This window comes from Clinocottus analis, unplaced genomic scaffold (assembly GCF_023055335.1).
Source record: "Clinocottus analis isolate CAN_PGR_092001 unplaced genomic scaffold, fCliAna1.0.p SCAF_4, whole genome shotgun sequence".
Taxonomy (NCBI): Eukaryota; Metazoa; Chordata; class Actinopteri; order Perciformes; family Cottidae; genus Clinocottus; species Clinocottus analis.
The window spans coordinates 4,356,723-4,476,722 of NW_027176153.1; the positions used below are offsets into that span (position 1 = coordinate 4,356,723).

A 120,000-nucleotide genomic window follows, 5' to 3' on the forward strand; every position below is an offset into this window, starting at 1 on the left:
TCCTTTCACGAGCTACCTCCGCAACACAAAACATCGACGTCTTTGACGTAACGTCAAGACTGAAAACTCTTCCCATTCTTCTGAAAATGTAAATATGTTATGTTTTAGACTAAAATGATGACCAGATCCCACACGTCGCACCTCTAAAAGGGGTGTGAGTTCACCTGTCGTAGGTGCAGGAGGTGCTCGACCGCACAGTGGTGTCGATTTTGTCCGAAATGAGCCAATAGAGGCTCCGCGTTGTAATCAGGCGCACGTGCTTCCTGTTCTTCTTAGCAAGGTAGCCGCAGTCAGCGTTGAAGTCCCCGAGAAGCATCACATTCTACTCTCTCACACACACACACACACACACACACACACACACACACAATAACGTTGGTCGTGAGGCTACAAAATCCTCATTGGCTGCACTTTGAAACTGTGTTATCTCAAAGATAAATTGTGTCACAGTTCTATTAGCCACTCCGAGCTTTTACCTGAGTTTTCCACATGGTCTTCACATCTTCCAAGACGTCATACAGCGCGTCCAGCTCTTTAGTGGTGTTGGTTGGAGTGGTGTGCTGAGGTATGAGGACAAACTCCCTTATGTCTGAAGAGGAAGGGGGATGCAGCAGAAGGTGTTTGTGCGATGACACCGAGCCATTATTCTAGAGGGGAATCCCCAGGGTCTGAACTGACCTGTCCTGGGAGCTTTGAAGCGGACAACAAAAGGCTCTCTGGAGAAGGCGTCGACATCTCCCGGTCGGTCGTCTGGGTACTGATACTGGCCAGTGAGAGTCGCTGTGTCAGTCCTGCACATGTTCACATGTTTCACATTAAAACAGTCCAGCGCGTCCAGTACTTAGGCTGTCTCAACATGTTGGTGAAGAGTTGTGCTCACCGGTAAACAAACACATACTGCTCCTGGTACGAGGAAGACCTGCCCAGTCTCTCACTGGCCACGGCTCGATAGCTGTGTTCAGTGTCGTACCTGAAAGACAGAGAAGTGATGCAACTCTGAACACTGTTGTTTCTGTGTCTCACTGTACGGATGTCACTGTGCAGTCACATCCACTGTGATGTGACTGTGTGTGTGTGTGTGTGTGTGTGTGTGATAATCACCCGTTAAGGCGGCTCAGCAGCCGCGGTAAAGCTTTCCCCTGAGCGTCTCTCACTTCCTGAAGCAAACACACGTCACAGCGAGCGATGATCTGGAACACGGATCAATGAAGAATAAAGAGGTGACATTCACTGTGACGTACAGAAGTGAATGTTGCATTATGGGTATGAGGACACTAGCTATGCTATTGTGTGTGGATAGCATGTAGTGAGCCTACCTAACCCGGGTGGATACGCTGCTGACTCAGCCTTGCTGCCAATGTGCCTGACTTAACATCTCAACATCTGTTTTAGGAATCAGATGGAATATACATTTATATGTTCTCCTTTTTATTGGCACCTATTGTGTTTATAGAATATAACAAATGAGTTATGCTACAGTATATTATGTTATTATATATATATAATAACAGTGAGAAGGTGTAAATATGCTCTATTTTACAGCGTGTATACCCCAGACTTGCCCTGTCACACTGCAACATTTACAAATAGTATTTTTTGTGGTTAGTATTGACAGCCTGTGTGTGCTAAATGATGAAGTCATTTTAACGGGCCTGTCTCTGTCTTACCCTGGTGAGCGTGTGCATGACATGGCTCTTCTGGGACTTGGAGTCCCCAAAGTGTTGGAGGTTGAAGGCACAGATTCGAAAGTCTGGGGCTCCTTGAACGTCACACACACCCACTAGGAAAGTGAGGAAGAGGAGGAGGGAAGAGGACCTCATGGCGCAGAGCTGCAACAGACAGTACACGTGTGTGGTCAGGACATTTACACAGTGGATCACTGAGGATCTTTCTCGTCATATTTATTGAGCATAGAAGTAGCCTGAACTGTGATAAGAGAAGCACACAGACACGTGCAAAAAGATACGAGATGTTTCATTCGTACCACCGTTATGAAAACAGAAACCTGTGTGAAGGGTCAAAGGGCAGCAGAGGCTGCAGCGCTGCTGCGCTCCCTTTAGGTTATTAATAAAACAAACATGGTGTCATGGTCATATCCACAGCGTTCCGCTGTGTGGTATCACAGCTGCCCCAGCACGCACTAAACGTTACACAATCCATACACGTAAAGCTGTTCCTGTCTGAGTGTGAAGACACGGCTGAGCTCCGGCCACTCGGTGAACGCAGTAAACACAGTCACAGGAAACACAGTAAACACAGTCACAGGAAACACAGTAAACACAGTAAACACAGTCACAGTAAACACAGCAACACAGTAAACACAGTGACACAGTAACACAGTGAGACTCTCTCTCTCTCTCTCTGTCTTCGTCTGAAACACACACACACTGTTAACACACAGACGTCTCAGGTTACAGTTCAGATTCAGTAGAGGTTTGTATCCTTCAGGTTTAAGTCAAGCAGCGACTTACCAGCGTCTTACTTCTGGACTTGATTGTTTCTTCCACTTCCTCTTTGCTGCAACTGGAAGTAGCTTCAGGGCCTCTGCGCTTCCTGTGGGAGGGACCTATCTGACTGCAGATACATAGATTATTTGCTGACAGTTTCCTCAGTAAATAAGCCAAAAGATCAGTTGTGTTCAGAAACATGAACATTTGACAGTAAAAACTGTTTAGTTTCAGAACTCTTTCTCCTCTTTGTCCTCAGTGTGAAAACAAGCAGCATGTTTCATGGTTCTTTCTCACCATCACAGACGTGCTCACTTTCCACTGGTCTCACAAGCAAAAGCAGTTGTGACTCTTGTAAGTCGACTGTGGTGGAAAGCGGGACTTACTGCAGATGCTCCGCCTCCTGGAGGAGGTTCAGAAACAGGGTGGAGTCTTCTAGATATTCCCTCTTACTCATATGTTACTCATATGTTACTCATATGTTACTCATATGTTACCTATATGTTACTCATATGTTACTGATATGTTACTCATATGTTATTCATATGTTACTCATATGTTTCTCATGTTACTCATATGTTACCTATATGTTACTCATATGTTACCTATATGTTACTGATATGTTACTCATATGTTATTCATATGTTACTCATATGTTTCTCATGTTACTCATATGTTACCTATATGTTACTCATATGTTACCTATATGTTACTCATATGTTTCTCATGTTACTCATATGTTACCTATATGTTACTCATATGTTACCTATATGTTACTAATATGTTACCTATATGTTACTCATATGTTACCTATATGTTACTCATATGTTACCTATATGTTACTAATATGTTACTCATGTTACTCATATGTTACCTATATGTTACTCATATGTTACCTATATGTTACTCATGTTACTCATATGTTTCTCATGTTACTCATATGTTACCTATATGTTACTCATATGTTACTCATATGTTACCTATATGTTACTCATATGTCACTCATATGTTACCTATATGTTACTCATATGTTACCTATATGTTTCTCGTGTTGCTCATATGTTACTCATATGTTACCTATATGTTTCTCATGTTACTCATATGTTACCTATATGTTACTCATATGTTACCTATATGTTTCTCGTGTTGCTCATATGTTACCTATATGTTACCTATATGTTTCTCATGTTACTCATATGTCACTCATATGTTACCTATATGTTACCTATATGTTTCTCATGTTACTCATATGTTACCTATATGTTACTCATATGTATCTTCTACTGCAGGAAGAACTGAATCAGACAGGATTCATGGTCATATGTCATGTAATGTGTTTACCTGGTTTATGAATCATTATATTGTATAGGTATAATGTTACTTGACTGCTGTCAGTTGTCATTTTAACTCAAACCGATGGGACCTTCCTCCAGCCAGCATCAGTCCTGCTCATCGTCATCATCAGGTCACAGCAACTCCCTTCTTCATCACCATAAGCAGCAGTGTCTTACTTATCTTAATTCAGGATGGAGTCCAATCGCCAAAGACTTTGCACTATTCAAATATATGCATTTGTAATAAATGATTGTTAAACTCTAAAACAAGTCTCTCCTCATTGAAATATCTTTAGGTTGAACTTTAGGGACTATGTCATTGTTTCCCTCATCAACATGTTATCCCCCGTTTCATAGGATACTATATCCTTCCCTGAGAAGGAAGTTTAGATGATTGAAGTTGTTCTTGTTCATTTCATGACCCGTTTTACTAGTTCTTCTTGGAGCTCATGAGGGGCCTGAATGTGGTTCTTGTTCTGTTCATTGTAATCTAATTGAACAAATATCTTCTCAATGGCTGCTTTTCAAAATAATATAAGGTGATGTGAACCAACACAAATGGTTATAAGAACAATCATTTAGGCCCAAATGCCGTCTTCTCGTGTGGTGTGTAGATAAGCCCGTTCTGAATTGTGTCACGTTTTTTTTTTTTAAGGGATCTGTGGCAACTGTTGTACCAAATCATCTCAGCTAGATTCCTGTAGTGACAGATAATTACTGTACTTTGGTTCGGTCTTTGAAAGGATGCATTTTCCCACAATGTTCATGAGCAAAAAATGCCCAACCAGAACACAGCAGATGAAGGTGAAAGGGAAGCTGCCAAATCCGGAAGACATCTTTTACGTTGGAAGCTTCTTGGCTCTGTAACCTCGAGTCGGCAGCAATGACGGCGTCCATCGTCCAGAGGTTCATTGTGTAGTAGTGCATGTTAGCAGCTTAAATACTGCATGTAAATGGTTACTTTTGAAGTCGACTTCCAGTTTGTTAGCATGCTGCAGAGAAGAAACATTACCACTTTCTGGACCGAATCATTTCATCTGTGTGTCCTAGTGGCTGAAATGTGCTTTTTGTATTAACTTACTGTAAACATATGCCTTGAAGGAAAGAACAGTGATCAATAAAGTTTAGACTTAGCAAACATCTTTGGGTTGTGAGTCACTTGTTCACAAAAATAAACCGCTTCGTTGTGTGTCCCCAAAAGTTTAAATCTGCCTACTTGAAGTTACATTTACGTTTCTATTTATAGATCTATAATACCCATTTCCTCCACACAGGGTTGGGACTATAAGGGAGAATCCAGAGGTCAACGTGAGTTTTGAAGGAATAAGACGTCAGGCTTTACTTTGATGTGAGCATATAGTGGAATCTGAAATGTTAACCACAAAGTATTATGAGATAAAGCTTTTGAATTACATGTCTTTAATATGTTAATTTGTTCTAATCTTTTCTAAAAACTGAAATAATTGTAGTGCATAAATGCCTAAAAGCTGACACGTGGCAACACACAGAACACCAGGTACCGGGGCTCTGGACACTTGTCATCCTCAAAAGGTCGGAAGTGGCGGTTGCTGCAGTGAACAGAGCACTTTATGGATTATGATAGTACTGCTATACTGTGGTCTGATGAAGACCATGGTATTGTGTATTTGTTCATCTCACAGTAATGATTCATTACTGCCAGCAGTGGAGATGTCGTCTCCTGTGAGAGCACAACAGCAGTGTTTAATTTGAGAAACAATTCCCTCTCTAAAGTCACACACTCGGTACATAGTGTACACTGTGTGCTACATGGAAGAGTACTTAACTAACCACACTAATGCAGGTCAAGTCCAAATAAAAGACATCACTTTGTAATCAACACTCTTTTATTGGTAGTCTGGTTCGCTCTAGTTGGCGTGCAGAGCCTTCCAGGCCTTCAGAGGGCCTCTGCTGGGGATGTACTTCACCCCGCAGCCGTCCGAGATCAGACGCTTCTCAGCCATCATGTCGTCAAATTCAGAGGCGTTGAACTTTGTGAAGCCGTATTTCTTGGAAATATGGATCTGAGGGGGAGAACAACGACAGAAGTCAGTTTAGACCTGTAAGTTAAATTACAGGACGAGCTTGTGAAAAGGCCACTATAGGGCAGTTGTCTCTGTGGTCCCTTAAAGCACTCAACACCTCCCAGCTGAGGACATACACAAACCACAGAGTCACTGTCTGCAGCCTTTGCACACCAGAAGCACACTTCAGTGAGACTAGTCGGCTTAATAAGCTGCAGAGCTGTGTCATGACACCTTTTGGGATGCATGGTAACACAACTGACAAAAAGACAAATAGAAGCCGGCGGCTTCAGCGTTGAGATGTTGCTGCTTTACCTTCTGGCGTCCAGGGAACTTGAACTTGGCTCTGCGCAGAGCCTCCACCACGTGCTCCTTGTTCTGAGCCTTGGTGCGTACGGACATGATCACCTGACCAATGTGCACCCGGGCCACGGTGCCCAGGGGTTTACCGAAAGCACCGCGCATTCCAGTCTGGAGCCTGAGGATCAAAGCAGATAGGCAACAATAAAATGAATTATCTTAAGATGTTTTGAAAAACGACCTGCTTTGGCTCAAAAACCTTTATCTTCCAATAAGATCAGTCATCAAATCAGCCTAGTGCAACAATTCCTCAACGGTAAATGACTTGGTGATTTAAAAACACATGTTGAAAGCGACCTGGCCTCAGATAATGATGTCAGACTCACCTATCAGCTCCAGCACAGGACAACATTTTGTTGATGCGGATCACGTGGAAGGGATGCAGACGCATGCGGATGTGGAAACCATCCTTACCGCAGGTCTTCACCATGTACTTGTTGGCACAGATACGAGCGGCTTCCAGAGCTACAAGAGGATGGGGAGAAATGACAATCACCTTCTGCTCTTACTGAGACCGTTTGTTAAGAACTAGTCCAGCATTAGTGGATGATCACTTTCTCCTTTTGTGCACCTCCCTCTTTATGTTGAGGGATTATGTTGTTGGTCATTCATAGAGAGGCAATGTAGATATTAGCAAGGACCATCTGTAAGCAGCTCATACAATGTGTAAACTGCTAATGCCAAGAATCTGTTTTAACCAAAAGGCAAAGCGTATAAAACCGTCGTAAAAGTTTTGAAGTGATGCCATCACAGGCACATTGATGGACTAACTATCACATCTAGACAGAGGCACTGGATTATCCAACACCAACTATCTATGGATATCGATAACGTTTTGTCTCTGTGGTCCCTTAAAGCACTCAACACCTCCCAGCTGAGGACATACACAAACCACAGAGTCACTGTCTGCAGCCTTTGCACACCAGAAGCACACTTCAGTGAGACTAGTCGGCTTAATAAGCTGCAGAGTTATCAATTACACACTTTTGCAACATATGATTACTTTGTAATCCAAAAAAAGACTTGTCCCGAATCCTAAAAATACAATTACCCATTTCCTTATTTCAATTTGTCGTTTCCATGCAAACAATTACAGGTGACAAAGTAAATGGGATCACTTTTAGGATGTTTTGATGTTTACTTTGACTTCGGGACAGCAAATGTTTTTTTCCCCAGAACAGTGATATTAAAATCTTCAGCCTGGAGTCTTTCTAACAAGTCAGACTTTAACAGAATTGGCCAAGAAGTCTGCAATCAGTGCAGCTCTAGTTATTTCTTAAAACCTTGACTGGAGCATTTGGACAGACTGCATGACATCACTCTGCAGCCGCAACTAACCGGATTCCCAACTTAATGCCCAAACACTCCCTATTAATATACACAAATGCATCTCCCAGGTTCACCCTCAGACATAGTACATGTGCACACACATTTCAAGTACACAGTCAAAAATGCATTTACACAAACAAAAGTAAACATTTTATAAATACATACCGAAACACATGCAAGTAAATAACTATAATGGATGCATTTATGTGTATAAAAAGAAGTCTACAATGTCAGAGGCTGAAGGGAAAATGAGGTCTGTTTTTTATCATATTGAGACCTTTGTTCACCCACACAGGGGTTTCAAGTAATTACAGATCTGCTCAGGGTGAAATAAGGATGAAACGTGTAACAGGGTTCCCTCTCTTCTACAGGTCATTGGTGCAGGATATTTCCAGTGATGATCTAGCTGTGTGACAGGCGGCGATGTTTCTCTGTGGAAGTCTGATTTACAAGACGAGCAGCCAAAAGCTACAACTCAGATGATGAAATCTCCCTTTCTGCTTACAAATGACCAATATCATAAGACCTACCAGGTTAGCAGACAGCACTGACTTACATTTAATCTAGTAATGCAACTTCCATTATTCACACTTTCAGCTTGTAAAGTTCTACCATCAAACCTGCTTCCTTTACCATGCGCTGTGCTTTGGAGAGATGTTCACAGCGTTTCTACATAGAAGCTCATTGCCCACAATATAAACCCCTCAATCTCACATGTACATTGTGTCATGTCATGGCTCCATACCTTCAGAAGACAGCTGCTCGTACTCATCAGAGACCATGTGGCCACACAGGGGGAACTCATCTACCTTGGCCTTCTTCCTGCCCAAGTCAAAGATCCTGATCTTGGGATCTGCACACAAAGGAAAAAACAGGTCGTAACAGCTTTGAAGTGAGGCCATCACAAGCACATTTGATAGAATAACTTTAACATAACATCTATACCAGTGTGACTTGCATCACACACAAGGGGAGGCAGTGGATTATCCATCACCACCTATCTATGGATATCGATTCCGCTTTGTCTTGACTTCAGTTAAATTACAGGACGAGCTTGTGAAAAGCCTGTGAAAAGGCCACTATGGGGCAGTTGTCTCTGTGGTCCCTTAAAGCACTCAACACCTCCCAGCTGAGGACATACACAAACCACAGAGTCACTGTCTGCAGCCTTTGCACACCAGAAGCACACTTCAGTGAGACTAGTCGGCTTAATAAGCTGCAGGGTTATCAATTACATACTTTTGCAACACGATTACTCTGTAATCAAGATAATGTGTGCTAAATTCAAGGCTCAACCAGGCAGTAGCCCTTTTCGAATCGATAAGAACTGGACTAACGAATTCAGTAAGTGAAGTGCTAAAGCAGGCCTTCACCCATTGTCCCAACAGAAGCACATCTTACCTGGCACTCCCCTGCAGAAGCGAGACTTTGGGTACGGCTTGTTCTTGCAGTAGCGGTAGCTATGGAGACAGTGTTCAATGTTACCATGTATGCATACAAGACAGACTTCAGCTACTTATTAAATCAAATGGTTTGTATCGTTAGTAATACTTTGTAAATTCTGGAAACGTAGTTACATTTTCAGGAATTGCTGAAAACAGCTGGCTACATCCAGCAATAGCAAGGGCCCATTTAAAGATTAATGCACATCTATGCTTAGATGTGTGACGGAGAAACATTAACTATTGACCTGCTTCCGACGAAAACAGACAATCATGTTTGCATTGCAATGTGCTAGTAACTCAAGTTAAATGTCATACAGAGCTCCATTTAAGTGGCTAGGTTTGGGCTCAGGGTGCTCGCGCTAGCATTATGCTAACTGACGTTAGCAAAAGTCGCCGAGAAAAAGATGGCGCCGAGTAGAAGCTGAAATGACTGACATTGTGGATAAAGACGAGCATTAACTACAATAAATGATATGTAACAGACGCGTGATATCCAATCCTACAATGACACAACGCTCCCATTGAGACCACGATGCTAGTCGGAGTGTTAGCACCGTGCACATGGTGCGAGCCGGAGCCGCTGCCATTTTCCTCAAGCGCGACTAAACTGTTCTCAAAACGATGGAGGACACAACTTACCAGCGGGCTGGTCGGCGGCCCATGGTTGCGATCTATAATGAAATACAATATGTGTTATTTACTTGAATCGGGGCGGATATGTCTCGTTTACAACTTTAAATCCGCCTAATTTACGGAGAGCAGAAGAAAACACGCTCCCACCACGTACTCACCTAATGGCGGAAAGAAAGACGAGCTGACTTCCGCTTCCTCTTATGGATAAGCTTGCCTGGGGAAAATATATTTAATATTTATTTACGTAGTCTTTTGGGTTTTGGTCGGTATTTTGGCAATATAAAAGCGTTTGTATAACAAATATGTATAAACAAAATTATCGTTGTAAAACAATTGTCATGCAAAATACAAATTCATCTGAATGCTGGGTGATGTAGTTTTAAAGGACCACACTTTGCGAGACCTGGCGTCTTCCCGACATTCACTTTAAGCTAAAACTTCAACCGTGACTTTTGCTATACATTACAAAATGAAGACCAACTGATTGATTCCTTGTTTGGACAAATAGAAGATAAACAGAATAATACAACACAATTATGAAATATTAGGCCTCAGTTAAACATAAGGGCGTTTTAGGGATTGAAAGAAAAGGGGGGCTGTGGATATCCATCATTTCAGACAGTTCATAGATTGTTCAATCAGAAAGAGTGTGATTATGCACTGTAGTTTTGCTTGCATTTAGTATATGATAACACAAGAAACAGAATTTCAGGGTCGTAGTGAAATTTGACAACATAAATATGAACTTTTCTGAAATAAGAGTGAGAAATAATTTTCCTGCTTGTAGAGGAAAGACAGATTAACTAGCTTTCATATCTGTGTCACTCCCAAATCTTCTTAAAGGGGCTGCACACAATGGGTAGAGAATGGACCTGACAGTGTCAACTTTTGAGTTGTTTACTTTATAAGATTTTGAACAACATTTACATCTATTTAGTTGTCAGTGTAGTTTTTACAAACCAGTGATAGTCTATGCTTGTTTGATCACTATCACTGAGACAAAGATGAACTACTTCAGTGTCAAATATACCATTCAATGGAAAAAAAAAGAAGAAAAAAAATGTCGAGTACATCTTGATTATCGAATGATAAATATTGTATAATGGGCTGAAATGGAAGGCAGCAAACACATTCACTATAATCAAGTTAAACAAGGATTGTAATGTACAGAGACCATCGGACTAGATCCAGGAAGCATTCGAGGCATATACAAAAATACACACAAAAACCAGCTAGCTTAGTGTTAACATAGCCCACTACAGTATTCCCTTTCATTTGCCTCAAGTAAACCTACATTTAAGCAGATAGCCAAATTGAGCTAAACCTCTCAGCTATGAGCTAAATGCCTTGGTGTAGTTTATTATGAGCTAAACTCCTTGGTGTAGTTTACTATGAGCTAATCTCCTTGGTGTAGTTTATTATGAGCTAAACTCCTTGGTGTAGTTTATTATGAGCTAAACTCCTTGCTGTAGTTTACTTTGCAGCCTGTGGAACTCCATAAATGGACGTTTCTGACTTTGTATATCGAGAGACTCTGGAAATATTATTCCAAAAGCCCCAAAAATACACTGCAGTGACAAAGCATGCACACTTTGTGGTTGTTAATACAATAAATGAACACCATGTTCCCTTTAAGTCACCATTTGTCAAACTGGGGCATATTGCAAGAGGAAACGCTGATTTTAAATGTTCACCGTACGTCATTAATAGGTTATGCTTGCGCATGCGCAAATCGCCGATTCTATTATTATTTATAAAAGCACAGATGGAGTTACTAGTAGTACTGTGAGGTATTACTTTGTAGTACTGTGACATACCACGATGTAGTATGTCCATCTGTTTGTCCATGTGAAAAATAATAGTTTAAAAATAATTTAATGACATAATATTTAGGGCTGGGTCAAAGTTGAAAAGATTTAACTGATTAATTGCAGGATTTTTCTGTGATTAATCGCATTATGTGCTAAATTCAATAATGAAGTAAAAACTAGTGTATTGCACGCTTTTATTTTGAGGTAATGTTATCAGAACAATATAATAGCACTATGGAGCAACAAAAAGTTAACAAACATACATATATAGTATATCCATCTGTTTTCTTTTCTTTTCTGCACAGGTACTGTTCAGTAGTACGGGTCCCTTTGAGGTACAAGCCACTGCATTTTTTGTCCATGTTCAGTTTGTTGCTTACCTTTAAGATGTATGTTCAAGACCAGCAATTGATTAACTTTATATAAAAGCAATAAGTAATTTTCATATTTCCCAGTTCAGTTCAGTTTTTCAGAGTATACAGTTATTCTTTCTGTTGCTCAACTGAGAACATAACAGTAAAATAAACGCAGGTCACAAATGTGCCAAAAACATTTGCTTCCAGTGGTGAAGCAAATTTGCATCTCTGCATCTTCGCATTTGCCTGGTTTTTCAAAATGGCCTCTAGATGTCCCTATTGCAACACATATAGATACGAACCCTCCGTGCCCTACTTTGCTAATTCTAAAAACGAACAATGAGCTCATATCAAAACTCTTGATAATGCAGAACAAATGTTGCTCTCTCACTGGGGAATGTGAGGAATCCTGACCTTGTTCAGACGTCCGCTCCGACATCACTCAGCATACCAAGGATTGTGAAACATCATTGGGGCCCCGGGAGGATTATGAGGATTATATGTGTATATCAACGTCATCTTTGAATTTAGCTTGTGAAAGAGGTTGCTGCTCTCACACACTTTTACATCTGGAAAGGGCATGATTAAAGGTACTTCATCTACAAGTCTACAAATGAATAAATGATATGTTTGCGCAAACACAGTCAGTTCACCTAAACCCTGATTAGGAAGTGGCGCTGCCACTCCTTGGTGAGTGGCAGCGCAGATATCTCAGTCACAATAAGCCTCTGGATTATGATTGGGATCCCTTTATGTGAAGGTCACCAGCTTTGCTCCTCCTCCCTATCTTGTCCAGTCCTTCCTTCCTGTCTGAATCCCGTCCAGACTTTTCTGTGTCTGACTAAACCTCACTGAAGGGCAAAGATGACAGTGTGACGATGGAAAAGGAGCAAGGACCAAAAATGGTCCTGCAGCATGGGCCTGTTTCTGGTGACCAATGACACACACACACACACACACACACACACACACACACACACACACACACACACACACACACACACACACACACACACACACACACTGCAAGAAAAATAGCCTTCTACTTTTTCCTGACATGAGCTAAAAGCAGGACTATTCTTCTATCTAAATCCAGGTCTGCAGCACTCACTCGTATAAATGAGTTTGTTTCCTTCTCTAACACACACCAAGAAGGTAGTGATAAATAATGTGTTTGGACATTTTGGAAAATACAATTATCCGCCTCTTTGCCGAAAGTTAAATGAGAGGATCTATACTACTGTTGTGTCTGTAAGCTAAACAGCAAGCTAACTATGAGACTGTTAGCTTAGTTTGGCTTATGGACTTGAAAGAGCTTTGGTTCCTCACAAACACTACACATTGGCAACACAACACTTTGTATTGGCCCCTTATGGTTCTGGATGTTTTGAATTTGAAGCATTCAGTAAACAATGTTTTCGATGATTTACAAGCGGCTTTGGTCCTGCGATTGAGAGCCAGTGCATTAATGAGAAAAAAAAGTACAAAACATTAAGCCTCATGCAGGAACCACTGGTGAACAGATTGGGTCCGGCTGCTACTCCTGTTTCAGGAGAACTTGCCACATCCACCACTTCTCTCATATTTTGAATCGTCTCTAAGGTACAAACACAATGTTCCTGTCATGTGACACTAGACTGCTGTCCAAAGTGTTTAACTAATACATTATTTCATAACTTCTATTATAATATATATCACTATTTGCCGACTGAACTACGCGTCGCGTTGACGCGGACCGCAAGCGCTGTGATTGGTCCGCTAAGAACGTAATTTCCGGCAGTTGCTTTTTTTTTTAGTGATCGTACAGATCACCTCCTCGATCGTCTTCTCTGTCGCCTGCGCTTCAACATTTGCAATATGAGCATTTGCTCTTCAATTTTGATGAGCTCCGACTCTATAACCCCAAAACCTCAAAACCACACCGCCACACCCCCCTGGCGGCATGGCAGTGAATTGCAGAGCGACGCAGAACTTCGAATGCTCAACGGCTGCGTCACGTCGACGTGACGCGGCGTCAACGTGACGCAGAACCATCAACTAGGCTTAAGAGAGGCGTAGGAAGACATGCAGTATGCAGGCTGAAGACCAAAACTTGTGCTTGTGTTTAAACTGGCACGTGTTTTAATAACAGTTGCAAACCGAAGAAGGACGCGTTTGTGGACAATTTGTTTTAAGGGTGCAACACTGACCTAAGGTCAGATTCCTCAACCTGCGCTACTTCTTCACTGGATTTCTGAGTTCCCTGAATGCATTTTAAAATAATGCAGGTTTGCACTGTGTGGGTAGTTAGCCTGCTACTAGCTAACTAACAACGACCTGGGCTTCTTGATAGATACTTACGTGGTGAAAAAAAACGTCAGATATCTCTTTTCTTTTTTGGTGGCATTTTCCTATCGACAAAGCACAAAAGGGTCAACAATATCAATGCTGAGACCAAACAAAATACTAATACGAGGCTCTGTTATTTCCTGGCGCATTTTAGTAGCTTATCATGTCAGACTACTGCCAGCTCAAGATTCACTTAGTGTTTCTGTCTGTCTCCCCACTTCAGCCAATTAAATGACAGTATCTTGTCTGGAAGGCGTGGAAATATATTTTTATTCTTGTGGGTGACGAACGTAGTATAGATAATAATACAAATGAGTTTTCAAATATATTGTGCAAAATATATTTTTTTCGTATTGGTGGTGACAATTGTGTCTTTCCCAAACTTTGGTCGTGACTCGTCTCTGTGGACCCTTCGCAAACCCACGCCCTTGTCTCTTGACAACCTAAATGGAGAAATACAACAAATCATAAACATTGAGCGGCTCCCACTGCCACAACCACACCCTCACACAAACACACACTTGCTCCACTGACCAGTGTGACAGATGAGGGCGTGGTGCCCAACACCCTGTGTGTTACTCTTAAAACGGAAGTGTGTTTGGGAGGTGCATGTTATCTCTGAGTGTGTGTGGGTGGCGCCTGTGTGTGTATTTAATGAAGTTCACATGAGGGCGTCCATGCCACCTAAAAACAGCACGGTTTCGTCCACTAAGCAAAGGACAGAAAATAAAACAAGAGGATGGTGTCTTTAGTGCTACATGAACAGTGAAAGAGAACGCATGGAGAGATTAGTGGGATCATAAAGTACTGCTCACACATTTAATGTCAAGCATAAATGTGTGTTCAGTATGTCTGTATGTGTGTCTCCACATATAGAAATTAAATTGTGATCACCTACAGCAAAGTATTCTTGTTTGGAATTGTGCAACAGACTCCGGCCAGGTTTGGTCTCTGTTTACATTTCAGTCATTTTGTTGAGAGAAACGTCTCAGCTAACAGTCCAGCTTCATAGTTACCAGACAACACACCTCCAACAACATGAGGGCAGCGTGGGCTCCTTTCAACCCAGTTTTTATGAAGTTTCTTTCAATATAGATCCTTTCAATATGGTCTAATACTGAAATAAACTATTCATAGATGGTTGGATGGCTGAATGGATGGTTGGGTGGGTGGATTGATGGATGGATGGATGAATATTATTTGAATAATGTTTCCAAAAAATAAACTATATATTCGCAAAGCGTTTTTAAAGAAGAACCAGTGAGCTTTAGATGGGAGATCTGGGAAGTATTAAGAGACAGATTAACACAGTTTGGGTTTTGGTCTTTCTGTAGGACAATTGGAAACATAGAGAATAATGCCAACCTTATTAATACTGCCATAAGTCCAGGCCTGTCAATCACAGTGTGTGAGCATGTGGACGTTTTAAGATGTTTTGCATTTTTTATGCTGTTTTTTTTTTCCATTCTTCAAAGCAGGAGAAGCACATAATCAGAATTAGCTGCTCATCAAGTCATGAGACAGAATTTAGAGGATGAAGGATGGCACGCGGCTCTCTCTCTCTTTGAGCTGCGGCGTGTCTTGTGCGGCGTGTCTTGTGCGGCGTGTCTTGTGCAACAAGCGGATCTTTTTTGCTGGGTTGGCATCTGACGCACATACTGTTGATAAGGAAGTAAAAAACAGTGGAAAAGAAAAGCAAGTGAGTCTGACTTATTCCTTGTGATTTGTTGTGTTTGTTCTCTGAGTCTCCTGCACACATCACTTCACTGTGGTGACCTGACCTCAGCCATTATCATGGGGGGCCACCAGGTTTACACCAAACTTGAAATATCCATAAAAAGATATCTGGAGGAAACATCTGCCTTGGTATGCTTTCTCATAGATTTAGCAGTGCACAACGTTAATAAGAGATAGATAGGAAGCTTGTCTGAGAACCCAACTATGTTTTCTGAGTTCTGTCGACATGTGTCCACCCCCCACTCAATTTTGCTGCATTCATTTGTTGCCAAAGCAAAGACAGGAGATGGACGGCGAACACAAGATGGTCAAGACAAAGACACAATCACTTACAGTGTCTAGAAAATGTATTATATTGATTATGTATTGTATCTTAAATCAAATAATACTGCAGTACTTCGATCTCCCTCTCTCATGTCTCTGCAAGTCTGTGCGTCAGGCTCAACTGCCTCAGTAATGAGATCATATGATGTCATGCGGTTCAAGCAGGAGCAGCCCTCCAATCAGTCTGGCTGTGTAAGTGTGTGTGTGTGTGTGTGAGAGAGAAAGAAAAGAGAGGGAGGGAGAGAGAGAGAGAGAGAGAGAGAGAGAGAGAGAGAGAGAGAGAGAGAGAGAGAGAGAGAGAGAGAGAGAGAGTATAAATAGAGGTTATGGGTCTCACAGGAAATCAACTAGCTACAATACTAATTATCAATCTATTCACTTCAACAATTCTTGTTTTATTTAAACACGAGAGTAAATTGAAACAAAACAAAAACAGCACAATACTACTTGGTTGTGTTTTATGAAAACGGCATAGTTTGGTTTAAGATTGTTATGTTTGTGATGTTAATAAAGTTGCAAAAATGAATTGAAATGAGTCAATATTGACTTTTAATTTCACCCACAACATGAACAGTGGTGTCCCAGGTGAAAGTCGACCTCCACCCTTCAACAACAACAACGAAACGTAATCCAGGATGTTTCCCTGGAAATGTTACTGACAATGCAGTTTTGTTGAATGAGATCATAATTTCTCAGGTTGAACTCTGAAGTCTAATGTCAGCGTGCTGATATGCTCACGTTGACAATGTCAACACGCTGATTTTAAACATAAAAGTCGCACTAAACACATGCAGCTGGTGGGAATGGGATATTTTGCAAGTTTGGGTTTTGATTTGTAACTTAAATGAGTTACAAATCAAAATATTAGACACACTAGTTATGATCTTGTGAGTTATGGCCAAAGAAAGAAGTTAAAGGTCACCAAAGTTATTAAGAGCATAAAAATGTCTAAACATTATTTGTGGCAACACATCCAACACGAGGCGTAAAACCACACATGGGACTCAGCAGCATGATTCATCCTCCAGGGATCATGAATGACAATTCATAGCCTTGAATCCACTCGTTTTTAGGAAGTTTTTACATAACTTTCTTACATATATTGCGGCATTTAAACGGTAGATTGGATTAGGAACTGGAGTATGCGTCTTTGCACATGCTTGAGATCCCGGCGCCCTCCTCCCTCCCTCCCAGGTCGTGACCTGGAAGTCGAAAGGGACTATAAGTTGTCACTGCCAGGGAGCCTAAAAGTCGGGTTACAATACGATACTACCTTCGGTGGGTGTCCCCGCTAGCTCCCTGCTGTAGCCAGCTAGCGCTGCTGCTAGTTCCCCGTTTGCTCTCCGCTAGCTCCCCAACAACCACCGAAGGCCGCGGGGTTCTCTCCATTATGAAGAGTGAAGAGGTCAAGCGGAGATGGCTGTATCACCACTACATGTAATGAAAACAGCGCCACCTATCGTATCGGATATGACATGCTTTCGGCCAATGATTCGATTTATTCACTGCCATGTATATTAGGATAATAGCAGTTGCCCCGAAAGATAGCATGGTCCGACTGAAGCAAGATTCGAATTGATACCATCATGTAAATGCACCGGGTGATCCATCCAGGAGCAACAATGTTCAAAATAATATATTGTGCATAAGTATACTTTTACATCTACTATTAACTTATCATCATAATTCTCCAAAAAGCAATATTGGGTACGTGGGTCTCTTGGTACCGGGCCACACAGAAAGAATGAATGGAGAAAAAAAAGAAATATGTTTTATTTTGAAAAATGACTGGATATATTCATCTGTGCGTAACCTCAGACTGAACATCTCGACACATGTCAGGAGGTTAAGTCTACGTTTCCCCAAAAATGAAACTTAAGTCTGTTTCAACTCTGCTGGTGTTCTGCATTAAAACCAAGGCGGAGTATCCTGAGATCACCAAAAAAGCACAAAAACCCTGCTTCCATTTCAACATCCTATCTTAGTGCAGCGGGTTGTAAGTTAAGCAGTAGACTGGACATAAAGGTTTAAGTCACAGAGTAGACTGAACGTAACAAACACACGATGAGACCCGGTCCGTGAAGATATTGTCTTACACGTAACCGGTCCGTGGCGCATCAAGGTTTGGGACCATTGGACTAGAGGGCAAATGCCTAATATTGTGATTATCCAGATCTGCTTGGTGTCCACAGTCCCTAATGTTTTCTTTTCTTCTAAAGATGGATTTTAATTTGTAGCGAGTAACGAAGGTTTCAGGGGAAATGTATCAGAGTAAAAGTACCAGTTCTCTTTGCAAAATGTAGTGAAGTACAAAAAAAGTCAACAGAAATATAAATCGTAAGGTAGAGTATAGATATGAAACTGCTTAAGTACAGTAACAAAGTATTTCTACTTTGTTACTATACACCACTGCAAAACACACACACACACACACACACACACACACACATACACACTCTTGCTAATGCATCTTGCTGTAACACGCGCTCAGTTGTCTGGGGTGACATCACTGCTTGTTTCCTTTAACATCTGATTTCAGTGAATTCAGTCCAGATGCAGGTATAGCCGACAGCCGTCACCTAACATGCAGGAGCAGATGACTGACTGCGAAAACACACACACACACACACACACACACACACACACACACAGAAAATGAGTCCCACAGATGTGATGTGTTCATGAGTGTGTACCTGTGGGCTTTCTGCAGCAGTGATGTAATGCTTATAATTCACACAGTGTCCCCTGAGTAAGCAAGAGCAGCCTCTCTCTTTCTCTCACATACACACACACACACACACACACATGCACACACACACACACACACACACACACACACACACAGAGGTAACTGATAAGTCACCAAGCCATTGAGGTCATGATGATGTCATGATGACAGCTTCTGAAACATTACTCTGTTTAATCCCTATGACATCATCATGACCCCGCTGAGAGACGTGTGTGTGTCTGAGTGTGTGTGTGTGTGTGTGTCTGTTTAGTAGTACACCCTATATGCATAAGTGAAATACACAGCGTGTGTATACACACACACTAGACAGACATTCACATTGATAAACAGATGAAAGCAGAGACAGTGATCTGGAAGATGTAGCTCAAGAAAACTAGATTCAGGGGAGGAAGCCAGGGGGGTTGTGGGGGATCAGTCATTCATAGCTGCTCTCTCTCTACATTCCTGCTCCCTTATATGGACAAAACTACTGGAGCCCATCACTCCAACTCTGTACCACACACACACACGCACACACACGCACGCACACACGCACGCACGCACACTAATACCAAGAAGCCACCAAACTACAAACATCTTTTTCAGCCCCAAAGTTAGAAAGCATTCTCGTGCCCTAATCTAATGATTTTAACATCCACCCTGCAACAGAGCAGCCCACCATACAGCGGTGTTCACGCTGAACTCAAGACGAAAACACAGATGTCATCAGTCCATCTATTCGTAACGTTGCAAGCCTCTGTTGGTTTGCTCTTCTCCTCACGAGGCGTGTTTGGACTGTTTGCTGCCACTCTCACTCCAGTTCACTCTCTGTTTCGATGGGGTCAGAGGAGTAGAAGCCCCAGAGAGAGAGGCCCAGAGGGAGGACCAGAGGGAGGACCAGAGAGAGGCCCAGAGAGGCCCAGAGAGGCCCAGAGAGAGACCCAGAGAGGCCCAGAGAGGCCCAGAGAGGCCCAGAGAGGCCCAGAGAGGCCCAGAGAGAGGCCCAGAGAGGCCCAGAGAGGCCCAGAGAGAGGCCCAGAGAGAGGACCAGAGAGACCCAGAGACAGACTCAGAGGGAGACCCAGAGAGGCCCAGAGAGAGACCCAGAGAGGCCCAGAGAGGCCCAGAGAGAGACCCAGAGAGGCCCAGAGAGGCCCAGAGAGAGACCCAGAGAGAGGACCAGAGAGAGACCCAGAGAGAGACCCAGAGAGACCCAGAGAGGCCCAGAGAGACCCAGAGAGGCCCAGAGACAGACTCAGAGGGAGACCCAGAGAGAGGCCCAGAGAGGCCCAGAGAGGCCCAGAGACAGACTCAGAGGGAGACCCAGAGAGACCCAGAGAGAGAACCCAGAGGGAGGCCCGGTGAGGCCCAGAGAGAGTGTGTCCTCTGTGGAAAGAGCCAGAGAAACAGAAGAAGAAACTGGGAAGGGTGTGTACGTGTATGTGTGTGTGTGTGTGTGTGTGTGTGTGTGTGTGTGTGTGTGTGTGTGTGTGTGTGTGCAGGCCGGCTGAAGGAGACAGAAACAGAGTCGACCAGAGGAGGCAAAGACAGAGGAAGAGAGAGCTTGCCTTAAAAGGCTGTGTTTGTAAATGGAGAAGGCAGAGTGTTTAAATTGACTCGTGTATGTGCGTTCCTGGGTTGTTAAATGCCTCCGACCGATATTAACAGAAGGGTGGAGGGGATTAAGAGGCTTTATAGAGCAGAGTAAGGACTGAACTTCAGAGGGGATTCAGTCAGAGAGACCACTCTCCTCGGAGCTGGACTCACATCAGTAATCACTGTGGGATTTTGTGTGTGCGTGCGCGCTTGTGTGTGAGTCTGTGTGTCTTTCCAACATGGCCAGTGGCTACTACCCTTAGATTCCTGTGTTCTGATTCATTCCGCTCAGTCAGGTCTCCTTTTAAAGACTGAGTGTTGTATTGATGCTCAACGCCACTGTCTCATTGCAATATCCACGCACACACTCGCATAGTTACAGAGCAGCTCTTCTACGTTTACTGTAACTCTGTGTGCATGTGTTGATTGCATGAGCACAGACACGTCTCATGCTGCCTCGGACCCCATGTACTCATTACCCAACAGGAACTGCAGATCTGGGAGATGGTCCAGATTTTTTTCTCTTTCTCTTGAGTCGTCAGAGACGCTCTCCTCCAATCGAAGCAGTTGTCTTAATATAGCCCGAGAGGGAGTGAAAGGCTGAACATTGGAGCAGAGCAGCGAAATGTCCTGCAGTCCATCTATCTTCACTCCTCGCCTCATTGTCCAAACTAGACCGAAGTCAAAGTGTTTGTTTAATCTTCACAGTTCACGCGGTGGGGCATGGGCTACGCAGGGACTGACACATCACAACCATCCTTAAACCTCTCTTCTGATAAGAGAACCTTGGAGTTGGATCAGTTGTTCTCAAACCTTTTCTGTCACGCCCCACTTTGGAGGAAGGAAAATGTTCGGGTCCACCACTCCAACAAATTGTAACAAAATGATCCAACTTTTTGTGACTCCTCCATTTGTGCTTTTTCAAGTAATAGAATGAAGGAAGTTAAATCCATTTCAAGTAAACCAGATTGCTCCATCAGACAAAAACGAATAACATGTACAATCACTTTGTTAGAACATTGCAAATAAAGTTCTATCCGCGCCAAAAATATCTAATATTTGGCAAAAAAGAAAATACCTATTGTGGCTGCAAATAACCTGTTTTGGACTAAATATCTTTTCAAAATAATAACAATAACGTTCAACCTGTGCAAAACAGAGTGCAGATGTGTGAGCGTCAGGTTGTATCAGTATTAATGGACGCAGTGAGCTGTTTTGCTCTACAAATCTTTTTATAACTCTGTTGTAGATTTGATACAGCCGCTCTCAATTCTGTTTTCTGTTTTGAGAGATGCAACGGAAGAAAAGACTTCACAGAGATCTCACTGAGGCTTTTAGCAAAACACCAAGAATCAGCAAGTCACGCATGCGCAAGCGCAACCTGTTAACGACGCAACGTAAACACTTCCATGAAAGTACAGGCATTTCTCCATGTATTTATGAATGACGTCATGTCCGTGTACTTTGTACGTTATGTCCGTGTACTTTGTACTTTTGTACAATGTAAAGTTATCATGTTCATGTAGGCGCTCGTCCTGAAACCACAACGTAGCCGGTTCATCCTGTTCTCCATAGTTTTCATGTTGAAGAGATACTGAAGTCCCTGTGCAAAATATTTTTTCAATTGTTATTATTTTTTTAATATATTTTTTAAAAAACGTCCCCCGCGCCCCACCTGTAATACCTCTGCACCCCACTAGAGGGTCACGCTCCACAGTTTGAGAACCACTGGTTTATGAGGACTTCGGCATACCATACACGTCATCGTAATGCTGGTGAGAAGCACAGATAAAACATATCCACCGACACAAACACACACACACACACACACACACACACACACACACACACACACACACACACACACACACACATCTCATTATTCCTGTTGTCCTGGGTGTGTGTGACTCAGCCTGTGGTAGACATCATGCTGCTCAGTGAGTCATTGTGATTGCTCTGCTCGGCCGTGACTTCAAATCCTCATCGTACAGTCACAGTCGATAGCACATATTATTGTGTTGAAGGAGTGTGTGTGCAGGTGAGGCAAGTTTTAAGTGTTGGTTTGTGCTGCGTTGACAATGAGCTCTTGTTCTGGAAGGGTCTGGCTTTGTTTGCCGTGGCGTTGCTTGTGCATAAACGTTTTATGCTTCAGTTGGTCTGAGCTTTGCACGTGTTACTTTGTATCCATTAGTTTCATTTAGGTGCTCATTTCAGTTCTGAGGAGAAAAACTCCAACGGTATTCAAAATGCTTATCTACATTTAAAGCGTGTGTGTGTGTGTGTGTGTGTGTGTGTGTGTGTGTGTGTGTGTGTGTGTGTAAATGTGTATATGTGTGTGTGTGTGTGTGTGTGTGTGTGTGTGTGTGTGTGTGTGTGTGTGTGTCTGGCGCATATCTCCAGAACCGTCCATCCAATTTACAAGTTGATTTAATTTGAACACACAATATTGGTAATAAAGAGTAATTTTCTCATAGATGGCAAATAACTGAACATTCTCCTGATTGCCATGTGTGGAGAATGTTGGTGGATGTGCCGGATTTTGTAAATGTTAGGTCGGTGAAAAAGACAGTCCTTAAGATTTGCCAAGTCCTGATCAAAGATGTCAGCAGTTTGATCGGTTTACGGCTGTTTTCAGCACTTGTTCTCGTGAACGGCCCGAATGGTGCGTCACTTGAAATGTTACCGCCATGAGGACTTGTGGGGCGACATTATCCCCTTTCCTCTGGTAAAGGAAGTCCAGGGAGCTAAGTTAGGAAGCATTGAAGCTCCTTTCCTTTGCTTTCAGAGAATTCAACCAGCACTTTTCATGGCGGTCACTTAGATAGTTACGGTTCATTTCACTCAGTTAGGAACCTTCCTAACCAAAAAGGACTATTCCATCGCAGCCTATATTGGACATGTCTAAATATGGACTACATTCCTTTTAATGAGTACCGTTTTTCCATAACTACTTTGTCACATGGGAGCCACTTTTATGTGCCTTTGGTTGAGCCAGGTGGGGGGCCCGAGGAATGCGAAAGAGGCATGTTTGTTGCATTACCTGCGACTGGGGGTTTAATGTGCTGTTTATGGGTCGTATGTAAGCGCCTCGGGTCTGTGTTTGGGCATGTGTACAATTTGTCAGCAACAGCATGTACGTTTATATTCAGCTCAAAGAGTGTGAATGTGAACGGGAGTCAGAAAGTGAGTGCAGAGGGAACATTTTAAACTCAGTTAAACAATTTACCACTTTAATGCTTTAACTGTCTGTCAGAGAGAAGCTTTGTGAAGAGGCTGTCAGCCGGGCCCGGCTCCCTGGCTCTCTCATGTCTCACCATTGCCCTTTTACGTCCCACTTTGCACATTGTAACAGTCTCGGCCTTTACTCTTTGCCACAAGTTAAACATCGGTCTGCTTTTCTGTTACCTGTCTCTCACCTTTGTGTCACTCTTTCATAGATATCATTTCATTTTAAGTAAAATCAAGGTTCCATTTGAAATCTCCTCCAAATAATATTCAGTTTGCACGGACTAAATAGCGAGATCAAATCACACATCATCAGCTTTTGATTTCTAAAACTGTCAACAATCATATGAAAGTTATAGAAGTATGTTTTTGTCACTGAACCTGCAGGCTGTTCCTCCCATCAGTGTATGTATGGGTGAATAATGACATTAGCGTCATTTACTTCAATAACTAGATTGTGGTTTTTTTTGTTTTTTTTTTACCAAAACGACAATCTATTCCTCAACCTAACTAAGTTGTTTTGTTGCCCAACCCGAATTGAGTTTCCTGTGAAGACTGTTTGAAAAGACAGTAACAAGAATGCAACAAGTAGAAATTGATTAAGTAACTTTGCAGCATGCGAACGGAAACATCCAAAAATGATAGAGAGCGTCAAGCTATCGCCATTCTCTACCTGTCCACTAGTTGCTCTTTGCTCCAGTCACCTGACCTTCCCTTCCCACACGGACTCACCTGTTCACACGTTCCCCCTTCAGTCTCTGTGCTGTGTGGACTTTGGAGGAAAGTCATTTACTTTCCTTTCCTAAGACCAGATAGTAGGTGGTGTAAGTAGCCTTCTTCTTTTCACTGGTTTGTATGGATCAGAGTGTTACATAGTGGTGTGTGTGTGTGTGTGTGTGAGTGTGTGTTTGTGTGTGTGCGTATGTTTGTGAGTATTTACCCCAACAAATAAGCCTCTGGTGATGTAACTTCAACAAGCTGCATACAGATGATGTCACTGACTGCCTGGACGAGTTCACTACCACAACGGCAAACATCTGGCTCTTATTAACACGTGCTGATTCATACACATGCACATAGATAGAACTTTCTTCATCCCCTCTCTCTATCTCGCTCTTGTCTATTTTTCTGCGTCTGCCTTTTGTCTTTGCGCCACGCTGCAGCCTCCTCTCTGACTCAAAGGACCATGCTTGTACATACACATTTAAGGAGGCTGTCGCTCATGGAGCTTATGGGGAGAGAGGTCGTTCTGAGACCACAAGGTTGGATCGGCTGGATCCCTGGTACCCTGCTCCCCGGGCCCCAAAAGGGCAGCCCACTGCTCCTTAATCACTTAGGATGGGTTAAACGCAGGGAATTATTTCCCCAAGGGGATTAAGGAAGGACTATTTTTTCTTTCTAAGGAAACTATAGACATTGCAGAATAAAAGCTCAACAGCTCAACACTTTAGGTTTTCATTCACTGTCTTGCTGAGAGCTAGATGATGAACGCCTTCTTTTCAGTAATGAGACAAGGCCAAAAACATTAAACATGATCATTACACGCAACTGAATATCAACCTGTGAACAGTAATTATAATATTGAATACATAATGATGAACCTGAATTCACTGCTTTGAAATATCTTAATCCAAAAACCACCCAATGTATCTTAATTAAGTTTTTTCAATTTCAAAAGACACATATTTGTACAAATTCAGAAAAATAAAATAAAATTCTTTCCTATGTGGCAAATTGGGACTTCAACATAAATGTTGTAGCGCAAGCAAGGTCATACAATGACAAATTAAAACCCCTTGAAACTTGTAATCTTGTAAATTAAAGTGACCATTTAAAAAAAAAAAAAAACTACATTGAAATGCTCACAATTTAGTTGGTAATTTTCTCAAAGTTTCTCCAAAGGGAATCACATATTATGCAAAATGAACTTTTTCATTACTGACTAATATTCCACGGTTTGTCTAGAGACCCTCAAAATGTTTGAGAAAAGACTCTCTTCTTTCTTTTTCTCCTGCTCGATAAGAAAAGTGTGCAGGTGCATGTGCCATCTTAACACAGCTCCCCCTCCGGCAAGGTGACCAGGTTGTTACTGTATCTCCTCGCCATCACAGACCTGTTACCACATAACAAGGAAAGTGCGCAACTTGCTCTGTTGTTGGCTGCACAAACAAACAGAAAAGTCTTCATGTGATCCCAATCATCTGAGGATGTGTATGAATTACTGCTGTATTCTGTGAGATTTACTATGACGACTTTTGTGTTCAACGATTCCCTTGCTTGACAATGTTGTATAACTTGGATTAATGTTAGCAACCTGGATTAATGTTATGACCTTGAAGCAAACATAAAGGACATTGAGGAAAGCTTTCAGAGGGACCCAGATCCCAGAGTAGGCCAGCTGCTGAGGGACAGGAGGATGGAGTTGAGCTCCTTCCTTCAAGAGAGAGCGAAGGGAGCTCTGGTGACGGCTCAGTTTCTCCAGGTGTAAGACATGGACGGCCCAAGCTTGTTCATTTTCAATTCAGAGAGATCGACGGTACAGAGAAAGCAGATAACCTGTCTAAAGGTCCCAAGAGGCAGAGTAACCACTGACCAGAGGGAGAAGAGGACCCACGCCATGGATTTTACAATGCGCTGTTTAGGGAAGAGCAATGCTGCAAAGAGAGCAGTAAGGAGCTTGTTCAGGGGCTTTCACATCTCAGCCCAGAGGAGAGGTCTGTGTTGGACGGGGAGCTGGCGCTGGAGGAGTTGACGGTTGCCCTGGCCCAGATGGCTTCGGGGAGGACTCCGGGAATCGACGGCCTCTCCACAGTTTCTGTGAAGCAGTTCTTGAACATCATCGATCCTGACTTCCATGGTGTCCTGATGGAATGTTTTAGGACAGGATTGTTTCTTGTTTCCCGCAAACGACCAGTACTCTTTTTGCTGCTCAAGAGGGGCGACTTGGCTCTCCTTTTGAATTGGAGACCAGTGGTCTTGCTTTGCACGGACTACAAGGTGCTCTCCAGAGCTCTGTCCAACTGACTCAGAGGATACTTGGAATTATTTGTAAATAGTTACCAATCATAATGTACACTGGGTAGAACAATCATGGACAATATATGTCTTATTCGTGATGTCATTGATTTGTGCAGATTTCCCAATGTTGACGTTGGCATTGTCTCCCTGGATCAGGAAAAAGTCTTTTACAGGGTGGACCACTCCAATCTGTTTTCTTCACTTAGGGCTTTTGGGTTTGGTGAGGATTTCTTAGCTTGGGTGCGTTTGTTGTACAGTGGTGCCGAATACATGGTGAAAATGGGAGCTGGGCTGAGTCGACCTATCTCTGTACGATGTGAGATAAGGCAGGGTTGTCCTGTTTCAGGGCAACTTTACAGCCTTGCTTTTGAACTGTTGCTACGCAGGTTGAGAAGTCAGCTTAGGGGTGATTACAGTTCATTTCATTTATCTAAAGCGACTTACAATAAATGCATTCAACCGTGAGTACAAACTCAGAACAACAAGAATCAGGAAAGTACAATTTCTTCAGTAAAGTCAAAGTACAAAGTGCTATCAGTAAGAGACATTTAAGTGCTACTAAAGTGCTATAACTGTGCTACCTTGCTTATTCAAGGTGTAGTCAAAAAAGATCTGTTTTTAGTTTGCAATACTTTCCACTGTCATGATGTCAATGGGGAGTAGAGTGGGTGAATTTCGGGAGGTTAAAGACCAGTCGAGCTGCTGCATTCTGGATGAGCTGTAGAGGTTGAATGGCGTTAGCAGGTGGACCTGCCAGGAGGGAGTTGCAGTAGTCAAAACGCGAGATGATTTGTAAGAAATGGTCATACGATAACAAAGGAACTGCATGTTCTTTCAGATAGAAACATACAGATTCCCCTGTCTCTTTGCTATCAGGAGACATGCTGAGTTGGTGTGTAAGATTAAACAGAGACAGTAAGATCAGAAGTCTGAATATAACAGTGAAACCTCCATCAGAAAGAGGACTTGGGGTTCAGTGGAGGATTCTACTCAATGTCGCTAGTAAATGCTTTTATTTCAGTTCTTAACCTCACTGTTTCTAATGTCTGTCGATGCTGCGAGGCTGTGGAGTGTTTCACAGTTTCTATGAATGTGACAGACTCTCTAGTCTTTTTTAACGCTCTGCACTGTTTTTAGAAGGTTTGGGGAGACCTGGTCTCACACCACATTTATTTGAGGGGTCGGCTACCGGAAGGTGAACGTCTCCATGTGGCAGCTCCTGGACCTGATGCTGGGAGAGACCAAGCTGAAGATCTACAGCAGCAGGAAGTGCAGAGTGGAGGGCGGGACGGGAATGGAAGCACTTCCTGTCTTCAGGTCTCTGGTCAAGGCCAGAGTCAGCATGGAGGACTATAACGATGCCATATGTTGTGTGTCTAGATGATTTAACATGTAACGCTCCTTTTGTGTAAGTTATGAAGTGACTGTGTTGACGTGTTATTGTTGGAAGAACAGTGCTTAGTCCTGATATGCTGATTGTTAAATAAAGGTTTTCAAACCACTGGAAGAATTAAGGTGCTCTGCACAGGCCAGTTACTTCAGAACTGTAAAAATCCCAAAGGCATGACGTCATCTATGTTAAAAAAGAGGCAGAGAGAGAGAGAGAGAGAGAGAGAGAGAGAGAGAGAGAGAGAGAGAGAGAGAGAGAGAGAGAGAGAGAGAGAGAGAGAGAGGGAGTCACACGCCCCAGCACCTCTTCTGTTTTACCCGTTTACCAATTAAGGCTCTCAGTGGAGGACAGAGGGAGAGAAAAAGAGAGAGAGAGAGAGAGGAGACAGAGGAAGAGAAAGAGAGCAAGGAGACAGAGGGAGAGAGAGAGGAAGAGAAGAGAGAGAGGAAGAGATAGAGAGCAAGGAGACAGTGGGAGAGAAAGAGAGAGAGAAGAGAGAGAAATAAAGAGGGACCAAGGAGACAGAGGGACAGAAAGAGAGAGAGAGAGAAGACAGAGGGAGAGAAAGAGAGAGAGATAGAGAGATGAGACAAAAGGAGTGAAAGAAAGACCAATGAGATAGAGGGAGAGAAAGAAAGAGGAGACAGAGGGAGAGAAAGAGATGAGAGAGAGAGAGAGAGAGAGAGAGAGAGAGAGAGAGAGAGAGAGAGAGAGAGAGAGCGAGAGAGAGAGAGAGAGCGAGAGAGAGAGAGAGAGAGAGAGAGAGAGAGAGAGAGAGAGAGAGAGGGAGAGAAAGAGAGAGAGATAGAGAGATGAGACAAAGGGAGTGAAAGAGAGAGACCAATGAGATAGAGGGAGAGAAAGAGAGAGGAGACAGAGGAAGAGAAAGAGAGTGAACAGCTGAGAGATAGTTTCTGCTTCCCGCCTCTCTTTGACGCCATCTCCCCCCACCGGGCCTGCGCGTGGAGGGGTTGAAGGAGGGGGGAGGAGGTCCGGGTATTGGGTGCAGCAGCAGCAGCAGCAGCAGCAGCAGCAACAGCAACAGCACACACCCACCGGCCACACACCAGCCAGCCTCCGTGACAAGAGGACCGGGCTGCTGCTGCGCGCACTGACTGAGCGGACTGGAGAGACACGCGCACTGACTGAGCGGACTGGAGAGACACGCGCACTGACTGAGGGGACCGAAAGACACGCGCACTGACTGAGGGGACCGAAAGACACGCGCACTTGGAGAGCCAGACTCCGGACTCATGTAAGTGTAGTCCCGCTGCGGACTTGCTGCTGTCTGTCATGTATATGTTGTTATACACCACGAACTGTTCACATCTGGCTCCTTTAAATGAGCCGCCACCACAGTTACCAGCGGACTGTTTGAGCGCGCGGTGCTCGGTCACATCAGAGGATGTAAAGCGCCGCGACCTCATCATCCATCAAACTTCAAAGCCACAGCTTGAAGTTTGTTATGGGCTGTCACGCACGAGCCCGCAGCTCCGCGCGCACGGCACTGCAGCATCTCTCCGGTGTTAGGGTCTCCGGACCAAATAAGGCAATACACTGACCGCACTGGAGCTTTTACCAGGGGGTTGGAAGGAGCCGTGGCCGCGTACGCCCCCCGCTGGCTGGGTTGAACATGTCACTGCGGGTCGTTTACCAGAGCACTTGCATGTATAAATGTATATAGCTTTTTGCACCTTCTGCTTTATGACATATAAGGTTTGTGATCATCAAATCATAAACAAACACACATTTAAAATAAGATAACATGTTGTAATTTCTAAAGAAGGAATTATGTTTAAAGATGATTTACTGTATGTATATATATATATGCATATATATATATATATATATATATATATATATATATATATATATATATATATATATATGTATATACATATATATACATACATATATATATGCATATATATGCATATATGTATATACATATATATACATACATATATATATATGCATATATATGCATATATATGTATATATATATATATATATATACAGACATATATACATGTATATATATATATGTATATATATACATATATATATATATATATATATATATATATAATATTTATAAAGCACTTTTCATAACAAGTCGCAAAGTGCTTTACATTCATAAAAAAAAGTGCGAGAACCCAGAAAATAATAGCAAAGGTGCAGGAAATATCTTGTCATAAAGAAACCAGGGATACAGCTATTAATTATATATTGCCAAATACCCTTTTTACATTGTTGCTTTATCTGGGTGGGGTGTGGGGTGGGATACCTTTTGGATTGATAGAGTAATTTACAGACAGTAGTCAGAGGTGTGGACACACCTTCTCATTCAATGTGTCCACACTTTTGACTGGTACTGTCAAGAGATGGTGAAATATTCCCCTCCCAGAAGAACATTCGGTAGTGTTAAGAGCAACTTCCAGAATCTGCGGCCTATAATCTGAGCCGATCATTGCACATAAACATAACTGTCCTGTCTCGTCTTTACCTATATTTTTTTACCTTGTTCACAGCTCTCATCTATTTTTGTGTTAGCACAGTTATTTTCCCAGACAGACATACCTCCATCATTATCTGTCCCCCAATGTCACTCCTCTCTTTTTTGTTTACCTTAAAGAGGCTGAAAGATTGAAAGATGCCTCTTTTATTCTCAAAGAGAAGTTGTTTCCAACCTTTTCTGGAATAGTTTCATCCTGTTGGGTCACAACATTCTGTTACACCTTTCTTCTAAAACCCGGGTGAGAAAAATGTGTTTGAAGACTGTAGATTTTAAATGTTTGCTGACTCGCCAAAAGTTTGGGAGACATTTCAATGACATATTACAGCTTCTTGGCTTCAGAACACCTTTTTAATAAAGATGGGTTGAGAGCCATGACGAGAAAATGAAGAGCGTGTGAGATGGTGACACATAGTCAAACCTGTCCTTATTTGACACTTCTTGTCCTACTTTCACCCAGCAAGTGCCACCGAAAGACACACAGACACACACCGCATACCCAGACACACCAGACCCACACACAGTCTATGAAAGGAGAAGCCATGCCTATGCTGTAACCTGTGCATCTGACTTCTCTCACTGTGTGTGTTTGTCTTGTGGTTAGTGGCACTTTGTGCAGCGTTCATCTAACTTCCTCTGCTCAGCTCTGCTTGTGGCTGATCGGGTGTGGTGAGTGATGATAAGAAGCTGTTGGAATTGCAGGCCAGTACTGTAATAATGGTCGTAACATTGCAGGTTGGTACTGTATTAAAAGTAGTATCTTTGCATGCCGGTTGTTTTTTAAGAGTAGTATCTCACTGTATTGGCTCTTTAAAATCAGCACCTTATTTTTCAGGCTGTACATGTCCAATCGATTACAATCGCTGGTACATGACTCAGTGTGTGTCACACTGAATTATAGTGCAACTTTAAAGGAAGCTTGTATTAAGATACATTGTGATGCGTTCACGCCCCATTCTGGGTAAATTATTGTTGGACGAAAGCAAAATAGAATAACGGTTTTATGTGTTCAAATGTAATCTTGCGAAATGTAGTTTTTGGCGAGACACTTGAATCAAGTTATGAAAGTTGTTTGAAGGAAATTGTTTTACAGTAATACAAAAAGATAAAGGAGATGGCATTATGACCTGGCACACTTACTTTGTATTAAACAGACTTGTGTTGGATCAGTTCTCGGTGTCGGAGAATGTATTGCAAAAGAAAACATGGTATTGGAACATCTCTATTGATTACAACAAATCAATCAGGTAATTCCATGTATTGTAGTAAAAATTGCAATATTTCCCTCTGAAATGTAGTAGAGTACAATTGTAAAGAAGTGTAAGTAATGTACGGCAACATGTTACCTCTATATACTTGAGGAAAACTTAATTAAATGTATTTCCTTGTGTGTATATACAAGGTCTGGAATAGAATAGAAGTGAGGACAATGCACCATGTGCCTTCACCACTGTGAAATCAAACAGCCTTATTGGTCAATGTAAAGCTCCTCTGAATAGCAGAAAATGTAAACATCTACACATTAGCCGAATATTTGATGAACACACATTAAAACATGGATTGTTCGCAAATAAAACAAAAAAGGATTGAATTGTTGCCCAGAATGAGACCAGATTACAAACAAAGGGGTGATGACAAATAACAAAACAAGTGAATACATTTAGAAAAGCAAGGGGGGCAACTGCCAATAAGACAGGCGCAATTTCCAAAACAGTGAGGAAAGAAAAAGAAGCAGTGGAGCCGATTCAAAGACATAGTACCATCAACACTCACTAGAGGGCGCCGGGTGACAAGACAGAGGTCAGTTTGCGCTTCAGAGCTTGATACACTTTCATGTGCTAAGCTAGCTCTGTATGACCCCGCCCCCGTGTTTTGTACCGTTTATTTGGCAAATTCCATCGAAACAATTGTCCGCTCCGCAGTGACTCTCTCCAGTTTTCTCTCACCAGTTTTCACTCACCAGTTTTCTCTCACCAGTTTTCTCTCACCAGTTTTCTCTCACCAGTTTTCTCTCTCACTCCAGGCAATACTTTGTTGTGCTTTCTGAAGTTCAGTTCAAATCAAACTCATGGATGATCCCTTACAAGATTTCTGTTGGAAGTCTTTTTACTTCTTCAGTCTTTTGTTCCTCACTTCATCGTTCCAATCAATCCTGCTGCTTACTTTTTTTTTGTTTTAACTCGGGCCAAAGCCTGTAAAGTGTTACACGTGTTCAATTCAATTTAGTTAATTTTGTATAGCTCAAAATCACAAATACAAGATTCGCCTCATAGGGTTTTACAATCTGTACACACAACATAACAGGAACAACTCCCCGAATAAAGATAGTAAAACCCCTTTAACAGGGAAAAAAGGGAAGAAACCTCAGGGAGAGCAACAGAGGAAAATCCTCTCCCCGGATGCGGTAGATGTCATGTGACCAGAATAAGCAACGTAACAGAGTCACATCACATTACGTGAATATGACAGAAATTATCCATACAACGAGAAGTAGGCATGGACCACGATCCAAATAGCCACAGTCCAGGTCACTATACAGGTCGGTACTGGGACCTCTGCACAGAAGAGGCTGACACACTGTGACATGACTCGAACACAAGGCAGACATTTCGACTGCCTCCTCTGGCAGGAGACGCACAGATGAGCACACCGTCAATGCTCGCAGACACAAACTGTGTGGCCTTATTGGGGAGTCGCTAGTGCTCGCATCCCTCTGGATCTCACAGAAAAGTATTCCTTTGCTCCCGGGGACTCATCAACAATGAGCTCATATACTCACAGGGAGCCTCTGTACGTCGACAGGGTCACCTGTCAAGCCCTTCTCCTCCAATAGCACAGCGTTACTGTCATAAAAGATGGGAGGAAGGAGGATGAGGAGGCTTTTCCCTGAAGCTTCCTATAGAAGAAACTCACATAGGACACATGTGTTTGAGTTAGAGTTGAAAGTCAGCATGATGTTGTGTCTCAGCAACACACCAGTCCAGTGTTAACGTGAGCCAAACTGTGTCGACATTATGAAGCTCTAGCAAAGTCATTTAGAAACATTAATACATCAGACCACGCCCACGTAGGAGACAAGTAGAGCAGCTGTAATGCGTCCCTGTTTATTATGGAGCGTCTGAGAAGACCAATCCCAGTATCTGCTCTGTAGGCTCACTCTGCTTTGGACTGAGGCAAGTACCCACACATTGGCTGGTTCAGTAGTGAGCAGGGCCGACCTTCATTCACTATTTGTAGTTTAGGGATTGCTAAATGACGCAGTTTTTGACAAAAACAGCTTAGTATTATTTCGACAATTACCTGAAAGACTTTCCAATCAGCGCATGGATTATCTTTGCTCTTCTCATTTCTCAAATTCATTTATCACGTGACCCTAATCGTCTTTCATAGTTTCCACAGTCTGGTAGACAAAAACCAAAAAAAAGCCTTTCAACGCTGTCAATATGACGTCATGTGTGACCAGCAGGTTAAAACACAAGATGCCCATGTAAAGTTGGATGCGTCAGACCTCTGTGCGTGTTTTGTGCCGCTGTACTTTCTTACATCTTGGAGCTTTTAGCTCCACTGGGTCGCGGCCTGCTCATCGGGAGCGCGCACATGAAGCGGCGTCGTCTCGATGGAGCCCGTGTACCACGTGATATGTATCACGTGCGGCTGCATCCGTCCAGAAAGACTCCCTTTTCTGCTTTCTGGTGCCATAACCGCCTACTTTTCTTTGCTAAATGTCTATCTCCGGGCTATAAGTCAGTCTCACCCAGTCCACTCCTCTCTTTCCTCTTCCCTTCCCTCTCAGACGCAGACGAGCGGCGCAGAGAAGGAGGGAGCGGCCACGCGCAGCCAGAGACTCCACCCAGAGAGACCGCCAGCGAACCAACAGGCAGCCGAGACCATAAAGATGAGTGCTGCACACCCCCGGCTCCACCAGAGCGCCGCGCCCGCTCCCAACGCTCTCTCCACGGACAAGGACGCAGAAATGCCCGCCACGGAGAAGGACCTGGCCGAGGACGCGCCGTGGAAGAAGATCCAGCAGAACACGTTCACGCGCTGGTGCAACGAGCACCTGAAGTGCGTCAACAAGAGGCTCGGCAACCTGCAGACGGACCTGAGCGATGGGTTGCGGCTCATCGGGCTCCTGGAGGTCCTGTCCCAGAAGAAGATGTTCAGAAAGTACAACCAGAGGCCCACCTTCCGCCAGATGCAGCTGGAGAACGTGTCGGTGGCCCTGGAGTTCCTGGACAAGGAGAACATTAAGCTGGTGTCCATAGGTGAGTCGGAGGGTAATGAATGAGAGGCTGCGTGCAGGTCCTCTCTGTGTGTATGCGTACCTGGTCACAATGAACTGGAGTGGTGCTGGAGGAGAACGGAGAGGAATGTTGGAGAAAGTTCAGCAAGTTGGTGCCCAGTAAGAAATCTGTAAAAACAACCAGACTGCTTGTAAAGAAAGAGCTGGGTCTCTGTGGACCGTGTTAAATAAGGGGCTGGGGACGTTACTCAGTGCGTTTTCAGGCGTTTCCCTGGAGTCCAGGGGCGTAGGGCTTTTGTCTCCGGCTGGCCACAGGCGAGGTGGCTCGTTTTTGGGAGGAGGGGGTCCGACTGCAGAGGGGCCGGCTCTCTGAGTCCCCCTGCCAGCTGGGATCAACCCTGTGGGCCAGGACATAACTCAGGACAGTAGAGCTGATCCTGCACACACACACACACAGCCACACACACAGGGCTATTGTCTGGACCCATGCCGTGCAGTGGGCAGTGTGTGTGTGTCTCACAGCATCATAGAGGGTTTCATGAGCTTTTCCAGCGTGTAGCCTCGTCCCTGCTCTCAACTCCTGCAAGTAAAGTTGTGTGTTTTGTGTTGCTGCTGAACTGTAACACGCAGCCTTCGTGTGTTCCCCGTACAGAATAGATTGCTCGCCGCAGTGAACGGGTGACGCTTAACAGGGTGCTGGATGGATTTGCTCCCAAATCAATCCAATTAATTTGATTTGATCATAGTTGAGATTGCATGATCCTGTTATTTCCAACCCGATTCCGATGCGTGAACTTGTGTGTCGGTGGATACAGAGTACGGATCCGATACCAGAGCGTTGAAAACACATCGCCGTTTTACTGGAGGGATTTTACCGGCGTGAAATGTTGCCAAGTTAGTGATCATTTCCTTTGCTCCGGCGAACGTCACGCTCTCCGCCAGCAGCTGTCGGACGGGCATTGTGCGTCAGGCACATGCAGCTCTCAGCGGGGACGAGGGAGAGGCGGCTCACTCGTTAGCCTCTTCCATCATAGAGTTCAGGAGTGCCGATTGTTTGGTTTTTTCAAAGCCGATGATGGAGGTGACTAGTGAGCTATCGCTCTTCTTTCTCATCTCTGCTGACTGCACATGCTCAGTAGCATACAGGCAGGAATCGCTACTGTTGTTCCTGAGTCGGTTGATGAATGATAGACTCGCGGTACCCGATCCAGTAAGTTAGACTTGATAGGAGGCCTTTCCGATCCTGGAGCAGGTCTACATAAAAGTGACCGAGCCGATCAGATGTTTCACCCTGTCCACACCTGGCGTAAAGGCAAGCTCTCTGAGACGACACCTTTATCAACAGAGAGTCTGTGGTTGGGAGCAAAGGAAGAGGTTTGCGGCCGAGCCAGTGTGAGTCAGACATGAGTGAGTCCCTGTCATCTCCGCTGGGGGAATGTCTGGCTCACTCAGCCGACAGGTGAGTCGACAGCACTGCTGTTGCGTCATGTCAAATACGACAGCGCTTCAAACCTCATCCTAGCGGACAGGGAGCGGTGGAGCTGCTGGGGACGGATCGCCTCACGGCTGGAGGTTGGGAGGGTAGTATTCAGGGCTTTGCATTGGCCCCAATGAGCCGTCTGTCTGTGCCTCCAGCTGACTCACCCGCATCCCAACTGCTCCTGTTGAGTCATTTCATCTGAAGATGAGAAAGCAACCCGCTCTCCTCTTTTACTTCCTCATTTCATTGCAGAAAGTGGGCACACCCAGCCAGCAACCCTTACCACAAATTACCAAACGGCTCAGCATTGATGCACGGGAGCCTTCCCTCTTTCCTCGGTCTGAAGCTCTCGCTGTCTCTCTGTTTGACTTCACCAGTTTGCTTTCAACTTTTCTGCCCGTTGTGGAGCTTAATGTCCACCCTTTTTTTGCCTTTGCTTGATACACAACAGTACCCCGTTTTACACTATCATCATGAGTTACTTTAGTTGTGGAGTGTGGCAGTGGACTGGGGATGCAAACAACAATCATGAAGAAATATTGGTCATGTCTGGAAAGATAGAAATATTCCCAGAGCTTGAGGTGACTTCAGACCCAACATTTACAATTATATAGAACAGATATGACAAGCCAGAACCAGCAAATGTTGGGTATTTGTGTTTGATAATAACAGACTGAAGATATAAAGCTGGCTGCAGCAGCTGGTTAACTTAGCATGAAGGCAAGAGAAGGAAGGGCTCTGCTCTAAAGACAAATAAACCTCCAAACAGGAACTCTGAAGCTCACTAATTACCTTCTTGTATCTTGTTTGCTGAATCCAAGTAGACATCCAAGTTTTGGTGTCTTGGGAAGTTGTGTGCCAGTTGTTGTAAGCTACTCCACCCGACCAAGGAATAGTCCACATACCCCCAGGAAAACAACCACTTGTATTTTTTACACTTCAGTTTTTGAACAGATTGATCAAAGTAGATATATTGTGCTACTTGATGAGCTTTAGAGATGTTGACAGGTGGATTTTGTCCTTGGAGAGATTCAGGATAGATGTTTCCCCGTTTCTTGTCTTCATGCTAAGCTAAGCTAATGCACAGACTTGACAGGGGTATCGTCCTCCTGATCGAACTCTCAGAAAGAAAGCGAATAGACAAGTTTCCCAAAGTCACAAACTATTTTAGATGATGAATTGAAGATTGTGGATTAGTTTTCTATTGATAGACTTCGATTAACAAACTGCCCTAAACTGGACTGCTAAACTGCTGTAACAGGAGTGATACTTAACCATACACTTGCCAAACTCTTGTTTATCATAATATGTGGTCTGCTCATAGACTGCATACAAGAAGTTATCAAAAGTCCCCGTAACGTCCCCCACTGGTTTGTGGACGTAGTTTTGGAGCCTCATGTTTGCCATGTGGGCTGTCACCAGCTTGTTTTTTTGCAACCAGAAGTGACACAAGAGGGTGTAACTTAGTGCAACCGAACCCTGAGTAAGACATATTTAGGAGACGAAAATGTTATACTCAACCTTCATGAACTGAAAACACACTGTGCAAGTGTTATTTATGCATAGAAGTTATAAGAGAAGAACATGGACGACTCCCAGACCGGCAACGCTGTGGAAGCGACTTGTCAATCACAAGGTAGCCCCGCCCTAAAGCAGTTGAAGAATTGAAGAAGACTCGAAACTAGAGATTGAGGCCATGAACTCATTTTTACAAAGTTTACTGAGGGAATACATTATGAGTAAAGTCAGACTTCTATACAACCAGAGGAGTCGCCCCCTGATGGTCAGGAGAGACCACAAATTTAATACATGAAGCATAGACTTTAGCTTGGACTGTCTGCTGCACCAGCGTCATCACAGGTACCTCACGTGGACCAGTAGCACCACTGAGGTGAGGGTTGTTATTACGTGAAATGGATCCATAGTGGTTGTCATGGTGGATCTTTCAGCAGGCTGAGAAGCTGGAAAAACCTCAACAGTCACCTAACAACAAATACAAACATAATAACATAACAGGACAAAGGACGTAGCGCAATGTGGGGACCTCGTTCTCTCGCTGCTTGCAGTTTGGACAAAGCCCACATGATCTGGCACCGGCAGCACACACATGATTACTGATAAGTCCAGGGCACAACTCACTTGTAGCCAGGAGCGTGGTTGAAGAGTGGCAGGGCTGCCATCTACTGTAGTGGAGATGGAAGAGACACGGATCACTGATCAGCGCTGGTCAAAACAGGCTGAGGCTCTCCATCATGTCTGATAATGTCACTCTAAACTCCGCATGTGCTTCACATATGTCTGCATATTCAATTAGTTGGGATTATGAGGAGGTTTATCTTTAAATCAGTAGTTCCGTGAGGACGCATCTCTTGTGCATGTCAGCTTGTGTTCATATTGCACTGTGCTCATCACACCCATGCATCGGCATATTCTCTTTGATGTACAACGGAGCTTTCACACACACTACCTATGTACTATGTTATATTAATAATATTCATTTGTTTATTCTTTTTCTTGTCAGCAGCCCGCCCAGTTTTTAAATCCCTTCACTAAACAACTCTTTATCGGTACCTGACTGAGCTTGTGTGGAGTTTGTTGGGCAACATTAAAAACAGCAGCGGTAGTGCCAAACTTTTCCCCGTCACAACTGAAGATGGTAAATAAACGGAGCTGTGGTGTAACTCTGTACCTGGCGGCGCTTAGCCTGGGAGCAGAGACATGCAGGTTGAGACAGACCCGTCTGTGGCAACGACGAAGCTGTCTCCTCCTGTTATATTCCTGAAAGAACGAGATAAACAAGCTCACAGAAGACGTTATCCTTCTGCTCGAACCCTAACCCTCATCTAAGGCAGTGTAACGTGATACTGTAACTTCACAGAGATAAGATGATATTATCTTACCCTTTCAACTGAAAACATGGAAAGCAGTAACACGCATCCTTCACAATATCCATTTTAACACAGTAGTAAGTGGTTTTGAAGCTGTCGTGTCTTAACTTGCAGTCTTTCTGCCGGCCTGCAGGGGGCGACTCCTCTGCTCGGGAAAAGAAGTCTGTCCTCAACTTTACTGTTTTAGCTCTCTCAATGCTCTTATCGGTCTTATCTAAGCTATTTTTCTCAAAAGTTGGAGAACAAAACCGAGTTAAAAGGAGAGTGACTGACTATTGGACTTCCATTCATCAGGTCGCTAGGAACACAACTCCAAATGAGTGCTAATGTTGCTACGCCTCTGCTGGACGTGTAAATAAGCCACTGTTGGCGAACAAGTTTGCCATAGAAGTTTGAGGACAACAACGTGTTTACAGCCGGTTTGTAGGTTTAAACTAAAGGCACCTTAGGAGCTAACATTAGCAGAGTATGTTAGCGAACCAATAACTAGCGTTAGCACGCTAGCTTCTTTTATAACCGTGAAGAAAAACCTACCCGGCTTTACAGAGACAGTGTTGTTCGTTCATTTCATTGTCTTCTGTCTCAATCACCAGGCGACGTGCTCGTTCACGTACACACTGGGATCTTCTTTTAATCTCATTTCGTTGCTGAATCAGCTTTTTACATCGTGATATAGCCTTCAAACATATTCATTTCGTCATATTCATGTAATGTGCTGAAACTCTGTCACGTTGCTCATTCTGGTCACGTGACATCTATTGCTGCTGTCCATCCCGGGAGAGGGATCCTCCTCTGTTGCGAAAGGGTTTTTACTATCTCTATTTGGGGAGTTGTTCCTGATCCAATGTGCGGATGTCCATGTGTACAGATTGTAAAGCCTTCTGAGGATCATTTGTGATTCTGGGCTATACAAAATCAACTGAATTGAATGAAACATTGGAGAACTTACTGACTACTTCTCTATGAAATCACTATGCCACAACAATAGATATGATTTGTGATGGAAAGGACGTTTATTGACAGTGTGGACTTCATAGTGACGTAGCTCTGACAGCTTGACAAAGCAGGGGGGCGGGGCTTAGCCAAAGGTCCATTACAGCAAGAACGCTAAAGAAACCCCCGAGACGTCAGTCGTGATCAGGTAATGACTGCAACAGGGGAAATCTGGGGAAAAACCGTCTGCATACTGAGAGCCTGCTTGTGTTCGGGATGTCAAACAACATCAAATGAAATCTCACACAGAAAGGAGATGAAAGGGTGGGGCAAAGGGCGGAGAGGAACGTTTGAGGGAGATAACGGAGAGTTTGGAGAGTCGGGTCCAAATGGATCATTTCCTGCCCACTCATTAACATTAGCATAACTTCCTGTCTGCACAGGCAAAAGAGGACTGCTCAAGTGGATACTGAGGATTAGCAGAGTGTGCTTTCCCATTCAGTCCAGTGGTATTCAGGCTATTGCATTACATCAGAGTTGGAAACATGCCCCAGTACCCCATGCCTCATGTTCAGACTGAACAAGCACACATAAAGCAACATAGTATTTCACTCACTCACAGATATTGCAATAAGTTATATATTTCCAAAAAATTGGCAACTTGCATATGAACTGCAATGACTCATCACATCCTGTAAAGTAAAAACATTCTTCTTTTTTTTTGGACCAAATCAAACTAAAACAACTGCACAGGATGATGGCAGCTGTCTGCGCTCTGTGTTCTGTCAATTACAAGGTTTTACCTCCAAACACTCTCACGCTGGGATCTACTTTTCCAGGCCCAAATCATTTTTGCCAGGCCGAGAACTACCAATTACTCCGAAACCCCAACTCTGCTCTTCTGGTTCATCGCAGTTCTCTCAGAGGTTTCCAGGAAACGACCGCCTGGTATTTGTTAAACCCCCCCCCCACTTAGTTTGTTCGTTGTTTTATGTGATGCCCGTGTCCTCCTCTCACCTCCTCGGCCTCTCTCTTCGTCTGTCCCTATACTCGCTGCTCCCACTTTGTTCATGATTTTCATTTTTCTCTCTTGCCTATCCCTTCAACATTTTTCTAATTTTCCGTCCATCCTCAGCGGGTGCTGTTGTCAGTGTGGGCTTTTTAAAAATGTCCCACACAGCACTTTTCCTTACCATTTTTTTATTTTTTTATTTAGTATTTTCTCCTCTTCTTTCTGGGCCCTCCCCTGTGCTGTCCTCCCTCCCTCTGTAACCAGAGCCCGGGGAATGGGAGGGCTGCCAGGATCCAGTTTGCTTCTGCCCTTTTAAGGCTAAAAAACCAGGAGGAACTTTTTCCAGCGGAGGGAGTGGAGAGAAGGGAGGGAGGAGGACTGGAAGGAGTAGAAAGGAAAAGGAGGAAGTGTAGTACCTCCAGTGTGGCTTGTTGCATGGACTTCGAGGAGGGAAAGAAGAAGTGTGTGTGTGTGTGTGTGTGTGTGTGTGTGTGTTCCTCAGAGAGACTGTCAGACCAGGGTTTGGTCACTTCAACCTCTCTCTTTTCCAGACGTGTGCACACATTTAGTCTTAATGTCTAAGGAGTCTGCCCAAAGTAACTACGACGTGATGGTCCCACTCACTCTGCGCTGCACATGACACACAATGTTGAGAGTATAATGTCTTATGGACAATGCTCATGTTTATAGGGGAGTCTTATGGACAATGCTCATGTTTGAGCATGTGTTGGTGGATATAGTGTATAAATATGAGGACATCATGAGCGATAGACAGGGGGAGGACAGTCCTCGGGTCCGCGTAGACCTGCTGTGCTGTTCGGTCCTTTACAACATCCCAGGACTAATGTGCACCAGATGTGGCAATGCAGCCCGAATATTGTGCAGAACTGTTCCTCTCTGAGCGTTCTCCTCCCTCTCCCTCACTGAGATGCTGGGATTAGGTCAGGCTGTGGGTCAGGGGTTGCGATGATGTCATAGCGATGCCACATGAGGGAGAGGGAGGGAGGGGTGGGGGGTCTGCAGCTACGAGCCACATAGATGAGTCATGGGAGTTTTCGGGGGCAGATGGAGCATAAACCACAAACATGCACACTCTCCATACGGTAGCATGGGTTGAACCTGCCCCTTCATATCTTGGGCGGAGGGTGGGGGGTTGTTGGTTGGTTATGAGTCAGCAGGGAGACTGATCTGCGTCTGTGTCCGTATATGGGCTGCATCTGCTCGGTGCACTGTGGTCTGCCGGGAATGCTGGCAGATTCCTTGCATGTTTAGTGGCTTTGTGTGTGTGTGTGTGTGTGTGTGTGTGTGTGTGTGTGTGTAGAGGTTTGAATCAGAGCGCAACACACATGAACATGGATGTCCTCACAGCCCTCTCTGCCCATGTCCTGCGCTGGACGGCTTTCTCACATCCAGAGTGGCGGTGCGAGCTCGACAGTGCTCATCACCTGCTGCTGCCACGTTGTAGGATGCAATGACAAAGAAAATGTCTGCCCGCAGTTTCTCTCCATTTCATGAACTGGGGGACAATCAACGTTTCTGATGCTCATTAGTTGAACACAGTGCGCTCTTGTTCTGGGTTTGTTGTGGTCGGGCTGACGGCCACGACGAGACACACTTCTGCTTCAGCTGAGTAACATTCCTGCTGCGAGTGGCAACCTGTGGTACACGTCACGCCCCCTCCCATCCAGTACGTGAACACGTAAAAAAAAAACAACCTCCGATAAATTCTCTGCATCATTTCATGGAGAGGGAGTTTATTCCTCTTGCTGCCGCCGTGTGATATCGGGCTACAAAGTAAAGTTGACTGTCTCCAGGCTGCCCTTCTATCTCTTGGTGCCTCCCCCTCTTTCCTTTCCTGTCCCCTGCTTCTCGGCTTGCCCTTTCTGCTATCATTCCTGAGCTGGCACTCTGTTCCTGGAATGATCCAGCTTTGCATGGTGATGGTGTGTGTTCATCCGGACATGTGGTGTATCGCAGCTGGCGAGCCCATCTCTGTGTTGGAACACGACTTGGGACGAGCAGCGCGCCGAGTTAGTAGCTCGGCATGTAAAGCAAAAGAACTCGTCAGCTTTTATTCATGTCTTGACTGCCTTTTCCAGACGGGGCCCCCCCAACCCCCACCCTTCAGACCCCCTTCATCCCGATCCTGCAGCTCTGGGACAAACGGCTTTCAGACCCTCCTACTGCTGGCCTTAAATATTCAGCCCCCCCATCTGCAGCCCCATCACCCTCATGCAAAACATCCAAGAAAACAACCTCCTCGGGAGTGGAGCTTTTATTGTTGTTGGAGTTGAGCGACTGCTACCGACAATCATTCCAGTCTAGACGTCAATAACTAAAGAAATGGCCGGGCGAGCTTCTGGTTGCATCACTGTGTGCTCTCTCTGCACTCACACATGCCACCATGTGCTGGTTGGCTCATTCTGTTGCTACATGTGAGAGTTTGAATCTGCATGTGGGGAATTCTCCACCGGCGTTGAACACACCGCAGTATCACAAGCTGCACTGGAACAGGATCAGTGTTTAGGTGAAAGTCTTTTAAAAGCTTCGGCGCTGCGGGGGTTTGTCGTTTCCAGACCATGCTCCAGGACTTTTAGGAATGCGTCCCACTCCTCCCTGGAGACGAAGCCATACGAAGCCATCAGACGTTGAATAACAGACTCCGGTCATTTCATCTGAAACCCAGAGGCTGAAGTGGAGGAGCACAGATCAGACTCTAGTTAACCGTATTGTTCCATTTCCCAATCACCTTTGGAAACATTGAGAACCCCCCAACCTCTGTTCTTGTTATCGGACTAAAGCTCTTCTAAATAAAATGATGTTTGTCTGCTATGAGTGTGTAAGATTGTTTTAAGTGCTCAAGAGGTGGTAACATGACTTCACATCTCCTCCCCCCCTCCTCTCTTCCTCTGGACTCCAGACTCTAAAGCCATCGTGGATGGGAACCTGAAGCTGATCCTGGGTCTGATCTGGACCTTGATCCTGCACTACTCCATCTCCATGCCCATGTGGGATGAGGATGAGGAGACGGATGACGGCAAACAGAAGACGCCCAAGCAGAGGCTGCTGGGCTGGATCCAGAACAAACTGCCCGAGCTTCCCATCACCAACTTCCACAGGGACTGGCAGACCGGTCGGGCCCTGGGAGCCCTGGTTGACAGCTGTGCTCCAGGTGAGTGCACACCTTTTTGTGTTCCTTGTCTTGCGATGTGTCATGTGTGTCCCGGGTCAGTGCAGGTGAAGGACGAGAATGCGTGCGTGTGCAGACAGGAAAGTGTACGGAGCGCTCGAAGCTTTTTCTGGACATGTTAGCGTGTCTTTTAGCATTCCAAGTGTCCACATAGGACATTGATTGACAGCTGCGGGCCTGAGGTCACGTCAGGTGAAGCACTGGCGCCCATCATCTGTGGGCCGGGGCGATGAGGAGGCACTCCTCCCACTACAGCCATGTTAGATTAGGGAGGGGTGGGGACAAGTGAGGCATAAAGGAGGTTTGTGTTTACATGCTCAGGATGTTTGACATACCTGCAGAGCCCTTGCGGCCCTGAGCCCGACAGATAGTCGGCGTGAGTTCCCTGCAGCAGATTTCCAGCAGCGTCAGAGTCAGTTATGAACAAGCAGATAGAAACACAGCTTGCCAGGGTGTGAGTTTGTGATGGCGCAACACCCTCCCACCCAGCGGGTGGATTCAAGGGCCGACCTCTTGAAGAGCCGCAGACTCCACACCTAATGATCACTGCTGCCGGTCCACCTTCAGATGAAGATCAGACGTGCTCGGCATTCTCTGTGTATCTGCTGAGGACAACGAGGCTGAAGCGCAAGACGCTCTGTTTGTGTGCAGAGACGTTCACGACCTCTAATCCAGTGGCTCTCAAACTTTTTCTGTCACGGCCCACTTTTGAGGGAGCAAAATGTTGGGGCCCCACCGCCCCAACAACTTTGCAACAAAATGGTCCAACTTTTTGAGACTCCTTTTTTTTTTTTTTTAAATAGATTAAAGAAAATGTAAATCCCATTGAAGTAAACCAGATTGCTCAATCTGACAAAAACTAACAATATGTGCCAACGCCTTTGTTAAAACAATGCAAATAAAGTTATATATGTGCAAAAAAACCTAATATTTGTCCCTGTAGTTACATGTTGAAGTGTCCTTGAGCAAGACACTAAGCCCCGGTGCTTTATAGCAGCACAAAGCTCTTGAATTAATAAGGATGGGTACAATGCAGAAAATAATTCCCCCCACTGTGGGATTAATAAAGGATTCTTAAATAAAAAAATAAAAAAAACATTATTTTTTTTAAGAATCTGCATCTCCCCCCGCGCCCCACCTGTAATACCCCCGCGCCCCACTAGAGGGTCGCGCCCCGCACTTTGAGAACCACTGCCCTAATCCATCAGAAATACGTCTTTGTACTGAAGGCGCTTCTCTTCCTGACAAGCACGACACCGCTTTGAGTGCAATAGATAGAAGTGCCGTCATTGTGATCTCATTATATTGTCAGGAGATGGTACGCTCACCTCTCTTTCCTGCAGGTCTGTGTCCTGACTGGGATCAGTGGGATCAGACCAAACCAGTGGACAACGCACGCGAGGCCATGCAGCAAGCGGACGACTGGCTGGGCATCCCACAGGTAAGAGAAACCCCATCAAGTCTAATATTTATACAACCAGTGTGTTCACGATGAAATCATTTACAAGTTCTTCAAAGAACTAGCGTCTTCATTTTGCTCTCAAATTGCATATTTAACTTTATGCATTGAGGATAAAAGGCTTTAAGATATGAGGCTGCTGATAGTCTATGTTTCATTACAAATCTTGCTTACAAATGTCTTGTGACAAACAACCCCAACTTCTCTTTGCGGTCTGCGTTGCTGTTGAAAGGTAAATGTTTAAAGGGGTCACTCGTGTCAGTTCTTGAAGAAGGCTGGTCCGGGGGCCTTGTCTGGGAGAAGAGGCTTTCGAGCCCATCCTCAGGATGCAGTCGTATCTGACTGGACCGCGGTGGAATAAAAGAAGGCCGTTCTCTACTCTGTTCCTGTGCTGGTGTTGCAGCGCTGTGCAAAAGGATATGTGAAAATACATGGCTAAGTTTCGTTACCAAAGAGCACAGTACAGAGCATCCAGGTGGCAGTTATACCAGTTATACCATCATCTACTAGTGTACCTCTGAGTAACTTCATAACAAGCCCAAAGAAATATCCCACATTAAGGTTTCATGAGCATATTCATCAATGTTATTCCATAATGTCATACATTAACATATAATGTACACAGTTAAACAAGAAAACCTTGATCGGGACAATCTTAGCTTTTGGCAAATATTACTGAAACTGCAGGAAATATAGTATTTTTAGCTGCAGGTTAATCCACATGTGTTGCTCTTATTTGATTTCGTTGACAATAAGAAAAAAATAAGGACTAATCCTTTAAAGAAGCCTTGGTAACCACCCAACAGCAGCGTCCTGGGTTTCCTTGGGATTGTTGTTGTCATACACCTCTCTACAAAAAGGCTGCAGCTGGCAGAGCCTGTAGCATCACAGCCTGTAGCATTACAGCCTGTAGCATTACAGCCTGTAGCATTACAGCCTGCAGCATCAGAGCCTGTAGCATCACAACCTGTAGCATCACAGCCTGCAGCATCACAACCTGTAGCATCACAGCCTGCAGCATCACAGCCTGCAGCATCACAGCCTGTAGCATCACAGCCTGTAGCATTACAGCCTGCAGCATCAGAGCCTGTAGCATCACAACCTGTAGCATCACAGCCTGCAGCATCACAACCTGTAGCATCACAGCCTGCAGCATCACAGCCTGCAGCATCACAGCCTGTAGCATCACAGCCTGTAGCAGCACAGCATCACAGACGGTAGCATTACAGCCTGTAGCATCACGGCATGTAGCATCACGGCCTGTAGCATCACGGCATGTAGCATTACAGCCTGTAGCATCACGGCCTGCAGCATCACGGCCTGCAGCATCACGGCCTGCAGCATCACGGCCTGCAGCATCACGGCCTGCAGCATCACGGCCTGCAGCATCACGGCCTGCAGCATCACAGCCTGCAGCATCACAGCCTGCAGCATCACAGCCTGCAGCTGGCACAGCATAGCGTGCTGGCACAGCATAGCGTGCCAGCAGTTGGCTCTGTGGTCGCTTGTGGTCTGGCTTGTTCTGGGTTTCTGCTCAGAAACCGTCTCTGGCCCCGCCCCCGCGGTGTCTGCGGGCTGTGAGCATGTGTGCATGAGGCCACTTGGCGTGTGTGAGAGTCTCAGGTACTTTCTGAAGGAAGAGGCTGGTATGTGGTTTTGAACGCGAAATCGAAACAGCGTTGATTTGTGTGAGTAGTGCAGTCTTCATGGCACGAAAACGTGCTAAAAGAAGTTGTGTGTTCATGTCCCGTCCCGTTAGGTCATCACCCCTGAAGAGATCGTGGACCCGAATGTGGACGAACACTCAGTGATGACCTACCTGTCCCAGTTCCCCAAGGCCAAGCTGAAGCCTGGAGCACCTCTACGACCCAAACTCAACCCCAAGAAGGCCCGCGCCTATGGGCCAGGTACACACACACACACACACACAGACACACACGTGCATTGAGCAGCTGGATCAGTTCAGAGCAGGAAGAGTCTTCATGTGTGTCAGAGTCCATGAGGTTGGACTCAGTCAGGATCATTCTGTCGTGTGCTCTCTGAAGGTGTGGAGCCTCTCGGTAATGTTGTGATGAAGAAGGCTTTGTTCACCGTGGAGACCATCAGCGCAGGAATGGGCGAGGTGCTGGTTTACGTGGAGGACCCTGCAGGACACAGAGAGGAGGTGAGCCACTGGGGTTTAGTACCACGCCTATTTGGGCCTCTAGGTCAAAAATAAATCCATCACCCAGCTGGAGGAGAGGGCTAAGGTTTCCCAGAGAAAACCCTGAATGTCTAACATTAAAGTGGTACATTTTTTTGAATGCTTGAATATTCCTTTAGATTAAAAAGTCATGAATTTGCAACTTCAATGTTCGTGAATATCCATATTTCATCTTAAATGTTTTCTCTGAATGTCACCCCTTGGTTGTAGTGTGCTGGTCATCATGTGTACTGTGTCGTTCCTGCAGGCTAAAGTGACGGGCAACAATGATAAGAACCGCACCTACTCGGTCTTCTACATCCCTAAAGTCACCGGCATGCACAAGGTGAGCTGCTCTCCATCACTTTGCATGTTGAGCATTGGATTTATCCTTCAGTGTAAGAAACGTAAGGATCATTTAACTTCTTTCAGGAATGTACTGCATAACTGTTAGCATGCCTTATTCTGTCCTGTTTGCAAGTATTAACACTATAATACAGTTTGTAGAACATTCAGATGCATTTTGGGGGGTTTTAGGACTCCACGCCCGGGATGGGCCGGACATGTGTGTGTGCTGTCCGCTCCACTGGAGCAGCCACAGCACACACACTGCTCACGAATGAATCGGCAGTAATCCTAGAGGGATGAGCAGTATCTGCCTTCTGCCCTGTAGGTGACGGTGCTGTTTGCAGGGCAGCACATCTCCAAGAGCCCCTTCGACGTGGAGATCGGCAAGTCTCAGGGAGACTCCAGCAAGGCCACGGCCCAGGGGCCGGGCCTCGAGCCCTCCGGAAACATCGCCAACAAGAGCACGTACTTTGACGTCTACACGGCAGGTAATGGTCCGGCTGCTCCGCGAGCGCCAGCACACGGACCGGAGCACACAGTGGCTTTCTAACCACTCCAGTATTCCCTCCTCCCGCTCCTCAGGCGCCGGTGTTGGCGAGGTGGAGGTGATGATCATCGACCCGGCCGGCAAGAACACCGCGGTGACCTGCGCCATCGAGGACAAGGGCAACAGCAGCTACCGCTGCACCTACAAACCCATCCAGGAGGGCCAGCACACCATCTACGTCACCTTTGCCGGTGGTCAGATCAGCAAGAGTCCCTTCACGGTCACCGTGGGAGAGGGTAGGACTTCTACATGTGGTCCATTGCAGCATCATTGCGATAGGAAGAGCTTCACCTACGTTGTATTGAAGTCTAAGATCTCCGCTTCTAAGTTGTGCCTGTCTTCTCCTGCCACTGTATGGGATGTTGTGTCCTTTCTTCCTTCTCTCTGATAGAGGCCCGGTGGTATCTCTCCTCTCTCTGGAACGGCCTCTTCCTTCTGCTGTCCTTTCCTGTTTCCTGGGATCTCTCTTGGGTACCCACTGTGTGTGTGCGATTGCATGACTGTAGATATGTGCCTGCTATATATACTGTGAGTGTGTGAGCTCTAAATGACTCATGCCCAACAGAGAACCTCACCAACTCATTCTCTGATGTCGATGCTAACGGATGCTTAACTTCTTCCTACTCACGAGTAGTCGTAGGCGGACACAGTAGCCCAGTATTGTCAAAAAATATAGCTTTTAGCTTAAAGATTCTGGATTTCTAGGAATGAAATGAACAGATTAGTGGGAGGGTTGTAAGCAGCTTGTGGTGTCATCTGTATTAAACGCACAGAATACTTCATCAATGCAGTATAAGAAAAACGCTGTAATCTGTGACGTCAAAAACATTTTGAAAACACGGTCTGAACATTTGTAACTCATGGCTTCACCAAGCATTTACAAATGTGTAATAGCTCATATGCAGTTTATAAGAACAGGTGTTGGGTTGCCAGCTTGTTCTACTCAGTTAAACAGTTGTAAATGTGTCTGTTATGGAATAATAGCAAATGCTAAAATGTAGCACAGGTTAAACAAAAATCATCCTAAAGTCAGAACTGAGTCAGTGCTGATACTTAGAATATCGTTCACTCGTGTTTTTTAGGTCCCAATAACACAAATCAGTTATTCTGAAGCGGCTTCACAACCAAGTGTCCACTTCTAAATGTTAATAAGTCATTAAAAGTGATCCTCAAGTTTATGTTCATTATTGTTGGTGCATTTTAGTTCACAGTAAAGAATCTTCAATAATTTGGTGTGTTTTTATGAATGGATTATAACCTATAAAGTATTAGTAAGTAATGTATTAACTATTAATGAAACTATTATTTATATATAAAAAGTTCATTTTTTTTAAACTTTCACCTTTCGGGTTTTGCAAAATTCTGTCTTGTGGATATTAATGTGGAGGGCTTTTATTGTGAAGGGTCAGAACAGAAGGAGTGGGTCTGCGCTGCTTTCGTCCAGTTGCAATAAAGTTGTTCTCCCTGGTTCTAACTGCAGAGCTAGCGTTCAACTCAACCCGCCTGTGATTGGTTGATGCCTTTTTCCCAAAAGAAACACATAAATAAATCTCTGAGGACACTTTTTATTCACCACATGCTATCCCCGTTCTCTGTGAAATGATTCATGATCAAAACAGTTGACGTGTAAGTTAATTGGGCGTCACCCGCTGACTTCAACACAGCGTTTAACATAATGACATATAACGGCATGCTTCCTCTCAGAGTGTAGTCCACTTCCTGGAACATATCTGCAGCCGCTGTGAGTGGCCTCTCTTCCTGTGGCTTTCCTGTGCTTCCTGCAGGGCATCAAGCTGTGACTCAGCGGCTCCTATTTTATGCACTTTTAATCAGGATATATGGAGGAAGCTCATTTTCTTTCCTGTGGTCTCTGTGGGATAAGATAGATGGGCAGGAAGAAGCTGGGAAAAGATGACTGAGACGCACTGAAAGCTTTCCAGCAACCTTCCTTCTTCTTAAACTAGGGGAATAGTTTAGCTTTCATCTGCGTGCCTCTTTCCTCCTCTCCTCGCTGAACTCATCACATTGTTGGAGTCGCTCTCTCTGTGTTTCATGGTGTGTTTCCCTCCACAGCATGCAACCCCAGCCTCTGCAAAGCTAAGGGTCGTGGTCTGCAGCCGAAGGGCCTGAGGGTGAAGGAGACGGCTGACTTCCAGGTTTACACCAAAGGAGCCGGCACCGGGGAGCTCAAAGTCCTCATCAAGGGGCCCAGTGAGTGGCCTGCATACACCACTCTGGTTCTGACTGTTCATGGAAAGGCATCCCTTGAGAACATAGTGGAGCGTTTAGCAAGATGGTGGAGACCAAAGAGCAGCTGTAGGAAGAGGGACCATGGGGATTACATCCTTTAGGGAGCCAAAGAAACCATTCCCAATGAAGGCAAACCTTTTGCCAACGGTTTATTTCCACGTGTCCATTCAAGTGTAAATGTAGTCAACAGACTCTTACTAGCTTTAGCATTAGCTGGTGGTGTTATCAATCATGATAACTTTCTTCAAGCTCGAGTAGCTAATGTTAGCCTAAACGTGGCCTCTGCTTCCGCCTGGAAAAGAAACATTTTCGAGTGAAAAGTAGCTCACACCAGCCGTGATGTCACATTTGGGAAAGTGGGGGCTCCTAAAATGAAAAAAAAAAGCAAAAATAAAAGAAATGGCTATTGATGGTCGTCTCTGTTTGCAGAGGGACTCGAGGAGCCGTGTAAAAGGAAGGACCTTGGAGATGGTGTGTACGGTTTTGAGTATTACCCGAACACACCTGGAACATATTCCATCACCATCACCTGGGGAGGACAGCACATCCCCCGCAGGTACACACACGCTCTCATGCAGACAAGCACCGCGGCTGAAGCACACGGACTGTGACTGATCGCTCTGCTCGTTTAGTCCCATCGAGGTCAAGATTGGGGCCGAGGCCGGCCAGCAGAAGGTGAGGGCCTGGGGTCCGGGGCTGGAGTGCGGCGTTGTCGGCAAATCCGCCGACTTTGTGGTGGAGGCAGTCGGAGACAACGTGGGAACGCTGGGTGAGTAGAGATGCTGCGCCCTGAAAGCACCCTGAAAGCAGGTGTCCCTCCGTTCCCAGAAGTTTGACCTCCGCGTCCTCACTGACGCTCTTTGGGGTTCCCCGTGCAGGCTTCTCCGTGGAAGGTCCATCTCAGGCCAAGATCGAATGTGACGACAAGGGCGACGGCTCCTGTGACGTGCGCTACTGGCCCACAGAGCCCGGGGAGTATGCCGTGCACGTGCTGTGCAACAGCGAGGACATCCAGCACTCTCCCTTCATGGCGGAGATCGTCAACCCACCTGCCAAAGACTTCTACCCCGACAAGGTGCACGCACACCCAGGACTCAAGCTGCCTTTAGGATCAAGCAATGGATACATGCTATTTATTTATTCTTGGCATATTTATTTACAAATGAACCTACACATGGATTTGACATATTCAACCGAGTATTTGTTTAAATGGCGGCATTCGGCCTCCGTACTGATGGATGGATGGATGGATACTTTTGTACAGTCTAACTGCCGTGGGCAGCAATGTTTTCCTGCATCTGTCCTCCTGACGCTCTGCTGTGTGTTGCAGGTGAAGGCCTTCGGGCCGGGCCTGCAAAGCAGCGGCTTGGCTGTTGGGAAGCCCACCGAGTTCACGGTTGATGCCAAGCAAGGAGGAAAAGCTCCATTGAAGATTGCAGCTCAGGTATGTCGGTGTGTGTGTGTGTGTGTGTCCTTGCATGTGCACAGACATGTCTTCATGTTCTGAGCGCGTCCTTTCCACTTCCCACAGGACGGGGACGGGTCTCCTGTGGATGTCCAAGTGAAGGATAACGGCAACGGCACCTACGCCTGTACCTACACCCCTCGTAAACCAGTCAAACACACCGCCATGGTCTCCTGGGGAGGAGTCAACATCCCCGACAGCCCCTTCAGAGTGAGTCCACAGACGCACCCAAAGGGTGTTTGATTATGTCTCTTCACGGGGACGTCTCCTAAGCGTTTGTGCTTTTACTTTTCTTGATCACAGATGAATATCGGAGCCGGCTGCCACCCCAACAAGGTGAAGGTCTCGGGACCGGGGGTGGCCAAGACTGGCCTCAAGGCCTTCGAGCCAACATACTTCACTGTTGACTGTGCCGAGGCCGGCCAAGGTAGAGCCCCGAATCCCTTCCACGCGATGCATCGCAGCAGTATCTCCTGCACACAAGTAGCTCAGACGGGAGATCTGCAGACTGTAATACCGCTTTGTGTTAAAGGCTTACTTGTAGTGAGACCAGAGGTAACCGTCACCCAGAAGGTATTTCTGGCCTGTAGATGCATCTCTCGCTGCTCTAAAACAGTTCTCAACCTTTTTTCAGTGAGCGACCCCGTGAGAAATATTACCCTGGTTGAAACAAATCTGTAATTCCCAGTGCTGTGCCGTCAGTGTCTGATTTGCGATACAATATGTACAATTCTGTTAATGGACTTAGATTTCAAATTAGCATCCATTAAAAAATCCTTTTAAAAATAGTAATGTCATGAATATTCAATCAAATATTAGTGTAAGTCCATTAACAGAATTGTACGTATTAAAACCAAAATCTCACATGAGGACGACGTTAGCAACCAGCTAGTGCAGAAAGTGGAGCGTTCAGCAGCTCGGAGGCAGATCTTTCCCTCAGAGCATCATCAGATGGACCGAGGCGTGACTCCAGGTGGAAGCTAACGTTGCGCTGTATCTTGTGCAAGTGTCCTTGAGGAATAGTTTGGATGTTTGTTGTTTGAGCTACTTCTCCGTCATGTATTTCCAACAGTAGATGGAGTTTAGAGAAATGGATTGTCACTGCTTCAGGGGTCGTGGGGTCTGAGATGGGTCCAGCACTTCATTGCTCTTTCTCCAAGCTCATGTACTGCAGTAACACACTGACTGGAGAAGAACCTCACACTTTAACAACCTTACCTCTGTTGCCACTGCCCACGAGTGAGCAACGTATTGGACGGTGTGTTTATCTCCGCTTGTGTCGCTGTGAAGAAGACAAGAGAGGCTCCATGTCTGCATGTGAAGCATGATTTCATCTCCTGCCCTCAGGTGACATCAGTATAGGAATCAAGTGTGCCCCCGGAGTGGTGGGACCCGCAGAGGCCGACATCGACTTCGACATCATCCGCAACGACAACGACACGTTCACCGTCAAGTACACGCCTCCCGGAGCGGGCAGCTACACCATCATGGTCCTGTTTGCTGACCAGGTGAGTGTGGACCCGCGGTGTGTGTGTGTGTGTGTGTGTGTGTGTGTGTGTGTGTGGCAGCGTGAAGGACAGCAGAGTGTTTGGTAACAAGTGAACACGGTGTGGCCTCTGTTTGTTCCTCAGGCCATTCCAATGACGCCCATCAGGATCAAAGTGGATCCTTCTCACGATGCCAGCAAAGTCAAAGCCGAGGGACCAGGACTGAGCCGCAGTGGTGAGGAACCAATCACAAGTTCCCATAGTGTGCTGCTGCGGTGATCCCTGCTCATACCAACAACCTGCGTTTGTTTATTGCAATGAAGCCCAGAAAAGAAAAGAAACCCTGTGACTCAGATACTTTGGGAAATGTTGGATGGATGGAACTGTTGTGTTGGTGTTTTATTGTAGTCAGGACTTGCTAACGTCCCCTCTGTCTCTCAGGTGTTGACTTGAACAAGCCCACTCATTTCACTGTGAGCACCAAAGCAGCGGGGAAGGCCAACCTGGACTGCAACTTCAGCGGCCCAACCAAAGGAGAGGCCGTGAAGGACTTTGAAATCATCAACAACCACGACAACACGCACACTGTGAAGTACACACCCGTGCAGCAGGTGAGATGGGAGACGCACTCCCTGCCAAGTCTCTGCACACACACACACACACACACACACACACGCGCGCGTAAAGGGGCGGTTTGATGTTTTCAGTGCATGAGGTTCGTTTCCAGAGTCTTGTACAGCCGCAGGACACCGTCAGGTCAACCGGTCTCAAACTCACCTGCTGCAATAAAACACTGGACCAGTTCAGTGGGGGAAGTGACCTCCTGGTTTTCACTGGTTGCCTATAAACCCACAGCTGTTTCCAGTTTGGACAGCAAATACATTAATGTGTTCATTATTGAGCTAAAGAGATATTGGTGTGTGCTTTCTTTGCTTTTTTTTTTTACTAAGCTAGCTAGGCTTTTCCCTTGTTTCTAGTCTTCATGCTAAGCTATGCTAATCAGCTCCTGATCAACATGTTTGATGGTCAAAAAGTGTTTTGAGGATGAACCCCAGCGGTCACATGTGTGTAAATTGCCCCAGAAGTGTTGCAGCTGTCATTTGCGTGGCGAGTCATGAACCTTCTGTTCCCTCACGCCGTGCGCTCCCTTTCCTACATACTGATGATGATGATGATCACATCTCTGCCTCCTTTTCCTGCCCCAGGGCCCTCTGGGTGTCGCCGTGACCTACGGTGGAGATCCCATACCCAAGAGCCCCTTCAACGTTGCCGTGGCGCCCACACTGGACCTCAGCAAGATCCACGTCACCGGCCTGGGAGACAGTGCGTCTTTCACAGCCGCTCATATGAGAAGCTCTCAGCGTTTGATATCTGGACTAGCTTTACAGTGATGTCTTTGTCTCATTGCAGAGATGACCGTAGGCAAGGACCAGGAAGTAACCGTCAAATCAAAGGGCGCCGGGGGTCAGGGGAAGGTCGCCGCCAAGGTGACCTCACCATCAGGGAAGCCGGTGGCCAGCAAGGTGTGACACGTCATCCGCTGATTTGCATACGAGAAGCTTGGTGTCCATGTTTGAACACACCTGTGGTCCTCAGTGGCCTCTCTCGCATGGGATGCTGTTAATGTGTTGCGTCCTGTTCCTGTCGCCCTCCAGGTGGAGCCAGGGCTGAGCCCGGAGACCAGTCAGGTGAAGTTCATCCCCCGAGAGGCGGGGCCCTACCAGGTTGAGCTGACCTATGACGGAGTACCCATCCCCGGATCCCCCTTCAACCCGACAGCTTATCCCGTCTCCGATCCTTCCAAGGTCAGCCGCTCACTGTCGTGTTGCACGTCCGTAGAAGCGATGTGTTAAACATGCGCAAAGTCATTCATCGTGTATATCTGTCCGTCCTCGCCCCTCCCTTCTCAGGTCCGCTGCTCGGGCCCAGGTCTGGAGCGCGCCAAGGTCGGGGAGAAAGGGGAGTTCATCGTGGACTGCACCAACGCCGGCCCGGCGGAGCTGACCATCGAGATCATCTCTGACAGCGGCACGGAGGCCGAGGTTCACATCCAGGACAACGGAGACGGGACCTACACCATCACCTACATCCCCCTCTACCCCGGCTCCTACACCCTCACCATCCGCTACGGCGGCCAGGACGTGCCCAACTTCCCCGCCCGGCTCACCGTGGAGCCCGCGGTCGACGCCAGCGGGGTGCGCGTGTTCGGACCGGGAGTGGAGGGCAAAGGTCAGACCTGCTGTAGAAGATGAAAAGACAAGATGTGTTCAGTGTTCTGGCCACTGGATTCACCCTGAGGGGCCGATCACACCAGACGACTGTCCAAAACGCGACGCTAGCGAAACCATTGTTTACGTATAGTATGGCACCTTTTAAACCGCTGCATGGCGCGTTTTTCTTGTGTTTTTTTCAGCGCGCTTAAAAGTTAAAATACTCTCAACTTTTAAGCGCAAGGCGCGGAGTCAATGTCGCGCTCGGCCAAGGCAGCCAATCGGATCAAGCAGGAGACGGGCTTCATTCATTCCTGGTTTCGTGTGGTGTGAACAGCGGGGAATTCAAAAGAAAATGGCGACCTCCAACGAGGCGCTAATATTAGTGGTATTTATTTACAAAGAGCTTTACAATTCTAGATGGAAACACGACTCCGCTGCTCAGAAAACGCTCCAACTGACGAAAGTACAACTGAAAGCTCTCGTCATCCGGACACACTTTGCGGAATAGATGGAGGCATACGCCATACTCTTTCCTTTTTTTTTAAATATCGTGAACCCGAAAACTCTTTGGGGCTTTTTCCTCCTCCTCCTCATCCCACAGCTCAGCAAGGGCAAGAGTGCGACGTCTGTTTGAATCCATTTTGTAAATTAGGTTTCATCGCCTTGTTGTGTGCGCAGGCCCCGCTTCACAGGCCTTTTTTTTAAAGGCGTTTTTGAAGCGGCTTCGCTTTTAAAAGTCGCGTCTGGTGTCGACCCCTAACCTTTACCCTATGGCCACATGGGGCCCGTCCACTTTGAAGTACAGTGTTCCTGCTATCTCTGCAGTTTATTCAGAAGAAGCAGGCTGCTGACCTGTACCGCCCTCTGACCGAAAAGGAAAATGAAGAGAGAGCGCTGTTCTCCGTTGTCTCCATCAAGAGTATCTGCTTGTAAACTCGTCCCCGGCCCTGTGTTTTTTTTTTTTAGGTATTTTCCGTGAAGCGACCACAGACTTCACCGTGGACGCTCGTGCGCTCACACAGACCGGAGGCGACCACATCAAAACCCTCATCAGCAACCCGTCTGGCAGCCGCACGGACGCCCTGGTGGCCGACCTTGGGGATGGAACCTACAACGTAGAGTACACGCCCTACGAGGAGGGTGAGCTGGAGCAGAACGATGTGTGCCGAGTGTTGCAGGTTTGTCACTCCCTGCTTACCGCTGACCTCGTGTTGTGTGACGTCCTCAGGCCCGCATAGTGTGGAGGTCTGCTACGACGGCTCTCCGGTACCCAAGAGTCCGTTCCGTGTCGCCGTCACTGAGGGCTGTGATCCAGCTCGCGTCCGGGTGCACGGTCCTGGCCTGAAATGCGGCATCACCAACAAGCCCAACAAGTTCACTGTGGAAACCCGGTAAGAGAGACAAGGCGTTCACTCAAATCCCTTTTCAAGGTCCCCCAGGGACGAGGAACCAGGATGGAAGTTAAGTTTCAGAACATGTCGCGCCCTGAAAAAGGCCTCGGAGCTGTTTGTGAAAGTACAGGAGCTTTCAGGGAGGAGTCTGCAGGCCGGATCTTCAACTGGCTCCCAGCAAGAAGTACTGTGGTAGTGACTCCAGACTCTTTAAGGGGGAGAGCTTTTTAGTGTTTGATAACATTAAAATTAAAGTTAGGCTTTGCTGTCGGCTTCTCGATTCATTTCTTAAAAGACGGAGAAGGAAAACCTATTTTCAGTAGTAACTGGCGTCACAGTGAGATAAAAGCATTAGATAGTTTCTGCGTTTAGATGAAACGGGCCCATGGCATGTTGCTTCCTCATAGGTCAGCCGACTCGTTTGACTCATCTTTGCTGGTTTTTAGACTGCTGTGGAAACACTGACAACGACTGAAGGAACCGTTTAGTTCCTTGAAAAGTAGTCCGGGAAAAAAAAAACTACCGGGAGCTTTTTCGGGGGAAACAGGACTTCGGAAGAGCTCACAGTGGAAAAGACAAATGTCACTGAAGTGTGTGTCCTGCTTGTATCTTCACCGTCCGTTGTCTTCCCTCTGCAGCGGAGCAGGTACTGGCGGTCTTGGTCTGGCAATGGAGGGCCCGTCAGAGGCCAAAATGTCCTGCACTGACAACAAGGATGGCAGCTGCAGTGTGGAGTACATCCCGTACGAGACCGGCAAGTACAACCTCAACATCACCTACGGAGGACAGCCCATCAAAGGTACGGGACGACCTAAGCGGTGTCAAACAGACATTTCCATTGTAGTGCCATGATGTTTCACGGTTTAAAAGAGTGAGCTAGTTTAGTATGATCTGGTCGCATTCACATGAAAACATTAGTTCAGGACAGTAGACGACTGTTGTGTTGTTTTGTGTTTCTCAAAGTGTCAGTCTAAAGAGTCACAGCAAGACCTTTTTGACTAAACGAGAGGAGAAATTGGATTTTTTTTTTCAATGTTATAATTCGCTTTTGCTAATCTGAAAGGACAGGTTAACGTTGTATCTTCTCTGCGCTTGTGTGTGCAGGTAGTCCGTTCTCTGTGCCAGTCAGTGACACCGTGGACAGTACCAAGGTGAAGTGCCAGGGCCCAGGTCTGGGGAACAACGTCAGAGCCAACATCCCCCAGGCTTTCACAGTGGACGCCTCCAAAGCTGGAGTTGCCCCACTGCAGGTCCGAGTACAAGGACCCAAAGGTAAGTGTGTGTTCTAACGTTTCCGCAGATTCACGATTTTTAAAGCTGGTATTTTCTGATGGTTACATCCAAAAAGTAAGAATTGACAGACTTTTAACACGCAGGTATTGAACTTGTTTTGTGTGTTTTTAGGTGTGGTGGAGCCAGTGGAAGTGGTGGACAACAGTGACCAGACTCACACAGTCAACTATGTTCCCACCAGAGAGGGACCCTACTCCATCAATGTGTTGTATGCTGACGAGGAGATCCCACGCAGGTAATGCGCACAGAAGCACTTTGAACGGACACGGAGTCTCCCGCCGGGGTGTTTGTGTTCATCTGTCCCTCTGTCAGCCCCTACAAGGTAAAGGTGCTCCCCACCCACGATGCCAGTAAGGTGCGTGCCAGCGGACCTGGCCTCAACACCACCGGGGTGCCCGCCTCTCTGCCCGTCGAGTTCACCATTGACGCCAAGGACGCAGGCGAGGGATTGCTGGCGGTTCAGATCACTGTGAGTGCTCGCATGTGGTGCAAATCCCGAAAATGATGCACACATGCTTTGGTTGCCGGTTTGTTTTCATTTGTCTTTTTAACGTTGGTCACTTTGGTCCTCGCCGCAGGACCCGGAGGGAAAGCCGAAGAAGGCCAATATCCGTGACAACCATGACGGGACCTATCTGGTGTCCTACGTGCCGGACATGACCGGCAGATACACCATCCTCATTAAGTATGGCGGCGATGAGATCCCGTACTCGCCCTACCGCATCAGAGCCCTGCCCACTGGAGACGCCAGCAAGTGCACTGTCACAGGTGTGTACAGGACGTCACACCACTGCTCGTACACACGTTCGAAAAAATGAACTCATGCATTTAGTTTTGACCTCGGAGAGGTGGCAATCATTTTATATGATTTAGTTTGTTTTGTGAGAATTACTGGATGGGGATGAAGCTCGGTCCGGCACCGCCAGGTGCTGTTAGCATAATGGTACTGGCGCTGGGCTTCAGGCTAACTGTGATATAAAAAGGGATGCTTATCTTGGCCAGCAAAAAAACAGGCTTGAAACCAAAAGTACTGATAGAAGTCTATGCTTCATGTGTTGAAGCTCTCTCTCCACATGCAGCACAGACTTCTATCCAATCAGAGGAGTCGATTCATGAGGAGGTTTATACCACTCTCATATCTGTGATTTAATTAGTGCTGAGGCTGCAACATGCTTAGCTTAGCTTAGCATGAAGACTCGCATGAAAGGGGAAACAGCTTCTCTATTGAGTCCATACCCATTCACATCTGTGAGATTGCAAAATGGGAATACATCGATTGTGAAATGCATTGTTATGTTGTGTTCCTCACGCTGTGCTCCTTAGTTACACTCCCTGCTACAGACACACACATGCACACACACACACACATGTGCACACACACACACACACACACACATCCTCCCTGCTTCACACTCCACCATCACCGTTTGTTTTCGAGTGTTGGAGCACAGTTACTGCCCCCACCTCCCCCACCCCCACCTGACTGTCTTTTATTTGTCACTTGTTTTCTCTCGCTCCCCTGCTTCTCACCGTTCCTTTTTATCAGTCTCAATCGGCGGTCACGGTTTAGGTAAGACTATTGAACGACTTTGTAATGCAGAGGACCTGCTCTCCCTCTTCTCTCTCTCTCTCTCCCTCTCTCTCTCTCTCTCTCTCTCTCTCTCTCTCTCTCTCTCTCTCTCTCTCTCTCTCTCTCTCTCTCTCTCTCTCTCTCTCTCTCTCTCTCTCTCTCTCTCTCCTGTCAGCATGGAGGATAGTGGCACCAGCTTTCAACATGATATCCCATTCCCTCTCTTCTTCTAGCTCTCCTCCTGTCGCTCTCCCCCAGGGCCTTTCCTTCCTCTTCTCTGTCATAACTGTTTGTCTTCTTCTCCGGCTCTCATTTTCGATTGGACAGACTAATGGACTAACAGAGGAGGGCATGGTGGAATGTCTAATCCAGCTTTCAGTTCTACATGGGGAACTGTACGATAATAACCTATGAGTCATTGTAACAAGAAACAGTAGATGGAAATAACAAGATCTCATGTAGCGTCCTCCTGGTCTCATGATCCTGGAATAATGTGCATGCTAATGTGCGCGTGTGTGTGTGTGTGTGTGCGCGTGTGCGTGATAATTCTACATCTCACCTCTGACCTTTTCTTCAGGCGCTGGCGTCGGTCCAACCATCCAGATTGGCGAGCAGACGGTCATCACTGTGGACGCCAAGGCCGCGGGGAAAGGCAAAGTGACGTGCAGCGTGTGCACGCCCGAGGGGGCGGAGCTCGACGTGGACGTGGTTGAGAACGAGGACGGGACCTTCGACATCTTCTACACGGCGCCGCAGCCTGGCGAGTATGTGATCTGCGTCCGCTTCGGAGGGGAGCACATCCCTAACAGTCCCTTCCAGGTCACGGTGAGTGCTGCGCATCCAGACTTTCATTTACAGACAGCACAGACGCTCCGTCTGCAGCCGGGCATTCAACTAGTGTTCAACAGTCCAGTCTGAGAAAATGTCCTCTTAAGGGTCCAAAGCATCGCAGCACGTATAACTCTATATAAGTATTAAAGAAGCCAGAAGTTGTTTTAATGTCAGCATGAAAGACATATCAATAACAATATTTATAACTAGTTTTCAAATAACTGGATGAATTATAAATACTTTAATAATACATAATACTCTTCTCTCTATTACAATAAGGCCTGCATCTAACAATGGTGGAAAACACATTACTGAAAGGTTTTGAAACATCTTTATCTTAAAGTACTAATTTTACAAAAATAAAGGTTAACTTAATTGTCTTTGCCCTGTAGCTTTAAATCCAGTTAATTCAGGTGTCTAGTGATGTCGACCAAAAAAGCCACAGCATCATATTATTCTCCTTTAAAATGTGTGTGAGGGACTATATCTGTTAACCTCTAGTTTCAGCTCTGTAGTCTCTGTTGACATTACTGTTGGACAGTGAATGAATGCGTTGGGATTCTGATCATATTGGCTCTTAGATTCGGTTCCTTCACTTGGATGTGAGTCCATACTTTAGCTCTGAAGAGTTGTGCTGTGTCTCGCAGGAAAGCTTCACATCGAGCTTTTAGTAATCGTCTGAACACATGAGACATATGAGTTATGAACTGCCTTTAAGAAGAATGAACATAGAAGACTCTGACTACAGACTCTGACTACAGACTCTGGCTACAGACTCTGGCTACAGACTCTGGCTACAGACTCTGGCTACAGACTCTGACTACAGACTCTGGCTACAGACTCTGACTACAGACTCTGACTACAGACTCTGGCTACAGACTCTGGCTACAGACTGTGGTTAAAGACTCTGACTAAAGACTCTGACTAAAGACTCTGGCTACAGACTCTGGCTACAGACTCTGACTACAGACTCTGGCTACAGACTCTGACTACAGACTCTGGCTACAGACTCTGGCTACAGACTCTGGCTACAGACTCTGGCTACAGACTCTGGCTACAGACTCTGGTTAAAGACTCTGATTGAACGCCAACAAATCTGGATTGAAGCAAAATTCTTCATGAGATAAAAACCTGTAGTGAAACTATTTTATAAATATTTTTTAATCCCTTTGGGCTTTCGCCTGCACAGCGCTCTGGAGTTGAATGTTAGAAGGTAAAGCAGAGGAACATTTCTGTTCCAGCCCCAGCAGTATTGCTTCCTGTAGCAATACGTTCCCTTCAAGGCAGTGTTTAGAGCAAGGCCTCAGCTGATGTTGACCAGCAGGGTTTTGACAGGACATGAAGATGTACCAGGACTCCACAGGGATGAATCCACTGGGCTGTGTTTGTGTAGTGGAACAGTGGTGAGAGATGCCGCTTGGACCAACGCTCCTTGATGCTGTTTCTATCCACAGAAGCTCCGTGGTTGGGTCCTGGTTGCGACAGACGTTTTCTAATTCACTCTGACCGCTGTTTTATTTCCCTCCAATCCCTTTCCATCTTTTTGACCCTTTCCCTCCCCTACACAACCCTTACCTCCCCCAACCCCTCAGGCGCTGGAAGGAGCTCCATCAGACCAGCTCATGCAGCAGAGCCAAATGCCCCAGTACTACGCTCAACAGCCCTGGGTACCTAAAACCTCTGCCTCAGCCTCTCATCCCTCCGCTCAGCTCATTGTCTTCCTTTTTCTCTCCTCCACGTCATCATCGCAGCCTCCTTTCATCCGCCTGCATCAGTGTCTGCTGTCTCTTTGCAGGTGTTTCTACCTCTGAGGGAACTTCTTCTTTCCTCCAGCTCATAAAGGATTTCTTCAGCACATGGACAGTGCAACAGAGCCGCACAATAAAACCATAAAACCATAAAATGATATTCTTCTCCCGAGTGTTGCCGCGCCAAACGTGTGCACACAGATTGTATTCAGCAACATGGCAACTATTTGGGAATGAAACATGTAGCATGAACCCTTGTGCGTCTGTTCAGCAGTGCTCCATGTCTACAAAAGCCATTTTGAGAAGGATCAATGTGGGCGCGTCAGCCGTGCCACATTTTACAAAATGGCCACCTGTGCTTTGTCATCCTCCCTTGACCTCGCAGTGTTCTTGTCCTCATCTCGTCCTCTCTCAGTTTTGTGTCGTCCCCCTGACCATGACCACCATTGTCATCTTTTCATCTCGTGATCGTGTGTGTTGGTGTTTGGGAACCTTTACCCCTGGCGCCTACCGTGACTGCAACCGGCACCGTCTCCGCGGGCTGCACGTCTGACCTCTGCCCTCTTGTCTCCTAGGCGACCGACAGACCGATGGGAATGAACGGTCTGGATGTGGCGGGGCTGAGGCCGTTTGACCTGGTCATCCCATTCACCATCCAGAAGGGCGAGATCACGGGTAAGCGGCGCTCCACGATGAGCACGAGCTTTAGCAATGGCGCCCGAGTCTCACTGAAAGCGTGTGTCCTCTGATGAAGGGGAGGTCCGGATGCCATCGGGCAAGGTGGCCCAGCCCGACATCACAGACAACAAGGACGGCACTGTGACCGTCAAGTACGCGCCCACGGAGGCCGGGCTGCACGAGATGGACATCAAATACGACGGCATCCACATCCCTGGTACGAGCGTTCAACAGGAACCGATGACGTTGAGCGTGCAGGAGACATCCTTCTTGTTCTCTCTGTTGTCCTTCGCAGGAAGTCCCTTGCAGTTCTATGTGGACTACATGAACAGCGGTAATGTGAGCGCCTACGGCCCAGGCCTGATCCACGGGACCGTCAACAAGCCCGCCGTCTTCACGGTCAACACGAAAGATGCCGGGGAGGGTCCGTACTGACTGTTTGTCATCTATTTGTCTTTGTCTTTATTTGAGTTCTTTGGATGTGATCCAAGAAAAATACAAATAGAACCACAAGTGTATTAGCGTACATAGCATGGCATGATGTGGAAACAGTAACTCCATCCCAGTAAACCCGTTCTGCTCACGTGGTGTCCTTAAAGGAGGTCTGTCTCTGGCCATCGAGGGTCCCTCCAAGGCAGACATCAGCTGTGTCGACAACCAGGATGGGACCTGCACCGTGTCCTACCTGCCCGTCCTGCCCGGAGACTACAGCATCCTGGTCAAATACAACGACAAGCACATCCCCGGCAGCCCCTTCTCTGCCCGGATCACAGGTAACACCACCTGTCCTCGGATCCTCGAATACCAAGTCCACCATTTCGGCAGCATAGCTCTGGCCATCAGCATTTATGAATGATTTGAGTTATGGCCACAGTGAGCACGAGCAGCCAAAGATGAAGAAACCCAAAACAAGAATAGAGAACTCAAAACAAGAATAAATCTTTCACATTGCACCTTTTTAAACTAATGCCTGCACGCATGGGAGCCCACAAGAACAACTCCCTGGTCCACTGGTTCCAAAGCTGGTTCTCTAGCTAGTTTCAAAGCTGGTTCCATAGCTGGTTCCATAGCTGGTTCTATAGCTGGTTCTATAGCTGGTTCCAAAGCTGGTTCTATAGCTGGTTCTATAGCTGGTTCTATAGCTAGTTTCAAAGCTGGTTCCAAAGCTGGTTCTATAGCTGGTTCCAAAGCTGGTTCCATAGCTAGTTTCAAAGCTGGTTCCATAGCTGGTTCCATAGCTGGTTCCATAGCTGGTTCCAAAGCTGGTTCTCTAGCTGGTTCTCTAGCTGGTTCTCTAGCTGGTTCTCTAGCTGGTTCCATAGCTGGTTCCATAGCTGGTTCCAAAGCTGGTTTCAAAGCTGGTTCCAAAGCTGGTTCTCTAGCTGGTTCTCTAGCTGGTTCTCTAGCTGGTTCTGTAGCTGGTTCTCTAGCTGGTTCTCTAGCTAGTTTCAAAGCTGGTTCTAAAGCTGGTTTCAAAGCTTAATGGGTTGATGAAGCAGCGTGTGCTCGGTGTCCTCAGGGGATGACTCCATGAGGATGTCCCAGCTGAAGGTGGGCTCGGCCGCAGACATCCCGCTGGACATCGGGGAGTTTGACCTCAGCCAGCTGACCGCCTCCCTGACCACGCCCTCGGGCCGCGAGGAGCCCTGCCTGCTGAAGATGCTGCGTAACGGACATGTTGGTGAGCTGTCTGGTGGAAGATGAGGCCCCGCCCCTTCATCCTTCTTTCAGCCCTCCTCCTGCTAATATATGCATCTGTCTGTCACAGGCATCTCGTTTGTTCCCAAGGAGATCGGAGAGCACTTTGTGAACATCAAGAAGAACGGCCGCCATATTCCCAGCAGCCCCATCTCCGTCATGATCAACCAATCGGAGATCGGCGACGCCAGCCGCGTGCGCGTGAGCGGACCGGGCCTGAACGAGGCCCGGACCTTTGAACCCGCCGAGTTCATCATCGACACTCGCGAAGCAGGTACGCGCTGGATGAATAAAAATGGCGACATTTCTTTGTCGGCTATCCAGATTTCACATCAGTTGTCTCTCTTGTGCTTCTTCCGCACTAAAAGGCTACGGCGGCCTGAGCCTGTCCATCGAGGGGCCCAGCAAAGTGGACATCAACACCGAGGACCAGGAGGACGGCACCTGCAAGGTCACCTACTGCCCCACCGAACCCGGACATTACATCATCAACATCAAGTTTGCCGACCAACACGTGCCAGGTGCTTAAAGACAGACGCTGTTCCAGATGTGTCCCAGTGTCTCTGCTCAGGGACGCATTGATGCTAGCATGGCAAGTCCAAACCTCTTGTTTGTGTGTGTGTGTGTGTGTGTGTGTGTGTAGGGAGTGCTTTCACAGTGAAGGTAACGGGGGAGGGCAGGATGAAGGAGAGCATCACCAGGAAGAGGAGAGCAGCGTCGGTCGCCAACGTCGGCAGCCAGTGTGACCTCAGCCTCAAGATTCCAGGTACTTGTGAGCTCGTAATGCGCCTCTCTGTGGACAGAGCAGGAATGTCTTTCAATCAGAGGATCGGCGGTTCGATCCCCGGCGCCGCTAGCTCACGTCGACGTGTCCCTCGGCAAGACACTTAACCCTAAAATGTCTCCCGTAGCTGCGCCTACGGTGTATGAAAGGTTGATGATGCTGATGTGGCACCTTGCATGGTGGCTCCTCCCATCAGTGTGTGAATGGGTGAATGATGTCATGTAGTGTTAAAGCACTTTGAGTGGTCGGACGACTAGAAAAGCGCTATACAAGTACGGGTCCATTTACCATTTCTGACCACTAGCTTCTGGAGGCTAACTTTAGCTTTCCTTTGATTTCTGACAGCAGAGTTCTTCTACAAAGTTCAAAAGGTGCATAATACTTGACGTGCTTTCAATGCCCCCGGCCTCTCCAGAGATCAGCATAGCGGACATGACGGCCCAGGTGACCAGCCCGTCGGGACAGGTCCACAAGGCCGACATCATGGAGGGCGAGAACAACACCTACTGCATCCGCTTCGTCCCCACGGAGACCGGCGTGCACACCGTGTGCGTGAAATACAACGGCGCGCACGTGCCCGGCAGCCCCTTCCAGTTCACCGTGGGCCCCCTGGGAGAGGGCGGGGCTCACAAGGTCCGTGCCGGAGGGCCGGGCCTGGAGAGAGCGGAGGCGGGAGTGCCAGGTTGGTGTGGGGGGCCGGGTTACTGGTCTCTGTGGCTGGATGGGTAGCACCAACATGGATTAAGTTGATCCTGGTGTAGAGTTAATCTAGGGTTAGTAAATCTCGGTTTAAACTGCTTCATACTTAATCAGTGATGTGACGCACATCTTAATTTTAACCCGCGATTCGTTAAACTAGTTAAAACTAGTTTAAGAGTTCATCCTTGTTGGTGCAGCCTGTGTCTTCTACACGCGTACCTGACTCGTGTGTGTGTGTGTGTGTGTGTGTGTGTGTGTGTGTGTGTGTGTGTGTGTGTGCGTGTGTGTGTGTGTGTTGTGCAGCTGAGTTCAGCATCTGGACGAGGGAAGCTGGCGCCGGAGGCCTCAGCATCGCTGTGGAGGGGCCGAGCAAGGCCGAAATCGCCTTCGAGGACCGCAAGGACGGGTCCAGCGGCGTGTCCTACATGGTGCAGGAGCCCGGTGAGCGGCGTGACGGGGGAAGGGGGGGGGGAGGTGCTTCTGTGTGTGCCGCCGGTTTGCGTTGAGTTTGTGACTGACGTCCGTTCTCCTGTAGGAGACTACGAGGTGTCGATCCGCTTCAACGACGAGCACATCCCCGACAGCCCCTTCGTCGTGCCCGTGGCCTCGCCGTCCGATGACGCCCGCCGCCTCACTGTTGCCAGTCTTCAGGTGCGGCTCTGAGACACACGCCAGGCCGCGGCTCCGCCTACAATGCAGCAGCAGCAATAGATATCTTTTAGACTTGGTCACAATTGTACAGGTTGTCATGGAACAGCTGCTGCTGCATTGTTAGGCAGTGCAAGGGCTTCTGGGATACTAGAGGACTGTGTGTGTTTCTCGTGCCTCATTCTAAAGGCTGCCAACAGCCTCCTCCTCTCAAAGAGACACCAGGGGGCGCTAAAGGGTTAAAGAGGTCTGCCATGGGCTCTTCTTCCTCTCTGCCTCTCCTCTCAGAGAACTCTGCTGCCACAACAATAGATGGAATAAAAAATGAGCTTTTTAAATGTTTTATTCCACCTATTTATCTTCTACATGATGATTAGATACACACACAAGTAAACGTCAAAATTATAACAACGATTTCATCAAAATGTTAATTCACCATCATTTCTATGACTTTTCATCCATTTCTTTCTTCCCCTGTTGGAACGCTGCCTTCCATCCATCAGCAGTGTGTTCCCATGCACACACACTCCTCCCATGCACACACACTCCTCCCCTGCACACACACTCCTCCCATGCACACACACTCCTCCCATGCACACACACTCCTCCCATGCACACACACTCCTCCCATGCACACACACTCCTCCCCTGCACACACACTCCTCCCCTGCACACACACTCCTCCCCTGCACACACACTCCTCCCCTGCACACACACTCCTCACCTGCACACACACTCCTCCCCTGCACACACACTCCTCCCATGCACACACACTCCTCCCCTGCACACACACTCCTCACCTGCACACACACTCCTCCCCTGCACACACACTCCTCCCATGCACACACACTCCTCCCCTGCACACACACTCCTCCCATGCACACACACTCCTCCCCTGCACACACACTCCTCACCTGCACACACACTCCTCACCTGCACACACACTCCTCCCCTGCACACACACTCCTCCCATGCACACACACTCCTCCCCTGCACACACACTCCTCACCTGCACACACACTCCTCCCCTGCACACACACTCCTCCCCTGCACACACACTCCTCCCCTGCACACACACTCCTCCCCTGCACACACACTCCTCCCCTGCACACACACTCCTCACCTGCACACACACTCCTCCCCTGCACACACACTCCTCCCCTGCACACACACTCCTCACCTGCACACACACTCCTCCCCTGCATACACACTCCTCCCATGCACACACACTCCTCCCATGCACACACACTCCTCCCATGCACACACACTCCTCCCATGCACACACACTCCTCCCATGCACACACACTCCTCCCATGCACACACACTCCTCCCATGCACACACACTCCTCACCTGCACACACACTCCTCATGCTCAACACTCACAGATGAGCCTCTCGCTAAAGAGAGGTCACTTCTTCTTCTTCTTCTTCTTCTCTGTTCTTTCCCGTTGCTCTCCTCTGCACAGCCCTCCTCTTTAGCCTTGTTAGCAACCTCCAGGTAAGATGAACACAAGGTGTGTGGATGCCTTACTGTGTGTGTGTGTGTGTGTCATACTCTGTGTGTGTGTGTGTGTGTGAGCGTTTAATGCTGTGTGTGTGTGTTTTATACTTTGTGTGTGTTTCATGCTGTGTGTATGTGTGTGTTTCATGCTGTGTGTATGTGTGTGTTTCATGCTGTGTGTATGTGTGTGTTTCATGCTTTGTGTGTGTGTGAGTGTGTTTCATACTTTGTGTGTGTGTGAGTGTGTTTCATACTGTGTGTGTGTTTCATAAAGAGTGTTTCATGCTGTGTGTGTATGTTTCATACTTTGTGTGTGTTTCATGCTTTGTGTGTGTGTTTCATACTTTGTGTGTGCGTTTCATACTGTGTGTGTGTGTTTCATACTTTGTGTGTGTGTGTTTCATACTGTGTCTTTCATACTGTGTGTGTGTGAGTGTGTTTCATACTGTGTGTGTGTGTTTCATACTGTGTGTGTGTGTTTCATACTGTGTGTGTGTTTCATACTGTGTGTGTGTTTCATACTGTGTGTGTGTGTTTCATGCTTTGTGTGTGTGTGTGTTTGATACTGTGTGTTTCATACTGTGTGTGTGTGTGTTTCATACTTTGTGTGTGTGTTTCATACTTTGTGTGTGTGTTTCATACTTTGTGTGTGCGTTTCATACTTTGTGTGTGTGTTTCATACTGTGTGTGTGTGTGTTTCATACCGTGTGTGTTTCATGTGGGATCCCGATGCCTTCACGTGGACCGCATCAGTCGTTTGTGGCGTTCATCAGCGGCCGAGAGTCATTTGTCTGTTGCGCAGCGGTGATGCAGTGTTGAGTGTGTCAGTGTGTGTTGTCGAGCAGGAGTCGGGTTTGAAGGTGAACCAGCCGGCGTCGTTTGCCGTCAGCCTGAACGGAGCGAAGGGGGCGATCGACGCAAAGGTGCACAGCCCATCTGGAGCCCTGGAGGAGTGCTGCGTCACTGAGATAGACCAAGGTAACCGCGGGGACGGGGTCCAGAGTCCTCTGGAGCACACTGAGGGGCCCGTTGATGCGTTGCTGGACATGAACACATTGTGCCTCACCCCTCATCCCCCTTTCATGTGTCTAGATAAGTATGCAGTCCGGTTCATCCCCAGAGAGAACGGCCTCTATCTGATTGATGTGAAGTTCAATGGAAGCCACATCCCCGGCAGTCCATTTAAGATCCGAGTGGGAGAAACGGGTCAGGCCGGAGACCCTGGCATGGTGTCTGCCTACGGGGCAGGACTGGAGGGAGGCACCACAGGTAACGTACTGCCCTCCCAAGCCTCCTAAACCTCGCATGGTGCCCCCGAGCTCGCCTCAAACCTCCTGTCGTGCGCCTCCCCAGGAACTGCGTGTGAATTTGTGGTGAACACGAGCAAAGCGGGCCCTGGCGCGCTCGCCGTGACCATCGACGGGCCCTCCAAGGTGAAGATGGACTGCGTGGAGTGCCCCGAGGGCTACAGGGTCACATACACCCCGATGGCGCCTGGCAACTACCTGATTTCCATCAAATACGGCGGGCCCTACCACATCGTTGGAAGCCCCTTCAAGGCCAAGATCACTGGTGAGCGACGAGTTTTATTTCTCCACAGCGAGCTCAAAACTGAAGGGAAACGCCCCCGAGATCAACTTTCTCTCTCTCTCCTCCATCTGCCAGGTTCCAAGCTGGTGTCCAGCCACAGCATGCACGAGACCTCTTCTGTCATGGTCGACCCTCTGACCCGGGCCATCAGCTGTTCTCAGCAGGGAGCTCCCACCAAGTCAGATGCCAGCAAGGTCCTGGCCAAGGGCCAGGGCCTGAGCAAGGCCTTCATGGGCCAGAAGAACAGCTTCAGCGTTGACTGCAGCAAAGCAGGTGTGTGTTTCTCCTGTGCCTTTTCCCCTCCACAAGGAATTCATCTGGCCAATGGAGGGACTCGTATCTGTCCATCGAAACATTTAGCGTCTCTTAACTTTCATTTTCTCCACTGGGAGTGCAGGCAGAAGTTAAAGAAAAACTTAATCTGCAGTTTAAGTCGGTTAACTTTTTACCGTTCTGATTTGTTCCTCTGATGGACCAGAAGGTTTCTTCCTTTTCCTCTCTGTGAAAGGCTTTTTACTATCTTGATTTGGGGGAGTTTCTGATCCAATGTGAGGTCCTGGCACAGGATGTTATGTGTACAGATTGTAAAGCCCTCCGAGGATCATTTGTGATTTTGAGCTACACAAAATGAACTGAATTGAATCTTCATGGCAACGCCGGCTGAGGCTCATGGGTAATGTGATATTAAACATGGGAGTTGATTCTCCCGACTCCCTTACAGTCAAGATGCGGGAAATATAACATAAACAGGGAGTTGTTCATCATAATAATAGCCGTGTCGGGTATAGAATGAATCTGCAGATGCTTCGGTTCAACATGAGAGCAAATGTTTTAATATATGTCCGTTTTTGAGCCACAACAAAGTGCGTAAGGCTTTTTTTTCCCTCTTTTTGGTCTCGCCAATTATCCAAAATGTCTTTTGATACTGAAGTAGTTGTTGATTAGCTGAGTTAAGAGGGATTTGCCAGCCGCCAATGACGCAAACAGTCCATGAAATAGTGAATCTCCTTGAGCGTGCCGTCATAAAGGAGCGCTTAAAAGATGAGGCTGATGGGTCCAGTAGTATCAGCGAATAGCTGTGGACAGACAAACACACACACACACGGCCATGCGTGTGATTTCCCCACAGGCCTTACCTCCGCCCGGCGTCATCCTCGCTGCTCTCTCTCTCTCCGCAGGTCGTAACATGCTGCTGGTGGGCGTGGACGGTCCCAAGGTCCCCTGTGAGGAGATCCTGGTGAAGCATTTGGGCAACCGCTTGTACAACGTGAGCTACCAGCTGAAAGAGAAGGGCGAGTACATCCTGGTGGTGAAGTGGGGAGACGAGCACATCCCCGGCAGCCCCTACCACATCACTGTCTGACAGCCACCAACCCAAACCACTGTTTAACGCAACTGAAGCTCTATCTAGTCTAACCATCATTGTTTACAAGTCCCTCTCCTGTTACAAATTAAGATTTCTGGCTTTTTTTTTTGTGTCTTAAAACTATTTAACCAAGTAGAAAACAAAGTCCCGCTTCAGTGTTTACCCTCAGCCAGATTTCTGTGTTTTATCACCATATTTTAGTCCTGAATCTTCCAAAGATGAATGCATGGACACGTAATGCTCTCTGTCTGATCAATGTCTCCGACCCTTGTTTTATTCTTGAGATGCTCTATTTTTCTTTTCTTTTTGTTCTTACATTCTCAGTCATAGGCATGAGTTACCGTTAGCATATGTGTCTGTACTCGTGCACAATGATAGCTTAGCGTAGCGTAGCAGCCCGCTGAGCCCAGCTTTTGGATGGAAGGTTACGGTTTACACTGGAGGAGCTTCGCTTGCATTCAAAAAGGATGGATTTAGTTTTATATGAACACTCGCAGGTCTCGAACCGAAGTAAGGGGCTTCCTGACCCGCGTGAGGCGAAACATTTGACGCGAGGTCTTGAATTGTCCGTATAAAAGTCTGATGAACTGTTGCTTCTAACTGCGAGTGCTCGGCACTGGTTCAGCCCGCTGCAGCACGTTTCATGACGCTCTTTAACGGCTGTTTGACCTGCTGCCAGTGGGCTCCAGCTTCAGGCACTGCTGCTCTTAAAGCCGTGATATGGATGAGAATAAGGAAGTGAGAAAAGAGGGACGATGTGAGCAGAGAAAGACACATTTCACGGTAGCTTAGTGGTGGTTTGTCACGTGCTCTCAACACCACTGCAACACAACCTGTGATCCGCATGTCCAATGGGTTGTAAAACCTCTTTTGCCACAGAAAGCGTCCGATTCAGACACAAACATCAACACTGACGTGTGCGATGCGCTTGTGGTTCACCTTGAGTCTGGAGCTTTCTCATATACAACAAAAGGTTCTTAAAAAGGGAAGTTTCTAACGTTGTGCTGGACCGAAGGGCTGAAGACGATGTTGTGGGGTTTAGTCACGTCCTGATCGACCAAAAAACAAAAGAGAACAGCTGTTGCTTTGTTTTCTGCTCAGTGTTTTTATCCCCTCCCCCCCCCTTGTCCTTCCAGCTCGCTTTGTGCATAGTCTATCTTCAGAACAAAAAAAAGATCTTGTCCTAAATAAAAAAAAGGCTTTAAAGTGTTTGTAAGACAGTATTTTGATACACAATAAAGTTGTCTAACTATTTTTCTGTCAATCCAATGGTTTGTTTTGTGAACTTGAACTTTGAATGAAGATTCTAAACATGACAAATGTAAAACCGCAGAGTTCAATCCAATGTGTTTCCATCTAAATGTGCAGCACTTCCTCAGCGTTGGTGCCGCTGAGCTTCAGGGAGTCGCCACATTACTGCAGCGTGGGCCAACGCCCTGCCTGGAAAACTCCCAACTCCTTATTAGGCCTGACTCCCGTTGTTCCTGCAGAGGGCGCCGCAGGCCAACCTTTCATGAAGCCTTTAGTTCTCATGACGTCAACAGTCTCAATGCCTCAGGAAGAACCTTTTGGGATTAGTCTTTAAGTCTGATGTGAAAAAGAAAAGTGCATAAATATAGAAGTCAAAAACTGGCCTTCAAGGCATTGTATTATTATTATTAATAAATATGATGATGGTCCCGGTGACTTTTTCTTGTTCTGAACATTTGGACTTCAGTAAGGACTCTTCTCATTCTTGATTTTTAGTTAAAGTAATATTAATAAATGTCTGTAAAATAACGTTGGATGTTTCACATTGATCCCAACATGTTAAACATTCAAATATTTTGAACAAAGAAACAAAATCCACAGGATTCAGAAACATTTCTTGGGAAGTTGGTTTAATTAAATGAATCATTTTAAAATGTACATTCCTACTGTAGTTGGTGACAACATATTTGTAATTAAAGAACTTTATTCCTTTCCAATAAGTATTTTTAAAGTGAATATTGCGGTTGAGCCCATCACGAGTGATGAGAGACACAATCAGTCCTTTTCGGAAAAGTGGTTAAAAACCCACCTGCTGGCACGATGTCGTTCATCAGGAAAGTGACAATAACCTGTTTAAACCGGTGGTGTCGCTGCACTGGCAGGAGAAGCCCTTACATGGCCACATGGCCACACAGGTGGGGCTAATGGCCGCGGGCCCACTGTGATGGGCGACTGTCACAGTGTCGGAGTAAGCAGAAGTATTTATTTGAAGATGCAAGCAACTGTGGTCCTGATGAAGATGAGGATGATCTTCACAATCTAAAGGTTTGCCTTTTTTTTAAAGAAGACTTTTGATTCCTTCCTATTTTATTCTATAGAGTTGTAGCTGTAGAGACGGGTTGAAGTGCAGCAAAGGGCCGAGATGAAACACCTGGAAGGAGCCCAGCCTCCATCTATTATTATCCAAACAGCTGCCAACACTAGGAGCACTTTAGTAGCACTCGGATGTCTCTTACTGATAGCACTTTGTAGTTTGACTTTATTGAAGGAATTGTACTCTCCTGATTCTTGTTCTTCTGAGTTGGTACTCGCGGTTGAATGCACTTATTGTAAGTCGCTTTGGATCAAAGCGTCAGCTAAATGTAATGTCATCTTTAAGAACCAGTGATTAGGATCTCAAGAGGATTACCCAGCAGAGAGCAGCAGGACACACTCTGAGGAACCCAGGAGAACTTCTCTTTCCTAAAAGAGAAGCAAGGGTACGACGTTAGCTTCTGCAGACATTTGGCTGTTGATTTATGAATTGATTTCTCTTCATAGGTGTATATGATCTGTGAAGAGAACCACATATTCAACTGCATAAAACATAAATACATTGTATGATTTCTCTCTAGTCAGTACATGTTTCTACTCAATACTAATAATGATTATCAATTAGCCACTAATACTTCTAATCATAATGAAGGTGTGGTTGTTGAGGTACTATGCATTTACACAGTACCATGAAAAAGCATTAAAATAAAGTGTGTTATTAAATAATCAAGGTTTTTTATTTGCCATTCGTGCCTACACCAACAGTCCAAACACAGAGTCAACAGTTTAGGAAATGAAAAACACTGTAATAATAATAAATAATATGAAAACACTATACATATACGGTATATGTACAACAGGTGGTAGTATGTACAAGAACGGTATTAGATACAGAAAGAAATGTCAATGAAGTAATAAATAGGATTGTCCTGAGTGCTGTTCCTGGATTGTGAGCAAAGGGAACAGGAGGATCCCTCAACTAAAGGTCTAAAGGCCCCATGTCCATCAAAGAGGTCCATCTAGATGTCTTAAGGCCCCATGTCCATCAAAGAGGTCCATCTAGAGGTCTTAAGGCCCCATGTCCATCAAAGAGGTCCTTCTAGAGGTCTTAAGGCCCCATGTCCATCAAAGAGGTCCATCTAGAGGTCTGAAGACTCCATGTCCATCAAAGAGGTCCATCTAGAGGTCTGAAGACTCCATGTCCATCAAAGAGGTCCATCTAGAGGTCTAAAGACCCCATGTCCATCAAAGAGGTCCATCTCAAGGTCTGAAGACTCCATGCCCATCAAAAAGGTCCATCTAGAGGTATGGTCTATGTCCTCAAATCCTGGAAATACATCTTCTCTCCATATAGGCCACTGTCATGTTCTATCAGAATGTAGTGTGGATCTCTTTATGGGGAACTTTACATCACTTTATTTACACATATAAGGTCTTTACAGAAGAAGTGCTGCAGTAGAACAGCGTGCTGTTTACAGCAACTACACGATGCTCCGAGGCTCAACCCATTGCAGCTAAATGGAACTCAGCCATCGTTCCTTCGCCAGCAGAACCCTGAGTTCCTCCTCGTAGTATCGGAGGTGTGCCAGCAGAACCCTGAGTTCCTCCTCGTAGTATCGGAGGTGTGCCAGCAGAACCCTGAGTTCCTCCTCGTAGTATCGGAGGTGTGCCAGCAGAACCCTGAGTTCCTCCTCGTAGTATCGGAGGTGTGCCAGCAGAACCCTGAGTTCTTCCTCGTAGTATCGGAGGTGTGCCAGCAGAACCCTGAGTTCCTCCTCGTAGTATCGGAGGTGTGCCAGCAGAACCCTGAGTTCCTCCTCGTAGTATCGGAGGTGTGCCAGCAGAACCCTGAGTTCCTCCTCGTAGTATCGGAGGTGTGCCGCGGTCCGTCGTCCGGATATGAGTCCACCCTCCGCGGCTCCGCCTCCGCGCCTCGTCCTGCTCTCACGCGCATTCACCCCCACAACTCGCGTCCTTTTTAAAGGTGAGTGACCGGATCTCATTTCAGATCTATCGATTCCTCTTTTTTTGAATCACTTGCGTTTGATGCTCGCGCCATATTCTGTATACAAATAACAGCAAACCGCCAAGATCTCTGCTCTTTTAACTCGGCAGCATGTGTAGCGAATAAAGTCTCGTAAGAGTGATGGCTTTAGCGTCGAAGTGCTATTATTATATTGTAAACTATGTAAAGTAGTTCGCGCTCAGAACGTTTTTCTTTGACGTTTTCAAGCCGCAGAGTCCAGTTGCTCGAGCAGACTTTACGAGTCTCCGCCCCTTTCTCCCTTTCAGGGCTGTGTGTGTGTGTGTGTGTGTTTGTTTGTGTGTGTCTGTTTGTGTCTGTCTGTTTGTGTGTGTGTGTGTCTCTCCTTCTGTTTTCATGTCTATCTGATCTGTCTCTTTTCATGTCCCCAAGATGTCTTTGAGTGAGAAAAGTGATGAGGAGATCAGCCAGCTGCTTGCTGAGTATGACGTCAAACATGGACCCATCGTGGGTAAGACAGGTCTCTACTTTATGAGTATGACATCAGACATGGACCCATCATGGGTAAGACAGGTCTCTACTTTATGAGTATGACATCAGACATGGACCCATTGTAGGCACCTAGTTCCCCTCTGATAATGTGGGGAACTGTAAAAAAAGACTGTAGTTCCAAAACGGTTGATGGCATATTTTTCTTATTCCCATTGAAATAAAGCTGAAAGTCTAAACTTTAACCACATATTGATGCTTTATTAAAAAAACAACAACATTGCAGTTGCGTAAATTGACCAAACTAAAAAAATTGCATCAGTCCAAATACGAGCCCAGACTGTTCACAAATGAATTCAAACCGTTTTTTATTTTAACGTTTCACATGATGGAATCCCTGAATATATTCTCAACATGTTTTCCAACACCTAGACGATGCAGACGAGTCATATTTTGCATATTTTTCTTGACTGCGTTCAGCATATTGAAGCACTGTTAATGTATTTCTGTGAACATAGGCTCCACTCGGAAGCTGTATGAGAAGAAGCTGGAAGAGGCCATGGCGAGCGCTGCAGTGGCCCCCTCGTCTGATAGGACCTACTACAGGGAGGAAGGTAGGCGCTCTCAGCCTGCTTCATGTGTGGCTCTATACATGTCCGTGTGTAGAACCGCCACGCAGACACTTCTGAATTGTGTTTGTGTTTTATGCGCTGTTGACAACAAAACCCCAAAAATACAATTATGTCGACCCACTGGGAAAGTGCCAGTCCAGCCTGAGGGTCAAGTTGGGTGCCCACTCTGATGGGGCCTCCTGGCTCCTGCTGTTGTGTCCTCTTACCCCAAAAACCCCAAAAATGGCATGTATGGCAAAGCACAGGGTTGTTCCTCCCCGTCTAGCATGGTGTTGGATAACTGGAAGTCCTAAAAAAAGCCTAAAGCTCTTTGACATTATCAGGAGGAAGTCTGTTATACACAAACAACCCTCTGTGGGTGTTGATGTTACTGTATTTATTTGAGTCATCATCCAGTAACACCTGCTGTTGGGCTGTCGAGAAGTCTATCTTGGAGAATATCTGATCTCCACTAAGGGTTGCTAACAACGCCTCAAACTATGAGCAGAGACATTGGAAGCTTCATTTAAACGCATGTCAAAATAAATCTGATAAATAAGTGGTATTTAACTGTGGACTGCTGGAGTAAAAGTCATCTTGATTCCCGACCTGAACACACTCCTCTTCCTGCCTGTTGTGATGCTTCAGAATAAATCTGTGAGAATTACAGGCCAGGGTGTAAATATGAACCAGAAACCACATCAGCGGGAGCTCTCACCTGCCATCTAGTGTTCACGCTTCATTTCTAAATGTTTATGTCAAAATGTGCTTATGTGTCATTTTTTCCATTACAGCGGAGGAAATTACCTACATCACATACCACAGTCCGGTGAGTCCTTATGTGGTTTCCTGTGTTCCTCCATGGTCCTCTATACTACCATATATGACATAAACTATCTCTCAAACTGTCCTGCTTTCATTCAACAGGTTGGACAAGAGCCTGACATGTGAGTACACACACACACACATGCACACACATACACACTTACACACTCTATTACTTTCCAGACACATCAAATCTTGTTCAGGGACGCAAATGTGACTGTTTCTGCTCTCAGCTGTTGGATTACTCGCGGCCCTACACACTCCTGAACACACACCCTGACTGTGTGTCTGTGTGTGTCAATCATTCAACGCGTAGTTGTCTCGACAGTACGGTAACCCTTAGCTTTCCTTTCCGGAGAGCTCTGAAAGAACCCAGCCACGTATTGCTGCATTCTGCACACACGTTTCTATCACAAACTGTAAAGTTGCTGATCTAAATGAATTCAAGACACACACTCACAAATACCCAGTGTTTAGTATCAACAGGTATTTGACAATCAAGTCAATATCCCCTTTATCAAATGCTGAAAGGACTTCCCTCCATCCTGGTGAAAACACCGATGGCGAGCGCGTGAATGTACGGAACACTGATGGGTCCTAGTCACAAGAGTCCACAGCTATGTTAGCGGCTACATGCTAACATGCTACATGCTAACATGTCAACGTCAGGATGCCAACTTTGTAATGGTAACATGACGGAAACGTGAATGGCAGTTCCAACAGGTAGAAAATGTCCCGAAATTGACTTTGCTACGTGCTCGTTGGGGATGCTCTGCTCGGTGTACTTTACTGCACTGTGGGTTACTCACTGATAGTGATATCAAAATGAATTCAGGTGTAAAATCTTCTTCCATTCAGGCTGAAACGAAGAGGCAACATAGAGCCAGATGACGACGAGGAATCGGACCAAGAGCTAGAGTGAGTGTGTTAGCTAACCGTGTTTGAGCAAAACAGTTCATCACCAGGAGTAACCTCAACAGCAACTCATCCTCATCATCCCCATCATCCTCATCATCCCCCATCATAATCTCCATCATCCTCATCCCCATTATCATCCCCTTTATCATTTCCATCATCATCATCCTCATCAACATCTCCATCATTCTCATCATCCTCATCAACATCCTCATTCCTCCTCCTCATCTTCCTCATCGTCTTCCTCATCATCCTCATCATCCCCATCATCATCCTCAGCCCCAAATCACTAAAACAAAACAAAATCGCACCACAACTTCTCCCTCTGCATCGATGACCTCTGTTCCTGCCTCCCCACACATCTGTACCCTCGGGGCCACAAGAACCGCCTTCTTTCATTATAAAAACATCGCCGTCTACGCCCCTCCCTCTCTCCACCAGAGACCACATCACCCCAGCATTTAAAACTCATGAATCTAATCTGCTTTACTGTGTTGTTAACTGTGTTTTTGTTTCTTACTGTGATGTCATCGCTCTTGTTTGTATTGTTGTTGCTTCTATTGATTGTCTTTCCCATGTAAAATGCCTTGAGTAACCTTAATGTTATTATTAATAATAAATATGCTCTCCGTCCTGTGCTTCAGGCCCCGTGTCCAGATCGCCAACAGAACAGCCAATCACAGCGCGGCGCGGTCCCGGGAGCCGGCGCGGTCCGGGAAGCCGGCGAGGGCCCGGGAGCCGGCGAGGGCCCGGGAGCCGGCGAGGGCCCGGGAGCCGGCGAGGGCCCGGGAGCCGGCGAGGTCCGGAGGCTGCATGTGGAAGTTGTCCCGGCTGCTGCTGCTAACTGTGTTAGCAGCAGCCCTCTACTACGCCTACTGCCATGTGATGAAGAGTGAAGAGGCTCCCTCTGACATGCAGTGATCTGATTGGTTGTGAGGACGTCCATCGGCAGAGAGAACACACAGTTTGACCACATTCCATCGTCTTTTAAACGCTCTCTGTTTCTTAGTGTCACCATGTCAATGAATTGAACACAACCAGACAAATTATCCAAAACCTGATCATCATGTTGCTCTCTGTCGCCATGTTGCCACAATTACATGATGTCGATAGGACCCCGTCCCCCCGCCTGACCAACGAGGAATTATTGATTCTTTTCATTTGTTTTAAATTCATCTTGTGTCCTTCACGTTATGAAATTGTTTCTTTATATAGTTTATCTTTCAAAGGCCACGGATTGCTCGCTTCAGTTCACGTATTCCAAGTCAAATAAATAAATAAGTCAAATATACATAATTTAAAAATATATATATATATTAATTTAGAGAGAGCTCATTGTTGTCCAAAAGCTGTTTAAATCACGTCACATGAAAACACACCGTGTAGTTTACTTTGAATGTGTCTTACTGCACTGCTGAAAACATGCCCCAATAAATGCTCCATTTCCTTCTGTTTTAGTGAGGAACATTTTTGAGCCAGTAAAGATTTCTATTTCCAGCAGAGTTGAGTATAGTTTGGTTTATTGACAAGAAGAGAAATAAAGAATCCTCCTCTCCTCTTTCATTGTTGTCCTTTATGTGGATGTTTGCATTTGATTTGATGTCGTGAAGCACAACAGACTGAGAACATGTTGTGTCCTCGTGACGTCCAGACTACAACCAACAGCTGGAGTTGTCTGCATGTCTTGATGAATACAAACTAATGAAATAAAGTGTTTAAAACGTTAATGTGGTGGAAGTAAGAGTATGAACAGATAAGCAGCCTCTTTCCAGACATACAACACTCAAATATGAAGTCATGAATTCCTTTACAACACAGGATGTATTTTTGTAGGTCAATCCATTGGATTTGTGATTATCACAGAACAAACTATGAGGCATCAAACGTTCAAGTGAACTGGATGTTCAGCTACGTTCATTTAGACACTTGTTTGCAATCAGCTTTTTAGAGACATGTAAAAGGGTCACAATTAACAAGAGAAGTATGTATTTTATGCCATAAAAAACTTTTTTTTTAAAAAGACTTTGAGACGAGGGAATTGGAGCTCATGCCCAGGTGTTAGGCCTCATTCCTGCAGAGCTCTATTCCATCAATCTAACAGTTGAACAGAAACAATATAGCACTAATAACACTGGAGGAAAGCGCACTGCGACAGTCTGTTGGCCTGTGGAAGTTCTGCCGTGTGATTGGTTGACTTGAATTGAACATCTGAATGGAGGTGGTGGTCGATGGTCACATGGATGCATAAAAGCTTGTCACCATTAAAGTGTTGAGGATCCATTCAATCCAATCAGGAAGTGAAAGCGTGTTCCAGCTGGAGAATCTTTGCCCAAAGTGGTGTTTTGATCAGGGATCTGATTCAGAGTTACAAACTGAGCTTCAGATGTAGAGGCTCAGAGACAACAGGTGACCTGGTCTACATGCCGCCTGTCACGTTGAGGTCGTTGGGCAGAATGGAAAGCACAGGCGCTGATATCGACCCCACCGGTGACTCCATTGACCTGTGAAGAGAACAACAAGGTCCCAAACGTGAGCGACAGTAAGAGTCTTCATAGTGTGTGTGTGTTTGTGTGTGTGTGTGTGTGTGTTCTGGGACCTACCTGACAGCATAGTTCTCAAATCCAAGCGCTGTGATGAAGATGTTGATGAGGACGGTGAAGAAGACGAACACGGTTGCTACGTTGTTCATCCAGTTCAGCTTGGCGTGCTTCCTCACGTCGTTGAGATCGTACTTCACTGCCGACACAGAACAGCAAAAGCTAAGTGAGCGAAAGAAGAGGATGATGACGGAGAAAACGACGAAGACATGGAGGGCACACGAGGGGAGCCGGAGACCTCCTCTTAAGGAAGCTAAGAATAGACTTAATAAAGGAGAGTTTAGTTATGGTTTACATAACGTGCTGATAGAAAAAGACCAAACCTTGAATCACAAATCTTAGGTGCCAAATGCTTGTAGCTGTTCAAATAATATCACAAATAAGGAGAATATTTAAATCCCCAAAGAGTGGAGTTCAATGTTTGATGTGGCTATACATGAAGATGTAGTCCACATCAAAACTACAAAACTATTCAAAAACTATTGATTCCCTTGCAACACTTGATCAGGCAGATCTACTGACTATCGGAGTCTGTCTACTGTGAGCGATGTTGTGTGTTTCCTTTCAGCATAAAGCTCTGAGTTATCTCTAGATAACAGTCACACGGTGTAAATGTCTCAGGCTTTTATTCTGAAAGGTATGAACAGAAGGAGTAGATCTGGTCCTCGCTTCCTTCGTCAAGGCAGAAAGGAGTCATGAAGCCTAAAACCGGTCCAACCAAAATGCCAAACCCCACAAACCAATCAGAGTACAGAAGCTCCCTGTTGATATACAACAGTGTACGTACAGAGAGGTGCATGAAGGATGTATTGTTGTGAGCCAACCAGAAAGTGAACATCGCACTGGTCCCCTCAACAAAAAGCCAATGGGATGTTTGTATTATTGCATGGCGATTATAATAACTCTATGCTTTCTTCAGCAGGATCAACTTCACGAATGAACACCACTTTATGATTTCTGAAGTGTAAATTCAACGTGTAGGGGTCGAAAGCTATAGTTAGGCTGTAGACTAACTGCACCACGGGCACATGAGCGCACGTCTGGGAGAACAAGTCCGTGACGACGTTTGCTAGTCTCCTTACACACTTTTTAAAAACTACAAAATTCACCAGAGGCCTTTATTTGTGGTACCAACTCTACCTCTCTTTCCCCCGTGTAGCATTCATGTCCCCTGTGAAAGTACTCATGACAAAAACATCAAAACAAACGCAATGTGTGAAGGCCTTTCCACATCCTGGTAGTCTGGCTTCAGCTCTGTTCACACCCGGCAGTAACACGTGTCTTATAGTGGACCGCCTCAAAATAAAGGTGGGAATTACCACATTCATGCCTTCTGGTGTCCTCGGCTGCGCCTGTCCACATGACAAAGTCACAATTTTGTCCACGTCTTAGCCAAAATCAAAGAATCTGGACTTCTGATAGCATCTTACAGCTTCATGCAAACTGGATGTTGTCTCTTCAGCATCGACTCGACAGCCAGACCAGGCTGTTGGGTTGTCTAGCCTCCTAGAAAACATTGTCTTTGTTTCGCTGCATTGATTCTTTTTTTCCCCAACGGATTCCCAGATCAGATGAATGTATCAAAGGGGCAACAAAGATGGAGAATGACTTGCCAATGAAGACGAGCAGCAGCCCCACTAGGACCTGCAGTGTGATGGACAGAGACAGCAGCACGAGGAGGGGGATGTAGAACCGGTAGTGGGGCCCCACGTAGAGAACGGTCTTCAGCTGGGACGAGTTGGCCATCAGCAGCGCGATGTCCAGCATGCTCTGAGCCGCACTCTTCTTGGTGGCGTAGTGATTCATGTTGATGTGCCGATGCACCTTTCCAGAAGGGCCTGTCTGCGCCTGAGGGTTCAGAGGACATGAGGAGGCTGTGATCAACACCAGGGTTCTTTCCTCCTCTCAGAGCACTGATGGCCTCGGTGCATGAGTCACTGGCTTTATTTTGTTACTACGCCCTCTGTGTACTCTGGTTGTCAGAGGAGGAGTGGGAGTGGCAGAGCAGCAGCGAGAGAGAGGAAGAAAGAGAGAGACAGAAAGACACACCTCTAGAAACTCGAACCTAAAGCCTGTAAGGAGAATGAGCTCATGAGGAGCCTGCTCATCACTAATCGGTGATTTCCTGCCCTCGGCTATTGCCGGTCCATCCTCAGGTGGACTGGCAATGTGGGCCCTGATGTGTGTTTGGATGGCTTTTCTCCCATCAACCTCGACCAATTGTCCTCAACAGTTTCTACTATTAAATCCTCTACCTGTCTCCTGGACCCCGATATGAAGAGGCTGCTTAAAGAAGTTTGACCTTTAATTAGCACCTCTCTATTAGATATGATCAATGGGTCTTCACTAACAGGTACCACAGTCTTTCAAAATGGCTGTAATCAAACCTCTTCTTAAGAAGCCCACTCTCAATTTTAGAGGCTAACTGTACCGGTGTACAGCTATTAAAGACACTTGATTACATCAGAATACAATAGAATGCAACTTCTTTGCCAGTGATCTGTTTATAGCCCTCAACGATGGATTAGCTTTTGTGGGCTTTGTTGGTAGTCTAGTTGTGTAGAGAGTAGATAGGGCGGAAACGGATTAAAAAGTAGCAATGCAGAATAAAACACAAAATGAAAAAAAACGGAATAAAACACAAATCAGAAAAAAACCCTCAGGAAACTGAGTAGAATAGATCAGGTCTGTGTTGCTCACCTCTATGTCGCCGGCTCTATTCAGAGCCATGCCCTCTGAGTCCGGGCTGTACTTGGACTCCATCCTCCCTCTGAACCTCTGAGTCTCTGAATCTCTGAAGCTCTGTGTCTCTGAGCTGCTGGTGAGCTGTGAGCTGCTGGTGTGCTGTGAGCTGTAGGTGAGCTGCGAGTGAGCTCTAGGTGAGCTGTAGGTGTGCTGCTGGTGTGCTGTGAGCTGCAGGTACGGTCTTGTTCTCAGACAAGCAGACAAACCGGTCAGACAACACGAGGAGATCCCTCCCACTGTCTGTCTTCTGCTGATCACTTCACGTCAACTTCTCACCAATACAATAAGTAATATTATAAATTATAATAGGTTTATGTTTTTAGGGATCCCCAGAATACAAATCCATGTGAGACAAATACACTCATATCATTAAGGTTATTGACATGATGTTTCAATAATAAGAAGAATACATTTCACAACTTTGATTAAAAGCAATTGCTTCTTCCACAGTTTCTTTCATGGTTATTTTCTTGCAATAGAAACCATTACAGAGACTGTAAGGAGTTTAGAAGTTTAAAATACTACAATCATTATTCACTAGTTGTTTTAATAAAATATAGTTATTAATACTAATAATTATTGAGTATGATTATTATTGTAGTTATTGACTTATTTCTTGTTTTTGTGATTTCAATTGTTAAAGCAGTAGGGGGCAGTAATGTGCCCAAAGATGAAGAAGAAGAAGAAGAAGAAGAAGAAGAAGAAGAAGAAGAAGAAGAAGAAGAAGAAGAAGAAGAAGAAGAAGAAGAAGAAGAAGAAGAAGAAGAAGAAGAAGAAGAAGAAGAAGAAGAAGAAGAAGAAGAAGAAGACGAAGAAGACGAAGAACCAGCTGGGCTAATGGCGGGCCCTTTGAAAGAAGAACAACTCGTTGTCCATGTTTATGCTGCATTACAGGTAAGAAGAACTCAAAGTAATGAAAGATATGTCAGGTGGATGACAGAATGCGGTTTGGTTTTTGTTGTTATGCTCCTCGCGTCGGGCGGCTCGCGCTCATCGGTTACTCATGGGCTGTGATGCGTTCAATGTTTCCTACAAAACCCGGAAATCCCAACGGCTTTGTCATCTCATGTACTCCAGCTGTCCCGGAGCAGCGGGGATCCGACCAGACTTTATTTTCCAAGATCCGAAAAGACATTGATGCTCATTGCTCACGTTGAGGACGTGGTGGAACATGTGCTGGTACCCTAACAAGATTTAGCAATAATAATATTATCGATAGATAAGCTATTTGACTGATGTCTGCAGTTAATACATCAAATAATGTAATTATTTATTTATAAGGAACCGAATCATTCAGCAGTGCCCAATAATACAGTGAATGAGATCATCTTCCCACATGAAGCCTGCAGTGTAATGGCACCTTGCTGTGGACATTAGGAAGGATTAAGTGTGTGTGTGTGTGTGTGTGTGTGTGTGTGTGTGTGTGTGTGTGTGTGTGTGTGTGTGTCTGCGTGCGTCCATGTGTGTGTAGGCTGCGTGTTGTCCCTTGGTGGAAGGCCTGTACCTGCAGGGATCCGACAGCATGCAGCAGCTGCTGTGCGCTCCCTCTCAGCACCGCACCGACATCCTGGCCTGGATCTGCAGCAGGTAGGAGAACACACACACACACACACACACACACACACCCCGCCCTGTTCTCACCTGTGAAAACGTCCAGCCTCTACCTGTCATTTTACAGCATCAACCCAAACTTTGCCAACTCCAAGACGACGGCAGTGAGATCCAGCAGCCCAGATGTTCTGACTAGAGGTAACATTGTTGTGTGTGAAACACCGTACGGGTTTCACCTCTTGCGTGTCTATTGATGGACACTTCTGGTCTGTTTTGCCACAAACAGAAATGGCTGCACTTGGGCAGGAGCTGATGCTGTGCAAAGCAGATGACCTGGACCTGATCCGGGTGAGAGGACGCATCAAGCCAGCGTACATGTAGCTGTGATACATATAAGGGCATAGACAAAGTGGTGGAAATTCAAAATGTCATTTTCCAGGCCTAGATGTAGTCAAAATCATGGAAAGTTGTGGAAAAGTCATGGCATTTTTTTGTTTAATGAAACGTTATCCCCTCTAAATATCCTTCCATGTGATGTAACATGAAGGCAAATGAATCTTCTGTAGCAGTTGATGTAATCTGTATGTTTCCTTGTGTTTACCGTGACGTACGTTTATTCTCCTTCTTCCTCTGTTGCACGTAAAGGATACACTGATTCTCTTTTCTAGCATGCATAAACTGCAGACTAAGAAGTGCTTGTAAAACTTGTATTATTTTTTCCTAATGGACTGTGCCGTGTTTCTAGATATTTTGTCACAATGAACAGAAACTCTTCTTTTTCTCCTGTATAATAAATGCAACCACTCCTCCAGGGTGAAGCGAGTCCCCACCGGCAGCTCCGGTTCCTGGAGCAGCTTTTGACTTTAGTGCCTGGCTGCAGGAAGTCTGCTGGACAGCGCCTGGATGAAGAGACGCTGCTGACCGAGCTCTGCGCTGCGGAGAATCTGCCTCTCTTCACCCAGATGCTCAACCCCACACTGGACCCCTGGCCGGCTCACATCAAGTACGTCTCTCTGTTTGTATCTGCTGCCTGTCGTCAATCTGTCTTTCCATCACATCCTGTTCATATTATTAACAATAAATGCAAACTCATCTCCAATCATATTTGCTTTCTTTAAATCAAAATATGAGCTGTGCTCAAGTAAGCTAGTACCAATGAATTAATATCATGACATCATCAATGAATCAATCATTCAATCAGTGTGTGTTGAGCCCCAGTCCTCTGTAGCTCTGTATTGTGCTGCACTGAGCCCGCCCACTTGGTTCTGGTCCAATTAAATGCAAAGATTGGATTCAAACAACTTAAATATTCTGTTTCACTTAAATATTCCTAGTCCAAAAGCTGAAGTACTTTTTAGAAGTACTTCCAACCAATACAGTGCAATTGTTGTTGTGCAGAATTGAAAATGAGTCTAACTCGTCTCTTGTTGCTCTTCCTGACCTCACAGGGCTTTACGCCAGGGCAGCAAGTCGTGTCTGCAGCCGCGCAGAGAGGAAGCTGCTGCTGCTGCCGCTCTGCTGCAGCGCACTCGGTCCACGCTGCAGCAGCTCCAGTCACAGGTACTTCTGCCCTTCTCCATTTCTGTCCAGATTGTGATCCGGAAATCAGTCTCCATCTGGAAGGAAAGGGGTGGAGGATGTACAAAACTGTGAAATTATCTTTTTTTTTTTATACTTTATTCTTTTTAAAGGAACAAAGATACAATGAGACAACCATACATACATGGAACGAAAAGTTGGTCACCTTTACATTTATACTGATGGTACACTGATGGAAATAAATGTCAATTCACCCAATAACAGATCAGTGATGATCCTGTTAGGTCACAAACACAACCCATTTTTCCCAATACTTAAATGTATCAAACCGTAGATTCAGCGAGAGTCATTCTCTCCATATTCTGACCATCAGTTACAATATCTGTCCAGTCAGTCTCTGTTGGAGGCTCGGCCTAAAGACACTTTCGTGTTATAGGTTTCTTGCTGACTTCTACTGATATCTTTAACAAATATTGACTGCGTTTCCCAGATTTGATCGTTCTTAAGGACTTAAGAAGGCTCGAAAGAAGGGTTGGCTAAGAAGGAGCGCTAAGATACGAGTGTTTCCCAGATGCGTTCTTAACTGCCTTCTTAAGATCTCGCCAAAGAAGCTTCGTAAGACGCTCTTAGTGGGAGCTGTTCACCGCCGTGGTGATGAAACTAAATCAATCGATGCCAGGTTAATCGATCACCCACCACTTTATCAGCGCATAAATCACACACAACGCGCTGTGGTCCCCACACACAGGTGCAATCACGGTAACCGCGCGTGTGTGCGCCATCCACAACACCAATCACCCGGGGGATCTCAGCCAAGGCATGAAACCCACGGTGGACCTGGCGGACCTCGTCCCGTGTGGTGGGCATTCTGATGTGTGTGCGGGCATGGCGCAGGAGGATCGGTGTCACGGCTGCCACACTCCTTGCTGTGGCCGGTGCCGTCCCCCACTGCGTAAAAACGCAGGCTGAGGGCAACATTGCAGCGGGTTGGCCTCTGGATGTGTGGTGACACTAGTGTGACGAGGCGTTGGATCTCCACACGGGGAAGCCGGCTTGGACAGCCCGGTCCGACAGCACAGGGCGACGCGGTTGGTTAGCAGCAAGAATATGCTGTATTGCAGCCGTGGTGTCTCTCACGCGTGACTTCAGCAACGCCTTTATACGTGAAGTCTCTCTTAATGAGGTTCAGCAGAGTTCAGTTACACCTGTCAGTGTCAGTTTCCCTGATATCTACGGAATACAACAGGGTTTGTTGATGTTTTTATAACTAACGTAAACTCATATGCAGATGCCGAATGTGTGTGAAAACGCAATGAGTGATATTAATGCTGATTCATTTTATGGATGTAGCTACAGGAACACGGGAAGTTTTTTTTTTTATGCTATTATTTTTCTTGCGTCAGTGTCCTGTAGCTGTGAGCGCACATTCCTCATTACGCATGGTTTTAGTATTCCTTTGAATATCAGATATAACTTTCCCTGACGCGGCTGCAGTGAACGTTGGTCGCTAAGAAGGCTGTTAAGAGTGGGTCAGACTGATCTTACGTTTCGTTCTTAGTGAAAGAGCGTCTTAGTTAAGAACAACTCTGGGAAACTCGTCGTTCTTTCACAGCGCTCTTAGAGCGCTCCTAAGACGCTCTTAGCGCTTAAGAGCGTCTTAACGAATCTGGGAAACGCAGCCATTGTCTGGACGAGCCTGAATGTGATGGTGGTAGCAACGTGTCTGCTTAACACTCCTCCTTCTCCACAGTGTGAATTCCTGAGCAGCGAGGCGCAGAGCCTGGGCGTCTTCTCTCCCAGCGCGCTGCGCGTGGCGGCGTGCGACCTCCAGCTGCTGATGGGCACCTTCAGCCACGTCTTCCAAAGCGACCTGAGAGCGTACTGCAGCAGAGAGCCGCCCAGCTTCAGCGCAGAGGCCAACGTCTTCCAGAGAACACACCGGCTACTGCTGGCCTTCACCACGGTACTGCTACACAGACGAATGATGACAAGCAGGGTGCAGGCTGAGTCTAGGATGAGGTCCAGGCTCTGGACCGCTTTAACCTGTTGGTCAGGAACCAGCTTTCTTTTTGTTTGCAGACCAACTCATAAAATGTCTGTTTTCTCACCATTTCACAGAAGAAAGTTGGTCTGCATCCACTTGTTTTTGAGCCAGTTGTTAAATGGCACTTTGGTCCAATGAAACGTACGTTTCTGTAGAAACAGGATGCCTGTAGAAAGAACCCACACTGACCCCCACACTGACTCTCTTGCTCTCGTTTCTCAGGAGCTGGAAATGCTAAAGGAAGTATCGGAAGCTTCTGTGTCCACGACTGAGGACGTGAACCAGCTCCAGACACAGCCGTGCTACTGGAGCCGAGGGCAGAAGCGCGAGTTCTGTAAGTGGAGGTTCTCTCTGACGCGCACACTCGCAAAAACAAACTGTTGCACATGGTTAAATCTTTGTTTCCTTTTGCGGCTTCTTCTTCTTAGCGGACCAATTGGAGGAACTCAGCAGGCGAATTCAAGACTTTTCCCCCCTGCTTCCTTCCTGATGCTCTCCCTGGACCTCGGTCCTGAAACCCATCCGAGTAAATGTCTAAGTGAGCGACACGCTGCCCGCAGTGTGGTCCTAGTGCGTCCCTCTGTTTCGTGTGTGCGTGTACCCCATTGCTTCCTGTGTCTCTCCAGCAGCATTCAGGGCCTTTGCATCCTTTTCCTTGTAGTGCAAGATAATGAGCTCTTCCCTTAACTTTCTGGACAGTTCTCTTGCCTTACCTGCATTTCTAATATGCAATCAAATGTCACTGGCAGTCCAGGTATTTGTGTTCTACCTCCAGCAGTACTGAGACTACATCTGATTTACAAATATGTGCTCTTATGAGGGATTCTATGACTATGAGCCTGCAGCAGTCATTAAACGTGGCATTTAGAGTTGAATTAGTTGAAACCGCTTGTAACAGATATTAAACTATTTAAATTGTCTTTGAGTTAAACAGGATAAAGTTTTAAAATGTTGCCAATAAACCTAATTAGCAATAGGGTTTGAATAGTTGTGTTCAACTGTATCAATTACTCAGTTTGTCATCTTGAATTGTTGAAGAAACCAAGAAGTCTACCAAGTGACTATGCTGAGTGGTTGAAGCACAAAGTCTTTATTTAACTTTGGACCAAAAGCTCAAGGACCAATACATATTTCCGGAGTTAATAACCAAGACAAAAGGACAAGGAAGAAAGTTACATGAACTACATACACACAAGAACAACTGCTGGTCCATAAGGTCAAAATGTCTCTGAAGTGAAGTAACTTAGTCCCTCTGGTTCAGTGTGCTGAGGACTCCAGCAGTCCTCCGCACCTGGACCGCTCTGGCCTCCATCCCCGCAGTCAGAAGCCCTTGCTGGCAAACCACTCTTTCAGCTCACTATCGAAATGACCTTTGACCTTCAAGGTCATTGTGACCTCGTTGACCTGCGTGGGCAGCTCCTTCCCCGTCACCTCCTTCAGGTAATGCTTCACGTCCTTCTCCAGAGCCCAGATGTCCCCCTCCACTTTCCGTACGAGCGTTGTCTTGCGGCTGCCGTTGGTGACATCTGTGTAAACCGGGATGTTGTGCATGCGGGAGCGGCGAATCATGTAGGGCAGATCCGGCGGTGTGGCTGCCGGAGGGGTCCAGCCAGACGGGGAGGGACCGGTGTGTTGGGGCGGACTGGGGACCCGTGACGGCGGGATGAGCCGCTCGACGAACTTGTATTCCTCCGTGGATTCTAATGTCACCCTCTTTGTTTCTTTTGGAGCTGCGTTACAAAGAAACCTGAGACCGACAGCCGAGGCAGGAGGTCCCGGTGACCGGACGTAAAGGCTGAGAGCTCGCAGCGCCCTGCAGAACACGGCAGACTGCGTGGTGAAGCGGGCCGCCATCTTGTGTAGCGAGCTGCTGGTGCTGCTCTTCTTCTTCTTTGGAGTTTAGGGCAGACTGGGTGTCCCTACAGGTTGGGAGTATATTGCAGTTTGGAGCGATTTTATTTTCAGTTTTCATTGGTTGCGTTTCCCAGATTCGATCGTTCTTAAGGACTGAAGAAGGCTCGAAAGAAGGGTTCGCTAAGAAGGAGCTAAGATACGAGTGTTTCCCAGATGCGTTCTTAACTGCCTTCTTAAGATCTCGCCAAAGAAGTTTCCTAAGACGCTCTTAGTGGGAGCTGTCCACCGCCGTGTTGCTGAAACTAAATCAATCGGTGCCAGGCAAATCGATCACCCACCACTTTATCAGCGCATAAATCACACACAACACGCTGTGGTCCCCACACACAGGTGCAATTATGCTACGCGCGCGCGTGTGTGTGCCGTCCACGACACCAATCACCCGGGGATCTCAGCCATGGCATGAAATCAACGGTGGACCTGGCGGACCTCGTCCCGTGTGGTGGGCATTCTGATGTGTGTGCGGGCATGGCGCAGGAGGATCGGTGTTACGGCTGCCACACTCCTTGCTGTGGCCGGTGCCGTCCCCACCACCTCCAGGAAGCTCACCACTGCGTAAAAACGCTGCGCAGAGCTGCAATATTGCAGCGGGTTGGCCTCTGGATGTGTGGTGACACTAGCGTGACGAGGCGTTGGATCTCCACACGGGGAAGCCGGTACTTGGACTGGACAACCGGGTCCGACAGCACATTAAGTGGGGAGAAGTGCTGAAGATCATATGCATTTATGTGAACTTTATGGCTTCGCGCAGCACGACCCTGTTGGTTAGCAGCGATAATATGCTGTATTGCAGCCGTGGTGTCTCTCACGCGTGGACTTAAGCAACGTCTTGGAGCCTCTCTTGATGAGGTTTAGCAGAGTTCAGTTACACCTGTCAGTTTCCCTGATATCTGTGAAATTAGAATCAGAAATCAGAAACTTTTTTTATTGCCACGAGAGTAGGTACAAACGAGGACTAGGTACAAACGAGGAATTTGTCCTGGCGGAAGGTGCATCACAGCAGCAGCAGCAGCAGCAACAGCAACAACAACAGCAACAACAACAGCAACAACAACAGCAACAACAACAGCAACAACAACAGCAACAACAACAGCAACAGCAACAACAACAGCAGCAACAACAGCAGCAACAGCAACAGCAACAGAGAACATTTAACTATACAAGAGAAATTATAAAATAAAATTTGGATAAACAAGTAATAAGTACAATGTAAGTAAATAAGTAAGGTGCAGTAAATAATTAGCAATGCAATTAAAAAAAGAGAGAAATAAAGGTAGCGATCAATAATAATAACAATAATAAGAGTAAAGGTGAAGTAAAGTGCACGGCATGAGTTTATGGTTGTTGAAAGTGACAGGTGATGGGTGAAGTGGCGAGTGACTATAAATGTGTGGAGGGATGTGCAGGTGAGAGACGGGAGAGAAGGGAGACAAGGAAAGGTCCTGGGGGAAACAGAGTCAGTCAGTGGGGGACCCGGACTCTGTTGATGAGCCCGACTGCTGCTGGGAAAAAACTGTTTGTGTGGCGGGAGGTCCTGGTCCTGATGGACCGCAGCCTCCTGCCAGAGGGAAGGGATTCAAAGAGTTTGTGTCCAGGGTGAGAGGGGTCGGCTGCAATCTTCCCTGCCCGCTTCAAGGTCCTGGAGGGACGGCAGATTGCAGCCAATCACATATGAATAAATCCAAACGTGAACTGAAAACTACAGTACAATTAGGCTACGGAGCTGAACTAACCGGAAGTATTTTATTCCGTAACTTCCTGTTAATACTGTGAAGGCAGCTGAAAACTGTCCTACTTGATCATAGTTTTTTTTTGTAAACGTCCCGTCTGGATTCCAGGCGAGGCCCAGCTCTAACGAACGAGCCTATAAACTGTTAAGCTAAATAACATACTTGTATGTATTGTTTGACTCCAGGTAAAGGCAGAAATTACACCGTAACGTGATGAAAGTATGTGAAGTGTTATCATGCTTTTGGCTGTCTTCAGTAAGTAACACTATTTGAAAGTAAACGGGAGTTCTGAAAGTCACTGTGGAAGCTAAGCTAACACGGAAGCTAACGCTCTGTTCCGTGAATAGGTGTCGCCGTCTTCATGAGTTCAGGACTGTGCTGTCTGCCAAAGGAATATGAAGCGAGGGATGGCCAGTGCTGCCCGATGTGTCACGAAGGTACGAGACGTCCAGCTAGAACAAGTTGGAAAGAGATTCACAGCAACATTTCTGTGACGTAGACCAGCTGGCCTCATGTGACCGAAACCACGACATATTGCTGGATTCAAATACGTTGACTCAAACTCGCTCTCCCTCAAATTTCTTCCAATAAAAATAGACCGTAATTAATCAAAAGCACATTTCAAATGATTTTGGTCAATGTTACCCTTATGTTGTGATTGTTATTTCCCATCATGCATTGGTGCTCACGGTGTGTTTGTGGCTTGAACAGGTAGTGTTGTCAAGAGAGACTGCACACCTCAGTACGGCACAAGGTGCATCTCCTGTGTCAACGGGACTTTCATGAACAAACCCAACGGCCTGAACAAGTGTTTCCCCTGCGCCTCCTGTGACCAAGGTTTGATGATGACTCATGACAACATTAGTACACTGGACAAAATGTAAACTTTATAAAACTATTTGTCTTTGATAAATGTAAATAAAATGCAATGAATTGCAGCTCTGGTAATGAATACAATTTGATTAAAAATATATGTAATACTGTGCTGCTAGCTCGAAGGCCTGTTTGCTGAAAACTGAGCCCTAATAATTGTGTTGTAGCCGGTATGTGCTTTATACAGAGCCCTGAATGCACCACAGGGATATTATGAGTGTTTATTTTAAATCTAACTTATTGACCAGAAAAGGCCATTATAATGTAGTAATTGAAACAGAATTGAAATGTTTACCAAAAAAATACAACAATAAATGTACCAACGTTTTTAAATGTCACCTTTGGTTCATGACATTTACATGTCTTTCATATTTCATCTCATTATTAGAATGCACTGCTGTAACAATCAGTTTTTATAAAAAGTTTGATTTTAAAAAGTCTTTCCAGCCCATAGAGCTGCTACAGGAGCTCTGATTAGCCTCAAAGGTCCAGTGTGCAGCATATACATTTACAGAAATGTAATGCACTATTAAGAATAATATTTCTTAAGTCAATCATCGCATTGAAATGAGAATCATTGTGTTTTCGTTAGCTGATGATGCAGCGCCATGTTTCTCCAGTAGTCCAATCAGACCTGCCAAACTGGCTCTAGTGTCATACATGTAACATAATGACTGTTTCTGGTGGCGTTTAGGTCATGGCCTGCTGACCCAACAGACCTGCACAGCAACAACAGACACGCTTTGTGATGTTGTCAGTGGATATTTCTGCAAGGCCCCGATGGAGGATACAGGAACAGGATGCAGCTTGGCACAAAAACATCGGCAATGTGGACCCGGTTACAGGACGCTACAACCCGGTAAGAAGAACTCCAGTCAGACAGGGAGTCCGTTCAGCACAGCACGATCCTGACGTTAACATGGCGCGCGGTGTAGCTGCTTATTCAGCATCCAGGGCAGCTCCACACCACACAGCCCTCTTTAGCCTTTCAATGCCATCAGCAGAAAGAGAAGACAATTCTATTTATTATCTGTGTCAGACTTTGACTTGTATTGTATTACATCAAGCACTGTGTGGAGGTACAGCTACAATAAATGGTTGCTACTCTCCGCTAGCATCTTCACGGTACGGAATTATGACCCAGACAAGATTCATCACGTGTGTGGATGACCATCCAGAATGTGCATCGCCTGGTTGATAATAACTGGCATTTTAGTGTGCTCAAGAAATCCCTGAATGAAGACACAGTCTGATGAGGGAGGAATGTTTCCTGGATGTTGGGTTTCTGTGTGATTCATTTCAGCTTTGTCTGTTTCTCTTAGGAACCAGCGAAACTGACACAGTGTGTGAAAGTTGCCCGCCAGGCTTTTTTTCACCGAATGGCGTGAATTGCACTGTGTGGACTACGTAAGACTGTGTTTGTGAAGGAATGTCTTTAAAGAGTTGGGATTCCTGCTGTGTTGCAGAAAATGACCACTATATATATATAGATAGAGATATATATATATATAGATATATATATATATATATATATATATAGATAGAGATATATATATATATATATAGATATATATATATATATATATAGAGAGAGAGAGAGAGAGAGAGAGAGAGAGAGAGAGAGATATAGAGAGATATATATAGAGATATATATATATATATTTATATATATATATATCTTTCTCTCTCTATAGAGAGAGAGAGAGAGATATATATATATATATATATATATATATATATATATATATATATATATATATATATATATATATATATATATATATATATATATATATCTCTCTCTATAGAGAGAGAGAGAGAGAGAGAGAGAGAGAGAGATATATATATATATCTCTCTCTCTCTCTCTCTCTCTCTCTCTCTCTCTCTCTCTCTCTCTCTCTCTCTCTCTCTCTCTCTCTATATATATATATATATATATATATATATATATATATATATATATATATATATATATATATATATATATATATATATATATATATATATATATATATATATATATATCTCATATCTATTTTTGCTGTTGAGTTAAATGGCTTCAAATTCCATCAGTGAAGGACCAACCCCTCCACTGAGGCTCTATCTTTACACTGCCAACCTCCTGTCTGGTTTCATTTGGCCACAAAACACGAGTAGCTTTCAATGGATCTTTTTTAAAGTGTTCCTTTTAATGTTTTTAAGGGTTTTGTTTGAAACACACGCAGCACTAAAGTTGTCTTTCATTTGTCTTTGCTGACAGTTGCTCAGAAAGTGAAGTTGAGGAGAAAGCAGGGAGTACGAGCAGCGACGTTGTCTGTGTAGCATCTTCACGGCAGTACTTCCCGTATTTAGCTGGTATTTTACCATTATTAACAGTTGGTGTGCTTTTCATCAAAGGTTAGTGCATCTTCGGCATCCCTAAATTGACTGTTATGCATATTTTACATTATTTTTTCAAGTGTTTCTTCTGTTTGTCGTCCTGAGGGGCTCGTAAGGCTTCTAGCTGATGCGTGTTGTGCTTTTGTATTTCAGTCAAACAAGCATCGAAAAAACCTAGGCGTACGTCAAGTGCAAGTAAATGTCTCAAACCACATTCAATTCAACTAAAAAATGTTTATACGTCTCTTTTAATGCATCTCCTTTTTTATTCACCTGTGTTTCAATCAATATATTTTATCATTACATCATTCAATTTCATTTTTCCGTTTTCCCGCCAGAATCCTCTGATCCTTCAGACTGAAACCAGCTCACTAAAAGGCTCCAACCAGCTGTTCCACATCTCTGTCCTGTGAGAAGCGGCCCGTCTCGGACCGTGCAGGTTGTTTCTTACAGAGTTTTTCCTTTTTGGATGAGCGGGTCCAAGGACAGAGGAGCTCGTATTCTGTACAGACTTCTTATGATTCCTGATGTTGGACTCTATAAAGACTTTTGGGGGCGACCGTGGTGCAGTGGTTGTCCTTCAATCAGAGGATCCGTAGCTGTTACTATGGTGGATGAAAGTTAGATAGTCCTGATGTGACAGCTTCATGATAGCTCCTCACATCACTGTGTGATATGAAACCAATACATTAAAAGTCTTTACGCACACATTAACACAGCATTGTCGGGTTGTACCTTTTTAAAGACAACATTTATGCTCTTTAACAATGTTGCACTCTTGTTCCAGCATATTTCCAATTTATGTAACTTTATACTTTTTAACTACACTGCGTCAACTAATCAGGATGTATTTTATAGTAAATTACATCCTATTAATACATAGTAGTTTAAAACTTCTATTTTACACTAAGTTGTTTGAACTATTGTCTGCATATTCTTGCGATCAGATTATAATTTGGGTATAAATCTTTTTTTTTTTTTTTAAATTGTTTGACTTGCTTATTCCTTCTTTCATTTCTATTACATCATTAATAAAGTAAAACCATGAACCAGGTTTTTTATCTTATTTTTATTTATTTATTTTATTTATTTATTATTTATTTATTTTTCATCTTATTCAAGATGGCGCCGTGCCAACGGCTGCCTGTCGCAGTAGCTCCCCACATGTTTTACTTTTTATTGTCTTTTTTTTTTTTTTTCACTTCCCTGTCTCTTTCTTTCTTTCACGTTTCGGATTTAACGTTTCGGATTTAACTTCGTTCCACAATGGACACTTTCAAAACCACTACGGACAATGACTGGGACAATTGTTTATTCACGCGATCAGCTGATTGCCCTGCGCAAAACACAACTGTTGCCTGGAGACAGACCTGTGATCCCGGCGGAGCTACGGAGAAGGGCTCGGGGCTGCAGGTCGGGTGTCAAGAGGAGGGCAAAAACCAGGAAATACAAACCCCCGGTACCGGCAATAATTACGGGGAACGTGAGGTCCTTGTCTAATAAGACCGATGAGCTCGGCGCGCTGGTGATGACTGAGAGGATCTTCCGTGAGTGCAGCCTCTTGTGTTTTACGGAGACATGGCTGCACGCGGATTTTCCGGACCACAGCGCGTCTGTGCCCGGCTTCAGGATGGTTCGAGCGGACAGAGAGGGGGCGGGATTGCAGTGTACGTGAATGAGAGGTGGTGCAATCCCGACCAATGTGTGTGTGAAGGAGCGTTTCTGCAGCCCGAACATTGAACTGTTGGCCTTGGGAATGCGGCCATACTATCTGCCGAGGGAGTTCACGTCCGCCATTATTGTTGCCGTCTATGTGCCGCCATCAGCTGACGCCGGAGAAGCAGAGAACACCATCCAGTCCACTGTATCTGGACTGCTGAATCATCAGCCTGGTGCCTTCCTGACTATTACTGGTGACTTTAATCACACCACCCTGGGCAAAGTTCTGCCAACTTTTCAACAATATGTAGACTGCCCCACAAGGAACAATAAAACTCTGGACTTGCTGTATGCCAATACTAAGGATGCATACAGCGCCACTGCCCTTCCCCCCCCTTGGCAGGTCTGATCATGACCTGGTCCTGCTGACTCCTAAGTATGTTCCTCTGGTGAAGAGGCTGCCTGTGACCACCAGGACTGTGTGGAGGTGGTCTCCGGAGGCTGATGACGCCCTCCAGGACTGCTTCGAGTTAACGGACTGGGCTGTGCTATGTGGACCACATGGGGAGGACATCAACAGCATGACAGACTGTGTCACAGAATACATTAAATTCTGTGAACACACCATCATCCCATCCCGAACTGTGCGCTGCTTTCCCAATAACAAGCCCTGGATCACCAAGGACCTGAAGGCTCTTCTTAACAAGAAGAAAGCTGCTTTCAGGTCTGGAGACAGGGATGAGCTCAGGAGAGTCCAGCGCGACCTGCAGGTGAAGCTCAGGGAGGGCAAGGACTCCTACAGGAGGAAGCTGGAGGCCAAACTCCAGAATAACAACACGAGGGAGGTGTGGACTGGGATGAAGCAAATCACCGGCTTCAAAGTTGGAGGGAGACAGCCAGGAGGCTCCCTGGAGAGGGCCAACGAGCTGAACTGTTTCTTCAATAGGTTTAGTTCACAGCCCGTCTCCGTCTCCCCCATCCAACACCCCCCCCAAACACCACCCTCTATGCCCCCCCTGCTGAGCTGCACAATCACTGAGCCCTCAACATCAATGGGCTCTTCCACCCTTCCACCTCCCCTCCCCCCTCTCTCTGTGACGACTGACCAGGTGAGAAGACAGCTGAGGAAACTCAAACAGGGCAAGGTGGAAGGCCCTGATGGCATCACCCCCAGGGTCCTAAAGACCTGCGCCACCCAGCTGTCTGGTGTCCTGCAGCACCTCTTCAACCTGAGCCTGAGGCAGGAGGAAGTCCCGGTGCTGTGGAAGACGTCGTGCCTGGTCCCTGTCCCAAAGAAGTCGTTGCCATCTGGCCTCAAGGACTACCGACCAGTTGCCCTCACTTCCCACGTGATGAAGGTGCTGGAGAGACTGGTCTTGGCCCACCTCAGGCCGCAGGTGAAATCGTCGCTGGACCCTCTGCAATTTGCTTACCAGCCTCATGTGGGAGTGGATGACGCCATCATCTACCTGCTGCAACGAGCTCAGTCGCACCTGGATGGAACCGGTGTCTCTGTGAGAGTCACTTTCTTTGACTTCTCCAGTGCATTTAACACCATTCAACCATTGCTACTGAGTGAGAAGCTGCGGGGGGTGGGGGTAGACTCGTCCACCATCTCCTGGATCACTGACTACCTCACAGGTAGACCACAGTTTGTCAGAATGGGCCGTGTGCTGTCTGAAACGGTGGTCAGTGATGTTGGAGCCCCACAGGGAACTGTTCTGTCTCCCTTCCTGTTCACCCTGTACACCAATGACTTCCAGTACAACACGGGGTCATGCCATCTGCAGAAGTATTCTGATGACTCTGCAGTGGTCGGGTGTATTAAGGATGGACGGGAGGAGGAGTACAGAGCAGTGGTGAGTGACTTTGTGGAGTGGGCCGGTGAGAATCACCTGCTTCTGAACGTGAGCAAGACCAGAGAGATGGTGGTCGACTTCAGGAGGAAGACAACAGCTCCGAGACCTCTGAGCGTCCTGGGAGAGGACGTGGACATGGTGGAGGAGTACAAGTACCTGGGTGTCTCCATCGACAGCCGACTGAACTGGAAGGCCAACATCAACGCTGTCTACAAGAAGGGGATGAGTCGACTCTTTTTCCTGAGGAAGCTTCGATCCTTCAACGTGTGCAGCAAGATGCTGGAGTTGTTCTATCAGTCGGTTGTGGCCAGCGTCTTGTACTTCGCCATTGTCTGCTGGGGGAGCAGCATTGGAGCCGGTGACACCAACAGACTTAACAAGCTGGTTAAGAAAGCCGGCTCCATCATCGGCTGCAAGCAGGAGCATTTGGAACAGGTGGTGGAGAGGAGGACACTAAAGAAACTATTGTCCATATTAGACAACTCGGACCACCCTCTCCACCAGCTCCTGCAGGGTCAGCGGAGCACTTTTTCAAAAAGACTCATCACGCTCCGCTGCCACAAGGACCGCTACAGGAAGGCATTCCTACCCTCGGCCATAAGGCTACACAATAAATCCCTCGAGTCCAGATCCGTGGACTAAGTCACACTGTACACTGTACATGTATATAGATATACTGATGTATATATGTTGTGTATGCTGCATACATATATTTTGCATTTTGCACTTTTTGCACATTGCACTCAGTTTACATTTAATTTAAATCAAACCTCTGAATACACTGAATACACTTAATACACTGAATACACTAATTTATCCTCCGAATACACTGCTGTGTTTTGCTTGTTGTGTATGTTTTGCACATGTGTATGTGTATGTTTTGCACATGTGTATGTGTATGTGTACATGTATGTATGTATGTATGTATGCATGCATATGTATGTATGTATGTGTATGTATGTATATGTGTATGCGTGTGTATGTATATATATAGATATGTATATGTGTGTGTGTACATATGTGTACATGTATGTGCGTGGGCCACGGGTGGTGTGTATGTGTAGGTATGTGTATGTGTATGTATGTATATATGTATATGTGTATATGTATATGTTTGTATATATGTATGTGTATATGTATGTATGTGTGTATATACGCATATGTAGATATGTATGTATGTGTGTATGTATATGTGTGCGGATGTGTGTATATATATATATATGTATGTATCCATTCCGCTTGCTTGCATGTATGTGTATATATATGTTTATACTTATGTATACATCTGTTACCCGCTGGTCCTGTTATTATTTATTTTATTTTATCATCTGTGTGTTTAACTTAGTTTATGGCATTGGGATGCTGCTAGTACGACAAAGAATTTCTCCTTGGAGATTAATAAAGTACTTTTCATTTCATTTCATTTCATTTCATTTTATGTTGTTAATCAGTTCAGTTTATTTTCTATAGCCCAAAATTACAAATCTACAATCTGTAAACTCATGGAATGATCTGCTATTACACATACAAACAAAAAACCATACAAAACATTCAATTATAGCCTCTGGGAATGGTTTGTTGCCCATCAGATGTACAAGCACTAATGTACTGTTTGTCCTGCCTCTCTATTTGGTGTAAATGTGTATTTGTCTTGTTTGGTGTTCATGTATTATGTGCCTCGAGTGTTTTATATATACATCTTAGGTTAGTTTTGTGAATTCGCAGCTGGCCAACCACTCTTTCAGCTCACTATCGAAATGACCTTTGACCTTCAAGGTCATTGTGACCTCGTTGACCTGCGTGGGCAGCTCCTTCCCCGTCACCTCCTTCAGGTAATGCTTCACGTCCTTCTCCAGAGCCCAGATGTCCCCCTCCACTTTCCGCACGAGCGTTGTCTTGCGGCTGCCGTTGGTGACATCTGTGTAAACCGGGATGTTGTGCATGCGGGAGCGGCGAATCATGTAGGGCAGATCCGGCGGTGTGGCTGCCGGAGGGGTCCAGCCAGACGGGGAGGGACCGGTGTGTTGGGGCGGACTGGGGACCCGTGACGGCGGGATGAGCCGCTCGACGAACTTGTATTCCTCCGTAGATTCTAATGTCACCCTCTTTGTTTCTTTTGGAGCAGCGTTACAAAGAAACCTGAGACCGACAGCCGAGGCAGGAGGTCCCGGTGACCGGACGTAAAGGCTGAGAGCTCGCAGCGCCCTGCAGAACACAGCAGACTGCGTGGTGAAGCGGGCCGCCATCTTGTGTAGCGAGCTGCTGGTTTTGCTCTTCTTCTTCTTTGGAGTTTACGGCAGACTGGGTGTCCCTACAGGTTGGGAGTATATTGCAGTTTGGAGCGATTCTATTTCCAGTTTTCATTGGTTGCTTTCACAGTTACTGTCAGACTTTGCTGGATGAACATAACTGGTGTGCTTGTTACATCTAACAAGCCACACTTAACACATCCACGTTGAGCACTGGAGAGGAAAGTATGTAGACCAGAATAAGGATTGTGCACACAAGGCTGAACAAAACAATGCAACTAGAAAGAGCATTTCCTGCTGAAAATGCGTTGGAATGCAAAAAGCTGAAGCTTATAGCTGAAATATTTGAAGGAAATAGCTGAATATAGCTGAACATAGTGGAATATAGCTTAAATTAGCTAAATATAGCTAAATATATTTGAAAATGGTAGAATAGCTGAATATATGTAAAAATAGCTGAATATATTAATGTAGCTGAAAATAGCGGAATAGATGAATATATAAATAAATAGCAAATCATTATTGAAAATATAGAAAAGGCAAAATACCTGCTAAAATTTTACAGTTCAAAGTCATTTAATTGAACTGTTGAAAATTCTTGTCGTTTAAATGTATAATTGGAAAAGTTGAAAGGAAAACTGCATCATCTAAATCAGGGGTGTCAAACATACGACCCGGCCCGCCACAGTGTCCAGTCCAACAGAAGAAAAAAAAAAGTTTTTTTGAAAAATTAAAGTCTGCCATAGGTGGGGTTTGAACCACTGACCCTTTGCTCCTAAGGCGGAGTTGCTAACCACTGATCTACAGGTGCAGTTGTTGAGACACCTGATATTATTGAGTGTCTACAAAACCATCTGTCAAACCTCAGAACGTGAACGTCAGTGACGCTGTTAATCCTGACGTCTATAACCAAAGTGACCTGCACACACACACGAACGTGCACGCGACCATAATAACACGTTAACGCGGCCGTTCGCGCGCGCGCACGGTCGTTCACGCGCGCGGCCGTTGAGGCGCGGGCGCACCCGTTGGCGAGCGTTTACACGCGCGGCCGTTTCACGTTAGTGAGCGTTTACGTGTGCTGCCATTCACGCGCGAGCACGGCCGTTCATGTGCGCGACCCGTTCGCGTGTGCGGCCGCTTACGTGCCTGCTGTCTGTAGATGCACAGACCAAAGGGCTGCTGCTGGGGACGGACCGGCTCTCCCATTCAGTCGGACTTCAACACTTCTGAATGTGTTGGATTCCTATCGACCACAGTTTACGGCAGAAGACAAGATTTCCAACGTTTTGAGCTATAAATTATGTCCAAAGAGTATATGGTTTGGAGTAGAGAGCAAGTTTAAAATATGTGTATCGCCAAGTGCCCTCGCTCTGGAGTATGACGTCACCGCTGTGAGCTGCCCAACACACAATAATGAGAAAGGCAGAAAAGGTGCGGAAAAACTATAAAACGAAAACGCCGACAGTTAAAACAATATAGGATATATCAAAAAGATGAGTAATACAATAACAGCTAAACGTTTTGTCAACATTTTAAAGGTGGAATGGTGTCTCTAGCTGGAGGCATGACAGAGCCTTTACCTTTTGAAGTTGAAGAGTTGAAAGCGGATTTGAAGATGTTCTTCATTGGAAACCATTCTTTTTTTTTTTTATAAAAAGCTGAATAATTTTAAAATTTGAGAAAATATGAAAAATGTAAAAGCGTAGATTAATAGCTAAAGGTTTTGTCAACATGTGGAATTTTAAATATTGTCTAAAGCTCAACGTATGAAGAAACTGTAAACGTTTGAAGTTGAAGATAATTTGAAGATTTCCCCATTGGGTCCCATTATAAAAAAAATCATAAAAAGTTTAATAATTCAAAGATTTGAAAAGTCAGAAATATGAAAGGTCTCAGCCATCGTGTCCTTAGGTAACTGAATATTTTTATAATTGAACTTTTTTCTGTAGCTGAAAATATGAAAGAGTTGAAGAGGTCCAAAATACGGATGGAAGAAATAGAATAATAATAATAATAATAATAAAAAGTTTAATAAAGATTTGAAGAACAATAGTTGGAATGCTTGCAGCATTCCAACTAATTATTAAATAAACACCAAACGGGACTATGCGAGCACTGCAAGACGGCAGAAACAGTAGAGCATGTCATTTGGCATTACCGGAAATGCAGAAGTGAGTGACGCAGGTTGCAGAGAAGGGTGGGCCGAAGAGGGGATAGCTACAAGTGAGGGATGCGATAACATTCAGGCAGGAAAGGTGCTACAGTATTTGAAGGCGACAGGGTTTAATGGAAGAATTGAGGGCACCGAAGGTGCCAGGGCTGCCTTCGTATGTTGATTTATTTATCTTTTTTGGGGGATAAGTGCATATTTGTGGTTCACAAGTCAGGACAGTGGGTGGCGGCAATGCATCAATTAGGGATGCCAGCCGTCTAAAACGAGAAGATATTTTAGGGTTTTTTTGTTGCAGTACCAACTGTTAAGCTAAGTACCATGATTGTGTGTATTGTTTGACTAAAGGTAAAGGCAGAAATTACACCGTAACGTGATGAAAGTATTATCATGCTTTTGGCTGTCTTCAGTAAGTAACACTATTTGAAAGTAAACGGGAGTTCTGAAAGTCACTGTGGAAGCTAAGCTAACACGGAAGCTAACGCCCTGTTCCGTGAATAGGTGTCGCCGTCTTCTTGAGTTCAGGACTGTGCTGTCTGCCAAAGGAATATGAAGCGAGGGATGGCCAGTGCTGCCCGATGTGTCACGAAGGTACGATACGTCCAGCTAAAACAAGTTGGAAAGAGATTCACAGCAACATTTCTGTGACGTAGACCAGCTGGACTCATCTGACCGAAACCACGACATATTGCTGGATTCAGATACGTTGACTCAAACTCGCTCTCCCTCAAATTTCTTCCAATAAAAATAGACCGTAATTAATCAAAAGCACATTTCAAATGATTTTGGTCAATGTTACCCTTATGTTGTGATTGTTATTTCCCATCATGCATTGGTGCTCACGGTGTGTTTTGGGCTTGAACAGGTAGTGTTGTCAAGAGAGACTGCATCCGTCAGTACAGGACACGGTGCATCTCCTGTGTCGACGGGACTTTCATGAACAAACCCAACAGCCTGAACAAGTGTTCTCCCTGCACCTCCTGTGACCAAGGTTTGATGATGACTCATGACAACATTAGTAGACTGGACAAAATGTACACTTTGTAAAACTATTTGTCTTTGATAAATGGAAATACAATGCAATGAATTGCAGCTCTGGTAATGAATACAATTTGATTAAAATATATGTAATACTGTGCTGCTAGGTCGAAGGCCTGTTTGCTGAAAACTGAGCCCTAATAATTGTGTTGTAGCCGGTATGTGCTTTATACAGAGCCCTGAATGCACCACAGGGATATTATGGATCTGTAGTGTTTATTTTAAATCTAACTTATTGACCAGAAAAAGGCCATTATAATGTAGTAATTAAAACAGAATGTTAGTGTTTACCAAAAAAAATACAATAAATGTACCAATGTGTCATTACATGTCTATAAACCTTAATTTTATGTGGAACAATTCTTCATAATGTAATTGCAAAATGACACTCTTTTAAATGTAACCTTTTGTTTATGACATTTACATGTCTTTCATATTTCATCTAACTATTAGAATGCACTGCTGTAACAATCAGTTGTTATAAAAAGTTTGATTTAAAAAAGTCTTTCCAGCCCATAGAGCTGCTACAGGAGCTCTGATTAGCCTCAAAGGTCCAGTGTGCAGCATATACATTTACAGAAATGTAATGCACTATTAAGAATAATATTTCTTAAGTGAATCATCCCATTGAAATGAGAATCATTGTGTTTTTGTTAGCTGATGATGCGTCGCCATGTTTCTCCAGTAGTCCAATCAGACCTGCCAAACTGGCTCTAGTGTCATACAAGTAATATAATGACTGTTTCTGGTGGCGTTTAGGTCATGGCCTGCTGACCCAACAGACCTGCACAGCAACAACAGACACGCTTTGTGATGTTGTCAGTGGATATTTCTGCAAGGTCCGGATGGAAGATACAGGAACAGGATGCAGCTTGGCACAAAAACATCGGCAATGTGGACCCGGTTACAGGACGCTAGAACCCGGTAAGAAGAACTCCAGTCAGACAGGGAGTCCGTTCAGCACAGCACGATCCTGACGTTAACATGGCGCGCGGTGTAGCTGCTTATTCAGCATCCAGGGCAGCTCCACACCACACAGCCCTCTTTAGCCTTTCAATGCCATCAGCAGAAAGAGAAGACAATTCTACTTATTATCTGTGTCAGACTTTGACTTGTATTGTATTACATCAAGCACTGTGTGGAGGTACAGCTACAATAAATGGTTGCTACTCTCCGCTAGCATCTTCACGTTACTGAATTATGACCTAGACAAGATTCATCACGTGTATGGATGACCATTCAGAACGTGCATCGCCTGGTTGATAATAACTGGCATTTTAGTGTGCTCAAGAAATCCCTGAATGAAGACACAGTCTGATGAGGGAGGAATGTTTCCTGGATGTTGGGTTTCTGTGTGATTCATTTCAGCTTTGTCTGTTTCTCTTAGGAACCAACAGAACTGACACAGTGTGTGAAAGTTGCCCGCCAGGCTTTTTTTCACCAGATGGCGTGAATTGCACTGTGTGGACTACGTAAGACTGTGTTTGTGAAGGAATGTCTTTAAAGAGTTGGGATTCCTGCCCTGTTGCAGAAAATGACCACTATATATATATATATCTATCTATAGATATATACCATATCTATTTTTGCTGTTGAGTTAAATGGCTTCAAATTCCATCAGTGAAGGACCAACCCCTCCACTGAGGCTCTATCTTTACACTGCCAACCTCCTGTCTGGTTTCATTTGGCCACAAAACACGAGTAGCTTTCAATGGATCTTTTTTAAAGTGTTCCTTTTAATGTTTTTAAGGGTTTTGTTTGAAACACACGCGGCACTAAAGTTGTCTTTCATTTGTCTTTGCTGACAGTTGCTCAGAAAGTGAAGTTGAGGAGAAAGCAGGGAGTACGAGCAGCGACGTTGTCTGTGTAGCATCTTCACGGCAGTACTTCCCGTATTTAGCTGGTATTTTACCATTATTAACAGTTGGTGTGCTTTTCATCAAAGGTTAGTGCATCTTCGGCATCCCTAAATTGACTGTTATGCATATTTTACATTATTTTCTCAAGTGTTTCTTCTGTTGGTCGTCCTGAGGGGCTCGTAAGGCTTCTAGCTGATGCGTGTTGTGCTTTTGTATTTCAGGCAAACAAGCATCGAAAAAACCTAGGCGTACGTCAAGTGCAAGTAAATGTCTCAAACCACATTCAATTCAACTAAAAAATGTTTATACGTCTCTTTTAATGCATCTCCTTTTTTATTCACCTGTGTTTCAATCAATATATTTTATCATTACATCATTCAATTTCATTTTTCCGTTTTCCAGCCAGAATCCTCTGATCCTTCAGACTGAAACCAGCTCACTAAAAGGCTCCAACCAGCTGTTCCACATCTCTGTCCTGTGAGAAGCGGCCCGTCTCGGACCGTGCAGGTTGTTTCTTACAGAGTTTTTCCTTTTTGGATAAGCGGGTCCAAGGACAGAGGAGCTCGTATTCTGTACAGACTTCTTATGATTCCTGATGTTGGACTCTATGAAGACTTTTGGGGGCGACCGTGGTGCAATGGTTGTCCTTCAATCAGAGAATCCGTAGCTGCTACTATGGTGGATGAAAGTTAGATAGTCCTGATGTGACAGCTTCATGATAGCTCCTCACATCACTGTGTGATATGAAACCAATACATTGAAAGTCTTTACACACACATTAACACAGCATTGTCGTGTTGTACCTTTTTAAAAACAACAACATTCATGCTCTTTAACAATGTTGCACTATTGTTCCAGCATATCTCCAATTTATGTAACTTCATACTTTTTAACTACACTGTCAACTAATCATGATGTATTTTATAGTAAATTACAGCCTATTAATACATAGTAGTTTCACACTTTTATTTTACACTAAGTTGTTTGAACTATTGTCTGCATATTCTTACGATCAGATTATAATTTGGGTATAAATCATATTTTTTTTAAAACTTGTTTTACTTACTTATTCCTTCTTTCATTTCTATTCCATCCTCGTTAATAAAGTAAAACCATGAACCAGGTTGTTTACGTTGTTAATCAGTTCAGTTTATTTTCTATAGCTCAAAATTACAAATCTACAATCCGTAAACTCATGGAATGATCTGCTATTACACATACAAACAAAAAACCATACAAAACATTCAATTATAGCCTCAGGTAATGGTGTGTTGCCCATCAGATGTACAAGCACTAATGTACTGTTTGTCCGGCCTCTCTGTTCGGTGTAAATGTGTATTTGTCTTGTTTGGTGTTCATGTATTATGTGCCTCAAGTGTTTTATATGTACATCTTAGGTTAGTTTTGTGAATTCGTTTTGTGTTTTTTTTAAAATGTATTTTCAGGATGCCATAAAATAAAACTGGCTGGGGACTGTCTATGAAAATTAGCCTCTCTTGCTTTCTTACAGTTGTACTGTTGACAGTGTTGTACAGTGTGCATTGTCCCTGTAAAATAAAAAAAAATACACATAACATCCTGTCCCAGGACCTCACATAGGATCAACGACAACTCCCCAAATAAAGATTGTAGTAACCCTTTCACAGGGAGAACCCTTCAGGAGAGCAACAGAGGAGGATCCCTCTCCCCGGATGGACAGAAGCGATGTCGTGTGACCAGAATGAGCAATGTAACAGAGTTACGGCACATTACATGAATATGACAGAAATTATTCACATAATGAATAGTAGGCATGGACCATGATCCAGATAACCACAAGCCATGAAGCAGAAGGAAGTAGAGAGGGCATCAGCAGGGCCATGGCAGAAGGTAGGAGACAGGAAGTAGGAGACAGGAAGTAGAGAGGAGGGGCCTCAGTCGGGACGCTATGTGCTATAGTTGGTACTGTTTTGTTTTGATCTGGGTTTGTGTTGCATTAATATTTTGTTATTTTAATAAATGATAACTTTGTAACCTAGTTTTTTTTTGACAGGTGCTTCATTAAAAAAATCATTACCTCTCTTACAATATCTTAAGTTCCTAAGGAGAACACGTGACACCTGTAGGCGCTCCCGCCCTCCACACGGGGTCAGCCGTGAGACCAAGCTACCCTTACACCGCCAACACGAAGAAGCGGATGTTCTCGTCATTTCCGGGTTGCGACAACATCGTTTTCTGTGAACACTGACGCTGCGACACAAAGCTCGTTGTACATATTTCTTGAGACGTTTCTCGGGTCAGACGCGCGCTACGTGCGCACGGTGATCACGCACGTCGAGCGCGCGCGCCTCTCCTACACCGTTACAATGAAGAAGAGCTCCGAGAAAAGACGCCATGTGGTGGCCTGGGCCAACAAAGCAGAGTGGGACCAGGTCCTGGACTACCTCTACTCGAAGGACTGCGCCTTGCAGCGGTTCGCCCTGCACAGGGTGTCCGCGTGGCGAGCCCGGTACGCCAACAGCTCCCCCGTGGCGGTGGACTGCACCGCGGACCTGGTGCGGTGCCAGGTGCTGGACCGGGCCGGCCAGCTGGACGCAGAGGACCTGGTCTTGCTTTATGGAGCGGGCCTGGTGAGGTTCGTCAACTTGATCACGGAGCGACAGCAGGGGAGAAGTGCCCGCCCTCTGAGGCGGCTGGCTGGGAACCTCAACATCCCAGAGTGGGTGGTAAACCTGAGGCATGACGTCACGCACAGGAAGCTTCCAACCTTAAAATGGTGTAGAAAGGGATGCGCGGTGGTTCTGGAGTGGCTGCAGCAGGAATACTGGTCCAGGCAGTTGGGAGGAGGGCCTAATGAGGACTGGGACTCTGAGTCGGATGGAGAGGACGAGGAGGTCGACCTAAAGCGCCATGGCGATGAGCTCGTCGCCAGGCAGAAAGAGATGGAGGCCTACAAGATTGCACGGGAGCTTCTGATCTCGTTTGAAAAGGAGCAGTACCAGGCTTCTGACAGACTCCCCGAGGACCCGTGGCCCGCCCCCTTTGCAGACATGAGCTGGTTACTCGGTGAGATCAAGCAGTTTGCTTTGCAGTCAAGTAATCTGCTGATTGATGTGTTGCTGGAAGACGGATTTCTAGTTCCCACTGCGGAGCAACTGGAAACGTTGGGCTGCGACGCCACCTCTGCCCACGGTGCCGCCGCGGAACCCAGACTCGCTCAGGCCTTTCTGCGCTTCTGGCTGCCGCTGCTGAAGACGCTCAACTCGCCGTCCTTCATCCACCTCCTCCTGGAGAAGCTGTTTGTGGAACTGAAGCTGCTCACCAAAGAGCCGAATGCTCACCGGGCTTTCTATATCGCTGCGTGGATTTCAGAAATCATTGTCTGTAACAGCAACAAATTTGAATATCACTTTGAAACAAAGGGGCAGAAGAAGGCCAGAATGAAGGACAGGGTCTTTGTGAACCGCATCCAGCTGAGGTGGCAGCAGCTCCTCTCGGCGTGCCTAGACTCTCCCTGTGTCAGCACGCCTCGCTTGCTCCAGCTGGTCCTGGACGACATGGAGCATCCCCTCCCCCTGGAAACCCGACAGAAGCTGCTGCAGCTCTGCTCCATCTACACACAGGACGCACCATCGGCGTCCGACGCATCCCCGCAGCGAAGACAGCAGCACATATACACCCTGGAGAGCTTGCACGAGAAGCTGCAGCATTCGCGGCGCCTCGCTCATCCTTGGCGTTCGGCGGCCGAGGCGGAGAGGAGCGAGTCCTCCCAGGAGTACAAATGGGCAGATGGTCAGGCGGAAAAGGCCAAATTGCTCAGAGGCTCTCCGTGGCAGGTGTGCAACGATAAGGTGCTGTGGAAGAACTATCCTCTCGGTAAAGTGCCCGGCCAGTCGGATGACCCGTCACGCCTCATGGTGGAAAACTACTCCACAATGACTGTCTTTGACCAGCCGGTGGAGTTGGAGAGCAGCACAACACACAACGTCCCAGGAAGCTTAGCAGCAGTGAGGACAGCTGACGGCCTACTTTGGAACCACAGTGATGTCAACATGCTGAAATCTGGACTGCAACTTTTTTGAGTTGTTGTATAGCTGTGAAATGAATTCCTTTAGCTTCTGGCCCATAATGAACTTTTGATCAGTTGTTTTGAAACATAAAAGAAACAGGTCAACTTTAGTTGTGTTGAGGGATGAAATATGTGAAGGTCAATGAAATGTCAGAAACTAGTGAAAACAAGTTCCTAATAGTTTCCCAGAGCCCAAGGTGACCTCTTCAACTAACTTCCAGTTTGACAAAAAAGATTCATATGTTCATTTAAAAACAGAATCAGCAGAATAGTTAATAATACATTAGTTGTTGGCTTATCGAAAAACATTTCTTAAACCCTTCATGTTTAATAGGTGGAGTGAGTGCAGACATAATAAAGTGGCCAAAAGGTGAGGTAGCGTGAGGATGGGCTCCGTGTCCCTGTGGAGCCCAAGCACAGGAGATGTGTTGAAAGCGCAAGGCGGTTTGGTGTCATACATTTTCTTTTGTGCACTTATGGTCAATAAAAGATTTTTCTATCAAAGGAATTTGACTGTTTTTGAGTGTCTGATTCATGGAGTGTTTTCATTAGTGGAAGTCTAATGTGGAGCATGTCTTTCAGACTGAAACCATATTGTAAAACAAGTTATCAGACAAAATTTTGACCTAGCTACTTCAATCTCTTAAAGGAACCCACAGCCAACTTGGCAGCAGTAGGACAAAGATGGGAAATGAGTACAAACAAAAATTATAAAAGTAGCGCAGTAGTACATTAAATGTATTCTAAGGTATGATGTATATTGTAAAGTCCGCTATAAAATGTGACTAGTAGCTTCTTGAAGTGTTGTTTTCTTGGTTTAGAGCTGCTCATGACTGCGCCACATTGACACGCTCTTGTCGTCTGATCACTGACCCCAGTTCAGTGAGATTTTTATTGTTGATCACGTGGCCGGAAGTGTGCGCGCGCAGCCGCTTCTCATCGGGAGCTGCGGGCCGCGCCATTGTCATCTGTTTCCCAAGCTGTGCGCGGTTAAGCGGGCATTCTTTCCGAGCGCCGTTTCTCCGCCTGACTGACGTACAGTAGTTTCCGATTGGATTTGAGTTGCAGGATATATAACGGGCCGGTAAGTTGTAAGTTGTTGGTTGAATCGGTTCCGTTAAAAATGCCGCGTTATTCGGTGCTGTAGCTAGCGCTGCTGCTTGCCGCCTCGTGGCTTTAGTTAGCTCCAGTTACCGTGAGCGTGAACGGATACCGAGCGAGCACTCGTTGGTTAGCGCTAGCTAAACAAAGCTACATGTGTAAACGTTCACAGTTGAATATCAGAAGTGACACCGCGAGTGAGTGAGACATTCAGTCGGCTGACACAGCGATGACGTCTGCTAAAACCGCGAGGACCACTGCGGCCTAGTGAAGAGCTACCGCTTTTTAACGCCTTGTTTATTTACCTAATAAGCCTGAGCTAGTGTAATCCTAAAATAGTATTTTAAGTGACTTACGGTGTGTTTTAACTGTGCATTTTAGAGCATTGTTGTAAAACAGCATACAGGTTACGTAACAATGCTATCGGGCTAACGACCGCTTACGTTGGTTAGACGTTTAGACGACAGCCCCTTGTGGAGAATATCCAGAGCAACTACTTATGTCTGGTCTATAAAATGGTTGACAATGGCCACAGTTAAACAGAGCCAACGTAACTAGAAATGTTGATGACATAATCAGTACGCCCATTTCGTGTCAAGTGTGGCACATGTCTTTCTTGCTTAGCCTGTTATAACAAAGGAGAAGTACTCTGTTACCACATTCACTGTGCTTCAGTGACTGGAATAGTTATCTAAATAATCTTTGATAAATTAATTGGTTAGTTTCTGAAATATTACACACTTTCAGTATATGTTGTTGTCTTCTCAGGTGCAGAATCTCAGTGACTGTGGAACCACAATGATCACCAGAAGAAGACGCACAATGAATCACGCAGCTCCTCTGGAGGAGGAAGTGCTGCAAACGGTTGAAGGTTTCTCAAGTCCGTCTGAGGGTTTCCCATCTGATGATATGGACACCGCTGGAATAGAGCTAGATGACCTGTTTGGAATGGAAGACTTAAAATGGACACTTGAAAGAGATGCTGCCTCTTCGCTCTTTGATATCGAGTTGGCTGATCTAGGTTTGAGCGCCAAAGACCAAGATTCAGAGATTGAGGCTTCAACGGCATCGTCTCCAGATAGAATGTCATCTGACTCCAGGATGAAGAAGAGGCAGAGCCAGTCCAACCACATGATCAACAAAAATGCCGCCGCTGCCAGATTGAATCGTCTCAGGAAGAAAGAATATGTCAACAGCTTGGAGAATAAAGTTGGCATCCTGTCAACAGAAAACAATGTGCTCAGACAGGAAAATTCTCAACTGACGAAGAGGGTGGAAGAGTTGGAAGATGAGACCAGGTACTTGAGGGCTGTGCTGGCCAATGAGAGCATGTTAGCCCAGCTCTTGTCCAGGCTGAGCGGTGTGAATGGGATGAAATTATCTTCCTCGCTTTTCCAGGGGCCCAACTCGAACGAGCACGACTACGCCTTGCCCAGAAAGCGTGTGAAAGTGGAGGAGAAAGAGACAGCAGGGGGCGTCTGTCTGCACGTGGACAAGGACCACGTCTCAGTGGAGTTCTGCACCAAGTGTGCAGAGAGTGCAAGCGCGTCGCTCAAAATGTAGGGTCAAGTACTTACCTCTGTTTTCAGATATTGAGACTGAACTTGATATGGCTCTGTACTGAACCTCTTGAGGCTGGATGAACACTGTTGAGTTAGTTCAGAATACCTAAGTACTGCTGACTGTGCATGTTGTTTTGTGTGATGATGGATTGAGTACACGTTACTGCTAAACCTTGTTGACAGTTTCTTCTAGGTAATGGTTGATCCACCATGCGGGATGATTGGCTTTCTGACAGCGTTGCCTCCTTGACTCCATGGTAAGGACCAGATGAGACTCAGACCTGAGCGTTCAGCAGCAACCTAGTACTCTGTTTTCATACTTTTTGTTTTTCAGTACTTTTTATCATTTATTGTATTTAGTTTCTTGTTGTAGGAAATAATTTGATTTTAATTAACATCTAACTAAGTTAAATTGAATGATGCTGAATGCTAAGATAACGGTGAAGCTCCACAAAGAGATCTTCTATTAGCTTTCACATTGGAAATGCAAAAAAAGAAGAAAAAAAGACTGTAAATATTTTCTTTTGGAAAAAATTGATCTCTTTGTGAACCGGCACCATTGTACAAAAGAATGCTTTCATTTAGCGCCACCTATTTTTCTTTATGCTAAAGTGGATTCTGCTGGTGGAAGGCGAAGAGGCTGGACAAGCTGCTGCCAACGTGGCCTGGTATTTTTTTAAAGGTAGTATCGGTAACAAATGGTATGCGTGATCATATTTTCTTTTCATTTTCGGCTGCTTGACTACAGCTGCTCATTGACTCATGATGTGATGTTATCAGAGACTTAATATCTCATAATGATGTCCTGTATTGACTTACTGGAATGTATGAAGTCCATGCATCCAAAGACACCTGATTTAAGTGCTGAAATTGCCAGCTTTGTAACTAAATGTAAATGTGTATATAATTTGACTACATATTGTTTGAGGCAAATGACCGTGATGTTGGACAAATAAATGATATTTTCATTATGTTTGAGTTACTATTATCTACTGTGTCCTATACTTTTGATATTAATGCTTCTCTTTTTCTCTTTCTGAACAGCAAGCTCTGGTCTTACTTTTCCTGAACATTTGGGTCAAGTCTGGTAAAGGTTGTCAAAACAAATGACCAAGAACTCATTTGATGGAAGTACAAAGTATGCGGGGACCCACAGAGAGTAATCACCCTGCCCACGCTTCAAACCATAGATACACATATCAGTTACTTTTCAACAATGTGTTACATGGCGCTCATTAAAAGATGTCAGAGAGGAAAAGCACAGGTGAAATTGATGAAGGCGGCTCACTTCCAGTAAGTGTCTCAGTAAGCTGCACAAATGATACCAGGACCTCAAGTGGAATGCCGCCATCATTAAGGGATATTCAGATTATTTGATGTACTTCATAGTCAATGTGCCGACACTAGATGGAGGCTGATGGCAGCATTACCCGTACAGAAGCAAAGTTTAGAGGTTTTCACTGCTTTACGTTGACAACACAGTGTAAACAACCTGTTACTCCGTCTTTGTTCTCTTCAAAGCCACAAGACGTACAGACAGAGACGATCTCTTTCTCGCAGGAGTTGCCGGTGTATCGATGCCTCGATCAGTTGGTTAGAAAGAGTTTAATTGGATTCACCAAAGTCAGACAAAGAAACTAACTGATGGAGGCAGCAGTGGACCAGCAGCTCCTGTGCTCTGAGAGAACATTCCTGTTTCTGAACATAGTGGCCTCAGCTCCCACCGGAAAGGCAGTCTGACGGTAGCATATTGACCTTGTTAGGCGTCCACAGCAGTGCTTTCATTTGCTGTAGTCGTAGTAATGCGCTAGCTTATACAATTATCCCTTTTATTCAATTATTAAACACGCCTGTGCTTTTCTGACCATGACGCGTCTATACTGTTGCTGTGAAAGGGCTAACATCATGAATATTCATGAGCCTGCTCTGCGGCTTAGGCGTGCGTTTCCTATTCACACACTCGTGTAGTCCCAATGAGCTGCAGCCTGCAGAGGTCCATCGTGGACCACATGCTCAAGTCAGCAAAGCCCTGAAGCTTTTATTCAACGTTTAATATCAAACGTGTCATATTTGACAACTTACTCCTGTGGGTTCCCAGCAAAGCAGCCAGTCAGTGTGAGGCGAGCAGAGGCAGGTCTGAGCTTCTGGGACACAGTCCTGCATTCTCTACCTATCTCTTGAGAGGGAGCTACAGTTAGCTTAGCATGGAGACTGAATGAGAATCCCCACCGAGGCCTCATCATAGCTCGCTGTCATTTATCTAGTTAGTCGAATTCATAGCGACCCAAATGTCTACTGACTTACTGGAGACCATCAGGTTGCTATTCAACCAGTAGAGACTGAAATGTTACAGCGTCCAGACAAAAGTGTAGTTGTGTGCATTTTACTCACCACCAAGACTTCTTTACACTCGTCTTTGTACTAATAAAGCAAATGTAACATGAATAATGTGGCTGCTGGTCTGTTCATCTGGTCACTAACAGCGTGATGACCGGTGACAGCTCAACAGGTTTGCTCGTTTCAAGTGGAAACAATTGGACTGACATGTAGACTTGAGATAAAAATGCATATTTTTGGCGATCCATAAGCTTGTCATAAAGTTGTATATACTAAGCGAACTAATAACGCTGATGCTTTTAGTCCCGGTCAAGCATTCAATAGCAGCATACAAATACACATGAGAGTGTAGGAAGCAGAGGATGAAGTGTGCAGACGCTTTACTATCGTCATTCATTCTGTTCATAGAGCAGCCTCATCTGAGCAACATGCATCAGTGTGTTCATGATGTTTTTACAGGTTAAGGTGTCTTACCCTGAAGGTCAGACTGCAGGCTGTGAATACTTCAGGAGGGAGGTGAGGTATTGGACGGGAGGTGTTGCCGGCTCAGAAGCACACGGTTCCTTTTTTCTGGGTTCCTCTCGTGTCCTGATGGACATGTTGCAGAGCCGACTCGTTGCTCTGCTCTCCTTGAACACAACAACCTGCACCTTTCCAAAGCAACCAGCGCTGGTCCCTCTGCATGAAAGCTCAGCATGCAGCGCTGCGACAGAGAACTTCATTTAGCAAGAGTTTGAGTCTGCGGGTGGATTTCATACCGCACTAAATGTAACTACAATGTGTTGGTTGTTGCAGCCCAGCACCTGCTCAGTGAGGCCAGGTTGAGTCACTTTGAGGCCTAAAGCCACAAAGCAAAACCTGTTTTGGACTAATGTAATGCTACTTATTGTAGATGATCTTTCCCCATCACTCTTATTGATGTTTATTTGATCACCTCAACATACCTGGTGTTATTCGATCCAGCTGCGCTCATGTCGAGAGATCTGCTTTGAAAAAGGGTTTTGACAGTCCGGCCTGTGTTCGTCGTCCTCTTCTCTGAAAGTGAAGCTACACTATCTCCAACGCTCATTTCCAGACAAGCGATCATCAGGATGTGTGTTTCCAAACGCCAGGATCACGGCGTTGCTTCTATGGAAAGGCTTTGGTCAGCGAGGTGCAGCCTCACCTGTAAGCGTGCCAGCATACGGGCAGGTACGTCAGGAAGTACAGCGCATGAGGCTGTTAATGCAACAACACTATTTGAAATAGTTCATAACAAGTTATTAGACTTTGTGTCTTCTTCACCTTTAAAGGGACAGTCAGGGCGGTACACATGTGTTCTGTTGAATTCCAAGTGTTGTAATAATCAATTAAAAATGACTCGTGGTTTCAGGTTTTTGTCCCTCAAAAGTGACCGGTCCGTCTTTAACTCTGATGAGGGGTCTTAAAGAAAACATCCGCTTATTTTCAGGTTCATACTTCTGTTATGTGTTTCTAAGGGTTGGTTTGAATATATCTGTTCGCACCTTGTTGTCTAAAAGGAAAGGAGCGTTTACTTCCTGTCAGCTGATTCACATTCCGAATGTTGACGTTTAAAACATCTGTGAAGTTGTGACATCACAACAGAAATGAACTTTCCCTTTGAAGAAGACATGAACATCATGAGTAAGATATTGTTGATGGACTAAAGAGAAAGTCTTGATTCTGCCTATGGGAATGCATGTTCTTCATGTATGAAGTCATGTTCTACCTAATCATGAACCATACCTTTCCACTGGAGAACCAACAGTGTAGTGCCATAGGCTGCTATGCCCGGAAGAACACTAGAACCCTAGAGCACTGGAACCCTAGAGCATGAGAACATTACAACACGAGCACAAAAACATTACGACACAAGAGCGCTAGAACATTAGAGCACTAGAACACTGGCGCACAATAACCTTAGAAGAATAGAACACCGAACACGAGTGCTAGAACACTAAAGCACAAGAACTCTAAAAGAATAGAGCACAAGAGCACAATAACTTAACACCAGGACACTACAGCGCAAGAACACAAGAAACCTAGAACTCTAGACCACAAGAACACTAGATTATTAGAACACTAGAGCAACAGAATACTAGAAAACCATGACACTAGCACACAGAACACTAAAGAAATAGAACTCTAGAGGACTAGAGCAATAGAACATCAGAGCACCAGAATACTAACGCATAAGAAAACGAGAGCATAAGAACACTAGAGCACAATAACACCAGAACACTAGAGCATAAGAACACTAGAGCACAAGAACACCAGAACACTAGAGCACAAGAACACTAGAGCACAATAACACCAGAACACTAGAGCACAATAACACCAGAACACTAGAGCACAAGAACACCAGAACACTAGAGCACAAGAACACTAGAGCACAATAACACCAGAACACTAGAGCATAAGAACACTAGAGCACAAGAACACCAGAACAATAGAGCACAAGAACACTAGAATACTAGAGCACAAGAACACTAGTAAACCAGGAATTTAGAGCACTAGCGCACAAGTACACGAGAAGAGGGAACACTAAAGCACCAGAACACTAGATCACTAGAACACTAATGCACAAGAAGACTAGAAGAGGGAGCACTAGAACACAAAAACAGCAGAACACTAGAGCATTATAACACCAGACCAATAGAACCCAAGAGCACTAGAACCCCAGAACACTAGAACACCAGGGCACTAGAACCCCAGAGCACCAGAACACTAGAGTACAAGAAAACTAGAGCCCTTGAACCTCAGAGCACTGGAACCCCAGAGCACTCAAACCCCAGAGCACTAGAACGCTTGAGCACTAGAACACTTGAGCACTGGAACCCCAGAGCACTAGAACACTAGAGCACTAGAACTCCAGAGCATTCGAACCCCAGAGGACTCGAACACTAGAGCACTAGAACTCCAGAGCACTAGAACCCCAGAGCACTAGAACACTAGAACCCCAGAGCACTGGAACCCCAGAGCACTAGAGCACTAGAACACTAGAACACTAGAACCCCAGAGCACTAGAACACTAGAACCCCAGAGCACTAGAACCCCAGAGCACTAGAACACTAGAACCCCAGAGCACTAGAACCCCAGAGCACTAGAACACTAGAGCACTAGAACACTAGAACCCCAGAGCACTAGAACACTAGAACCCCAGAGCACTAGAACCCCAGAGCACTAGAACACGGTGATGCATGTTGGTCAGAATAAGCGCTGCTTCTAGAGATGCAGCGCTTACACTATATTTGATTATATATTTTATGATTATTCTGAGCTGTCACAGAGGTGTCATGGCTTCATGGTGAACAAACAACACAGGACCACACAGACTTTGTCAAAGTTATTATTGTAGAATACTTTGATGTATTTTTCTTTCATACAGACAAAAGGTGTTGGACTTAATTCCCATTAAATTCTCTTAGATTTCCATACAGATTTAGTCTACAGTATACAGGTGTGTTCTTTCTCATATATAGATATTTATTCGCTTAAATAACAGGCAGGTAACTCTTTAATAT

At 45.6% G+C, this 120,000-nt stretch overlaps 10 protein-coding genes, 1 long non-coding RNA gene, 3 other non-coding genes and 1 pseudogene across 16 annotated transcripts in view; 7 read left to right on the forward strand and 8 right to left on the reverse strand.

Annotated features, from left to right (window-relative positions):
* Nucleotides 1–2,534, reverse strand: part of dnase1l1 (deoxyribonuclease I-like 1) — a 4,033-nt gene extending 1,499 nt beyond the window's left edge. The window contains exons 1-7 of the mRNA XM_068597883.1: nt 2,472–2,534; nt 1,668–1,829; nt 1,102–1,190; nt 881–970; nt 679–791; nt 477–589; nt 165–322 (exon numbers count right to left, since the gene is read on the reverse strand). Coding sequence (XP_068453984.1) covers nt 165–322; nt 477–589; nt 679–791; nt 881–970; nt 1,102–1,190; nt 1,668–1,820 — 716 coding nt within the window. The 5' untranslated portion in view covers nt 1,821–1,829; nt 2,472–2,534. The remainder of the gene's footprint in view (nt 1–164; nt 323–476; nt 590–678; nt 792–880; nt 971–1,101; nt 1,191–1,667; nt 1,830–2,471) is intronic.
* A 3,094-nt stretch (nt 2,535–5,628) lies between these two features.
* On the reverse strand, nt 5,629–9,740 carry rpl10 (ribosomal protein L10). The gene is made up of 6 exons (XM_068598501.1): nt 9,597–9,740; nt 8,914–8,972; nt 8,258–8,365; nt 6,510–6,648; nt 6,139–6,301; nt 5,629–5,823 (listed from the first exon to the last, which is right to left on the reverse strand). The coding sequence occupies exons 1-6, from the start codon at nt 9,617–9,619 to the stop codon at nt 5,668–5,670; spliced, it is 648 nt and encodes a 215-aa protein (XP_068454602.1). The 5' UTR covers nt 9,620–9,740; the 3' UTR covers nt 5,629–5,667.
* Nucleotides 5,908–6,041, reverse strand: LOC137801239 (small nucleolar RNA SNORA70). The gene has a single exon (XR_011079706.1). It is a non-coding gene; the product is annotated as a small nucleolar RNA SNORA70 (small nucleolar RNA).
* Nucleotides 7,017–7,150, reverse strand: LOC137801230 (small nucleolar RNA SNORA70). The gene has a single exon (XR_011079698.1). It is a non-coding gene; the product is annotated as a small nucleolar RNA SNORA70 (small nucleolar RNA).
* LOC137801229 (small nucleolar RNA SNORA70) lies at nt 8,601–8,734 on the reverse strand. Its single transcript, XR_011079697.1, has one exon. It is a non-coding gene; the product is annotated as a small nucleolar RNA SNORA70 (small nucleolar RNA).
* A 19,403-nt stretch (nt 9,741–29,143) lies between the features above and the next one.
* flna (filamin A, alpha (actin binding protein 280)) lies at nt 29,144–73,365 on the forward strand. Its single transcript, XM_068597726.1, has 49 exons — nt 29,144–29,358; nt 34,412–34,883; nt 44,095–44,346; nt 45,708–45,805; nt 47,583–47,730; nt 47,869–47,987; nt 48,274–48,351; nt 48,679–48,841; nt 48,936–49,136; nt 50,974–51,111; nt 51,580–51,706; nt 51,783–51,919; nt 52,029–52,225; nt 52,481–52,594; nt 52,682–52,825; nt 52,919–53,042; nt 53,963–54,123; nt 54,247–54,337; nt 54,544–54,713; nt 55,308–55,425; nt 55,513–55,625; nt 55,758–55,907; nt 56,013–56,331; nt 57,282–57,455; nt 57,544–57,706; nt 58,345–58,505; nt 58,811–58,978; nt 59,111–59,234; nt 59,312–59,468; nt 59,578–59,767; nt 60,546–60,569; nt 61,147–61,394; nt 62,993–63,067; nt 63,724–63,823; nt 63,903–64,043; nt 64,122–64,250; nt 64,426–64,599; nt 65,346–65,507; nt 65,595–65,798; nt 65,893–66,045; nt 66,168–66,290; nt 66,724–66,990; nt 67,311–67,448; nt 67,543–67,658; nt 70,001–70,133; nt 70,248–70,424; nt 70,509–70,727; nt 70,821–71,018; nt 71,924–73,365. Exons 2-49 carry the CDS (start codon nt 34,514–34,516, stop codon nt 72,106–72,108), a joined length of 7,635 nt encoding a protein of 2,544 aa, XP_068453827.1. The 5' UTR covers nt 29,144–29,358; nt 34,412–34,513; the 3' UTR covers nt 72,109–73,365.
* A 2,810-nt stretch (nt 73,366–76,175) lies between these two features.
* Nucleotides 76,176–80,929, forward strand: emd (emerin). Its single transcript, XM_068598129.1, has 7 exons — nt 76,176–76,378; nt 76,811–76,889; nt 77,386–77,481; nt 78,273–78,322; nt 78,418–78,425; nt 79,162–79,221; nt 79,863–80,929. The coding sequence occupies exons 2-7, from the start codon at nt 76,811–76,813 to the stop codon at nt 80,137–80,139; spliced, it is 570 nt and encodes a 189-aa protein (XP_068454230.1). The 5' UTR covers nt 76,176–76,378; the 3' UTR covers nt 80,140–80,929.
* Nucleotides 80,930–81,634: 705 nt separating this feature from the next.
* si:dkey-93l1.9 (uncharacterized protein LOC562339 homolog) lies at nt 81,635–84,578 on the reverse strand. Its single transcript, XM_068598300.1, has 4 exons — nt 84,516–84,578; nt 83,425–83,663; nt 81,819–81,977; nt 81,635–81,719 (listed from the first exon to the last, which is right to left on the reverse strand). Exons 1-4 carry the CDS (start codon nt 84,576–84,578, stop codon nt 81,635–81,637), a joined length of 546 nt encoding a protein of 181 aa, XP_068454401.1.
* Nucleotides 84,579–85,310: 732 nt separating this feature from the next.
* haus7 (HAUS augmin-like complex, subunit 7) lies at nt 85,311–91,395 on the forward strand. 2 transcript variants are annotated; one of them, XM_068596773.1, is made up of 9 exons: nt 85,311–85,454; nt 86,032–86,147; nt 86,218–86,309; nt 86,398–86,459; nt 86,924–87,114; nt 87,560–87,671; nt 89,401–89,613; nt 89,917–90,028; nt 90,123–91,395. In XM_068596773.1, the coding sequence occupies exons 1-9, from the start codon at nt 85,398–85,400 to the stop codon at nt 90,182–90,184; spliced, it is 1,017 nt and encodes a 338-aa protein (XP_068452874.1). In that variant the 5' UTR covers nt 85,311–85,397; the 3' UTR covers nt 90,185–91,395. The 2 variants fall into 2 exon arrangements, with proteins under 2 accessions (XP_068452874.1, XP_068452875.1); XM_068596774.1 differs by having other exon boundaries at nt 86,239–86,309.
* Nucleotides 90,757–91,622, reverse strand: LOC137799908 (large ribosomal subunit protein mL49-like). Its single transcript, XM_068596775.1, has one exon. The coding sequence runs from the start codon at nt 91,546–91,548 to the stop codon at nt 91,015–91,017; it is 534 nt and encodes a 177-aa protein (XP_068452876.1). The 5' UTR covers nt 91,549–91,622; the 3' UTR covers nt 90,757–91,014.
* A 1,797-nt stretch (nt 91,623–93,419) lies between these two features.
* Nucleotides 93,420–97,305, forward strand: LOC137800926 (tumor necrosis factor receptor superfamily member 14-like). The gene is made up of 8 exons (XM_068598295.1): nt 93,420–93,593; nt 93,686–93,775; nt 94,050–94,175; nt 94,906–95,070; nt 95,534–95,618; nt 96,473–96,609; nt 96,745–96,786; nt 96,930–97,305. The coding sequence occupies exons 1-8, from the start codon at nt 93,575–93,577 to the stop codon at nt 96,950–96,952; spliced, it is 687 nt and encodes a 228-aa protein (XP_068454396.1). The 5' UTR covers nt 93,420–93,574; the 3' UTR covers nt 96,953–97,305.
* A 4,355-nt stretch (nt 97,306–101,660) lies between these two features.
* LOC137800885 (large ribosomal subunit protein mL49 pseudogene) lies at nt 101,661–102,435 on the reverse strand (annotated as a pseudogene).
* A 2,010-nt stretch (nt 102,436–104,445) lies between these two features.
* LOC137800886 (tumor necrosis factor receptor superfamily member 14-like) lies at nt 104,446–106,891 on the forward strand. 2 transcript variants are annotated; one of them, XM_068598252.1, is made up of 4 exons: nt 104,918–104,940; nt 105,033–105,122; nt 105,397–105,522; nt 106,329–106,891. In XM_068598252.1, the coding sequence occupies exons 1-4, from the start codon at nt 104,922–104,924 to the stop codon at nt 106,544–106,546; spliced, it is 453 nt and encodes a 150-aa protein (XP_068454353.1). In that variant the 5' UTR covers nt 104,918–104,921; the 3' UTR covers nt 106,547–106,891. The 2 variants fall into 2 exon arrangements, 1 of the variants encoding a protein (XP_068454353.1); XR_011079670.1 differs by lacking the exons at nt 104,918–104,940; nt 106,329–106,891 and adding an exon at nt 104,446–104,688 and having other exon boundaries at nt 105,397–105,431.
* A 2,745-nt stretch (nt 106,892–109,636) lies between these two features.
* las1l (LAS1 like ribosome biogenesis factor) lies at nt 109,637–111,984 on the forward strand. Its single transcript, XM_068597691.1, has one exon. It carries the CDS (start codon nt 109,774–109,776, stop codon nt 111,487–111,489), a length of 1,716 nt encoding a protein of 571 aa, XP_068453792.1. The 5' UTR covers nt 109,637–109,773; the 3' UTR covers nt 111,490–111,984.
* Nucleotides 111,985–112,419: 435 nt separating this feature from the next.
* LOC137801174 (uncharacterized) lies at nt 112,420–116,664 on the forward strand. Its single transcript, XR_011079691.1, has 5 exons — nt 112,420–112,560; nt 113,346–113,875; nt 113,976–114,136; nt 114,323–114,396; nt 114,752–116,664. It is a non-coding gene; the product is annotated as an uncharacterized lncRNA (long non-coding RNA).
* The last annotated feature ends 3,336 nt before the right edge of the window (nt 116,665–120,000 follow it).

Bases quoted from the DNA above. Each gene is read 5' to 3' on its own strand.
- si:dkey-93l1.9 (XM_068598300.1), bottom strand. From the start codon at position 84,578: ATGGAGTCCAAGTACAGCCCGGACTCAGAGGGCATGGCTCTGAATAGA. The intron at 81,978-83,424 runs GTCATTCTCCAT...TCGCTCACTTAG, and splicing joins CTGCTCGTCTTCATTGGCAA to CTTTTGCTGTTCTGTGTCGG. The intron at 81,720-81,818 runs GTAGGTCCCAGA...TTCTCTTCACAG, and splicing joins TTTGAGAACTATGCTGTCAG to GTCAATGGAGTCACCGGTGG.
- emd (XM_068598129.1), top strand. From the start codon at position 76,811: ATGTCTTTGAGTGAGAAAAGTGATGAGGAGATCAGCCAGCTGCTTGCT. The intron at 76,890-77,385 runs GTAAGACAGGTC...CTGTGAACATAG, and splicing joins CAAACATGGACCCATCGTGG to GCTCCACTCGGAAGCTGTAT. The intron at 79,222-79,862 runs GTGAGTGTGTTA...CCTGTGCTTCAG, and splicing joins GAATCGGACCAAGAGCTAGA to GCCCCGTGTCCAGATCGCCA.
- LOC137799908 (XM_068596775.1), bottom strand. From the start codon at position 91,548: ATGGCGGCCCGCTTCACCACGCAGTCTGCCGTGTTCTGCAGGGCGCTG.
- haus7 (XM_068596773.1), top strand. From the start codon at position 85,398: ATGGCGGGCCCTTTGAAAGAAGAACAACTCGTTGTCCATGTTTATGCT. The intron at 85,455-86,031 runs GTAAGAAGAACT...ATGTGTGTGTAG, and splicing joins ATGTTTATGCTGCATTACAG to GCTGCGTGTTGTCCCTTGGT. The intron at 90,029-90,122 runs GTAAGTGGAGGT...TCTTCTTCTTAG, and splicing joins AGGGCAGAAGCGCGAGTTCT to CGGACCAATTGGAGGAACTC.
- LOC137800886 (XM_068598252.1), top strand. The intron at 105,123-105,396 runs GTACGATACGTC...GGGCTTGAACAG, and splicing joins CTGCCCGATGTGTCACGAAG to GTAGTGTTGTCAAGAGAGAC. The intron at 105,523-106,328 runs GTTTGATGATGA...GGTGGCGTTTAG, and splicing joins CTGCACCTCCTGTGACCAAG to GTCATGGCCTGCTGACCCAA.
- flna (XM_068597726.1), top strand. From the start codon at position 34,514: ATGAGTGCTGCACACCCCCGGCTCCACCAGAGCGCCGCGCCCGCTCCC. The intron at 59,469-59,577 runs GTGAGTGCTCGC...TCCTCGCCGCAG, and splicing joins TGCTGGCGGTTCAGATCACT to GACCCGGAGGGAAAGCCGAA. The intron at 63,824-63,902 runs GTAAGCGGCGCT...CCTCTGATGAAG, and splicing joins CCAGAAGGGCGAGATCACGG to GGGAGGTCCGGATGCCATCG.
- rpl10 (XM_068598501.1), bottom strand. From the start codon at position 9,619: ATGGGCCGCCGACCAGCCCGCTG. The intron at 8,973-9,596 runs GTAAGTTGTGTC...CTGTCTCCATAG, and splicing joins GGCCGCCGACCAGCCCGCTG to CTACCGCTACTGCAAGAACA. The intron at 6,302-6,509 runs GTGAGTCTGACA...TTTGATCCTCAG, and splicing joins TCCTGTGCTGGAGCTGATAG to GCTCCAGACTGGAATGCGCG.
- las1l (XM_068597691.1), top strand. From the start codon at position 109,774: ATGAAGAAGAGCTCCGAGAAAAGACGCCATGTGGTGGCCTGGGCCAAC.
- LOC137800926 (XM_068598295.1), top strand. The intron at 93,776-94,049 runs GTACGAGACGTC...TGGCTTGAACAG, and splicing joins CTGCCCGATGTGTCACGAAG to GTAGTGTTGTCAAGAGAGAC. The intron at 95,619-96,472 runs GTAAGACTGTGT...CTTTGCTGACAG, and splicing joins AATTGCACTGTGTGGACTAC to TTGCTCAGAAAGTGAAGTTG.